Genomic DNA, 143,028 nt, shown 5'->3' with positions numbered 1-143,028 from the left:
GCAGGCTTTTAGTTTTCATCAAATTTGGAGAAATTTTGCCCATTATTTCTTCAGATAATTTTCCCATCCCCCTTTCTCATTCCTCTCTTCTTGGAGGCCTCTGATTAAGTGTTTTTGGGGCTGCTTGAAGTTTTCTCCCAGCCCACTGATGCTCTGTTTATGTTCTCAGTCTTCCATCTCTGCTTCAGGTTACATAGTTTCTACTACTATGTCTTCAAGTTCCACTGATATTTCCTTCTGCAATGTCTAATCTGTCCTTTGTGCCACACAGTACATTATTCATCTCTGATACCACAGTTTTTATATCTAGAAGTTTAATTTTATCTTCTTTTTTTTTCCTTGTCTCCACTTTTGTGTCCAGTCTTTCCTGTAACTTCAAGAATATATGGATTACCATTACAACAACCTTCCATGTCCACTCCCACTAATGGTATAATCTGTGTAATTTCTAACTCAGTGTTGATTGATTTTTCTCCTTGGTATTTTTTCCTGCTTCTTCACATGCATGGTAGTCTTTGATTGGATGCCACACGTGGTAAATTTTACCTTGTTGTGTATTCTTGTAAACATTATTGAGCTTTGTTCTGACACACGTTTAAATTATATGTATGCAGTTAGTTCCATCTGAGCTTTGTTTTTAAGCTTTGTTAGGCAGGACCAGACCAAAGTTGAGTCTGGACTAATTTTGCACTTTTACCAAGGCAAACCCCTTCTGAGAACTCTTCCTGGTTCTTCATGAAGTTTGAGGTTTTTCCACCGGCTGGTGGTAGTAGGAATGATTCCTGGCTCTGTCAAGCTCCATATATTGTTTACTTTACCTTGCAGATGGGTATTCCTGTCTCTGGCAGTTCCCTTCATGTGCATGCACTGACCAGTACTCAGCTCCAGACTCAGAGGAATAACCCATGGCAGATCTCCGAAGCTCTCCCTCTCCCTCTCCTTTTTCCCTTTCTCCCTTCCTCCTTCCCTCTCTCTCTCCCTCTCCCCATCCATCTCCCCATTCCTCTCTCTGCTGCTTTCTCTCTCTCCCTCTTACTGAAGCTCTTTCCTTTACAGTATTCTGCCTTACACACTTTAGCCATCTGGGCTTCCCAGACATCCAGCTCCATCTTCTCAACTCAGACAAACCCCTGGGCTCCCTCTCCTCCCACTATGGTCTGTAAATCTGCCCTGGGTCATAAACTGGGCAACTGTGGGACTTTCCTCATTTATTTACCATCTCTCAGGGGTCACTATCTTTCATTGACTGATATTTAATGTCTTGAAAGCCATTTCTTTATGTACTTTATCTGAGAAATTAGCTGTTTCAGACAGGAAACAAATCTAGTCCCTGTTAACCTAACTTGACTGGAAGCAGAAGTCTGACCAACTGTTATGATTTCTATGGATTTAACCTTAAATGATTTATTACCCAAAAAACCCCCCAGGAACCCATAAGAAGATAAGATAATTTTTAAAAAGTTATGAAAGAAAGCATTTCAAGTTATAAATTGAATCAATTTAGAAACGTTGTAACAATATAGTAATTACAGGGTATTTGTTGCGATCCAAATAAATGGAATTTCTTGTAGTAAATGAAACTTAACATATAAAAACAGGGCTATAACTTTAATTTGGGGCTAGGAAAATCTGGGATACTTTTTTAAAAATTTAGGTTAAAACTGGTCAGGAAAAATAAATTGTGAGTCAATATATAGTTCGCATTTATAAATAGTTATTTTGGGTTGGAATATTAATATTTATAAAAGATTTATTAGCAATTTAACCAAAATGGATTATATAAAGACATCACACTTTTGAAAGCACTTGGTTCATATGTACAAATACTCTTAAATCTCAACAATAAGAAGACAAACAACTGATTAAAAAATGAGCCCTTTGATGGTGAGAAACACATGAAGAGATGCTCACGTCATATGTTGTCAGGGAAAACAAACTAGACCACTGAGGTACCCTACACACCTACTAGAATGCCCCAAATTTGGAGCTTGACACCACCAAATGCTGGAGAGAAAGTGGAGCAGCAGGAACTCTCATTCATCACTGGCAGGAGTGCAAAATGGCACAGCCACTTGGGAAAAGAGTTTAGTGGTTTCTTGCAAAACTTAACACACTCACCATACGCTCTGGCAATCATGCTTCTCAGTATTCACCCAAATGTACCGAAAACTTATGTCCACACAAAAACCTGCACAGAGACATTTACAGCAGCTCCGTTTATAATTGCCAAAAATTGGAAGCAATCAAGATATGTGTTAGGTGAGTGAATAAATAAACTGTGGTCCATCCAGACAATGGAATATTCTTCAACACTAAAAAGAATGAGCGAGCAAGTGCAAAGACATGGCGGAAACATGAATGCATACGACTAAGTAGAAGAAGCCAAGCTGAAAAGGTTACGTACTGCATGATTCCCCTATAGGAGATTCTGGGAAGGGAAGAATCACTGAGACAGAAAAAAGGTCTGTGGTTGTCAGGGGTTGGGGGTTGGGGGAGGGATGAATAGGTGCAGCACAGAGGATTTTTAGGACAGTGATACCGTAATGATAGACACGTGTCATTACACATTTATCAAACCCATAGAATGCACAACACCAAGAGTGAACCCTAGTGTGGACTATGGCATTCCAGGATAATGACGTGTTAATGGGGTTCATCGATTGTGACAAATGTACCACTCTGATGAGGGACAGCTGGTGGGGGGAAGGCAGGAGTATATGGGAGATTTCTATACCTTCCTCTCAATTTTATTGTGAACCTAAAATAGTTCTAAAAAATAAAGTCTTAGAACTGAGAAAAAATATTCGTATGAATTGCTTCATATTAATAACCTAACAGAATGATGGTACGCTTGAGATGTAAATAAAAAATTAAGGCAATGATAAAATGGTGTGGCCGCTATGGGAAACACTCTGGCAGGTTCTCAAAAAATTTAAAAATAGAGTTAGCATATGATCCAGCAATTCCCCGTCTTGGTGCATATGCCAAAGAGTTTAAAGCAGGGTCTCTCTGAGAGGTATTTGCACACCCACGTTCACAGCAGCATTATTCACAATAGCCAAGAGGCGCAAGCAACGCGTGTGTCCATCACAGATGAGTGGATAAGTCACACACACGATGGAGTGCGAGTCAGCCTCCAAAAGTAGAGATTCCGACTGACGCTCCCAGATGGGTGAGCCTCAAGGAAGTAAGCCCAGCACAAAGAGCAAACGCTGTATGCTTCTGCTTACCTGAGGTCGTCAGCGCAGTCACTCTCATGGGGACAGAGGCAGGAAGGGGGCACCAGGGGCTGGGGAGGGGGATGGGAAGCCAGTGTTTCACGGGGACAGAGTTTCAGTTTGGGAAGAAGGGAACATTCTGGAGATGGATGGTGATGATGGATACACAACAACGTCAATGTATTTAATGCCACTAAATGGTTAAACGGTTACGGTGGTAAATTTTATGTGTATTTTACCACAATTAAAATTTTTATTTTTGTCAGAGAGAGAGCACAAGCAGGGAGAGCAGCAGGCAGAGGGAGAAGCAGACTCCCTGCTGAGCAAGGGGCCGGATGCAGGACTCAATCCCAGGACCTTGGGATTGTGACCTGAGCGGCAGGCAGATGCTTAACCGACTGAGCCAACCAGGTATCCCCACAATTAAAAAATTTTTAAAAGATAATATAATTTTAAAAAAGAAGGCAATGATTTTCTGTTCTGTCCCTGAGTCTGGTCCTGAGCTCATGGGCAAAGCACCCTTCCACAAACTCTGGGGCCCAGGCTCCTCGCTCCCATTAGCTGGGGCGCACTGCTGCTTTTCCCCTGCAGGGGTGCTACGAGGGATGCTCTGCTCCACTGGGAGGGAGGAAGGTGACCCTGGACACCCAGCTCAGAGGGCGGTCTGAAGTCAGGGACATTTCCCTCAGCCTTGACCTCTGCTGTCCTTCCCTCGGGCCCCCAGGCATTCCCTTCAACTGAGGAAGGCTGTCCTGTGAGAAGCACCCTTCCTTTGGGTCCTGCTGTTTTTTTTTGTCCTAGTGACACTGAGGGCCTCCCACTGTCCTGCGAAATGCTACCCCGTGCTTAAAGCAAAACAAACCTCCTGGGGCAGTGGCCTCGCGGGGTGACGGGTGTGTGGGCCGGTGGGCGGTGGTGGACACGTGGCTCGGGAGCAGCCCGGGTCCAGGCGGGGAGAGGCTCCCGGTCTTGGTGGGTTTAAGCTCCGTCTGAACGCACAGTGAGAACGTGCTGCTGAGGAAAAGCTGAAGGCACCTGCAGAGGCGTGAGGTCCCGAAGGGGAAGAGGGCGACAATGACAGTTTCCTCTGGGTCCCTTTGACCTCACTCCAAGTGCGTGTTGAGTCCGAGCCTCGTCGCTGTGCAGGGGTGTGGGCCCACAGGGAAGAGGCACCAGGAGGCATGCTGGTGGAACCCAGGGCAAGGGGGCCGGGGGAGGGGGCAGAAGCAAAGGCCCCCGTGGATGATGGAAGCCGGCACCCAAATGCGCTCGGTCAAATCGAGAAATAAACAGGATGAGACAGAGAGGGACGGAGGGGCGGAGAAGAGGAGAAAGGGAGATCTTCTCATAATAAGCAAGAGCCTTCTCAGCCCTTCGATCGGGCCGCTCATGGTGCAATGGCTGTGCGCACAGACTGGAGCCGCGGCCGGGTCCTGTCTCACCAGGAGTTCACCTTCCAGAAGCCCTCAGCCACGGAAGGCTCTGGGACCGGTGCCGAGGACGGGAGCTCCACGTAAGGACCAGCAGCAGCCGAAGGCAGGGGAAGGAAGGGCAAGTGGGAGGGTCTGAGCTGGGGGGCAGAGGGACTGTTGGCAGAGGCAGCCAGCTGAGCATGGGAGGCGGTGGGTCTGCGGAGGGCACCTCGGAGGAGGGGAAGCTAGGCCATGGCGAAGGGCCTCGAGTGCCGCGCTTTCGGGGGCGGCTGTGGGTCGTGCACGGTGGGTGGGTCTGGCCCCAGGCTGAGTCTGGACGAGAAGGCTCCCCTGGCGCCTGGGCCACACACTTCCCCGAAAGAGGCCGCCCCAAACAGGGTCCTGCCGTGAGTGGGCCTGGAGACTCTCCCACAGGGCCACTCATCTGAGCGCAGGGAGGATGGTGGGGGCAGGTGGAGGGCATCGTGGTGACCCTGTCAGGCTTGTGTGGGGACATGGTGCCCAGGGCCAGCCACAGCTCCGGAGAGCAGGGACAGCAGGTGATGCTGCTGACCTGGTCAGCTCAGGCCATGAGCCGTCCCTGCGCTGGGCTTGCCCCCCGAACAGGCTGTGGCCCTCCTGCTCCCTGCTGCCTGGTGTGTGTGTGGGGAGGGGGGTGCTGGACCCCCGCAGGAGAGGCCTGCTGCCTCCACCACCACCCCCCCACCCCGGAGCAGCGGTGTGCGTGGTCCTGTCACACGGTCAGCTCCGGAGACCACGGGAACAGCCCCCCCTTGCCGGGGCTGCCTTAGCATCTAGGGGCTGTTGTGACAAATCGCCACAGACGGGGCCGCTTAAATGCCATTTGCCGTCTCCTGGTCCTGTGGCCACAAGTCCAAGCTCAGAGTGTGGGTGGGCCTGGTTCCCTTGGGGCGGGGGCTGAGGGAGGACCTGTCCCTGGCCTCTACCCTGCTTCTGGTGGCCTGTGGGCCATCTTGGTGTCCCTCGGCTTGTTGACATGTCACCCCATCCCTACCTGCATCCCCCCCATCCTACCTGCATCCCCCCACGGCCTTTCCCTGTGGCTGTGTCTGTGTCCAAATTTCCCATTCTGTGGGGACAGTAGTCACATGGGATCGTTGCACACCCCACTTCAGTGTGGCCTTACAGTAACTAAGCTAATGGCATCTGCAGTGGCCCTAAGGACGAGGGCCGCATGATACAAATTTGGTGGACACAACTCAACCCATTGCAGGCTGTTTCTGGCTCAGGTGCTAGTTGCTCTGGCTTTTCCTTCTTTCCCATCCCAGCCGGCTCCCCCCACGGAGCCGGCTGGGAGAGGCTGCGGTTACCAGGCCAGGGGCAGGTGTCCAGGACGATGGCATGTGACGGTCGCCTCCAGCCACGGGGCCTGCGTCAGCATCAGATCTCCACGAGGAGAACACCTGCTGCCGGACACTAGCGTCGGGGATGGCCTCCTATCACTCGATCTCTTTAAAGAAAGGATTAAAGGAGCGTGAGACTTTCCCTTGCTTAACTGGAGACCTCATCTGCTCTGTGGTTCCCACAAGCCACTACTCCCTTCTGAATGAATGAAAACAACAGGACCAAGGACCCCCACCCTCCTTCAGGGTTGGAAGACGCAGAGCTGGTCGTCACCTGTGTGCACATAATGCTTTTTACTCCGCCTCCCTCCACACCAGCCCAGCCGCTGCTTTCTCGTGGAACACAGAGCCCCTGATCACTTCATTAGCGTTCATTACCGAGCAAGTGGAATTTGACCTCTGGCCTTCGACTCCGCCCACTCCGGCTATCATGCCAAATTCTAATTTCAGCCACGGAAACTGCTACCCACTGCCAAGAGGGAGTCCCTGGCCCCAGCCCCCATACAATTATGAATACTTCAAAAGACTATAAATGTTTTCAGAAGAAATCACAGCCAATCAAGAAGCCATATGGAGAGTGTTCGGGTTAAAGCCTCACACACACGAACAACCCTAACAGCCAAGCTCGCCCTGCGCTCCGGTCCCCGAGACTCGCCGCCTGCCTGCTGCTCCTTCCTGCCTGCACGGCTCTTCCCGTGTCCTAACACACCTCAGCTCCCCGCCCAGGCCCCCCGGGCATGTTTCCAAGTGTGGACGGCGTGGGGCAGGACCCTGACCTCTCAGGAAGGCAAGTGTCCCCTCTGCTTCCTCAGGCCAGCCTGAGGGACGGACACAGAGGCTTGAAGGGCCCCACCCGCCATCTGGGGCTGGGAAGTCCAGAGACCGTGTCTCTATCATACAGTGGGCAGCAGCAACGGGCTGGCCTGCTCGGGCTCCAGACAGACACGTTGCTGGATCCCCATCTCGTGATGCTGCGTCTCCGGTGGAACTCAAGACTTCTGATCTCCCGTGCTCCGCAGAAGGGCAGGGAAGTGACATGAGGGAGCGGACAATGGCCAGGGGACATCCTGGAAGACTTCCCGGGGGAGGTGATCTTTAAGAGGAATTCCAGTGGGCAGAGAATCACGGGAAGAGATGGGAATAAACATGAGCGACATCTCAGGGATTCATTCATTCAATCCTTCGGTCTTTATTGCGCCAGGTCCTCGTGGCAGAGCGCCGGGGCTGGAGCAGACGAAAGGGCCTGGCCTGGCGGGCTTCATCTCCCGTACTCAGAGACCGTGTCGAGACTAGTTACTACGGAAGTAACCGTAGTGATCAGTTGGAGGTGCTGTCAAGAAACAGATAAATGGGGCCTTGTCCCCCGGGATAACAGGTGGGCGCTCCCACTGAGACGGGAGGTTGGGGAGGGCATGTAGCGGGACAGAGACCCAACGTTTGGCAGGTGGAGGTGTGTCCCAGGGAGACCCAGGCCTGGAGTGAACGCTGGAGCCCAAAGGGGAGGGATGGGGCTGCATCTTACAGACTCGCGTCAGCTGTGGGGGTGGGGGTGGGGTGGGGGAAGGGTGTGGGCTCTGCGCTCCTCATGCTGGGCCCCACTGCACGGCCTTAGACGCAGGAGGGATTCGGTCCCCTCCTGTATTTAAGAAGTCACCCTGGCTGCAGGGGGTGTGGAGGGACGGGCCTGCAGAGAGGCTGAGAGGGGCCATCAGAGAGGTAGGGGGCAGCTGGGTGTGGCCGGCGGGTTGCACAGTGTCACAGCACCCCCACCCGAGTGTAGACTAGCCTGTCCTCTGGTGTGTAGCAATCCCCCAGGCCCCCCAGGGCCGCCAGAAGCCTGCCTTCCCTCTCCTGGGAGCCGTGTCTTCCCAGCTTTGCTCAGACGGGGACCCCGAGGTAGGTTTAGATCCGGGGAAGAAAGACTCTCAGACGGAGGAAGGCCGTCTCTCAGAGAAGTCGTTCAGCATTAAGTGCCTTGAAGGGGCCCGAGCTGTGACACCTGTGTCCCTGTGTGACTCTCTTCCCGCTCATTCCTGGGACAGGCCTCCCCCGGCGGTGTGCCGTGTGGTTCTCGGCTCTGTGTGGCACCATCGGCCAAGGCCGCGCCCCGAGCACTCGGGGCCATGGAACCTTGGCCCTAGCATCCACATCCCACTTTTCTTGCCCTTGGCCCTCGGGGAGCTGTCAGTTCAAGTCTGAGATGGTGTAGAACATTCCAGAGGGTCAGCCGGGTTTGTCACACTTTCTCTAGCCCCTCATCCGTTTGGACTGTTGTCCTTTTGCGGTCATGTGTCAACAGATTGCTTTCTTTGAGGACATTTGTGTCTTTTACCAGCAACTTCCTGCAGTACAGAGCAGGGAGGATGCAGGAAGATCCCGGGTGGGAAAGGCTGGGGCTCCCGGGTATCCCACCGCGGGTCTCTGGCTGCACAAAGTGGTTAATGAGAAACATGCCTGGTGTTTCCGGCTAATTTGGTTTCCTGCCAGGACAAATTAGCCCGAGTCACTCCTGCTTCCCGCTTTGGTCTTCCCGAAGCTGCCAGCCCAGGCCGGCCATCCGGCTCAGCTGCGAGCGGGGCTGCACTGACCAGGGGTGTGGGAAGGGGCTCCTCCCCTGTCCCGACAGAGAGCTCAGCCTTCGCTGGCCCTCCCCTCTGAAGCACCTGGTGAGGATCAACATAGCCTCCCCCCCAAGATCGGAGTACCACCGAAGACACAGCGTGACACGGGCTAACAATCTCCATCCCTGCTTCACCGAGACCATCTCCTTTTTGTTTGGACTGAGAAAACCCTTCCTGAGATTTAGCCCCGAGTCTCTGGCTGCCGTGCACAGAGCAGGGGCAAGTGCTCTGCTCCGTCCAGAACCTCCTGGACACCTTCTCCCACCTGGGGGCTCGAGCATGCAACCCTCACAGGCCTTTTAAAAAAACTTGCGCAGCCCATCTGGGGAGACTGAGGGTCGGCACAGTCACGGGTCTCATAGAGAACCCTGAAAAGAGCCAGTTTCTCCTTTCCCGCTGAGTCAAGTCCAGCTCAGAGCCAGTGACTCAGTCATTTACAAACACTGGTTGGGCACCTGCCCCAGTGCTCCTTTTGGGCAGGAGGGTGAGGCGGGTGGGTCTCACAGTCATGGTGTCTGAGGAGGGAACCTGATGGCCTACATCAGTGACCTCAGGCCCTTTTGTGAAGGGTCACCTGGAGCAAAGGGTTCGAGTCCAGGCTTTAGGTTCAGACAGGTGGATGTCCTTGAACTTGGATGCCAGCCCTGCACGTGCAGCCACGTGACCTGACCCAGCCTCAAACCTCAGCCACAACATCTCAAGATAAAGACCAGGTTGCTAGCTGAAAGCAGGGCGGATAAAACTGACAAGACTTGGTCCATGATAGCCTGGGTTCCAGCAGATCAGGCGGGAGCCCACCGTGTTTGGAAGAAAGGGCCCCCCAAAACAATAAAGACGTAGAAATACACCTGGTGTGCAGAGGGAGCAGTGAGACCAGATGCTGGCTATCCCAGCTACGGGTCTTTGCGGCCAGCTGTGGAGCCGAGGGGAGACAGCACCATGATCTGGTTGGACAGACCTGGGAGAATAGCACTGTAACTGGAGAAGACAAAGCCAAGATCAGAGTTCAAGGGCAGGATGGAGTTGGGCTAGGGCTGGGAACAAGCCATTGCCCCGAGGGGGCTCAGGGGGGAGCAGCATGCATTTGTGACCAGCTTACTCACCCCTTGTTTATAGGGGCTCTGTTTTCCTGAACTCTGTTGAGACTGCAGGAGACACTTCCTCAAATTAACTCCCGTGTCCCAGCACTGTCTACAGCCCTTTGCCATTTCCGAAAGCATGCTCTCCACATCTCAGGCGATCCTCTCTTCTGTTCTGCTGGCAAATCTTCTGGAACTTCCATGATTACAAAGGCCCAGTGGTTTTCTATCAAGTCATCCTCTGGGATCTGGAGTTGGAGGTTGGGGGGTGTATCGCAGCCCCATCTGCGAAGACCAGTGACCAAGAGGTCTTCACCTCAGAGAGTGTCCGGGTGAGTGGAGACTTCTCGTTCTGCGGCCGGGTCTCTCACTTTGGGCAAGGGATCTCATCTGTGGCGAAGCCAGCCACTGAACCGATCGGCATAAAGCTGTTTGTAATAGTCCTTTATTCTCTTACTATCTTTAATATTTAGAATTGTTGTGTCTTCTTGATGAATTGACTCCCTTATCGATACGATATAACCTTCTCTATCCCTGGTGATATTCCTTGCTTTGAAATCGACTTTGTCAGATGTTCATATCCCCACTCTGGTGATAAGTTAGTGTGTTTCCCATCCTTCTACCATTTACCCATTTGCGTCTTTATATTTGAAGTGGCTGTTTTGCTACGCAGCACAGTTTGGGCCTTGCTATCCAATATGGCAGCACCTGCCCTTTAACGGAGGCATTTAGACAATTTATATTTAATGTGATTATTGATACGGTTCGATTTCGGCCAACATCTTGCTGTTTGTTCTCTATTGGTCCCATCTGTTCTTTATGCTCCTGTTTTTGGATTATTTATGATTCAATTTTATCCTCTTCTAAGGCTCATTAGCTATAATTCCTTGTTAGGCTATGCTCGTGGCTGCCTTTGGGGTAAACTGCACATCTCTGAGGCTTCAGAGCCCACCTTCCCAGGAGGTTAGGCCGGGTCAGGTGGAGTCTAAGAACTGGACTGCGGCAGCCGCCTTCCTCTCCAGCCCTGGTCTTTGTGCCCATGTGGTCAGTCATCTGACCAACACACACACACACACACACACACACACACACACACACACACACGTAAACCCCAGGCTCTGTTGCTATTGCTTCCAGTCAATTTTATTTTCACGAGATTTGCCTCATAAGAAAAACGTTAATGTTCTGACTCATGGAGTTAGCCCTTCTGGTGCCTTCACTCTCTGTGTGGGTCCCTATGTCCGTTAGATGTCATTTTCCTTCTAAAGGACTTTCTGGAACATTTCTTGTGTTTGGGGTCTTCTCTTGATAAATTCTTTCACCTTTTGTTTTTCTAGAAAAAAAAAAGGCTTTGTTTTTACCTTCGTTTTTGGAGGATACTCTAGTTGGGTTAGAATTTTAGGTTGACGGCTTTTTTTTGTTTTTGTAATTTAAATGTGTTGCTGCCCCATCTTCCACTCACATCACTTCTGGGGAGAAATCTGTTCTCATATTGTCTTTGTTCCTCTGTCCAAAAAATGCCACTTTTCTTGGCCTCTGGTGAGATTTTCCTCTCTGTTACGGGCTTCGGACAGTTTGACCCCAATGTGACTTGGTGTGGTTTTCTTCATGTACTTTTCTCAGAGTTAAACTCTGCTGACCTTCTTGGGTTAATTTTTTTTTTTACCATGATTTCCATTTTTCTTCAAATATTTTTATACCTTCCCTTTCTTTACCTAACTTTTTGATTGTATGAAAGAAACATTGTTATGTTTTTTTTTTTTTTTGTCTATTCATCCTAATATCTGAATCAGTTCTAGGTCTGTTTCAGTTTATTGGTTTTTCCCCTCATTATAGGTCCTCTTTGTCTGTTTTTTTTTGTTTTTTTTTTTGTTTTTTTTTTTTGCCTGTTTGGTAATCTTTGATTGAATGCCAGATATTGTACATTTCTTCTTGTTGGGTGCTGGGTACTTTTGTTTTCCTGTCAATGTTCTTGTGCTTTGCTGTGGGTTGCAACTGAGTTTCTTGAAAGTAGTTTGATCCTCTTGAGTCCTGCCTTTAGTGGGCCCGGGCTGCGAACTCCCCATGCTGGAGATGGGTGCAGGCGCTCCACCAGTCCGGCTGTGTCGGAGACACGCGTGAGCACCCGCACTGGCCCTGCAAACTTTGAGGCGATTCTTCTCTGGTCTTGGGAGTTCTCCTGACACTTCTGCTGATCAGAAACCAGCTAATACTTGAGGGCGAGCTTCTGTGGGTCTGTGGTGTGGGCTCAGGTAATTAGGCTGGTACTCTGCCCTGCAAAAGGGGTTACCTTGGTCACCCCACACTCGCAACTGTACCTTCCCAATGCAGGGAGTCCTCTGGGCCATGCCTGGGCCCCCCAGCCCTGGGCTGAAAAATCCAAAGCAGGGGCGCCTGGGTGGTTCAGTCATTAAGCGACTGCCTTCGGCTCAGGGTGTGATCCCAGGGTCCTGGGATCAAGCCCCGCATCGGGCTCCCTCCTGGGAGCCTGCTTCTTCCTCTCCCACTTCCCCTGCTTGTGTTCCCTCTCTCGCTGGCTGTCTCTCTCTCTCTCTCTCTCTGTCAAATAAATAAATAAAATCTTAAAAAAAAAATCCAAAGCAGAAGGCTGGGCTGTGGGGCGCTCATTCTTTCTCCATAAGCCCACAGGGAACACTGTCCTCCATTGGCTCAGCCCAGTGTCTTGATACGGGCAGTTTCACTATGTGGATGGTTTTGCTTGCTTTTTATTCAGGTGGAAGGGACGGTTTGGTCCCTATGACTCTCGCTGAGCCAGAGGGATGTGGCAAGGTCTTCAGCTGTAGTGTGGCCTCTCCTCCCCCACTAGAAAGGTCTTTCTCATCTAACACCCCAGTGCCTGCAACGGTGCTGGCCGGCTGCAGGTCCTGAATACATGTTGAGGAAGTGCCTACATGAGTACATGAATTTAACACGAATAAACCAGTAACAAGGAGAAGGTGTGTTTCATGAGCATAAGGCAGGCAACCAGTGTCTCGTACACTTACTTGTATTTGAGTCTTGTTTCCTCTCGATGACACTCTTGAGGCCAAGGAGCACGTAGGGTTTATTCTTAGGACACCCTTAGGGCTTAGCTACTTTGTCTTGCATGCTTTAGGCTTTGGATAAATATTTGTTTAATGAATAAATGAATGGGAGGTATGTGCATGTGTGTATAAGCAAATTTGGGTTGAGACACGCCTACAACACATTTTGCTTACACCCAGCAGCGCCCATGCAGCCCTGGTCATTGCTGACCAGTGACAAAAGGGTGATGTGAGGACGCGACCACCCATTGCAGCATTAACTCTCATCTGCGACGTCTGCGTCTTGGTTTCAGGTCATTATTGGATAGGAAGAGTGAGGGACAAGAGAGTTAAGGCAGAAGTGTTAGCGGCCATGGAAACTGATCACAATACAATGGTAACGTAAGTCAACTGGAAAACAGAAGTGTCTTCAGAAATGCAAAATCTAAGACGGTGCCTGGCGGGGAGTAGCTGCTCACTATGTCCGGCATCCCAACTCGACAGTTCATCAGCTACTATGAACGCAGCCTTTCAGGAGGGACTGTCACCTCCGGGACGTTCTGGAAGCAGGTGCGGTGGAAGGACAGGCACGGGCAGGCTGATAAGGGGCTTCAAAGCAGTTTGCGACCGGGAGCAGGTGTCAGCCTTGAAGGGGGAGATTGTGACCTGTTAGCAGGACACAGGACACAGGACACATTCCTAACTGGAGAGGCGGCTGTCCCATTCAGTCAGGGGACAGGACACAGATAGCCCCCTGGGATGGATCCGATTGGAGAGAGTGAAGGCAGGAGAGTGAAGCCTTTCAGCTTCTCTCCCCTTTCAGACTAGTTGTCCTGTTTCCCGTCTATGAATCAGATCCCCTGGAGAGCAGTTCCGACGGGAGGAAAGCAGGCCCCTGGCAGCGAGGTGAGCCAGGATGGCCCCGGAAGCCCGGCCACCTGGCCTGCCCCCTCTGGGGATTTAAAACACATCAACCCAGAGCCTGTGAGCCTAGACTGCACGGCATTTGATTTTTAAAGCCTGGGAGCCTCCTCGCCGAGATGACTTTGCAGCAGGATCAATATTTGACCCTAAAACATTTCATTGCCGGTTCCATTGCTGCGTGGATCCTGTGTGATGGCTGCAAGCTGCTCTGTTTTTGAACTGCATTGGCTCTTCGGTACTCCCCACCGCCATCTGCGTTCTCAGCCCCTTGCAGAAGCTGGGGGGGGGGCACTGAGCCCCCAGCCAGAGACCCTGAGAGGCTCCGGGAAAGACCAGGCAGGCCGGCTCCGCGGTGACAAATCGCTGCGAGCACTGCCCCCTTGTGGTCACGCAGCAGACGAGAAACTCGCGGGGCAGGTTCCCAGGGACTCGTCCTGCACGGTGAAGCGTGTTCTCCGTCAGGAAAGTCTTCACTGATTCTTCTTTTTTCCATGTTGCGTCCACACAACTGCAAGCAAGCGAGGGCTTCCATCAGGATCCTTCTCCTCTATCATAAAAAATAACATGAACATTCGATTTTTTTTTTAATTCAGAACTGTAGATCATCATTCTGGATGTGCAAAATCACAGAATGTCCACGGTGGAATGAATTTCTCTGATGGTCGTGTTCATCTGTAGTGAAAATTAGTGGAGGTTGGAGTCCAGAGGAGTGAGTGACTTACCTCAGATCTCGCAGCGAATTTTGGACTGTTTTGGGATCAGTCTTCAGTGCGTGGCTCTGTCACGAGCGGGGAGTGGCTCCTGCCACCAGACAGCTGGGTCCCTTCCCGTGATACCCCGGGAGGTGAGAGGGCAGGGTGGCCGAGGGACGGGGGGTGTGCGGGGAGCCCTGGCGCCGGGCTCTGGTGCTGCCTCGGCTCTGAGGGGTCCCGTGTGCAGGCGGCTTGCTTCTCCCCTCGTCAGGCCCTCTTCCTGAGCCGGGACATCTCTTCCCTGGCCCGGCTCAGGGCCCGAGTGCCAGGACCAGACAAGATGGGCTTGTGGGCCCCACAGATGAGGCAGCGGCTGGGTCCCAGGAAGGGCAGGGCTGGACGCAGAGCTGAGCTTTCTCTGGGTCTGTTTGCCCTCTGCTTCTCTGGCCACTTCTTCCTTGTCGGATGGCGTCCCTGGTGGCTGCCCTGTAGCCTCGTGGAGTGTCTTAGGAGTTCTGGAGGGTTTTTTTTTTTAATTTTAAATTTTGGCATATAAATAAAACTATTATTTCTTTTTTTTATTGTGGTAAAGTATATATAACATGATAGGTATGATCTTCGTCATTTTCACGTGTATATTCAAAGACATTAAGTATATTCAGATGGCTGTGCAACCATCACCAGCCTCTATTTCCAGAACTTTCTCATCTTCCTAAACAGAATCTCTGTTCCTATGAAACACTGACTCCCCATCCCTCCCCAGCCCCTGGTGCCCTCCCTTCTTCTGCTGTCTGTCTCTGTGAATCTGATCACTGTAGGCCCCACGTATAAGCAGAATCCTGTAGAATTTATCCTTTTGTGACTGCCTCATTTCACTGAGCACAATGTCCTCCCTGTTCATCCACGTTACGGCACGTGTGAGGGTCTCCTTCCTTTTCGAGGCTGACTCACACTCCATTGTGTGGCTGGACCACATTTTGCTCATCTGTCCCCCCGTGGATGGACACTCGGGCTGTTTCCACAGTTGGTGCGGTTTTAGGGAAGCCTGGCGGGGAGGGCTGCTGTCACAGCCTCTGGAGGACGGGGCACTGTCAGGCACGTCTCTCTCCGCCAGTGGGTGCTTGTCCCCCCGCGGGTCCAGGCCTCCAGGAGACCCTCCTGGGAGGTCGCGGCGACCGGGGCCGCCTGGACCCCTTCCAGCCTCCTGCAGGCGGCAGCCTGACTGACCTCTGATCTGTTTGAAGTTTGGAAATGGATTCAGAAGGATCCAGAATGTGAAAAAGACATGTCTTTCCAGCTGATCTGAAAACATAGAAAATGTGTTGGTTCTCTGAAAAGGTGGCTCTCATATGAGCAATTCCCAAATACATCAGACAGAAGCGTCCTTGGAGGGAGCGCGGGTGGTAATGAGTTTGTTCCCAGGAAGTTGGGGAAAACACGGCATGGCCCGTGGGGGTGACGTGTTTCAGCCCCCTGTCTCTGCGCTCTGTTCCATGTCTCTTTAAAGTAAAAACAAAAACTGTCCGTAACTGGCGCTTTCTCTCGCCTCTGGCCTCCCGCTCTCCCTGAACGTAAACGCAGGAAGGTGCTTTCAAGAGCCTCTTTACGACTGTCTGCTCTCCGTTAGTGGCTGCATCCGTGGCTCTCTAGACCCCGGGGCACTGAGGCTCTCTCCCTTCCCGCGGCCAGGCCACGGCCCCGGCCCCGCGATACGTGAGGCCAAGTCCAATCCACTCTGGGCCTCGCTGCCGCCCAGCCGCATTTCCCTGCTCTTAGCGAACTTCCTCTTTAAAATCCTGCCCCGGGCTCACCATGTTCTATGCAAGCGGGCTTCCCGGCCTTCCAATCACAGGTAAATGTCGCCTTCCCTTCGGTTTCACTGAACACCCTTTGTCCAAACGAGGGCAGAAGCCCCGGGAAGCCGGGCTCGCCCTAAAAGCACTCGTGTATAAGCCGGGGACAGCTGCCCCCAGGTCGTGGGGACAGGAGCCCAGGACGCCAGCCCACAGCCCTCCACCTCGGGCTGCAGGCGCCGGCCACGTTCAGGTCTCCGAAACCCAGCAGCCTGAACGTTAGAGGGTTACCCAAAGTTCAGTCAAGCTCCTCAAATTGCAAATGAGAGCGATGAGAAAAAGTAAGTAACGCTGAGGAAAGCCTCAACAATGAGCCACGAAGCTATTATTCTCTCTTTATGAACCCCAGCGCATTGCTTCGAAAATGAAAGTGCCATAAAAGGACTATTTCCAGTGGGACCTGGGGGCGTCCCATGTGCGGTGGGCACTTACAGTCTTCTGGGGGAGGGAGCGGTTGCCGTGACTTTGAAGTTCGGGACATGTTTTCAGCTCCAGCCTTGGCTGATCGTGACGGGGTTTTTAAACAAACTTGCAATTTTTCTACCGAAATGATATTCCACTTACGTCTTTGAAAAACTGATTTTTAAAACTGAAAATGTGTTCTCCTAGCAATTCCCTCACTTCTAATCAACTTAGTGTAGACCGCTTCGTCGTTAGTGGAATTGTTTTTTCAAATTACTTTTTAATTGCCACTTTACTTGAGCTCTTAGAAGCCTGCAGGTCGCAAAATGGAAGTTTAGGTGAATTTCTTCTTTATTAACAGTGAAGAGGGTACCGAGGACTTACCAGACAGCTTTACCTTTAATTAAAAAATAAGAAGTCATTTTAAAGTGTGCAGGAAAAGATCCCATTCCAATCACACAGCTTTCTCTTTTGCTGTCGCGGGGCCGTGTCTGAGTTCTCCAAACTCCTGAATACAACCACGAAAATGAAGCAAAACCTCCGACTAAAATATTGGCTCAACTGATGTCAGCCTAGGCACAATTTTATTTTCATTATCTTGGTTTTTTTTTTTTTTTTTAATCTCTGGCTTTATTGAAGGCTCTCTTTACACTTCATGTTTTGCTTAGAAATATTGGTGATTGTGAGTGTATTTTCCTGAAAGTGTTTTCTAGAAGAAAGGGGGTGGATTTACATTCTATCTTCCCATTGTTATGGCCACGTTTCTGACACAGCACAGCGATATTTTTGTTGAAAATGTCTCCTCCAAGCCTCGGGGTTTTCCTGAATTTGTCTAGCTAGAAGAGAAGGACAGAGACATTTCCTATCTGTAATTTTTTTAAAGGTATAAGACATTTAAAAAAACCCTTGCATTAAATTAGCAACAGAAATAGTGTTCTCTGTTTCCAAACACTTCTAGAATTGAGAATGATTTCTTTTCTCTAATACTGGAGCCCGCACAATTCTCGCGCAACACGTGGGTCCTTCCTCACACACGGGTGACAAACACAATCACTGCCGACTACAACATTCACTGAAATGCGTGCCCACGGTGTGGTAAAATGAATGTTTTTGGCCCATCCACGTTATATAACAAAGGCTTTATAAGAAATCAGGCTTGGGGTAACCGCTTCTTCACTGAGCCTTGTCCCGGGAAGTACATCTTACAAGGAGTCACAGAAGCCAATGTGAGGTGCGCTGTGCCAGGTGACGCTCCGTGTTTGGAGGTGAAACCCAGAGGAACCATATGCACAGAGTCTGTCGTTTCACTGGTCCTGGATGCTTGGAGAACCGGTCGTGCCTTTGTGCAGGCGCGCGTCAGCCAGCTCCCCCCGCTCCGACTGCGGGGCAGGACTCTGCCTTTGCAGCTGCCCCGCGCTGGCTCTCTGAAGCGGGAGGACGGTCATTTTTTATTTTGATCACGCGGGCGCTCCCAGCAGATTGAAGGCAGTGGACACACCTGGGGGGACCCCTCCCCCAACGCCCCCCTCCACGTCTGAAAACCCCGCCACGGAGCCTCTATCTTTGAGGGAAAACGAGTTTGTGTACTTTTCCTGGATTCATTACAAGAGCGGGCTGCCCGGGTTAGGCCCCGGCCCCGCTCCTGCTTGTAAAGCCGCAGGTGTGCGGGCTGACGTCCAGTGCAGCCGCAGAACGCCATCGGAGGGCTCGGCGTAATTAGCAGGGCTTCCCTTCTCGCCTTTAATCAGTTGCTGACACCTCACTGTTTAATATCACCATGAGCACAGTCGCAAACGATGAAGGACAGACCCCTGAAGTCTAAAAAAAAAAAAATCTCTGCTTAGTAACAAACATAAAATCCATCCTTATTCAATACAGAGGAATTTTGTTTCATTGTAAGAAAACATCAGTTCTATTCCTGGTGCTTTATTTTGATTGCAGAAATTCTTCTTTTGACAAAGCAATTTCTCTGTACAAAGAAACATTGTATCTTTTGTTTATTTTCATCCCTCTGAAATAGGAACACAAAATAGGGAACAATCTTTTACTGGAGAGCAATGAGTCTTATTCCTGTCTCAGAAAATGTTTGAGCACACAGGCTTAGAGAAGAGAATATTCCTTCAAGAATTACTGACTATTAAGTCATAAAGATGACTTAGAGGTTATTTTCCTCTAGCAAATAACCATAATTTCCTCGAAATCCAGTTCCTTATGTAATTAAAGTTATTTATTTGGGGATTTAAATGTGCTTTAATATTTTAGATGTTAAATGGCCTTAGCGTCCGCGTAAAATTCAATATTTTGAACCCAGTGTTGGGTTCAACTACACAAAGAATTTTGCCACTGCTCTGTAATGCCTGCTGTTCTTGGAATAACGGCTTAAAATGCTAGCGTGCCACGGGCGGAATCAGGAGACGATCGTGCTATACCCAGGCGGGGGCTCTGTTTTCCTGGACTCCTCCAGTCTCCCAAATGAGTCTCAAAGCTCAAAGTTTTACAGCAAGGCAGAGAGAGGAGCTCGGAGTGTGTTTATTGATACAAAATGTTTGAGACTGACAGACAAGCCTTTGCGTATGATCAAGCAACTTTCTGTGCAAATCTTATGGAATGTGGCATTCCAGACTTTAAAGGGAAGGAGAGATCGCCATGGCAACGGCACATGGGGGCTGGAGATGGGGGATCCCCTTGGGAGCTCAAAGGCCAACAGAATTTTAAGCATTTGCAACTTAAAAAAGAATAGGAAGAAAACTCCATAACTCTGCCAGCGATGGCTACAGAATGGAACATGGTTCGAAGTCTCTTTAGAAAGATCTGGATTAACCCAGCTCAAGCCTGGACGATATGAACTGGAAAGGGCAGTTGGTTTTTTCAAAAAAAAAAGGGCAGGTCCTGCTTTTTCTATGAAAGGGGGATGTTGTCGCTGCTAACTTCTGGGAAGGAGCCAAGTTTGGGGAAGAGGCCAGTGACCGGCCAACAAGTGTCCTTGGCTGGTGGCCGCCCCCCTGCCTGTCAGCTCCTGACCACCCAGGTTCAGCCTCTCCCAGATGGGAAACGCAGTCTGTCTGAAGGTGGCCCGCACACCCTGCTGGCTGAGGCCCCTGGTGGCCCAGCCCAGCACACTGCTCGGAGACAGGCAGAGCCTGGCAAACGCGGTCAGCAGTCGCCACGGTATGTCTGCGTGTGTAGAAGCAGCTTCTCTTAGCACAGAAATCCCTTAGGATGGCAGGTGATACATGTGAGTGGAGTATAGACATGACTGCAAACAGTTGTGATTTGTGGTGGTGTCTCTCCAAGAGATAGCTAAGGAAAGAGCAGGTTTATAAATGGGACTAATACAATCTCACTAGAAATGGAACATTTTTACATCCTCCCAGTTTCCCGAAAAAAGACCATCTCGAAAGGGCAGAGCACGAGTCCAGCAGAAGCTGGTCAACTGAGTCAGTGGGAGCGGGCTTCGGAGTGTCCACACGGCCGGGACAGGAGCCTACATCTGGCCCCGGGGCCTCCGCAGGGCTCACGGGCCCGGGCTGAGGCAAGTGGACAACAGCTGAGGCTGAGTGCACCCAAGACCTCGGGGAAAATCCCAGGGGGACTCGGCAGCCGGCTCCCCACCTCTCGTTCCAGCTATGCGAACGCCCAGAAGGGGGGTGAAGTGATTCTCCGGATGATGCAGCCCTGCTTCCCGGTGCGGCGGTGAGCCCAGCACACACGCGGCCACGCGGCAGGCGCACTGACCACCACCCTGCTGTCACAGCAGCTCTGATTGCTTGAAACACATGTATTGTAGGTGGATGGTGGAGATGGGGGACGGGGGCCAGGGATCCCAGCCTCCAGGAGGAAAGTAGGGCAACACGGAGTCTGATGTCCCCCGAAGGGCTTTCCTGCCTCGACAGTGATCTTGAATGATTCATTTTCTTTCTCAGAGTCTTTATTTTCTTGTCTGAAAAATGGGTCTAATACTATCTTTGCCACCTCCAGGGACAAGCAATCAAGAGGAACAAAAGCAGGTGCCAATGGAGCGAGGGAGGGGCAGAGGTGGCAAGTGAGGCGGCATCGATATATGAACTTCATTCTTTTTCTGATTGTAAAAATGACCTCTGCTTGTCATAAAAGTACTAACGAAGGTACAGAAGGTGGGAAGAAGATGAAGAAGGTCGTTCCTAACCGAGTCACTAAAAACCTCTCCTTCCCACCCCGCTGTCACTTGCAAATGGGCTCATGATTTTATATGGTTTTTATTGTGATAAAATACATATAACATAAAATTTACCATTTTAACCATTTTCAAGTACACAGTTCAAGGGCGTTAAACACATTCACAGCCTCGTGCGTCCATCACCACCGTCATCTCCAGGACTTCGTCATCCTCCCAAACAGAAAAACTCTGTCCCCATGAAACACTGACTCCTAGCCCCCTTCCCAGCCCCTGGCGCTGCCATCCATTATCTGTCTCTCTGGGTTTAACTACTTCACACACCTCATGCAAGTGCGATCATGTGTGTGACTGGCTTCTTTCATGTAGCACGCGTCTCTAAGGTCCATCCGTGTTAGAGCACGTGTCAGAATTCCCTTCCTTGGTGAGGCTGAATGATATCCTATTCTATACCCCATTTTATTTATCTGTTTATCCATTGATAGACACTTGTGTTCCTTCCACCCCTTGGCTGTTGTGAACGCTACTGCTGTGAACATGGGTGTACAAATATTTCTTTGAGTCCCTGCTTATAATTCTCTGGGGTATACACCTAGAAGTGGGGTTGCTGGATCACATGGTAATTGCATGTATACGTTTTTGAGGAACCGCCAGACTGTTCTCCCCGGCAGCTGCACCAGTTCACATTCCCGCCAGCAGCAAACGGACTGCCTCCTTTACTTGCCAACGATTCTTACTTCTGCTGTTTTCTAAAATAACAGTCCTCCTAATGCATAACATGTGGCATCTCATCATGGTTTTGATGTGCAATTCTCTAACAATTAGTGAGGTTGAGTATCTTTTCACATGCTTATTGGTCATTGCATATTTTCTTTGGAGAAATGTCTGTTCAAGTCTTTTGCCCGTTTTTAAATTGGATTACTTGTTTTTTTGTTGCTGGATATACACAGACTTAGAAAGGGTTCTTCTCATCAGCTTTCCTTGGAGATAAATGAATGTCTACATTCATGGTTTCCAGCCCATTTTCTGTCTCCCCATGGTGCTCTTGCTCTTGAAACAGGGGTTAGGTAGTGGTTAAAAATAGACTCTGGTTCAGACCCCAGCTACACACTTTACCGGCTATGAATTTCTGAACAGGTGGCCTTCTCTTTATATACATTTTCCCACCTGTGGAATGGATGTTTGGTAATGCTCACCAAGTCGGTTGTGTGGATTAAATGAGTCAATCTACAGAAACTACCCAGAATTCTACATGGAACACAGGAACTCTACGTGGAAGAGTTAGCTCTGTTGTCCAGCGCTCCACACACTGAGTCTTGATGTTAGCTCGAGGAGAACCAGAATCGCGGGGAACAGGGGGCTCCCGGAAGTGCTGACGGGTGAGAACCTGGGACATCCGCCTCAACATCTGACAGAGATGAGCCCAGCCCACAGCTGCCTGTGCTCCCTTGACCCGCTCATCTCATCCTCACACAGCCTGCCACCCCCGTCTCTATCTGCAGCCAGGAAAATGGACACCGTAGAAAGATCAAGTCCCTTTTCCAAAGTCATGCAGCTGCGTGAGGCAGGGCTAAGATGGGAACCAAGCCCTTTGATCCCAGACCCATGCCTTTCACCAGCCCCGAGGGGAGAATAGTTCATCCTGAACTTGAATTGTGATGGACCGGAATCTGTATCTTGATTGTGGTCATGGTTACGCAACTGAATAGGTTTGTCAAAAGTAAAAAGTGTGAATTTTACTGAATGCAGACTATGCCTATAAAACTAAAAATGGGAAAAAATAATTTAGACCATTTCCCCGAGTTTACATGGACATGTTTTGTGCTTGAAGGCATTTTCATGACATTTATTGTGCTGTTCATTTGATAAGAGGCCCTCACCTCACAGACACAGAAACATCAGCTTTTATCCAAACAGCATCACATTTCCTGGGAAGATTCAAGCCTATTGGGGGTTCTATGTGCTGGTGGCAGGGATTCCAGGCTGGGCTTTCCTGGGTCAAATGAGCCACGTCTGCCAGTCTAACTTGGAGCAAGCACCTGCTGGAGGGCTAGGAGGTGGCCAGCTCCTGCACACCTTCGTTCTAGTGCTGTCACTGAACCAAGGCTTGGTTCCCTTCTGGCTTTAAATACCATGCATATTTGAGATCACAAAACTACCATCTGTCCCTGGCTCGGTTTACACTAACATAACCTGAGGGGTCGCTAGTGTTGTAGTTATGTTCTGGAAGCACCTGCAGCCTCCCTTGTGCTTTATGGGGAGGATGTTTGCAGATAAGAGTTGCATGTGTGATCACATGTGTGCTTTGGAGAGAGACAAAACCAAGGTGGCAAAGAGCTTTCCTCTGGCCTTGCTTCCTCTCCAGGAGCCTTCGCCTGGACATCCACAGCAACCACCTCTGCTCTTGCAGCAGGCGGACAGCTGGTCACTGTGCCCACCAGCATCATGGCTTCCCCTGCCCCAGCCCCATGTTGCTTGCCCTCTCCACATCATCTGCCCTCCCTCTGAGTGCCTGGACCCCTCCTGGTCTGCCTCAGCCCTGCTCTGCACCGGCTCCTGAGCAAGCCCCCCATCACTCTGTGTGTGACATTTCTTTCAGCGCAATTACCTTTCCCATCTCAGAGCTGAACTCCCGCCCCGTCCTGCTGTTTCAGAAAGGGACGTTCAACCGGGTGGGCATTTCAAGGATATGGGACTGTGAAAAACACGTTGGCAGGAGACAGAATACTTGGGTGGCTTTTGAAGGCGATTTTATTGAATTAGTGTTGCTGGCATTACACATCTGTGTGCACACACACGCACACACACATACTTTCTGCCATCCACACATTTGGGCAAGTTCAGTGTCAGTGTAGTGGGGGATAACCATAACTATGTCTTTGCATAGAAATATTTTAAAACTAAATCTTGCTTTCTAATGAACTACTGGCTATGTCTTTTTGATTCACAAAATAGCTTAGGAATTTTGGAAGACGATGGAGTTGTTTTATATCTTGATTGTCCTGGTGGTTAGGTAGCTATATGTCAAATGTCGAATTCATCCTTCATTGGATGAGTTTTACTGAGCGTAAACTATGCCTCTATAAAAACTGGAGAAACAGTAGTTACGGGTAAGGAAGTCAAAGGGCTCTACACACCAATAGCCCATCGGTGAACTATTTTCATGTAATGAACTGACTCCATGGTTATTCTGAGAGGAAGAGCCAGTGTCCAATTCTAAATGTGGACCAGCTGTGGTAGTCTCTCTGTCTGTCTGTTTGCCTTTTCAGCCCTCCTCCCTTTTGTGGGAACCATACTCCCTCCTTCTGGGGAACTCATCTTCCCCTACATGAACTAGGGGTCCTTGAGGAGCTGATGTCACAGCAGCCTGGCCTCAGGCCACAGGGTACCATAGCCCCAACAGAGCCGGTCTGTCTGCGTTTAGGCAGGAGGGGCTGGTCTTCTAGGAGGTGTAGGCTCAGGTGATCCGCCATGTTGGTTGTGGCTAAGACCACTCAGGTGAAAGAGGACAAAATGCAGGTGAGGAAGATGGAGCTCACAGACCAAGAGAGAGTCCCAGCAGTGTCCTGTGCTGGTCTGGGCTGGGTCCTCATGTGGGACTCAGATCTGGTCCACAGCATCCTTCCTCCATGGCCACACGGCCCCCAGTCTTCTCTGAAGCCAGGTCATCTCTGTTTGGAAATAGGGCTGACTGTTTAAAATGCCCTTTCCAATTTGACCTTTAAAAAAAAATTGCTTTAATCCAGCAATTTCTTTCTAAAAGATTACCCTAAGGAAATAATCATGAATGTGTGCAAATACATGGCTGGAAGGATGTTCACTGCAGTTCTGTTTATAGCAGTGAGAAGTTACAAATAACCTGACCGTGAAGTAACAGGAGATGGAAACATGGCATAGCACGCCAGGAAAGTTATGCAGACATCAGGAGGAGGGGATTTGGTGAAATGAAAAGATGTTAACAGTGTGGTTTAGCATTTACAAAGCAAGCTTTAGAAAAGCAGGGACCACCTTTCTGTTGCATAGAAACAATAAGAAAGGCAGAGGAAGTGGAGGATGTTCTCTGAGAAACTGACAATGAGTATTTCTGGAAGTGGGATTCTGGAGGAGACATTTAAACAAAAATCTACATATTATGTATTTAATGTATTTTTTCAACAATCAACATGTATTGTTTTTGCATTAAATGGAAATAACAAATTTGTAACTAAAGAGAAATAAATCAAAATAATAGCTGATGTAGGAAAGAACTTTAAGGTTCAAAGCTGACGGCCAAGAAAGAACTTGTGAGACGTCTTTGGTGCAAATGGGAGGTTTTATTAGAGCAGGGGGACAGGACACATGGGCAGAAAGAGCTGCCCCAGGGTCATGATGAGTAGACCCACTATATACTTTCAAGTCGGGAAGGAGTTAGGGATAGCATAAGTCTCTAAGGAATTTTGGAAGCAAGGTTTCCAGGATCCTGAGGGGGGCTAGATGTTGTTGGAAAAAGGTCATTTATTACCTTAGTCATGAGACCATCCGGATGTATATCGGTGGGTCATATGCTTGGGGGATGATTACCAACACATATCTTGGGGGGTTTAGATATAAAGGAATTTTCCAAAGGAATTTTTATATGTTAAAGTAGACTTACAGGATTCTGGGGGTAGTGCTAGGATTGCCTTTTGCCCTTAGCAAAGTATTAACGTAGAGCCAGCGGAGTTCCTAGAAGAACGTCACTCTGCCTATTTCAAGGACTTGTCAATGGGCTGTAGGTAGTAAGGAAATTTAATAATTTCTCTTCTGCCTTTGTTTCCCACATCAATAGCCATTACCCCCTTTTCTAAAAATCTCAGTGTAGGAGGAAACCAGAGCCCAGAGTGACTGAAGAGCTTGCCCAAGAGTTGACCTGAAGTTTTGGAAGCCCAGTTGGGCTCCTTCCCAAGGCTGGGGGCCACCCATCAGGGAGCCGTGATTACAGCTCCCCTGAGGCCAGCTGCTCCCTGGAGACGGGGTCCTGGCTGGGTCCTCAAGATGACACTTGTGCTTCATGTTGCGTTAAGTGAAGAAGGGCCTGGATCAGGCCGGTGGAAGACAGGAGTACAAATTTGATGAATATCCATGACCAATAAGACCAGCTCAGTTCCTAAATACACTGTCTGGAGTGTTCCTAAGTGTGCAGATCAGGGGCAACATTCTGTAGTTTTTAGGGTATAAGTCTTTCTCCTCCTTGGAGGAGAAATTTAATAGTATGCCTAAGTCTCTTATTCTTTTTGATGCTATTATACATGCAATTGTTTTCTTCATACCATTTTTGGATTCTTCCTTGTTAGTGTATAGGAATGCACCTGATTTTTGTGTGTTGATCTTCTACCCCTGCAGTTTTGCTGAATTAATTTATTATTTCTAACACACACACACACGTGTGTGTGTGTGTAATCTTCAGAACAAGGAAGGTGGGCAGGGGCAGATGGGCGTCTACAGTCCAGGGCAAGGGAAACTCATGGAGGCACAGCCGGGCAATTTCAAGAACTAAAAGGAGCCTCTGCAAGAAAAGAAAGAAATTCTTTGCACCATCTTCTGGACACCGCAGATTTGAGAGAGGCTCGTGGTAAGATTGTTTCCTTGGGGCTATAGATTGTCCCTGAGGTCCCTTAGAGACAGCTTGGGGTGGTGCGGGTGAGGGAGGGGACCCCTAGGAGTCCTGAGGAGCTGCCAACATTGTGGGGTGGAGGCAAGTGCACGGAGAAACCAGAGTATGGCCTAAAGCTTGCCTCCCCTCCGAGAGCTGCGAGGTGAGGTAAGAGGGGGAATGTCACTGAAAGCTGCTGCTTACCGCTTACCCTGGCTCTGGGTCCACACTGGCTGGGAGAGGGGAGCCAGGAATGAGGCAGTGGAGACTGCTCACTTGCAGAAAATAGAGTTCACAGTGAAGAAAACAGGCTTTTCAACGTTTTCACAAAATGCAGGTAGAATAAGAAAATAATGAATAAGGAAATGATAGACAAAGAAGACAGAGGAGAAAGATCCAAGCAGTGGTAAAAAAAGAGAAAGTGGAAGGCAAGTCAAGGTTGTAATAGAAGAAAATGTTCTGGGCTGTTTGAAAACACCGAGTATTTTCAAAAGGACCCATCACTCCTCAGCCAGGATGCCATTCACATTCTTATGACTGTTTTGGAAAAAAAAAAAAAAAAAGGAAGAAAGAAAGCATAGACTAAATGAAGAAAGGGGGAGCATGACACTTAGAAGGGCTTAGACCCTGTTTCAAGATAGGAAGACCAAATGTAATAGAAATATCAAATCCTCCTAAATTAATTCAAATGAAAATTCCTCCAGGATTTCTCTCACTTCACAAAAATAGTTGCATTTGGAAGAAGTGGTCTTGGCTTCAACAGATGAGGAAAAGAAAGGAATGGGAAGACAGATGGAGAGGAGAGGGAAGAGGGCCAGCCTGCATAGATATGACTTCAATCCATGATAATTCAGTAAATTCATGGTCATTCTCAAGGACACGGCAGTCATGAGATGTGTCCATGCCTGTTCCAAACACTTAGAACAGCTGATTTATGTTTAAAATATTGAGCCAAGAGAGAAAGCAAGAAAGGGACACCTCCAGCTCCCAGAAATAAAGAGGAAAATTGCAGCTACAACAGTGAGCAGAGCTTGGGGCTGCGTGCTCTGAAGGGCTGGTGGGGACCTCGTGGTGGCAGAGGCCACGAGTGCCCAAGAACAGTGGGGACCTGGAATTGCTCTTCTTGTTTGAATCTAGCAGACGAGAAATTAGAAAGTTCTCTGTCATTCATGAACAGAGCAAAAAAAGTCTCTGTGTTCCTGGTCCCAGGTCATGGTCTAGAAGGAAACTTTCATAAAATGAGAAGACACTCAGCTGTGCTTTGTGCAGGGGTGAGGCCTACATTCACACTTCCTTTCTTGCAGTGTGGAAACACCATGCTGAAAAACAAGCTCACAGATGGGAAGTTGCTCTAGATACGTCCAGTGTCAACTGAGACCACAGAACTCAACCTCCCAGGTGGGGGAATTCAGGCCCAAAGGACTAGACTTAACAGAATAATCTGAATGATTGTTGACTGATTTAAAGTAAATCAATTATTGAATGACTTAAAGTAAAAGTACTTTAAATACTTCAAGACCCAAAGGAAAGCAAAATAAAAATAGGCAATTTATGAAACAAACACAAAATTTGAAAAATAATCAAATAGAAACCCTGGGTTAGTGAATTAAAAAGAAGAAAATAAATTTCAATAATAAACATGATGCAGCTGAAGAGAAATATTCAACTAGAAAGAAGTCTACTCACTCAGCAGCAAGTAACACAGATAAAAACATACAAATAAGAAATTCAGAGACACAGAAAACAAATAGTTTAAAAACGCACCCAGTAGGGTTCCAGAAAGATAACAGGGGGCTTGGGAAGAGGCTGTGTTTGCAGAGATAATGCCCGAACATTTTCTGGGATGGAAGGAAGACCTAAGTGCTATGATTCAGAAATATCTTCAAATCCTAGACAGGAGAAATAAAAGCAAATTCCCGTGAAGACAGACACAGCAAACTGCCAAATATCAAAGACAAGGAGAAAATTTTAAAGGCTTCCAGGGATAAAAGGACAGACACACAAAGAGGGAATAACCGTGTGCAGCTGTGTGAATCTCGTCAGTAGACCAGATGTCAGAACACAGCAAGTAAGATCGTGGTCATTGCATTGGTCAGTACAAATCTAGGACAGACAGACGAATGCAGAACAGACAGCCCAGAGGGAGAGCAGAGAAGAGAAGGGGGCTTTTGACAAAGGCAGCCTCACAAGGCAGGTAGGACTAGGGAGATTAGTCAGTAAGTGGTATTCATTCAATTGGTTAGCAATGGAGAAAAACACAACCAACTATCTACTTCCCACAACTACCATCATTAGATTGGAGAGTTCATGTTTTAAGTAGCGGTAATACAGAATGTGCTACGTGGTAGGCATGAAGTAGAAGTGTGTTTAACACTGATGGTGGTCGAAGAACTGCAGATCCAGACGGTACGTTACCAAAGGCAGAGATTGTTTAAACGTTCACGTCTGTTGCGGGGGCAGGGCGAGTGCCCAGTTCCAGCAGTGGCGGGGATACAAACGTGAGGACACTTTCTGAGGGTGTTCGGAAGTGTGTATCAAGTGTGATCGAGGGTCCATCGTCTTCGACCCAGTAATGCCAGGCTGAATCATCTACTTTAAAGAAACAATAGAAAACAGAAAGAATTATTTATGCATGAAGATGTTCATCACCACCTCATTTATAATAATGAAATCTGAGAATAACCACAAGAGCCATCGGCAGAGAGATGTCTTCAAATAAATAGAGGACAATGAAGCAATGAAAGATTATACAGTCAATATAAACGGTTTCCCAAGAGTTTTTCATAAAAGACAATGAACACGGGGTAATGTTAAGTGCAACACAAGCAGATGATGTTACTGCACATGGAAGATGCTCACGGGCTCTTTGAAAGAGCACGCAGCAGGTGGGGCTTTCGGTGGTCGTCTCTGAGCCGTCCACGGTGGAAGACTTCCAGTTCCCTCTCCACTTGTCTGCAGTTTCCAAGTTTCCTACTGCAAGTAGGACTGCTTTATAAGCACCATGAAATAATCAATGTTTAAAAAAATTAAAACCCCCTGTAGGAAATGACGCTTTGATGCCAGGTGCGCCGTAGTTCAACAATTGCCGAGAAGAGCCTGTGTCACAAAGTGTCAAAAACCTTTCTCTGGGGAGAAAGCGTGCTGGTGGAGCACTTGGGAGTCAGCGACTTTGAGGACAGTCTTTGTTCTGGGACTAGACGACACGGGACGAGGAGATTCTTAACTATGAAGTGCCCTGATCCCTTAGGTCTCCGCCCTTGAGCTCTGCTGCCTGTCACCGTCTCTCCTCTCCACAGAGGACTCAGACTCAAGTCAAAGAATTGCGGCCCTTGCACCAAGGCTGCCAAGAGGGAAACCGATTAGTACAAAGTAAATATTTCTCTGGCAGGAAAATGGATGGAGGCCACCAGAGCCCTCCTCGGGAGGCAGAAGGCACACGGTTTCATGCACCCTGGGCCAGCCCAACCAGAGATGAAAGAGACAAGAGAGGGTCCGCAACCTTCTGAGCCAGAGCCCACTGGGCAATTAGACCTCTGCATTTATTTATGGAGCTAATTTCTCGCGTATCGCTCCCATTTCCGTCTGCAGATAAAAAGCAGAGATAACCAGCTTGGCTCTGGACGGGGATGTTTCAGGAGCCCCGAGCAGCGACCGCCTGCTTCTCAGTGAGGGTCAAAGAATTCCACTCACCACAAACTCCCCTGACCCCCTTCTCACCACCATGTCTTCCTCCAACACATCTGCGGAAAGATATTTATAGGGTTTCCACCGTTCCTGGGAGGCACTTTTGAAAGGAAAAATAAGGCAGAAGTGATGTAGTTTCCTCTTAGGGGCTTGTGGCTGCCATGCACTGTCCCTGTCCCACTGCGTGTCCTCCAGCCCAACACATTTTGTCACCAGCCACTTGCCTGAATTTGGCTGTCTCTGAGATCATTAATAATTAGAAACGAGAAACCACCTCCCCAGCAAATACGTGCGTCTTCAGGAGTGTTCTTGGGGCTTCCCCACATATCCCCGCACGGAACAGCCAGGCTGCCAGCTCACGTCCGGGGACAACTGGGAGTTTGAACATTTATAATGACTTGTTCTCACCGAATTTCCTCACCTGTCTTTGGACCTGCTGCTATTAGCATTAGGGTAAAAATAACAAACAACAGCTCATACCTTAATAACCAGTGGGTCAGTAGCTAATGCGACCAGAAAGAGAAATAGATTGCCTCATATGTTTTGAGATTTAAAGTTAACTTTGTTATTTTAAGAATTTAGAAGGATGTTTTTCCTGCTCAAATGATCCTAGGTCAGCTTCCCCTGGAAGCTTTTGGGAGTCCCCTCATACCCATTGTATTGCCTTGTTCAATTAAACCATAGTTAGAGGAACATGAAATGATCAGTTAATTCAAACATCCTCTATCAATTAGTGCCACAGCGAGGTCCCCTCATACCGATGAAAACATGCCTCACGGGACAGACGGACTCATTCTCTGCGGCATCTCTCAGGGTGTGGGATCAGATCCAATAACTTGAGAAAATAAATATGGTGATTTTCCTATAAACCCTAAAAGCTAGTTTGTGTTAGCTTTGTTGCATTAACAAAATAAAATAAAAGGGTCTTCAAACATGTGGTAGTGGCCTTGCTATTTAAAACAGGCCAGAAAAATCTGAAAGTCTGAAAGGATCAGCAAGGATGGCAAGCCAGGAAATGTCAGAGTCGTCAATCAGTTTAGATGATTGAAAAACGATCCCCTGGTCCTCTATGCGTGCGTTTTCACCCCCACGCCAAATAATCCGCATGCGGAGAGGAGGCCTGTTATCTTCCATTTTTCCAAAACGCACGTGGATGCCTAGCTCATTTTCTGTATTAGCCGTGTCCCCGACCAGTTGCTAATCATCCTGGGGTAGTTATTATTATGTGCAACATCGTAGCTGCAGAATGATGAAGGAAATATTAGAAATAGCTACTTGAAAATTTAGTCATGGATTGTTTTTAAAGATTTTTTATTTATTTATTGGACAGAGACACAGCGAGAGAGGGAACACAAGCAGGGGGAGTGGCAGAGGGAGAAGCAGGCTTCCTGCTGAGCAGGGAGCCCAATGTGGGGCTCAATCCCAGGACTCTGGGATCATGACCTGAGCCGAAGGCAGCCGCTTAATGACTGAGCCACCCAGGAACCCCAATGGATGGGTTTTTTAAAAAGACTTTATTTATTTATTTATTTATTTATTTATTTATTTATTTGAGAGAGAGAGAGAGAGCAGAGAGCACAAGCAGAGGTGGGGACAGGGCAGTGAAAGGGGGAGATGCAGACTTCTCGCTGAGCAGGGAGCAGATGTGGGCAGATCCCAGAACTCTGAGATGATGATCTGAGCCCAAGACAGATGCTTAACCGACTGAGCCACCCAGGCGCTCCTAGCATGAACGTTTCGTGAAGAAAAGTCACCTCCGCTGAGAGCAATCCCCCTTGGTTCTCTGTTTGTCCAGGGGGAGGAGGAAATACCTTTGAGCACCTGCTACCTATCCCAGGAGGCAGGTGCTCAGGAGGGCTGGCTTATCTGAGCTCTCCTAATCTTCCACCTGGAGGATTCCGCAGACCTGCAGAGCGTGACCCTCAAGGTCATTGACCCTGGGCTTTCCGGGGGTGCCCGGGGCAGGGGAGCCTCTTGGTGGCGGAGGGGGCTGTTTGTATCAGCAGGGCAGGGCAACGTGTCTGGGGCTACGCCTTGCTGGAGCTCTGAGCTCTCTTCTGGGCCCATGACCGAGTATCCTAGGAGATGCCACATTTTAGAGACTTATATATGGTGGTAGAGACATCTCCATCCCAGTCCCACACCCCAGTAAAATATTTCCAGAAATCGAAGAGGGATGCATTTATACCGCTTGAAGAGCTGGTGCCCATGATGTAAGGTAAAGGGTGACACCAGCCCCAGGGGCGGGAGCACCACACCAATCTCATGGCCTTGGCTTTCCCCCCATCTCCCACTTCACAAGCTGCTGATGGGCAGACAGCGTGCTCTTGGTGCTACACATGCTCCTGGCTGGGCTGCGTTCTCGGCTGCGTTCCGAGTCCTCTCTTCTCCTCGTTCCAGTTGATAGCAGAACTCAGTTTCCTGAAGGGGAAGGACCCAGACCCTCAGCTCCGAGAGGCAGCAGCTTACCAAATGGCCATTTGCAGGAGAATCTCTCTGACCTCTAGACCGTTTGCTCCAGGGCTCACCTGGTCAGGCCAGGCCCACCAAGGATAATCTCTCTTTGGACAGGTGTGGCCCGTTCTCAGGAGGAGGATACATGGCGCAGACAGCAGGGGTCCTGGAGCGACGCTGGGGCTCTCCTTTCCTCCCCTCTGCCCAGCACACTGTTTCAGAGTAGCTAGATTCCTGCTGGGTGGCTTGGGGCTCCGAAGCAGCGTGGTCTCCGTATTTGCCCTTCCCCGGGTTCCTCCTTCCTGATGTTCCAAGTCTTCTGTGCTCTTCCATGTAGAGAACGTCCTTCCAGAGCTGCCGTGCTGGCAACAACCCCCTTAGTCTTCCTTCACCGGAGCACATCTTTGTTTCCCCTCTGCTCCTAAAGGATAATTTTGTAAGAGATGGAATTCGGGGTTGAGGACGGTTCTGGTATTTCAGCTTGAGAAGTGCCGTCCACTCCTCGCTGGTTTCCACGATTTCTGTTAAGAAGCCCTCTGCTGTCCGAGCTCTTTTTCCCCTGGGTAAGGAATCCTTTCTCCCTCCTTGGTTTGAAGAGTTTTGCATTGTCCTTAGTTTTCTAAAGTCTGGTTGTGATGCGTTTTGGCGTGGGGCTCTTTGAATTTTTCCTGTTTGGGGTTTGTTCAGTTTCTTGAACCTGCAGGTCTATGTATTTTGCCTGATTTGGGAAATTTTCAGCCATTATTTCTTTGAAGACTTTTTCAGGCTCCCCCTCTTTCTTCTCTCCTCCTGGGCGTTCCATGCCACGAATGTTTGATCGTTTGGTGGCCCCCGAGGCTCTGTGGTGGGGGCATTTCAGTCTGTCTTCCTCTCTGTGGTTCAGATTGGGGGATTCCTCTTGTCCTCCACTCAGTCTCGCTGGTTCTTCCGCACGCCCTCCTGTGCGCTGAGTCCCGCCACAGGATCCTTTATTCTAGTATTTCAGTTACTGTATGTTTTAAGTATCAGTTGGCTTGGATCAGATATTTACTCTTATAGGTTACATGTAACTTTTAAGCAGGTATATTTCTCACCATGTCCTTCTATTCCATATTGCAAACCTCGGTTGTCTAAGGCAGAAAATGCCTTTTAGTGATCATCCTGCACTTTTAAACATTTTTTTTTTTTTAAGTAGGCTCTATGCTTAGCTTGGAGCCCAGTACCGGGCTTGAACTCACGACCTTCAGATCAAGACCTGAGCTGAAACCAAGAGTCCTGGTGCTCAATCAACTGAGCCTAACAGGTGCGCCTCAAAGACTAAAGCCGTGACACCAAAATCCAGAAATGCTAGGGATTGAGAAGGGGTTAGCTCCACCCTCCCTAGCCAGAGAGCCCTGATTCGTGACCTCAGCACTTGGGGGCTTCTGCTGAAAGACACAAGCCGTCCCTCCGTATGGCTTGGTGACGAGATCAGGCGTGAGGCCGTCCCTGCTGCTGTTAGTGTTGGTCTGGAAGACCCCAAAGGTAGAGCCTGGAGTTCTGGGCAAAACCTCTTTGGGGGTCTGGGTCCTCCCAGCTGAATGAGCAGTCCTGGGTCATGAGACAAACTTTTTTCAGTTTGCCAGACTTTAAGATAAAAATGGCTGATGAGTCTTGACTCTAATGTTCAAACACCCATATTTTAAATGCTTGTGTGCGAGTGACCTTTAGCTGCGTGCTCTGAAACCAAAAGCCTGGTGTATTTTGACATTTCCCATCCCCCCTCCCCACCCTGCCCCATGCAGTGGGACATTTTCATCTGTCTCCTACAGCTGACGTGATGCACTCCAATGATAGAAAGGTTTCCTTTTTTTCTTTTTCTTTCTCTCCTCTTTTTTTTTTCTTTTTTAAGTCATCTGGAAATCAGAACAAGAAAGTTCTCCAGTTAACTTTGCCACATCTGGGTCCTAGTGATTCATGAAGAAGCAGCCTCGTCCTGGTTCTCATTTCAAGTGATGTTTACAAGGGGTTTAAGAGGCTGCCTCTCAAAGGGTCCTCTTTAATATATGGCCACTTGCTTCTCGCAGAGCCCAGCTTCTCCTTTTAAAAGCAGAATAACATTTTCCACAACCATATCTTAGGAAACACTGGAAGGATTCACAAAGCTCCTATTTGCAAATCAACTTCAGATCGACTGGTCTGCAAGTATAAGATGTTGTTATTTTATTTGCTAATTAAAACCATTTCCTTAAAATGTTGCTTTCCTGCCTAATTTGAATAACAAAGAGAAACAGAGATAGAACCACATCTGTTGACTCTTCTCAAATATTTCTGAATATGGGGTGGAGGGAAAACATGAGACACCGAGAGCATGACGCACAGACACTGAGGAAACCATCCCTGGGCTGACTGGCAGATGGTCAAAGCCAAACGAACAAATGTGTTTCTATTTCTGCCGCAATTAAGCCTGGACTCCCAGCCTCAAGTGCAGCCTTGGACCTCGTGTTGGCTTTTCCTCCTTTAGGACAGGACTGGATCGCGGCTCTCGTGGTCTACGCTTAATGTTTAATACCCTTCTTCCTTGTTTCCATCCTCGACTTAAATTCTCAACTAAAAAAAAAAAATGCCGATTATGTTAGAATGTCCAAGGATCAAACAGAAAAGGAAACAGATGGACACACAGCGGATTAGTGTTGTTAACAGGAGGTTAAACCTAAATACTTAAATGGTCTTGCTGAACATAATTTTTTTTCTGAATGCAATTTTTTTAAGGCCTTCAATTGAAACAGTGCCGTCTGTGATTCCATATCGCCAAGTAAGCCAACAAATGTACTTTTAACCTTTTCATTTCGGCCGCTTGGCATCGTGGAAACCAGTGCTCTTTCAGACTTGTCTTTTGTGTCTTGATCTTCACCACGCCTGTCCGAGGACAGATAGAAAAGGCTGCAGACCTGGGAGCGACTACAGTTTCTCTGCTCTCGTAGACACGTTTCGTGTGGTTTCTGTACGAAGAACCACCTTTCTGGAAGCCAGGGGTGCTGGGTAAATAGCCCTGGACAGAAGGTTTGTCCTCACAACTTGGTCATTCTGTCTGGAAGCCCAAATAAGAAACCTCCAAAACCCAAATAAGAAACCTCCAAAGCCCAAATAAGAAACCTTCAAAGAAACCCCCTAGGAAGTCTCCGGGGGGCAGGTGTAGGCATCAAATGTGGTTGACCAGCTCTCCAGCTGAAGAGTTGGCGCAAATGGGGACAGCTGGATGTTTGGGAGATGGGGTGCGTGGGACAGGGTGTGCTTCTCTTTGGTGCTCAGCTGACCCTCCCCCTCTAGGTGGCAACAGGAAGTCCCGCCTCCCTCATGCTCACCCTAGTGACAGGTGATTTGGGTGGGACTGACACCCAGGTTTGTCCGTGGTCCCACCCTTGGTTCCAGTAAATATGGCTCATATGCACCTGTCCTTAACCCTTGCTTTCAACCTCACGGCCAATTTGTCCCAGGTCCTGCTGAGACCTCCTGAATCCTGACCCCAGAGATCATTACTGCCATTGCTCTTACTGCTGTGTGCTGGGCTCCTCAACTACAACTTCTCATAAAGTGTGAAACACTTCTGTATGGGAGGTGGAGGAGAAGGAGGAGGAAGAGATGGATGGGGAGGGGGGGGAAGATTAGAACACTGGGGTATATGGCAGCTGGGTAATTTGTGCCAGAAAGCAGGTAGGGACCAGGACTGAGACCAAGTCTTCACACTTTTGTCCTTTTCCACTCACCCTTCTGTTTCTTTCCTCTGCCCCTGGGTCCTGGTCTCATTTAGGTTCACATATCCTTGCTCCCCCTACCCCAGGCTTTCATAGTATCATAGTTCCTTCAGTCAATACCTCTGTTTCCAGAAGTTCCCAGTCTAAACCTTCCATCCCTCACTACCAGAAGCAATTCCTTCTCAAAATCTTTAAGCAATCAAGCTCAAAAGCCTTGGCCCAGCATCCCAACCCTCCCCAGTCTGACCCGTTCCCACATCCTGACCACTTCCCCTCAGCTCCCAACACTAACCCTCCTTCCTAGGAGATTGTTCTACTCATTATCCCAAGGACAGCTCTCGCCCCTCCATCACATGCCTCGTCTATACAAGAAACCACAGGCTGCCCCTGTTCCTGGAGGACTTTCCTGCATGGCCTCCTCCTGCGCACATCCTGCCCCCACTCAGGGACCAGTGCACACCCACCTTCTGGAGGAGCTGTCCCTGAGCACTCTGGACACAGGGCTCTTGGCGTGCACGGCCCAAGTCACTCCTGCGGCCCTTCAGGTGTGTGGCATGATGCTCTTGCCGTTCTCACCGGCTAGTTTGAGCACTTGCTGAAGTCAGGATGTGCGTCCTCCTTCTCCGTCTCCCCGACAGTGATTTCTTGGTCCTTTCTTTGGCTCACTGAACCTCCTTTTACCATCCTACTGTTGGGGTCTTCAGCAGGCAGCTCAGTGCCGCTCCTCTTACTGGTGTCCTTCCTGATGTGCTGGGCACACTGGCTGCTTTCCAGGACCATCCGTCCTAGGAAGCCTAAACTGTGTTTGCAGAGACTCTGTGATCCCTGGGGTCCCTTAGCAGGAGAGGTGGGGCCCAGGCTGATGGGGTCTGAACCTCCCCCACTTCCCCCTACCTGTAACCAGAGCAGGAAGTGTCACCCACTCCACAGACTGAGCAGTTGGGAGGCTCCCCTGCAGGGGCCCGACTCAGATGCCGGCTCTGACGCTTACTCGCCACATGGCCCTTGGGGGAACTTATGCAGCCATGCTGCTGCCTCCTTCTCCTCACCGGTAAACTGGAGAGACGATCAGTCCTGCTTCGAAGGGTGCTGTAAGGATGGAAGGGGTCTGTGCAGAGGGAGCTGGCACTTCGTAGGATGGACGGGGGCTACAGAGGCTGGTCTTGGCTCTTGCGTCCCTCCTACTCTTGGAGTTCATATCTCTTTGAGGTTACAGCACGTCCTTGGCAAGAGTTCTGAGCCAGCTGCAGGCCAAGTCAGCATGGTGTCCTCCTTGATGGGTTTCCGATGATGTGTCAGTCCCCATGGACATCAGAATCATCCCTTTTGCTGGGGCCATTTAGCAGCAGTGAACCTTGGGAAAGAAGACTGAGTGATTATGGAGTGCTTCCTCTGTGCCTGGCACTGTGCAAGCTAGCCACAAGCATCCCTGCATGAGCCCAGGCAGCCCCAGACATTACACTCCTCATCCCCAACAGTGCTAAAGTCAGTGGGCATGGATACAGCACTAAGATCTGAACATTTCCCTCTGGCTCATCTCTCAGGCTGTAGCTCAGCCACTGTCTGGACCACCATTGACAACTAGATGTAGGTTTCGCTTTTAGCAAGGTGAGCCAGAGAGACCCCACATGCCCTTGGCACAAAAGTCAGCTGGGAATCTGATGACATGAAGTCCAGATAGAATTATAGATGTAAATATGGGGAGATGTGGGCAAGAGTATGTGTCTAACAGTGGCTCTTCCTTGGGAATAAGGAACAAGACTGGGACATCAGCTAAAACTGACAAAGTAAGCCAAATGCTGTGAAGAAGGATGATCTGATCCAATCTGGGATTGAACTGACAAATTGTGGTGCTGTGCAGTTACCACTGGGGAAGGCCGCCAGAGGATGGTGGTGAGGACATCAACCCAGGCACCGCATTCAGGAGGAACTAATCCAGAAGAACCTGGATGAATCCTGGTTCTCATCTGTTTATTTGTTTCTTTGTCATATTGTTCTATTTTCTCAGAGATTTTCTGGACTTTTATCTTCCAGATATTCTGTCGAAATGTCTATTTCAGGAATCATATGTTGTTACTATGTTGCTTTTTTATTTTATTTTTTTTCATAATAATATTTTTATTATATTATGTTATTCACCATACAGTACATCCCTGGTTTTTGATGTAAAGTTCGATGATTCATTAGTTGCATATAACACCCAGTGCACCATGCAATACGTGCCCTCCTTACTACCCACCACCAGCCTATCCCATTCCCCCACCCCTCTCCCCTCTGAAGCCCTCAGTTTGTTTCTCAGAGTCCATAGTCTCTCATGCTTCACTCCCCCTTCTGTTTACCCCCTTTCTTTATCCCTTTCTTCTCCTACCGATCTTCTTAGTTCTTATGTTGCTTTTTTATTTTCTAAGATCTCATTTTCATTCTCTGTTCCTTTTTGAAATCATCTTGCTCTTGTTTCAAAGATGAAAATATCTTTTCACTCTGAAGACAGAGATTATTTGTTAAAATATTTTTTCCCTAAATTATTTCCATCTCTCTTAGTAGTTATGCTTTAGAGTTCAAACTTGGGTTGGCATTTTATGCCCCTTGTCCTTCTCTATTTCATTCCTTAAACTTCCAGATAAAAAGCCTCTATATTTTTCAAAAGTCTATATTTAATGTCTGAGTCTTAATTATTTTTGTATTCTATATGTAACTGTATCTGGTAAAAAAAAAAAAAAAAGTACTGGTCTATACCATACTGAATTGACTTACTTCCAGTCTATATGTAGCTGATCTAAGCTTAAGTGGTAAACTGAGATGGGTTATAGTGGCTGATATTAAAATGCTAATTGGGGATTAATGATACTGAATATAATTCATGCTGTGGTTTAGTTCTGCTCATATTAACTAGATTTTCATGCAAGAGCCACCACCAAAGTGCACTCATATCCCAACTCCCCCCACTTCACAGCAAAGCCTCCCACTCCCTCACGTACACCTGTTAGGAGACCTGATGCTGCCCACAGAGCTTGCACCTGCTCCGTGGCACTGGGACCCTGTCCTTATTCTGTGGTAGGTCCACCATGTTCAAGGCATGAGAATCTGTCCTGCCCATGTGCTGGGCCCTCCACGGAGAAACTGTGACCCAGACAGAGAAGCGGAGGACTGGAGCTCTGCCGAGGGGACAAAGGGTAGGGTGACTTCTAACTCCAGCATTCAAACATTCTTTTATCTAAAACTTCAAGGGGTTGATCCAGATGTGTAAATTTTTTCACTTAAAATTGTGGGAGAAGCTTAGTAGTTGGGAGACCTCAAGTCAAACTGATTCCAGCTTTTCTGGCTATGTGAGCTTAGGAAAGCAACTTGCTCTCTTCAGGACTTTCAGAAAAAAGGATCTAGACCAACCCGTCTGCTCTTAAATGCTATGATGCACAGTGGTGACTTGGGGAAGGGATGGCGTGGAGAGGGATACCAGGCAGTGTGCCCACCCTTGCCTCCAGATACGCTTTCTATTTCTAGGAATCCAGTCTTTCTATCTACAAGGTGTCATATTAGTCACCAAGATGTCCACAGAAGAAGAGGCTTATCAAGAGCTTTAGAAAGGAAGGTAGGAAGTCATAATTTATTTTTGATTCCATCCTCCTCTGCTATCTACCTCCCTCGTTGGATCTTCAAAGACTTTGAAGAGAACATTTTTTTTTGAACATCTTTATTTCGCCAAAATGGAAAGAATGATCTCATTAGATCCAGAGCTGTGATTTCACTTCAGGTTTAGCGGGAAGGATAAACTAGCTCCTTGGAAACAAAGCCCATTAAACACACACACGTTCATGAATAGCACCTGGACATGGACAGAACCCCTGTCATTTAATTCTGAATAAACACTTTCTGGTCCATATTGAAGACTTTTATAAAACAATGTACATTTGACCCCATTTCAAGGAGAGTTTAATTAGTATCTATGTGTGGTAAGTGTTTCGGTACTTTTTGCTGAGGGTGTGGAGCGTGGTTGCCTGTGTGTGTGTGAGGTTTTCCCCTCTAGGAAGCACATGTCCTTGTGAAGACAAGATCGTCGAAAGTGGTCGGGACAATCCGAATAACGGCAGTGACCACTTACTGGGCACTTGCTCTGCATTGGGTTCTTGCAGGGTGTTTCCAAGATTCATCAGGTGGCGGGCACACACACTCAGTGCGTGTTAGTGGCCATTCCATCACACTTTACTCTCATTCAGTGTCTTGGAAGGGGCTGGTCCTAATTTCACCCATTGACAGAAAAGACCTCAAACACTATCTGAGCCCTGGAGAGGGGAGGAAGTGGCTCTAACATTGGGCCTGAGGCTGACTCAGTGCTCTCGTCTCAAACAAGCTTTATGACCATGGACATTTTAGCCCTTTACAGTAGGAACAACCTAAGAACTGTTCAAGGCCACCCACAGCATCCTAATCTGCACAAATGTTTTGCTTCAGCCTGCATCTTGCCAGGCTGCCTGATGCCTTTGCAGCCTATAGGGCTGGGAGGGCATGCAGCCTCTAAGCTGCGATGAGGGTCACATGACTACACACGCTGCACGCATCCTAAAAGCCTGGGAAATTCATTGTCAAGCCGTCACAGAGACATGTCAGACCTTGACAAGACCCATCCCTCTCACATTAAGACCCTGCTGACAGGTTTTCATGCCCAGTAGGTCTCCATTATTATTTTAATTGAATTGTCAACCTCTAAAGTTAGCAGAATTTATTCCTTCATATTCCTCAATTTTACACATCAGACAGCAACTCTGAATGTCAAAGCTAGAACAATCTAAAGTGGTTTTTAAACTAACAATGAACAAGTTAGATTTATTGGTGGCAAGAATTGTCACCACTTCCTTTACCCCAGGTCCTGAAATGTCCTAGTGATGATTTCCTAAATTATTCCACTAATGTGTCTGGAGGTTGGAATATTGAGGACATAGCTCTTTAGGAAATATATAAACAGCATTGGAAAGATGCAGAGTTGGGTTTCTCTGTACCTTCACTCCCGGCAAGACCAGTGCCTATGCAACTCGGGGGCATCCTGGACCAGCCTGACCAAATCTTTTTAGGTCGATTTTGATAGTGAAAGAATAATTATTGATCTTAATGAGGCTTCACTACACATACATCAAAATCATTGTCATATTTGGATAGAGTCTTCCAGTAGATCCCTAGCCAGGGTGAGCCTTAGATTAAGCAAATACAACTATTAAGCAAATCCAATTGCCTAGAGGGCCAGGGGCTCCACAGACCAGGCCTCAGCCAGAAAAGCAAACAGCATGAATGAGGCTGCAAACACCAAGACATCAGTCCCAGCAGCTTGCACTTACCCTATGCTATTGGCCCAGAAGGGAACTGTATTAGTTTTCTATCACTGACATAACAAATTACCACAAGCTTAGTGGTTTAAAACACACAAATTTATTATCCTTCAGTTCTGGAGGTAAGAAGTCTGAAATGGGTCTCATGGGACTAAATCAAGAAGTCAGCAGAGTTGTGTTTCTTCTGGAGGCTCCAGGGAAGAATCCATTTCCTGGCCTTTTCCAGCTTCTAGAGTCTGCCTGCATTCCTTGGCTCATGGCCACATCACAACATCTGACTTCATTTTTATCGTTCTATTTCCATCTCTCTGACTCAGACTGCCCTGTCTCCCTGTCATATGGAGTCCTGTGACTACCCTAAACCCACCTCAATAATTGAAGATAATCTCCCCATTACAAAACCCTTAACTTAATCACATCTGCAAAGGTTCCTTTTCCATGTAAAGTAACATATTCAGAAGTTCTGGGGATTAGGATGTGAACATCCTGGGGGATCATTATTCTGCTTCCATCTGAAGAGTGTTCATAAAGGATGGTGGTGCTTCTTCTGGAAATGAAGTTCTGTTAGTCCCAGAGCCCACTGTGAGATCAGTTGTGCAGAGGGAAGAGGGTCATAAAAGAATGGCCTGGAAAACTCAAGGTAGTACATGTGAGTACAAAAATGAGAACACTAGCTGACACCTACGTTAGTTCTACTCTTTTGTACTTCTTGTCTTACTCATTACTTCAGCTTATCAGGGTGCATACCATTATCATTCCAATTTACAAGAAAAGATATTGAAACAAAAGTTTGAGTTACTTGCTCAAGATTGTATCTGTCATAAGTGGTAAGGTCTGAATAAAAATTGAGGCCTGAATGTGAATCTTAAATTCACATGGTGAGTTTAAATATTTCAGAATCATGGAAGCAAAAGTCTTAGATGATGAAAAAAAAAAAAGGACAAGAAAAGGAAATAAAAGGTATGTAGATTGGGAAGGAAGAAATCTGTCTTAATTTGCAGGTATATGAATCTCAATGTAGAAAATCCAAAGGAATCTACAAAAAAAAAAAAAAACCCACCAAAACCAACAACTCTCTTGAAACTAGTAAGCGATTGTAGCAAGGTTGCAGGATACAAGGGTAATATACAAAAGTCAATCACTTTCTTATACACTGGCAATGAACAAATAGAATTTGAAATTAAAGACACAATACCATTTACATTAGCACCCCAAAAATATGTACAGGTGTAAATCTAATAAAAATGTATAAGATCATTATGATGAAAATTACAAAACTCCAATGAAAGAACTCAAAGAACTAAATAATAAAGATATTCCATGTTCACAGATAGGAAGACTTAATATTGTCAAGATGTCAGCTTTTCCCAACTTGATCTATAGATTCAATCTTAATTAAACCTCAGCAAGTTATTTTATGAGTATCAACAAACAGACCCTGAGGTTTATATATAGGGGCAAAAGACCCAGAACGGCCAATGCAATATTGAAAAAGAACAAAGTTGGGGCACCTAGGTGGCACAGCGGTTAAGCGTCTGCCTTTGGCTCAGGACGTGATCCTGGCGTTATGGGATGGAGCCCCACATCAGGCTCCTCCGCTATGAGCCTGCTTCTTCCTCTCCCACTCCCCCTGCTTGTGTTCCCTCTCTGGCTGGCTGTCTCTATCTCTGTTAAATAAATAAATAAAATCTTTTAAAAAAAAACAGAAAAGAAAAAGAACAAAGTTGGAGGATTGACACTATCTAACTTCAAGACTTACTATAAATCCACAGTAATCAAGATAGTGTGGTATTAGTGAAAAAAAATAGACCAATAGATTAATGAAACAAAATAGCAAGCCCAGAAATAAAACCACATTCATATAAACTGGTCTTTTAAAAAAGAGCAAAGGCAATACAATGGAGCAAAAAAGGTTTTCAATAATTGGTCCTGGAAAAAAATGACATCCACATGCAAAAAAATCAGTCAAGACACAAACCTTATACCCTTCACCAAAATTACCTCAAAAGGGATCATAGACTTCAAGCAAAGGGTGAAACTAATTATTAAATTCCTAGAAAATAGCATAAGAAAACACCTAGATGACTTTGGTTTGGTGAGGACTTTTTAGAAACAACACCTAAAGCATGATTCATGGAAGAAAGAATTGATAAGCTGGACTTTACTGAAAATAATAACTTGTACTCTGCAAAAGACAATGTCAAGAGAAAAAGAGAGAAGATAGGTCACAGGCTGAGAGAACATATTTGCAAAAGAAACATCTGATAAAGAACTGTTATCCAAAATATATGAAGAACTCTTAAAACTCAACAATAAGAGAAAAGAAAACCTAATTTTTAAAATGGGCTAAAGACCCTAATAGACACCTCACTAAAGAAGATTTACTGCTGGCAGATAAGGAAAGAGGCTCTGCACCATATGTCATCAGGGAAAGGCAAATTAAAACATCGAGATAGCACTCACGGCTATTAGAAGCCAAAGTCCAGAACGCCGACAACACCAAATGCTGGTGAGGACGTGGAGCGACAGAAACTCTCGTTCTGGCTGCTGGGAACGCAGAATGGTGCAGACACTTGAGAAGACAGTTTTCTGGTTTCTTACAAAGCTAAACGTAGTCTTCCCACGCGATCCAGTAAACACGCTCCTTGGTATTTACCAGAAAGAGATGAAAACTTATGTTCACACAAAAACCTGCACATGAATGTTTACAGCAGCTTTATTCTTAATCACAAAAATGGAATGATCAAGAAGCCTTCACTATGTGAATGAGTAAATAAACTCTGGTCCATCCAGACAATGGAATATTATTCAACACCAAAAAGAGATGAGCCATGAAAAGACCTGGAGGAAACCTAAATGCATATTACTGTGTGAAAGAAGCCAATCCGAAAAGACTGCATGATTACAACTATATGTAATTCTGGAAAAAGCTGAACTGTGGTGACAGTTAAAGTATCAATGGTGGGGGCGCCTGGGTGGCTCAATCCGTTAAGCCTCTGACTCCTGATTTCGGCTCAGGTCATGATCTTAGGGGTCCTAAGATGGATCCCTGCATTGGGCTCTGCATTCAGCGTGGAGTCCGCTTGAGATTCTCTCTCTCCCTCTCCCTCTGCCCCTCCCCCACCTGGTGAGGGATAAGTACAAGGAACACAGAGGAGTTTTAGGAAAGTGAAAAGTACTGTGTACGACACTATAATGGTGGATACATGTCATTATACATTTGTCCAAACCCATAAAATGCACAACACCAAGAGTGAACCCTAATGTAAACTATGGACTTCAGGTGATGGTGACGTGTCGGTGTAGGTTCACCAAGGACAAATGTACCCTCTGGTGGGGCATAGTAATAATGGATTCACCTATGCAGATGTGGGCAGGGGTATCTGGGAATCTCTTCCTCTCGATTTTTCTGTAAGCCAGCAACTGCTCTAAGAAAGAGTCTTAAGATCATGAAAGCACCCTTTCCATGGAAAGGAGACATTTTTCACTATCACTCTGCAGTGGAATGACCTTACTGGAAGGAGCTGTTAGGTCAAGAGCCTCAGATCCTGGAATGAAGCATTCTGCCTGTGATACAAAGGTCTGTAAGCCCATGATTCATGATGCCAACAATTTCCTGCTAATCCCTCTAAGTTTAAATCAATCTGACAATGTGCATTCTCTGTTTCATGTGCTCTTTAGATCCAGTGTCTTCACGGCACCATGCTTCATGATGTCAGCTACAGACAATGCAAGTTTGTAAAGTATGATTAATGTGCCATGTGTCAGTGAAAGGATCAAAGGTGGTACGTGCGTGTGCTCTAATATGGTCGGATGTCCTTCCAAGAGTTCAGGGCTCTGGGGCTCCCTTCCCCACAGAGAAGAGGAGGGGGAAGACAACGCCACTGAAGAAAAGGACGGAAATTTACGTGGTATGAAGTATTTTCATGATCCAAAAAGATAAGGACCGTTGGAATGAAGAGAAGGAAGGAGTCAAAGCACAAGCATGAGCTGCCGTGTGAGCAGCACGGGCTACTCCTCTCTTTATCTGGAAAGAAGTAAGCATTTCTGATGGCCCCCAGGTCTGTACAGAACCCATCTCAGAGGTGCCCTGCAACATCTAGGTACTCGGGCTCAAACAAGGGCAGACTCCAGGATAAATCCACACATGTGTGGGCAGCTGCCCCACTCCACGCCAACTCCAGGTGTGAGAGTTCGGCCTCTCTGTGCTCTGGTTTCATTATGGCAGCGCTGAGCCCGCCCATGACTCAAGCCAGGAGAGCCCCGGCCACACGAGCCAGCACCAGGAAAAGGACCTGGGGAGTGGAGGGCGGGAGCACCAAGGAGGAGACTTCCCCAAGGCTGCTTCCAAGAGCAGAATCCCAGCCAGGGAGGGTGTGGTCCAGGGCTCAAGGACCTGAGCAGTCATCGCTCAGGGTGAGGACCAAGCCAGAGGCTGGGCGTGGGAGAGCACTGGGGAGGTCAGGACCAAGATGCGTGGTGCACCAAGGGGCTCTGAGCATGCCGGGACACCCAATCCCCTAGCAGTAGGGTGCATACTTAATTTATTATCCAAAAATGACACTTTTGAGAGTGAAGGGAAACGCTAACATACATACCAGGGTGTGATTCACACCACCTGTGAGTGCTAGCCCTGTGTTGGCGCTGGGGGTGGAAGACGAGAAACAAGGACAGCCCGGGAGCCCTCTGTGTAGGGGTGTCTGCCTCCCCACTGCACAGACAAAGAGAGACATGGCTCTGTCCATATGGGGCCTGAATAGGACGAATGGTGCAGAGGCAGGAGGCACTTTATGGTATTAGGTTTTACACGGGAAAGAATTTACACTTGGAAAATCCCAGGAGTCCCGCCTTTAAAAACTTATAAATTGACTCCCCCTAGGGCTAGCGACATTAGTCCAACAAAGAGACTCATGAGATGCAAATAACCTCTGGTAATGAGCGAATGAAAAGACCTAAATGCTTCTGCTGGCCACAAACAGTCATGTTCCGGGGAGGTGGCCATGCTTCGTATCCCCACGTGCCGGAGCCATTGCCAGCAGGACAGCAGCTGCAGGGAGGCATTAGTAGGAAAGGCCTCCAGACTCAAGGCGGGGAGCCCTGTTTCTGCGTAGGCTGTAGAAAGCTGCACGAGAACATGGCCTCTACTCTCGCCACGAGAAGAAGCCAGATAGTCTATGAGATCATAATTAGTCTTCAGTTCCTGGAGACCTGAGGTCATAAACCAACAGGGAAACTAAATTCCAATGTGTGGCAAGCCCCCCGAGGAGAGTCGGGGTACACAGGTGACTTGATGTTGGGTAGAGCACTGAAGAATGTAGTTAAGCGGCAGAAGGAAACCACTGAAATCCCAGGATTTCTTAAATGCCAAGTAAAGGTTGAAGGGTAGCTCCCCAAAACCTACGTCCATGTCCTGATCCCTGGAATCTGCTGCCCTACTTGGAAAAGGGGTCTTTGCAGATGTCATAGCTAAAGATTTTGAGATGGAGATCATCCTGGACTGTTGGAGTCCTGAGCCTGGTGACAAGTTTCCTTATGAGGCACACAGAGCAGGCGAAAGACACTGAGGCACAAAGGACTTGGGGCCAGAGGCAGAGACTGGAGCCCAGCTGGACACAAACCAGGGAGGCCAGCAACCGCTAGGAGCTGGAGGAGGAGACACACTGAAATCTGTCCTGGGGCGTCTGTGGGAGCTCAGCTCTGCCCACCTCTCCATTTCTGACCTCTGGCCTCTAGAACTTTGAGCTAATCAATTTCTGGTGTTACACACCGTGAAGTGTGTGATCATGTCAGGGCGGGACTACCGACTCGTACAGCTCAGGGTCCCTGGCACTTCTGGGCACCGGGCGGTCTGCGCCCACTCACCAGCTTTTTTCTATGGGCCTTTATCAAGTATTTTCAAGAAAGATCAGGACAGGGAAGGAGACCTGACAGCGTTCTCAGCGGTGCACAGGCACGAAAACCGTCTGCTCCGTGGACCCCACTCTGCTGTGGGACAAAAGCCAAGCCAGGGCAGGGCCAGCCCCCAGGGCCCAGGAAAAGACGCTCTGCTGCAGGGAGAGGAAGAAGGAAAGCCATTTTCCCTGTGAAAGCAAAACAGACACTTTCTAAGACCAATAAAAGCTGAGTTCATTAATTCCCTGCCTACTTGCTCTCCAGAAATTATTGACGGAAGTTCTCCAAGCAGAACAAGTGTGACATCGATGAGCCCAGGATCTACACAGATGGATGAGGAATCTCAGAATTGGCAAAAATGAGTGAACATAAAATTCTATTTTAATCTTTTTCAAAGATAATCAACTGTCTGAAACAAAACAAGTAACAATCTATGGTAGAATTTATAACACATGTAGAACCAAACTACAGGACAGCAAAAGGGCAAAGAGGGCAAAGTGGAGGCGCTCTTTTGTTGACGGTGTGCAGAGGCAGATGGTGGCAAAGTAAAGATGAGTATCGTATACTTGACGACATGCGTGGAGGGGAGGGACTAGCTGTAAGGTAAAATTGAATACACAAAACATTCCATTCATCTGAAAGAAGGCAGAAAAATAGGAACAAAGGAACAAGGTGCAGATGGAATAGAAAACAAACAAGATATGGATTTAAATTCAATCATATAAGTGATTACGGGCAATGCAGACTCTCCATTTGAACAGCAGAGACGGATCGCGGAAAGAAAGCAAGATGCGCCTGCGTGTGTTAGAAAAAGCTTTGTTTTGTTTTAATATAAAGACAGAAAGGTTACAAGTTAAGGGATAGAAAAAGATGCAGCATGGGAACACGAATCAGGAGAAAGACTAAAAGGCAGAACAGGGTCCATTACAAGGAGAAGGCAGAGAGAGAAGTGTTCCAGACTGGTCCATCGGTCAGTTCATTGAGAAGACACGGCAATTCTAATGGCCCCAGCTGACGGGGCTTCAAGATGCATAAACCAAAAGCCAAGAGACCTAAAACGAGAAATGGATGAATCCGCAATGATGGTTGGAGATCTCAACTCCTCCTCTCTCAGTAACCGATTGAAAAAAAAATACACAAAAAATCAGTAAGGCTGTAGAAGATGTGAAAAGCAGTATCTACCAACGAGCCCTAACTGGGCCTTTTTTAGAACACTCCGGCCAACGATATTCTGAAACGCACACAGAACGTTTGCTGAAAGAACATATTCTGAGGCATAAAACAAAGCACAACAAGATTAAAAGGATTTAAATTGTACAAATTGCATTTTCTAACCACAATGTAGTTAGCCAGAAATCAACAACAGAGCAATACTTTAAAAGTCCCCAATATGTGACTATTAAAAAGCACGTGATCCTGAAGTCAAAGAAGAAATATGAGACAAATAAAAATAATTTGAATTAAAAGAAAGGAAAATACAACATTGAAATTTGTGGGATGCTGGTAAAGAAGGGCTTAGAGAGCAATTTATATCATTAACTGCTTATATTAGTAAAGAGGAAAGACATCCGCTGCCTAACTTTCCATCTTACCGAACTGTAAAGAAGAAAAAGAGCAGATTAAATCCAGAGCAGGCAGATGGAAGAAAGTGAAGATGATGCCAGTACACAAAATAGAAACAGAAAAACAATAGAAAAAAAATCAATAAAAACAACAAATTGATAACCACTTAAACAAACCAAATAGGAAAAAAGAAAGAAAGCAAAGTACGAATATTAGAAATGAAGTAGATTGGGTATCAACTAAAGGGATGATAAAAGAAAGTTATTAACAACTGCACTACCATAAAGTGTGTAAGTCAGATGAAGGGCCACAATTCCTCTGTAGACACAAGCTGCCAAAATTCTCCCAAGAACGAGGCAACTTGAATAAGTCTACATCGATTATAGAAATTGAATTTATAGTCATTTGAATTCTTTGGATCCCACAAAGAAAAGCACAGGCCCAGGTGACTTCGTGGACACACATTACCAAACATTTAAGGAAGAAAACACCAATTTACACAATCTCTTCCAGAAGACACTCCCCAGCCCACTTGGTGAGGCCGGTGTGGCTCTGCACCCAAAGCAAGGAAAGTTATTAAGAAGAAAAAATGAACAGACTAATAAACCACATTAGGTACAAAGATTCTTAACAAAATATTAGCAACTTAAATCCAGCTACATACAGAAAGGTCAATATAGCATGTGTAAGTAGGGTTTACCCCAGGGATGCAGGTTGGTTCAGCATTTAAAGATCATTTAACGAAAAACAGGTAAATAAAAATAAAGATGTAATTGGCCATACCAGCAGCGTAAAGAGAGAAAACAGTACCATCAACTCAAATAGCTGGGGAAAGAGCATCTGGCAGAATTCAATACCTAACATCTCGTAGACACTCTTAGAAAGCTAAAAACAGAAGAGAGCCTCCTCGACCTGATGCTAACGTTACACTCAATGTCAAAAAGCTGAATGCTTTCCCCCTGCAGTTGGGAAACAGGGAAGGATTTCTACTCACTGTTTTATCAGCATTGTGCTGAAGGTCCTACTCGGTGCAAAAGCATGGAAAGGCAACAAAAGACATTCACAGACAACATGAGTGACGATGTAGGAAATCCCAAAGAATTTACACATGAAAGCTCCCAGAACAATTAGTGAATTTAACGTGACCCTAAGATACAATGTTAGCGTATCAAAGTTAATTCCACATCTATACTACCAATGAACAATTGAAAAATAAGAAAATTAATTTAAAAGTTCTATTCACAATAATAGCACCAAAACAAAACACAGGACAAAAACACATAGGTATAAATCTGCCAACATACGTGTAGGATCTATATGCCGAAAAGTACAAAACACTGATGTAAAAAAATGAAATAAGACCTAACTAAACGCAGATACACTGAGTTCATGGATTCAAGGACTCAGTATTGTTAAGATCTCCCCCAAACGAGCTGTAGATTCAATGTAATCCCAATCAAGATAGCAGCAGGCATTTCCGGGGGGTAGAAATTCAGACTCTACAGTTTACATGGAAATGTGAAGGACCTGGAACAGCCAGGACAATTCTGAAATTGAGAGCAGAGTTGGAGGACTCCCACTTCCTCACTCCAAGACTTACCTTAACGTGACGGAAACCAAGACCGTGTTATTAATGTACAGACATATATATTAATGGAACAGAACAGAGAGTCAGAAATTGTCTCACACATATACACTCAGTTGATTTTTGACAGCTTTGCAAAGAAAATTCAATTGGGGAAGAGCAGTCTTTTCAGTAGCTGCTGGAACAAATGTACATCAATATGCAACAGAAATAACCCTAACCGTTACCTCACGCTGTGTACAAAGTCACTAGACATGACTCAGAGCCTTGAATACCAGAGTTAACACAATAATACTTCTAGAAGAATATACAGAAGACCTTTTGGACATTGTGTCAGGCAAAGACTTCTTAGATGGGATACAAAAAATACAAACCATAAAAAGGGTAATAAACTTGACTTTATCAAAATTGAAAGTTTTGGCTCTTTGAAAGACTTATGAAAATGAAATGGCCATCTGAAAATTGAAAGATAAAATATCCACAAAATACAATTAAATAAAGGACAAATATCCAGAATTGATGAAAAGAAAAACTCCTTACAATTCGATAATGACATGAATGACCAATCGAAAATGAGCAAAATATTGGAACGGATGCATGACCAAAGAAGACATACAAATGGCAAACAAGTACATTAAAAGATGTTCCTCAGGTCTGGGAATACTTAAAATGCTGAAGGCTAGGGAGGAGCCCAGAAAGCGATGGGGGTTTAGCCAAAGGACAAGGAGCCAGTGTGAGGGCACCGCAGTGACCAGAGTGGGGACAATGGAAGCAATCACACAAGCAACGGTAGTATTAGGGTATAACCCATGGTGTGAAATAAATACCCTCGAGTCAGTACAAATATACATAAACAGTTGAAAACATAAATGAGGGAGATGGAGCTCCTCTTCCTCAGGGTGAAATTCTAATTTATAAAGGAAAGAGAAAAATCACCATTCTGCAAACAATATGCTAATAATTGTTGCAGGCAAGAATCATGAGTAGATGTTAGCTACTGAATGAAAACAATGATGAAAAATGGGATTGTGCCTCGTCTCCAAGGATCTCCCAAGATAGTTACTAATTTGGAATGCATAGTTTCCTTACAGAGGAAGAAGTGACTCCACCATGTAGAGATGGGGTGGATGGCACAGGACCGAGGAATCACGGATCACCGTCATCCATCACTTCTGTCGTATTCTTGCCCCAAATGCATCAACTATTCCTGAGGAAACATCAGAAGGACTCAATTTGAGGGCTCTTCTTTTAAACAACTGACCAGAACTTGTCAAAATTGTTGAAGTCAGGAAGGAGGAACTGTCACAAATTAAATTAAGGGAATCTGACAGCCACATGCCATGTGGTAGGTAGCCAGGACAAGATCCGGGACGAGAGAAGAAAATTAGCGTGAAAACAGGTGAAACGTGACTGGTCTCTGGATCGGTGAGGTCAGAGGCTCATTTCCTGCTCTCCACAGTCACACTACGGTTTTGTAAGATTAGAGGAAACTTGAATGGAAGGCATAGGAGCTGTGAACTATCACAACTTTTATGTGAATCCACAGTTATTTCAAAGTTTTTAAAAATAACAGCTGGTAGGGAAAAATGCCAATTTCATCAGTCATCACGGAAAGGTAAATGAAAACTACAGTGAGATACTTTGCACCTACTAGAATGGGTCAAATTAATGAGACTGACCACAGCAAGTGCTGGCGGAGATGCAGAGGAGGGCCGGGCTTTGTTTTTTCATTTTCTTATTGTGGTGAAACACGCCGAGGTGATTAATATCTGCATCTGTGCAGGTGTTTCCAGATGAGATTAGCGTTTGAACTGATGGAACGAGAACATCGGATGGCATTTCCCCGTGTGGGTGGGCCTCGTCTGATCTGCTGAGGGCCTGGACCGAACAAAAAGGGGGAGGAAGGAGGCGTTCACACCTGTTGTCTTCACACTCAGACTGAAACCACACCACCAGCTTTCCTGGGGCTCCCGCGTGCAGAGGGCAGACTGTGGCAGTTCTCAGCCTTCATCCCTGCCTTAGCCAATTTCTCCTAATAAACACCTTCATGTCTGTATGTCTGTGCTCCGTTGTGCTGGAGACCCCTGACGGTTCGTACACGTAACATGAAATTTGCCCTTAGACGATCACCGCATTCCCAGTGTTGTGAGCCATTTCTACTGCCTGATCCCAGAATATTTTTGTCACCCAGCGGAAATCCTACACCCATTAAACAGTCACTTCCTCTCTCCCCATCTTTCTAAAAGGTACCTGGCGTTTCTTTAATCAGTAGGACACACAGACAGAAATGACTATCATGGAGGAAGAAGTTTTCACATTCACGGAGCCATAGAAACTGGAGGTAGGGCCACGGGGGAAGCCCCATGGTCAGTGAGGAGGCGTGGGCAAGAGCATTTATAGTGGTTTTTGCAGGAAAGGCAAGGCAAGGCTGAAGAGGTTTAGGCTTGGCCGGTTTCACCCTTCAGCGGCCCCCGGGTTATCCAGGTGGTTCCCCTGCTTGTCATCGGCTGAGGGCAGGGGAGTCTGATGAAAGGAGGTGGGTGGGGAAGGCACTCAGGGTGCTTGGTTTGCATGCAAAGGTGTGCTCTCAGGCACGGTGTTTGCTATCTTCAGGAATTAGCTAATTCTGGGGGGGCAATCCTCCTCTGCGTCTCCAAGGTCCCAAGATGTCGAAGCATCCTAAAACACAGAAAATAAAAAGCATGACTAATACACCCCCTCCTCCCAACCCCTGACGACCACTAATCTACTTTCTGTCTCTCTGGATTTGCCTCTTCTGGACATTTCATATAAACGAAACCATGTACTACGTAACCTTTTCTTTTTCTCTTGGCTTCTTCCCTTCAGCACGATGTCTTCAAGGCCCACCATGCGGCAGCACGAATCATACTTCACTCCTTTCTCTGACTGAGTAATAATGTTCTATCGTATGGTTATCCCACACCAGGTTCATCCCGCCACCCATCAGTGGACATTTGGGTTGCTTCCATATTTTGGCAATTGTGCACAATGCCGCTATGAACATTTGTGTACAAGTTTTTTGTTGTTGTTGTTTTGTTTTTTAAGACTTTATTTATTTATTTGACAGAGAGAGGGAGCCAGTGAAAGAGGGAAGACAAACAGGGGGAGTGGGAGAGGAAGAAGCAGGCTCCCAGCAGAGCAGGGAGCCCGATGCGGGGCTTGATCCCAGGACACCGGGATCACGCCCTGAGCCGAAGGCAGATGCTAAACGACTGAGCCACCCAGGCGCCCCTGTGTACAAGTTTTTGCCTGCACGCCTGTGTTCGATTCTTCCGGGGATAGACTCAAGTGTAGAATCGCTGGTCTATGCTCACTCTACATTTAACCTCTTGAGAAGCTGCCAAACTGTCCCTCAGAGTACCCATGTCACCCTTCATTCCCACCAGCAGAGCACGGGCGTTCCAACGTCCGCACGTCTTTGTCAGCACTTACTCTGTTCCACCTTCTGACTATGGCCCACCCAACAGCTGAACTTCCACACGGTGCTGGTGGGACCCAAACAACGATGCAGCCATTTCGGATCATTTGGATCGTGTGGCAGTTTCTCCCAAAATTAAGCACACCTTTACACTGGTTCCAGTGATCTTGTTTCTAGAAATTTACCTGAGAGAGATGAAAAGTGTCTAAACAATGACCGGAATGAGGCTTTGCTCAGAATCGCCAAAACCCGGAAACAACCCAAATGTCCTTTGGCCGATGGCTGGATGAACAAATTGCAGTGTCCTCATTCAACGGGGTACTCAGCGATAAAAAGGAACAAGTGGGTACATGGAACAATGTGGGTGGGTCCTGAAACCATTAGTCCAAGTGCAAAAAGCCAGACACAAAAGGCTAGGTCCTGTATGAGTTCGTTTTTATGACTTTCTGCAAAAAGCAAAACAGGAAGGTCAATTAGATTATCGGTTGCTAGTGGTTTGGTAGGGGGAGGCAACTGACGGCACGGGGCCCAAGGAACTTTCTGGAATGAGAGAAATGTTCTTGATTGTGAAGGTGGTTCCACATTTGTCCAAAGGTATCCAATTTTAAACTTTATTAAAACGGGTACATTTTACTGTAGGTATATTATGGCCTAGGAAGAAAAATGGTTGATTCAATGAGACCCCGTTCTCTATCCCATACTTGAGTCACATCTACTCCCTGCTGTAGTTTGTGGAATATCCCTGCCGGCTGGTGAGGGTCTCTGGGTCTCAAGACATTCAGTACGGGAGGTAAAGGAAGTCCTCACGCGGAGCGCGGGTTTCGGTTTGTTTGTGTTTTACTAGATCTTACCAGCTCCTTCATCTTCTCTAGACCCCTTCCCCTCCCCCCTCTTCCTCTTCCTCGAGCTGAGATGACCACTTTCCTTAAATTTGAACATTAAAACAAAACTAGTTCTTTGAAGATCCCTCCTTCTTGCATTGTTATTGATGAAATACAGAGTATTACTCGTGGAGTTTTCCTTGAAGAAAATACACTATTCCAGATTCCTTACCCAAATAATTTTAAACATGGAAAATTAGTGCAATCATTTTACTTCTCTTAAATGGCAAACATCTACACAGCCACATATGAGTGATTATGGTATAAACTGCTCGGTCACGAGCCAGCAGGGCAAAGTAGAGGACCAACACCGGTCGTATAGCTGGAAAGATAGAACACATCTTACATATGAAATATTCCTGTCTGGCTCAGGGAAATAAAAGGGACACTTTCATCCTTTGATACTGGTGTTCATTAATCCTTCCTCAAGGGGCAAAAAAAGAATCGGTCAAACAAAATAAAGCTAGCTAGTCTCACTTTATTTTCAGAGTTTAGATACTATCTCCCAGGAGGTTAGGCATGAGAGCCTTTTTGAAGAGGAGAAAGGAAAAGTCATCAGGGCCAGAGAGGAAAGACAGGATTATAGGGAGAGGCCTGGAGCAGGCAGCCCTCACACCCTGACGTGCTTCTAGTGCCTTCCATGAGGAGGGAAACCGTGCTATTCCTGGGTTATTTGCTTTCTTTGATAGAAGATAAAGAAATAAAGTAGGAAAATAAAGTCAAGTGAAATAATTAAAAGCCTTTTAAAAAAGTGTAGCCTAAGAGAAGCTATGTCTCACCTCATATGCCCACGTAAACACACACACACACACACACACACACACACACACACACACACAAAGCATTTTCTTCCTTAAACAAAGACACCCAGTCGCTCTCTGCCCTGATCACTTGGGAGGGCCCTGCATCCCAGCTCCCCACGGCTCTGGTGACCTCCATAAAAGAGAAATTTGCCACACACCCAGAGGTGTTTTCCCCACAGGACTTTTTGATGCGTTTTTATATTTGAGACATCATCCGACTTTTAACGCACAAGTTTGATTCCACGTTTATTCCTTAAAACATTTAAGGCCAAACCTATATGCTTATCTAGGTAAGTGTTCAGGAACATAAGTCAAACTTTCAACTAATGAATTTTGAAGTTTTCTGAAGAACATTTTAAAACATTTATATAGTCTTCATTTAAGATCTGCCAGAGCCCCAAAGCATCATGAGGCAGAGAGACCATAATTTCTAATTATAAAGTATTGGGGACGATAAGTTCACATGCCCTTTTCAGGAAAGTTTATGACCAGGCCACAACGGGGCAGGGACTTTATGAGGGGTTGGGGCATGTGTGGTCACCAAAGGCCCCCTGCACATTATTTAGACAGATTAAAGAAAATCGCACTCCCCATGCCTTGGCAGCAACCCCCACCCTTTCTCAAACACCACTAAACATCAAAGTGTGACATGAAGCTTAGTTCCCAGACAGGGATTTCAGTTGCAGAAAATAGAACCTAGACATCGTTATGTTAAGGAAACCTTAAGGGTCATTCACCCAACCCATTTTTTTCACAAGAGGGGAAAGTGAGTCCCACGGAGAGGAAGGGGTGTCACCCCTGATCGTTGACAGAACACAGAACCCTAACTCCTCACCATTTCTAACTCCCGCTGTTTCTGTCCTTCTGCACAGCCTGGTTGCAGTTGGGTTTTAACTGTTTTTTTCTTCCATGATAAAGCAGTGCTTAAATTGCACGTATTTCCATTCTCAAATGGTGTATCTCAAAGCGGAAGCGTAATTGTATACAGCAAGAGGAGAGATGGGTGTATGTAACCTTCCTACTTAATTCCAAGCTAACTTTGGGGGATTCACAAGCACACTGAGAGCAGTCAAATCCTGCATCTTCTCCCTCTTAAATCCCCATCCGTCCCACCCCCACCTCATCTCAGCATTGATGTTCCTTGGTTCCCTGGTTCCAGGGTTCACCGGTTCTGTGGTTCCCTCATTCCATAGTTCCTTGGTTCCCTAGTTCCCTGGTTCACCGGTTCTGTGGTTCCTTGGTTCTGTGGTTCCATGGTTCTACAGTTCCCTGGTTCTGTGGCTCCTTGGTTCTGTGGTTCCCTGGTTCTATGGTTCCATAGTTCCACAGTTCCATGGTTCTGGGGTTCCCTGGTTCTGTGGCTCCTTGGTTCTGTGGTTCCTTAGTTCCGTGGTTCCTTATTTCCCTAGTTCTCTGGTTCCTTGGTTCTGTGGTTCCTTGTTTCTCTGGTTCTGTGGCTCCTTGGTTCTGTGGCTTCTTGGTTCCATGGCTCCTTGGTTCCCTAGTTCTGCAGTTCCCAGGTTCCATATTTCCTTGGTTTCCTGGTTCCTTGGTTCCTTAGTTCCCTGATTCCCCAGTTCCCTGGTTGCCTAGTTCTGTGGTTCCCTGGCTCCTTGGTTCCTTGGTTCTATGGTTTCATAGTTCTGTGGTTCCCTAGTTCTGTGGTTCCCTGGTTCTGTGGTTCCTTGGTTCTATGGTTTCATAGTTCTGTGGTTCCCTAGTTCAATGTTTCCATGGTTCTGCGGTTCCATGGTTCCCTGGTTCCTCAGTTCCTTGGTAGGCTGGCTGGGCTTTAGCAAGAGCTCCTAGTTGTCTGTCCTTTTCCAGGTACTCTCAAAGTAAAAGTTGGTCATCACTTCTTTTCTTAGAACTCTCCTTTGGTTCCCATTGCCTCCACAAGGAAATATAAGCTCAGTAACTTGTCCTATAAGACCCCTGAGAGCCTGGCCTCAACCTTTCCCTGTGGTGCCTCCACGCACCACAGTGAACATTCCTTGTTCATCCAACAGATCTTCCAGTGGGAACTTCCCCACCTTTAGGGCCCCAGCCTGCCTTTCCGGTCCCATCCCATCATGAAAGCAGCCATATAACCCAGCTGGTTGAATAGGGCCCTTGGGCCCCAGGACATATGGAGAAGTCCAGCCAGTCAGGGTTCTGTGCCTGACATGTCTGCCGGATCTAGAGGAGAAAGCTCTATTCAATTAGCATTGCTGTCCCTGGAGGGTATGACCCGGTAGTGCCTGTCATCTTCAGAGCCTCTTGTACCGAGAGAGTGAGCTTCACACATAGAGGGAAACAGAGCTGAAAGATGGAGAAGGAGAAAAGAGACACAACAGCCCTGAAACTGCTGGATCCAGCTAAGCCTGAAGCCAGCCTGAGCCTGAGCTTCTTAAGTGGCGAACCAATAGATTCCTTTTTGTTTTGTTTGGTTAAGCAGGTTTGGGGTGTATTTTTGTAACCTGCAGACAACAGAGTGCTGGCCACTGAGCCCCTGAGCTCCCAGCCACAGGGACCACCCCACTGCAGGGACACCATTGCATTTCACCCTTGGAGGTCATGACACATTTTTGTCTCTTTGTCTGAATGCTCTTCTCTGTCCTCTGATGGTAGGTTTACTCTGCCTTTGCTGATGTCTTTCCCAGCACCCCACACCCACCGGTCTCCATCTCCAAGCTTCTCCACAGTCTGGTTCATACTCTTCCATATCCCTCAAGTGGCTGCATTGTGGAATATCTGTTTAGGGGCTTGTACTCTACTACACTTCTTAGCACTATGTTAATTAATTAATTAAAAGGCTCTGTATTAATAATCTCCTGTCTTCAATTAATTTCTTCCCACAGTACACAGTCTGTGTTCTTACGAGGGTTGAACCAGAGTACCCGGTGAGGGGAGACGTCCACGAAGAGTCCCGTCCTCTTTCCACCCGCCAGTCCACAGCATCTGCTGGTCTCCATTTGAAAGTGTGAACTTTGAAGAGGAGAGGCTGGAGGTGGGGGTGGGGGAGGAGAGGAGAGGGCAGATGTGAATGACAAATTTGAAGATTAAAAACAAACAAACAGGGCGGGCGGGAAGAGCTTAAACTATTTGAGCAAACTTCTATTCAAATTATATTAAACAATGGAAATAAGGTTTCCATTTGGGTAATCAGGACTTGCATATATGTGTTGCATTTCTTGCAGGGGGGCTGGGGGGTAGAAAGCATGCCTTCCTGGTTCATGAATTAAAGTTAAGCTAAATTAAATCCAGCCACTGCTAGAACAACACTGGGTGATCCACGAGTTGCTCCTGGTGGAGGAGGACGGGGAGGCAGGCTTGCGGGGGACCCAGCACCACCAGGCACATGAAGGCCTGTCAGTGCAATAGAATGGGAGAAGGGAGCTAGCTTTCACAGTCTGGGTTCCTAGGTCACTAGGTAGGGTTTCACTTCTGGCCCCAGCCCTCTGTGGGCCATTGGGTCTCCTACCCTGAGGGATCAGCAGGGAACCGTTACCCGCCAGAGCTGCAGAGACGGAGGCGGGCATAGGGCAACCCGCCACCAAGCCCCCCTGGGGCCCTGCAAGGTGCGCAGGAAGAGGGCCGAGCTGCCTCCTGCTCTCTGCACTTGCATTCAGCTTCTAAACAATGATCTCCAGCGGTTTCCAACTGAAAATGACGGCTTGCACATATGCATTTATTTCTGCTCTCTCCCTTAAATTCATCTAAATTGGGCTAAAAGAACACAAAAGGCAAAAACCCAGATCTCAGAGGAAACAGGGGAGAAGTCCACAGCAAGCATGCTTGGGCAGGTGGAAGGAGGGTGGAGGATTGGCATGTGACTCAGTGGACAGTGGAGGACCGGGGGCCAGAGTGCAGGTCGGGGGCATGGCCCTGACAGCAAGCTGGCTGAGTCCTATGCAGAAGTACCCCCACCTCTCCGCCAACGTCAAGAGCAGATGCATGCCTCATCCCCTCCCCCATCACAAAGAGGCCAGGTGCAAGCCTGGAAGGAGCTGGATGTTACCTTGGAGAATTTGAGCCAGAGAGGGTTCAGATGGGGGTGCCAGGCAGTGCTGAGAGAGGAGGAAATGGGAAAGCCCGTACTGTGTGGAAATCCACATTCTGAACGGTGAGTGCTCCTTGTGGGCCATTTTCCTCCCTGGGTGCCAGGACCCCGGAGGCCAGGCTGACGCTCCAGGGCAGATGTGCAAGAGTTCCTCTCTGGAGATAGTGCCAGTCACAAGAAAACCCTGGCAAATACCGGGGTCCCCCCAAATATGACTGGGCCCCAGCTGATCATCCTAAAGTAAGTCTACAAGTGACAACAGGTCCCTTCGCCAGCGTGCACACACGCACACACAACTACACATGTCTTACCGACACACACACACATCCATACTATTGGCACACACATGCACAACCGTGCGTGCACACACACACATATACACACAGAGAGCTGCCAATCAACTCTTCAGTGTCAAACTCTTGAATCTGGGCTTGGCCGTGTGATTTGCATTAGCTCAGGGGAGATCAGCAAACTCCATACAGGCAAAGGCTTGAGAGTACTGTGGTCAGAGTCCTGAGCCCACTGTGAGAATGAGCGGAAGCCGGCCAGCTGGAGAAGCCACACGGAGGAGGGCTGAGATGTGCTGGCTCGCTCACAGCCTCCCGACCAGATCTGTTACTGAGACCATCTCAGGCTGGAGCCCCGAGGGTACTGCTGGCACGGGAGCGACACCAGGCAGGACTGACAAAAACCCACCCGGCTGAACACAGCACAATCTACCACCCTCTTTGACTGGGAGGAAAGGAAACGGGTGCTGTTTTACACTGTGGTTTGTAATGTGACAACAGAAATGAGACCAACTTGCAACCTTCGAGAGAGTCAACCGTGTGGCTGTCCCAGGGCAGACAGTTTCAGGTAGGCTCGTGCATGAGTCCATATGTGGGGAGGAGCTGCCAGAAGCCTGAGTGACAGGGGAGGAGTAAGCCCAAGCCCCAGGACAGGAGGTCAGAGCAGTGACAGGGCATTATCACTGCCAGTCTGGACAGCCTTCCAGAACATGGTCAAGACAACTTTTACAAAAAGTGAAATGAGCCCTTTTGGGGTTCCGAGAACGGGAGAACCAGATCTGATTGCATCCGCATGGCACCATTTAACTCGTCCGGTGTCTGTGCTGGATTTCCTGGGACTGGCTGCCAAGTCCAGAGGCCAGTGATTTGGTAGGAATCCCTCCTGTTAGTTAGCGCGGACGAGGTTTGCGGAACGGTGATGTAATCCTGCCGTTTCGCCCTCATTTATTATCTGGAGTCCATCTGCAGAGCAAGACATTTCCTCAACTCTCCTCCAACTTTGATGTATAATTTGGAAGGGAAGGCTGGTTGTGTGCTTGCCTCTTTCCCTTTACTTACCAGTTTTCAGAATCATGACTCAATTTCCCATCATCAGCCTAAGATGACCAGGAAGTTTTTTATTCGATTAACATTAGATACTCACGGATTTTTACCATCTGATGTGTTTCCATCCACTTCTGTTCCACATCCAGTTCTGTTCTGATCGACGTTTCCCTGGCACCGCCTCTACCGGTGGAGGCAGGCTGCAGGGCGTTCTCCCGTCCTGCTATGACTCAGCAGTGCCTGGCCAGTTCCTTGCTTCGAGGCAAGGAAGATGCTCCAGGCTTATCTCTGCACGTTTTCCCTGGACCTGAAGGTGGCCATTTCTTCCAGAAGAGAACGCAGTCTGAACACTTGTGGTGCTCCTTGCCACGGGATCGATCAAAGTTTCTAGGTCTTTCTAGGGGTCAGGGCCAGGAAATACACTGCTTAAGAGAAAATACATCACGGGTTTATACTGATTTTCCCAACAAATTTAGAATGACACTCTCTTGCTTTCTTTCCTTTCATATTTGTATCTCTTTTCTTCTGGGCTAGAAATCTTGATTCCCAAAGACAGAAACATAGTAACTGACTTGGGTTAGCACACAGTTTCAGAATGACAATAGCAATATTGTTACTAGAAACATGAATGTTGAGAAGGGTTGAAGTCTTTTTTTTTTTTTTTTTTGCAGCTCCTTTGCCTTTGCAGTGAGTCAAATTACAGTGTTTATGACTCTCTTCAGTGATTCCTGTGTACTGGGGAAGCCACGGAGGTGATACGAAATTAGGTATGTTGTCTCATTCTGCTTTTGACTTTTGGGTTTTTTTTTTCATTTTGATTGAGTTTTTAAATAATTACGTAAAACTTTTGTATGACTCCAAAGTCAAATCTACAAAACAAAGTTTATGCAGAAGAGCCTGGCTTGCGTCCCAGACCCCTGCACCCTGTGCTTTCTCTCCCATTGTATTTATGCCGTGGTTGCTCTTCCCACTGTTGTTTTTACTGAAATTTGGTATATATTCCAAGTCAAAAGAATCGTAATATGAGTTTGTTGCAAGAACAACTTTGATTTGACCTTAAAGCATCAAAGTGTGTCAAAGGCCGGTGTTAGTCCACGTTGCAAGCGAACTCCAGTGATGTCAGGAAGCAGCCCATCTTGGGGAGAGCCCTGCTGTGCACCTTCTAGCCCCCAGTCCGGAGGCGGGGTCTCAGGCAGGGTTCCTTTGCAGAGAACAGCCCACGCTGGCAGCTCCACCCAGGAAGCTACTTATTAGAGGACGTGATAAAGTTGCCGTGAGCTGAGTAAACGGGCTCCAGGCAGAGCTGACGTCCAGATCACACAGCAGCACTCGGGCTGGGGCCTCACTGCACCAGGAACACCGTGGTTCCAGAAGCGCCCTGGAATCAAGGAGCTGCTGCCGTGCCTACTCCTGAAAACTGATGCTCATGCCCGAACTCTACAGACATCCAGGGACCACACACTGTGTCCCGAGCAAAACCAAACACATCCCCCCACCCCCAACTAAAGGACAGGGCAGAGTGGTTGGCCCTCTCTCCCCTACACATCCCGTGAGAGCGTTCTTACACACCGGCTGCCACAGTCTGAGAAAGGTCATCCTGGCTTCCATGCCCTGCAATTCCAGAAGGAACAGAAGAAAGACGTGGGCGCCCACCCACCCCATTCATGGAGAGGAACTGTTTTGGTAACATTAGACGTGAAATGGTAGAACCATTGCCAAGAAGGCTTGTCATATGCCCTCCTGAGCAATTTTTCAGGGGGAAATGTTAAAGGGGATTTTTTAAAGGAGACTCTTGTCTGTCTGGGATGTGTGGCTTAAATGTTAGATTTTGTCCGTTTGCCTCTGCCCTGCCAGTGTTATTGCTGTAATTTGGGCAAATGACCGGTTTTCAGACCTGACTTCCAGAAAGTGTTCTGCTGCCCATCATCAGGAGAGACAGAGATGGGGGGGTGGGGGGGAGCCTCCCTAAATGCCCTCCACTTCGGGGAGAGAGTGTCACTGCACGCATTTAAGCTGGGCCAAGGCGGGAGTCTGGGTCTTCGAAGTCCCCATGCTAAAGGACACACGGAGCTGGTGAAAGAGCAGTAAATCGCTGCTGTCCCGCCCCGAGCCAGACACAGGGTCCAAGACGTGTCTGGGAGGGAGCAGGCCCTCCGGACGCGGGAAGCCCAGGAAAGGCTGTGCCCCAGGCCGGCAGGACGGCTGGGAAGCAGGCTTCCCTGGCTGTCTCCATCGTTCTTTACATTTATTTTCGAAGTCTGGAGGAGGATATAGAAAGCCGGATAAACCTCGAGCCTTCTCAGAGTAGGGGAAGGGGGCGGCCGGGCGGGGTGGGGCTGGGCGCGGTGACTTGGCAGGGCCCTTTAGTCATAGGATCCTGAAGCCCGAGGGTCAGTTAGAAACTGCAAACAGCGCTGTTACGTGGCCACCGCCGTGTGAGGGCCTGCTCCTCCCAGACCTCTGCTCCGCTCACTGCTGGGGGGATGTCCCCGTTGAGCGGCCAGGGCCCGCGCATCGCCGCCCGCGGGTTTCCTAACGCGGTGGTCGCGGCCCGCCTGGCCGCCGAGGAGCAGCGGAGGCCGAGCGCTCCGCCGGCCCCGAGTTCAACTTCAATAAAAGGGCCCACCCGCCCTTGATCACGCGGCTTGCCTGACAGCCGGGCTCAGGCCCGGACCTAATTGAGCCCGGGTCACCTGGGAATAGGTTCAAAGGCATCAAAGCCGTAAACCACCTCCAGGCCCCGAGCCAGAGCAGCCTGGCGAACAAAGAGCCCCCCCCCCCAACCACTTCAAACGCGCCCGCGCTCGGCGTCCAGATGGCGCGGGGCCGGGGTCCGCGGTGTCGCCCTCCGAGGCCAGGCCCAGAGCTCCCGCCGCCCCGCACCCTCCTGCCTGCAGGCGCCCAGCTCTCCAGACTGCCCTCCGGGCCACTGCCCACTGGCGACGCGGAGGGGGAGCGCAGAGGCTGGGGCCCCGCACCGGGGGTCTGGCGGTCGTCCCCGCCCGGTACCCGGCATCCCAGGCAGGGCCGAGCAGGTGGGCGTAGTGGGCACCGGCGCTCCCGCAGAGGCTCGCTGTGGCGCTCAAGTTTGAAAGCACTTAGAAGGAAGGTCTGCAAAGGGCGTCGGGGCCGGGATCCCCAGAAAGCTGGGGGTGAGAAAGGCCACCCAACACGAAGCCTGGGCAGAGCCGGCGCGTGTGCACTGATCCCCGCGGCGCGTGCGTGGGCAGCGGCGTCTCGGAGGGCACCCGAGTGTCCGCACGCCTGTGGTCCGTGCGCTGGGACCCCTGCCCGAATGCGTTTTCCACCCCACACTGAGTGTGCGGGCCGCAGCGCGGACTCGCGGCGCTCCCGGGGGGCAGCCAAGGAACACACAGGCCGAAGCACGCCCGGGGCTCCCCGCCTCGTCCTCACCTCCTGGAAGCGCATCTAGGGTAGGACTAGGCTCCCGCGCCCCTCGCGCCCCTCGCGCCCCTCGCGCCCCTCGCGCCCCTCGCGCCCAGCGAGATCCTGCAGCCTGGCGGGGCCCGATCTCCAAGTTAAGGAGCAGACAAAGCAGGTCGGCAATGCCCACGGCGCCGGGCGATCGGAGAGTGGTCAGATCCCCGGGTGAGGGCGCGGGCGGCGCGCGAGGGCCCGGCCTCCGGGGTGCCCGCCGCGGCCGGGGCCGAAGGGGGAGGCAAAACTGAAAGTGCCGCGCCGGGGGGCGGGGGCGGCCGGCGAAGGCCCCAGAACTCGTCCTGCCCCCGGCCGCCGCGGCCAATCAGCGCGCCGCCCTCGCTCCTGACAACTATTTAGCAACCCAGCCCGGCTAGAGTTTCCAAAAAAGTTAGAATAACTTCCTCTCCCGGAGACCTCGGTTTTGCACAAGCCGGCCTTGAAATCAGAGCCTTTCGAGAAACTCGGAGAGCGTGTGCTCGGCGTCCGCGGGCTTGGCCAGCGGCGCGCGCTCGGCGCCCGGCGCCCCCAGCCCCAAGCGCGCCGGGCGGGCGCCATGGAGGAGGGCTCCAGCTCGCCCGTGTCCCCCGTGGACAGTCTGGGCACCAGCGAGGAGGAGCTCGAGAGGCAGCCCAAGCGCTTTGGCCGGAAGCGGCGCTACAGCAAGAAGTCGAGCGAAGATGGCAGCCCGACCCCGGGCAAGCGCGGCAAGAAGGGCAGCCCGAGCGCGCAGTCCTTCGAAGAGCTGCAGAGCCAGCGTATCCTGGCCAACGTGCGCGAGCGCCAGCGCACCCAGTCGCTCAACGAGGCCTTCGCGGCGCTGCGCAAGATCATCCCCACGCTGCCCTCGGACAAGCTCAGCAAGATCCAGACGCTCAAGCTGGCCGCCAGGTACATAGACTTCCTCTACCAGGTCCTGCAGAGCGACGAGATGGACAATAAGATGACCAGCTGCAGCTACGTGGCCCACGAGCGCCTCAGCTACGCCTTCTCCGTGTGGCGCATGGAGGGCGCGTGGTCCATGTCCGCCTCCCACTAGCGCCGCGCCACCCACGTCCGGACCCGCGCGCCAGGGTAGGTGCTGCGCGCGCGACCGTCGCCCGCCGCAGCGGGGGGCGCGCGGCCCGGCCCGCGCATCCCTCCTCGTGGAGGCCCTGCGGGCCGCGGCGGCGTGGTTGGGGTGCGTTTTTCCTCGCAGCAGCAGAAGGGGGTCGGTTGGGAAGCTCCCATGTCCCAGGGGCACCCATGGGGCCTTTTGCAAGCTTCCCTGCTGGGTGTCAGTCGGGAGCGGGGGACCGGTGGCAGCCAGCCGTACTTTCCATCCTTGCTGCTGCAGTGGGCGCCGGTGGGTGACTGTCGGGAAGGCGGGCATCGGAAGAACGGCCGGCAGCCCGCAGGGGCAGAGAGATGGAAAGCCACTGCCCTTTGCGTCCTCCGGAGCCAAGGCCTCCCGGGAGGCTGCCCGAGCCGGGTTGCGCCTGGCTGCAACTTTACCCTCTTCCCGGGAAGCGGCAGAGCGCGTTCGTCGTGAGGACGCTCAGTTTTCGCGGACGGCTCAAACAGGGCCTCCCGGCCCGCGCTTCAGAACCTCAGCCGTCGGCGCCCTGGCGGGCCCGGTGGGCGCACAGGAGCGGGCCAGCGGCCAGCTTTGCCTTGGGGAGGGCGGGAGGACACTGTCCTGCGCTGGTGACTCCGGGGCCACTGCAGCGGGAGAGCCTGGGTCGGCCCTGCGCCGGGAGCGCGGGATACAGGGCCGGGGCTGAGGCGTGGAGACCAAGGCGCCTAGGCCGGGAGCACACCCTGGGACTCCGCAACCCCCTGCCCGCAGGCAGGTGGACGGATCTCGGAGCTGGGAGCTAGTTCCAGCCTTGAACCTGGAGTCTGGGAGGGGGCTCAGCCAGCGCTGCCTCCCGGCGCCTGGCCCCGCAGGAGAGCGCGAGGGGTCCAGGCTGGGAAACAGGTTTGCTGGAAGGGGAGGCAGTGCGGGCCCGTCTCCCTGCACGGGAGAAGGCGAAGGGGACACAGCTGCTGAGAGCATTTGGAAACTCTGGTTTGCTCTGGAAGAGCGCTGAGGGCGCCCTGCACCAGCTCCCTTTCACCGACACCTTGGAAGTCCGTCTAGACAAACTCTAACTCCCGAGGTGCCTTCCATTCCAGAAGGCTTTGTGGGGCTGGTGGGCATCTCCCTTCCAAGGGCTCTCCAGGGCAATGGGAAGGTGCGAGATATGTTGGGGGGGGGGTGGTGGTACAGATCCTTACTGCTTAGTATGCTTTAGTTTCTTGCTCATCTTGCGATGTTTTTATAAGTCTACTTCACACAGAAGGAATTTAGATGAATCCAGAGCGTGCCCCCGCCCGCTCTCCCAAACATATCTACTTCTTTTTTATGCGGTTCTGTAATATCTGCCAATGTTTTTGCTGTGGTCACAAAAGGCTGATCTAGCACAGGTGAATTTCTTTTTTAAGTTTTTATTTCTGTGCCACTGAAAAGGCTTTTGATGAAATTGCCCCCCTTAAGATAATGATTGTTTTATAGGGTTTTAAGAAAGAATTTTTAGCAGCAATAACTTTTGGGAATCTTCTCCTATCTTTGTCACAAACAGATGGAAAGTATCTCAATCACATATTTCTCTAGGAAAGAAAGTTTGGATTGGCTGAGTAGTAAAATGCTACAGGGGGATAATACATTAATTCTGGGTTTTGCTGCCTAAATTATGAGCTTCCATTAGTTAATTCCATTTACCCTTTATACCATCCATAGTTTACAGCACATCTGAAGTAAGGACAAACAGATGAGGAATGTCATCTTTGTAAAACATACATGTATAACTTTGTTTAAGGAAAATGTCAACAGCATTATCATTAAGACTTCCCTCCAGAAAATTATTGAAAACAAATACCAGGAGATATAACCTTAATGCAGAATTTAGTAGGACCATTTAAAATTCATTTTAAAATAATTGCATTCCTCGAACTTAGAGAATCAGACATAGATCACAAGTAAAGATCATATAAAAATAAAAGGCGATAGTTTATTTATTATAAGTGTTGAGAATTTTTTGGGAAAAATCCTTACAATATAACAGATAACACATTTGGCTGGAGAACAACCGATCTCTATGGGGGCCTATTTATTTTTATTTTGACATACTTGAATATAACTAATTCCAGTAAGCCAGTTTCTTTAGGTAGATAGATAACGGTTCTCTGCGAGAAGAGAAGGGAAATGCGGACGTTTTTGATGCACCAATATTTCTGGACACACCTTGCTTTTACTTATCAGGCATGTTGGGCAAACATTTTTTTTTCTTTTGCTTGTTTGTTTTTATCACATTACTCTCTGTGAATATAAATACAGTCATGATTGGTTTGACTTCCTGAAAATGTTGCTAAGTTGTTACTTGTAATATTTTTAAGAAATGTTAGTTATATGTATCCGCAAAGAATTTCTAGAACTTTCAGTAAATTGTGGGTGATTTTCATGTCTCAATCGGAGATGTTTGCACATATATGAAAAAAGCTGTACGCAGATGACCAGCCACCACAGAAAGCCTGAATCGTCCCTTGATAGAAAGGGGAGCACAGGAAATGGTCTTCAGCTGGTGCTAATATTTATCCTGACTTTCTTCTTTGGTCTGGTATTTAAACATACAAATATACAATAAATCAGGCGTCTTTGGACAGTCAGCTGGGTTCATCTAATTGGAAAAATCTCAAGAGAAGTTTTTAGTCTTGTTAAACGCCGAAGCTTTAGGAACAGACAGGGTCAGGGGCACCTGGCTTGGGGGAAAGGGACGATTATCAGACATTTTTCCTATTCTCTGCTTTGTCATTAAAGAAAACATCTTCCCTGACTCCTGCAATAGGCACAGATTTTCAGTAGGGTGTTTTTTTTTTTTTTTTTTTTCCTTGAGAATTTTTAGTTTGGAGCTTTGGAGAACAGAGTATGAGCCTCTCACTTCCTAAAGTGTGTAAGCCCGTTCCTCCCTCCTGAACGCTTTCTTGAAGGCGTTTGTTAACTGCTATATTGGGAATGCTAGCTGGTCTCCAAAGCAAATTGATTCCCATTCGGAATGTCCATGCAGGATTCCAGGAGAGATTTTGATTGATCAGAAGAAGAGGAATGAAAGACTGAGCTACCTGAAATACAAGTACTGTTTTGTTCTAAAATACCTGCCGATAGGATCCAATAGAGGGAGCTGACCTCTGTGATGTGGGTATATTGTTCTTTAAGTGCCTGTGGTTATTCTTTCAACCTTGCATGAAGAAGTCTTGCTACGCATCTGGCCCGCGCAGGGGCTGGAGGGATGGGACTTTGAGAGTGGCTGTTTGAGGTCATTTGAAATATAGTACTTTATTGAGGTTTTCTGAAGACTGTACTATTTTCAGACAAGTCTTGAGCCTGAAAGAATTGAGTTTCCATCATCCTTGCTTCACTATATCCTGGATGGACAGCTCAGATGCCAGATTCCTCTTGCCTCGCAAAAAAGACCATAAAGTAAACTCTTTCTGAGCAGAGCACTGTAACTCATAACTTTAGTTTAAATCTGGGCTTTAAAAAAAACAAATATTTTAATAAGGCAATTTTAAAGGCTGAACTTTTATGACAGTTTTTAAGCTTAGTATTTATATTAATCTATTCTCACTGGTGTCTTTAAAAACTCTGTGAATGCGTGCTGGAATGTCTGTTTATGTTTGTGTCTTTTCCTGGGAAAGGATAAATGTGCTGCAAAAAGCAAACCAAATGCAAAGTTCTCCGCCAGCAAAGAGTTCACGAGTGAGGCAATAAAACTCAAAGAAGAGGTGAATCCGTTACTGTAGCCAAGAAGCAGCCATAAAGGAGAAGCGGAATCTAAGAGAAACAGACAGGATGCGTTCAAAAGTAAAGCCAAGATAGAATGCTATAATCAGAAACTGTTTAAAAAGATACTCTGCATGGTCACCTGAGTCTACACGTGTGAGAAAATTGTACAGAATGAAACACCCACCCACACACACAGGACACTTAAAACGGGTGAAATCCGAGTAAGTTCTGGAGATTGTATCAGTGTTAATTTCCCAGTTGTGACTGTGCATTACAGTTTTGCAAGATGTTACCAGTGGGGGAAACTGAGTAAAGAGTATAAGAGACTCTCTGTGCATGATTTCTTACAACTTCCTATGAATCAACAGTTATCTCAAAATAAAAAGGAAAGATATGCCACGAGAATTTAAACTTTTTTCTATATTCAAACAAGCAAATTACATAAGGAATTATTATGCCTCATCTCAGAGTAATAAACTAAAAATGTGGTTTGAGCCCAAATCCACTTTTTTTTCCTGATATCATTTGCATTTTGCACTTCTTTTCAAAATATGAGGAATCTCAAAATATTTCCACTATATAATTAAAGGTGGTTCCTTCTTATGCTTAAACAGAGTAGAATCCCAGAAATCTGAGAGAAGAAATACCTATTAATACATTTTTTCCTATACTAAGAAACAAAATATTTTTCAAAGAAATTTTAAGAAATATTTACCTGAAACTGACCCAACACTTGCTTTTAAGATACTAAACCTACACTGACATGTATGAAACACACACACAATTCTAAAACCCACGGTTTGTAAAAATTATTCACCAAGAGGTGTAGAGATTAAAGTTTTAGTATTTAGAACCATACATGCGCGGGGGGGGGGGATATCGAGAGATCAAGATCAAACCCTAAACTCAGTCATGGTTATTTGAAAGTAATATTTGTTTGTCCTGGGAATGTCTTTTGTGTTTGGTTCAGTAGTAAACCTTTGAATGCAATTTAGTTATATTAAATGTGCCTTAATTTAATGTTTGTTTTGGAATGGGATACAGTGACATTAACGATGTGATTTTCATGGTGATGTCAACTAGGTCACAATGGGATTTGTCTTCAGTGATTACTAATGGTGGTCGTGCTCAAGGAGACTTGAGTCAGGAACTGGAAAAGCCAGCATGTAACCTTATTCCAACCTGAGAGAAATTTTTAGTGGTTAATTGAAAATAGAGTCATTTTGAACCAAAACAGTGTTTTACATGCTTCACATGTCTGCATTGTTTTTCCTACAGCTCGATTGTTCAGAATAACATGAGCCTGTGATTATGTGTAAGAAATCGGTGGTTGAGAGAGCTCCGTGCGCGGGGTCTGTGGATCTGTTGTTTAGCACCCGTTTCCCATCCCCGCACGCTTTCCTCTGTTACTTGACCAGAGGAAAATTCAGATGGCCCAGCTGTAGTGCTGTAACTTGACTTCTCAAATCCCAAGATCCATACGTTTAAAATTGGCAGACCCCCCCCCCCTTTGTGTAGGTCACAATTTCCCCATCAGTTAAATGAAGGATAACCCAGAGAGCTTTCAGTTATCGAAGTCAGCTCTTCTGGAAAATACTTTTCCTGTTTAGCTCACACCCAGGCTTTTAAAAATGTAGTCCTCTGCATCTTTTGGGGGAGAATTGCAAATTTCGTTATGCTGTCAGGCATTAGATTCATATTTCCTACTGTTTCCTTCTGACAGAGAGAGTGCACATTTGTTTTTCTGAACGTGCAGATCTGGTGTGTGACTGGCAGGAAAGATTTGGGCAGAAGCTTTGCTTTTCATTAACCCTTTGACGGTGACCAAACATTAAATCCCAGCCCCGTAGCAGAGGATTGTGGTGTGGTCGCGGCCAAAGCCTTTCCAGAGCATCAGGCCGCTGAGCACAGGACCACCTAGGGCAGGGTTTTAGCTTTTTGCTTCGAGAGGGGAGGAATAGGGATCCTTTCTCTGACTCCCCCTTGGAGAAAAAAAAAAGTCCACACTTTTGTTGTTAATGCTGCTTTTCTACCGCTATACAAATAAAATGGCACGCGAAATTTTCCGCTAAATTCTCTGAGTGTGTCCCTCTTCTTAAGAGATTCAGGGTTTTTTTTTTTTTGTTTTTTTGTTTTTTTGTTTTTTTGCCTGCTTCAGAGGCAAGTGGGGTTCCAGAAGGGACAGCTTGTAAAATAAACAAACTCCCTAAAAGAAAACACAGGCCAATAGTTTATAGTCTCTGACTCTATCTACCGCCACGGTGGATTTCTTTGTGTGTTCCACTTTGATTTAACATTCTGGAAGTCAAAATGCAAGCAGGCAGCGTCTTCCTTCAATCAAGAGCTCTAGAAATAAAGATTGAGTTGCTATTTCCTTTCCTTAATCTCAGTTCTTAAAGTAGATTTGGCTCTCAGGGAGCGCAGAGGGATCAGAAGTCAAAAGCCATTTGCCTTGTTTGACTTTTTGGACCTGGGGGTGCAAAGTGCCTGTTCGCTAGAGGTCTGGCTCAGTGAAGGGCTGGAAGGCAAGCTAGCCTTCAGGGTCAGCAAGATCTCTACCGACTTCCAGAAAGCTGTGTGAGCTGAACACCCCGCTCTTCACGAGACCTCCTTGATAAATATAGTGAGGTGCTTCTCGTTGCTTTGGAAAATGCCTGGATTATTGCGAATTGGAAAGGGAAGGAGGTTGGGAGAGACGCTTTTCCTTCTCCAGTTGAGACCTGTCTCTTTCATGGGATCGAGTTGCACAGATGAACAGTATCTTCACTGAAGATTGATTTTCCCTCATTTAAACCATTCCAAATCGCGTGCTACGTATATGTTGGTTCCTAACTCATCAAAATTGATTCTCCTCTCTTTCGTGATGTCTGTGTGCAGGGGTGGGGGCCTGAGAGAGAAAGATTTGATCTTTTGCACATTTTTTCTGCCTGGTGAGCATTTTTCCTGCAGCCATGCCCTCTGCCACCCGCCCCTACGCCCTGCGTTCCCTCTTGTGCTCTCTAGCTGAGAGATCACCTGTACTATTACCATTATTAGCTGAGGCCCAGGTAGGTTTCCATTTATAATAAGGAATAAAAGATGAACAAAAAGCCCATCATCAGGTTCTGACAAGAGCACAAACACGCCCAGGGAATAAACACACTGTCTCAGGGTTCTCCGGGTGGAGGGGTTCCCAGGGTTCCGGAAGCACCCAGGCCCCCCCACCCCCCACCTCTGCTGGGCAACTCCGTTTCCTTAGCTGCCCATCGTTCCTACTTTCTAAGAAAGTTGTTGCCTTGATGCTAGAACCGAAGGGTCCCAAACAGACCCTGTACCCCAGGGAATCTGCTGTATCCTGTTTGTGTTGTTGTCTCTCGTGAAACACGAGTGGCTCTGGCCACCCAGAGCCGCAGGGGTGGGGACCGCACGCTGAGCCCCGGGCGCACGCTGGCGTTCTGTGGCATTCCGCCGGCCGAGGCCGGTCTCGTGGCGCCGCTGAGGTGTGAGGAGGGCCACACAGCGAAGCATTTTAGGGACAGGAAGACCTTGAGGCGATTTTGTTGGATGTTAAAGTGTGGCCAATTCCCAGAGTCTCGCTTGGACTGCTTTTTGAGGCTAGAGGGAGTATCTTTTAATTAAACACCACACGGCAGGTGAGGACTGTGATCTAATTATCGGCTCCTCTCAAATATTGCTGTTATGCTTTATTTGTTTTTGTTTTATGACATCTCAAAACCGAACAATTTCCTATAATCTCATTGTTGAGCAGTTTAACCTCCTGGGTCTCCAAAGACTCCATAAACATCAGTCTAGCAGCCTGTGGTTTGTAACACGGACAAGGGAACTTCTTCAGCAGGGACCACAAAACGCTACACGAGGGCGTGAGCAGGAGGTGGGCTGTGTGGAGACTCCTGCAAGGAACGGGGCAACGGGGGGGCTCGGGGCCCCTTAGTAAGAAGACAGAAGGATCCAGGCTTGGAGCCGGATCTCCCTCTGCTGCCTGCTGCACGTGGACCCTCCTTCCCGCAAGGCCCTCAGCAACGGAGAAGAAGATGCTTTCTCAGAATACACACACTGCCTGCCTTCCCAGAGAAATGACCCTTCATAAAAACCCAACAAGCCCACCTCAGTTCTTTGGCCTCAACGCCCCAGGCAGGAGGCCACCGGGGCCAAAGCAGAGTCCCTGAGAGGTGGTCAGGGGTGGACACCTGCTCCAGACCAGGGTGGGGACCCTCGGATCGGCCTGGGTTGGCTCTGCTGTCCTGGGCTGCCCGGTTCCCCCGGGTGACTTGGAGGACCCTCCCATGACAGAGGAGGGAAGCAAGAGGAAGGACCATGCAGACTGTCTGCAGAGAGCTGTGCATTGGCCTCAGGCTTCCCGGGCATCCGGGCTGGGCGGCCGGGGAGCTGCTTGCGGGTCCACCCTGCAGGTCGCGGGGACGAACGTCCCAGCGTGAGCCCAGCGGGGCTCAGCGTGTTTGCCGGGCTTATGCAAGCAAGCAGGAACTCAGCATTTATGTCCTTCTCCTGGATTTCATGCTGTAGAGATTTCCCTACAGCCAAATTCTACATGAAAAGCCCCTGCTCATCTGGAGACAGCCCCCAGAAGAGAATCTCAGCCTCCCACCTCCACGGTTCGCAAGGCACACAGAACCAGCCTGGCTGTGCTGGGAGCAGCCACGCCACCACATCGTCCCTCTCACAGGGCATCGTCATTGGCAGGCGCAGAACTCGGGGTGGTGATAGCACGGTACTTTCCCAGATGACAAACTCCATCCTCCCGGCGCCTTCCGCAGACGTGTGTCCCCGTGCAGATCCTCTGAGCCAATGTCTTGGGCAGCAGCTTGTAGCGAACAGCTTTGGAAAGATACAGCAAGTATCATTTTATATTAATTACATAATTTCACTTTTTCTGAGCAGCACAAGGGGAAGGGAGGGTGAGCAGAGCAAGAGTGGGACTGGCGTGCGTTTCTGGCTCCCTGTGCACACCCGTGTTTTCTCCTGCCTCATTCTGCACATGGGGAGCAATGCTCCCTGCATTCCGAGGGCTTTTTGATGCCCGGGACGACTTGTAACCAACGTGACTCTCCACAATGGATTTTGCAATTTATTGAAGTCACTGTTTCCAGAATAAATCATATGGAGTTCTTTCCCTTAGTAAACTTCTACATGGCGTTTTTCTATTTTGGGAAATTAGACAGAAACCAAAGCCTGTTGTCTTTGTAGGAACAGGCTCGGCTGCCAAGTTAAGTTGTGGGGCAAAGTCTTTGTCTTGTGTCCAGGGGTCAACAGGACTTTCCTGAGGTTGAACTTGGGGTGGAGAGCTGTCCTGCTCTCAGCCCATGGTCGTGTGTGGCTTAGGCAAGTCATAGCCTCTCTGGGACTCAGTTTCCCTCTACGCAAAGCGATGGAGTGGGTTTCTGATAACTGGCAGCTGTCCGTCTTCCAGGAGTCAGTGTGACTCAGTCACTCCCCGCCAGCTGTACCCCCTAAAAGAATGTTTAGGGCAGCACTCCTCACAACAGCCACAAGGTGAAAACGATCTGAATGTGTGCCCGCTGAGGGACAAGGAAAGTGTGGGCTAGCCCTGCAGGGGAGCGCTGTTCAGCCGGAAAGAGTGAAGATCGGACTCTGGCCACAACAGGGAGGAACCTTGCAAACATGCGGCTAAGTCAAAGAGTCAGACACGAGAGACCAAATATTGTGTGAGTCCATCTACACAAAGAATCCAGAGGAGGCAAAAGTGAATTCGTGGCTGCCAGGGCCTGGAGGAGGGGAATTGGGACACGATTGCATCATGGGTGTGGGATTTCTGTTGGGGGTGATGAAGAAGTTCTAGAAATAGATAGTGATGATGTTTGCACAATAGTGTGAGAGCTGCGCACTTAATGCCACTGGATTTTATACTTTAAAATGGTCGAAATGATACATTTCGTGAGATGTGTATCTTACAGCCCCCACACGGTCCTGTGACTCAGGCCGTGGGCATCTCTGGTAACCGGCAGGACGTGCGGGCCAGGGGGTGCTGCACCTTCAGTTTCTCCCCACTTTCCAGAGACGCTGTCCTGTGTCCCCACGTGACTGTTTATCAGATGATTCCCCACCTCAGGTTGTCCCTGCCCGAGGACGTTTCTCTTTCTCTTTCGAAATCTATTTCCTAATGTGGTCCCCTCGCCAAAGAACCTCAGAGAACTCTGAAAACACACTGCCTTCCCGCCCCCACCCTCTGATTTCAGTGGCATGTCCATTACCCTTCTGGAAGCCCCTCCACGTGGACTGAGTTCTCACGTTCTTGGGGTGACGGGGGGAGGGGGGTGGCCCCAGGTGCTGCGTGGTTTGCAGTCACCCCAGCACACGAGAGCAAGGGGCATTTTCCCCATCGAGCGTAAGGGTGGCCCATGAGCTCTTTAACCCCCCAGCCGTGGGCTTCCCAAAGCCCAGGGCCTATCGGCAGACCAGATCATTTCAGGCTCAGAGAGACCCTCAAGGCGATGGTGCTGCTGCCCCCAGGGACATGATGGTTCCTGAGAAGTGGGGTCTCTGGCTCGGGGCTGCTCTTCGAAGCGAGTCCCCTTTTTCTGTAGTACCACTTTTCCCAGGCTGGGAATGGAGCAAAGTGCACTGCGAGAGCCATCCCCAGAGACGGGCGCAGGCAGGACTGTGGCACGAAATCATTCAGGGCCAATTGGGCGGGTTTTCCCTCCTTTACTTGTTTTCTCTTCTTCCTCCCCTGATCTGTTAACCCTTGGCGTGCCTCCTGAGCCACCGGTGCCCTGGGGACCCGTGGAGGAGGGGGGGTGGCAGAGTGGCTCTCCCAGGGCTTCCTCAGCCAGGATCCAGGTCTGTTTTTTTTTTTTTTAAACACTATCACCTTCGTGGTGTTACACAGTCAGCATTTTGAGACACTCACAGAAACCCCAGAGATAGTGTTGGGCTCACGGATTGTTTGTGTCTTGAGAATCCAGGCAGACAGGCTCAGAACTGGGAGCAGATTCCAAAGACTCTTAGCCAGGAGCGTCAGGTGGCTCAAAGCCAAGGATGCTGCTGTCCCTCCATTCCTGGTCCTCTGCCCCGCCGAAGGGAAACCCACCAGGGAGGGAGACAGAGGTTCCCCAAATGCTGAGAAAGAGGACTCCAGAGACAGAGAGAGGAGGGTGGGATCTGGGGGCGGTGGGCCGTACCCCTGCTTGTGCATCCGGCCCGACGGGGGCCTGGGTCACCTCCTCAAGCCAGGCACATCTTGTCTCAGGGACCCCATCTGTCCACACCATGTGGGTTCCCGGCTGCAGGGTAGACACGCTTTGGTCTATCAGCGTGCTACTCGCTTTACAGTACGGCACACTCGCTGTGCCCGGGGACGCTCTGCTCTTCTCTCTCGCCACTTCTGCTTCACAGTGACCGAAGGGGAGGCATGGGCATGCCCACCCGTGCTCTGTAAGCCGTGGGACACTGGGGCCAGCATGCCCGTCAACGTAGGGTGCAAAGAGGGGATCTCTGTCCCTTGATTGTGCAGGTGATTTTCAGAAATACCATCCAGGTGACAGGCTGCCCCTTCCCACCCACTCCCCCGTCCTTCTTACTGCCCCCAGAGCAGGCCAGGCCCTGGGATCACAAGGCCCACCCGCTCGACTTCTCCCTCAGCACATCTGCTGATGACACTCATAGGGAAGCAGACTTTCTGGTGAATCTAAGGGGCTGCATTCATATTGCCCCATCAACGCCCACGGTTCTGTGCGGCATTGATCGCCTACGATGTGTGGCCCCGCCACAGACGGAGTGCAGCAGGGACACCCAGGTCACTGGCCCACAGAGCCCATCATGAGCATTCAGGGATCTTAAGTGACATTTACTAATGGGGACCCTTCACAACCTCTGCTTCCTCAAGCTGATCTTTCAACGGAGAGCAAGCACAAGTTACGAAGGAAAAAAAACCAACTCTGATTAAATTAAAATTTGAAACTCCAATATTTTTAAGTGAGCCAGGAAGGAAGTATTTACAATGTATTGTACAATGAGTCAGTCTTCCTACTGGACACAAAAGCCCTTGAAAACCCGAAGGAGAACAAATCATCGCCCGGAAAATAAGGGTGAAAGTACGAATTTACAGAAGGAGAGGCTCAGTCACCCAACAAACACAGGAAAGTGTTCAACTTCAACAATAACCCAAGAAATTAAAAATAAATAGGAGGATACTATTTTTTAAATTTGAATTGGAAAGAAGATAATGGTAATCCCCAGCATCGAGGAAAGCGTGGGGAAACGGGCCACCTTGTCTCTGACATGAGAAGGTAAATAGTTGTAAAGAGGCTTTAACAATAGATAAGGAAAGACTTAAAAATGGGAAATCCCATTTGAGCAGCAACTGCACGTTGAGTCCCTGTCCTGAGTGAATCATGGTGGGTCTGCCAGCAACAAAGAGATTCCTATCAGCTTCGCTAATATTAGCAAAATGCTTCAAATCTGGGAGTTTGGTTGAGAATCAACGGTGGTTTACCCATATACTGGAACACTATACAGTCGGCAGATTTCGTGTTGTAAACACGTATCTGATAATTGAGGGAAACGGCCCCACGATGGGACAGATCCTCAGACCCTGGGTTGAAAATTCCAAGTGTGTATGCTGGCCTGGGTGCGTATGTCCCAAGAGCAAACACCCTGAGACCAAAATGTCAGTCATAAATCTCCCTTTCCTTCTTCGTATTTGTAGTGTTCCTGTATTTTCCAAATATTCTGCAAATGCTGTATCTTACTTTGGCAGTTTGAGAAAACAGTGCTTTGTAAAGATAGAGGAGAGGGTGCGCACCAGCCAGTCCTTGGTTGGGACTCTGCCTGGCCCTCCCCACGCGCTCTGCCTGAAGCCCTGCCCCTGCCCCGCAGCCTTCTCCCCTAGCCACACCTTCCTCTCCGTACGACAGCTTTGGTTCTGCCCAAAGTCATAGAAGAAGGGGCCTTAAAAAACCTGTGTTTGTATCTTCTGCAGCGCACGGCTCAAGACCCTGACCATTATTTTTATGCACTGCCTTAGTGTAATTTGATACATTTTTCCAGAATGTACCAACATGGCCCAGCCTGGGTGCCTGGCAGTTCGCAGCTTTGGGAAATGGGGCTGTGTCCTGCCGTCCTGCAATTCCAGCAGTGAGCTTGTCCTCATCCCTGTCCCCAAGTGGCCCCCCGCCCCGTGTGCTTTCTGCACCCTCGCTTGTCTTCAGTTTGTGAACTCTTCTCTGTGTGTATAGGGCACACGTTCTTAGTCATAAAGCTCTCCAGATTTGTGGAAGTAAGTGGGGGAAAATACAACGAATTCAGTGACTTTTCTGCTAACCCAGACTCGGAGGAGGAGAGGGAGGATGAGGGGCCCCTCCTCACCTTCTGGAGGCTCTGGAATTCACTGATGATTGGAATGAGCAATTAGAATCACTCACCCCTAGCTCCTGGCCCTGTGTGATGACCAGCCCATGAGTGCTCAGGCCTGGAGTGGAAGATGGGCGTGCTAGGGGACTCAGCCCCATCCCCGCAGGCCAGCTCCTCCAGCTCCTGGGCTCTAGTTCTTTCCTGCCTCCTCTGAAGCGTGCATCCCACCTGCACCTTCCTGGGGGCCCAGACCAGCCCCGTGTCGCCAGGCAGAGCCCCAGGCTCCCAGGCTCACATTTCCTTTCGGATTCTCAGTCCTAATCTAATTTGCACTAGGCTTGCCTTCTTTCACCCCTGGGCTGCATTTGATGCATACTTCTGGCAAATTCTGGGACCACACTTGCCAGATGACCAAATCCTTTTGAGAAAGATGACTGAAATATTTGTAAGTTTCCATTGCGGCCGGGCGGAGTGGCCCGCGCTTTCAGGAGGGATAGCCCTGGGCACGCGAGCTCCGGGTCGTCCCTGGTCTGCACTGCAGCCGTCCACACGCTGCGAAACCAGCTGGGCTTGAATCCTCAATCTGAAACCACAGATACCTTTTGCTGTCAAGACATAAAGAAACCAAGAGGTTAACGGCCGGGTTAGTCCCCACCATGGGCCTCCTGCATGAATCAGAGCCGACTGCAGAGCAGAGCGGGTGACTCACAGGGATGGCTTTTTGTCTTCTGGCTGTGCAAATAAACAGCAGGAAGGCTTGAATGGGAGGCCAGGAGTGCAGGGCAGAAGGTGGCTCCCAGCTCGTGAGGTGGGCCTGGGCAGAGGCAGCGTGGGCACAGGCACTGGGGACCAAGACTGAGCAGAACCACAGCAGAGAGGCTGGCGCCCATGGGCACAGTGGGGCCTGGCGGGGTCAGGGGGAGGTGAGTGCCAGCCGTGGATGCTCCACAGAGATGTTGGGCCAGGGTCCACCCTGCCCTGGGGTCCACATCACCCTCCACCCCCTCAGAAATGCCTGTTGGGGACACGCCTGTAAGTGGTTGTCCTTCTCTGAGCTCCTATGCACTAAGGAGGGTGGTCCTTGGGGTTTCCCCTCCTTTGGGACCCTCTGCAAGGTCCAGAGTTTGAGGCATATGTTGGTGCCTGGCCTCGGGATCCATGGCAGTGGGGGGGCTGGGGGCTCTGGGAGGCCCACAGGGTGCAGCAGGGACTCGGTGGTCTCCCCCAACCAGACCTGGCTGCAGACTGGTCTGAGAAGCCTCCTGTTCTCCTGCTCCAAACTGGTAGAGAGGGTGGAGAGACTGCCCCAGCGCGAAGATGCTGAGTGCTGACGGCTGAGGGTCGGTGTGCCTTGTTCACCGACCACAGCACTGAGCCGGTACAGTCATTTCAATCCTGAAAACAGCCCAGTGAGTTTGGTGCTCTTACTCCCATCCCCCAGATGGGAAAGCTGAGGGGCCTACGTGGCTCAGCCGAGGGTATCCAGCTAGCCCTGGGCAGAGCCAGGAATTGAACCGAGGCAGTCTGCACCTAAGCCGATGGTCTAGAAAGTGAGATTTCCCTTCTGTGTCAAATACGGCCCAGCTCCTGTTCCTGGAACGTGCCGTCCCACCGGACATCTCTGGTTCTGACAAGGTAGTGGCCCCAAAGGCAGCAGGGCCGTTCCTGGAGGGAGAGGGAGAGGCCTGGGCCTGGATCCTGGCTGAGCATATGTGGCATTTCCTACGCCTTTGGCCCCTGACCTTGCCACCCCAGCTGCCCCACACACCTGCGCATTTTGGTGTCAGGATTCAGCGAAGCAGGCTGAGCACCGTTCATCCTGGACGCAGGGGCCCCTGGGTCCGGAAATAGGCAGATTGCCCCTCTCCCTTCCTGGACATCTCTCGGCTCTTAATGCCTACAGATTGAGCCCATGACTTTGCAGGGCCCAGGGAATAAGGCGAACCTCGGATTATGTAGCATTTAAAGTGTGCTGGCTTGGAGCTTGTTTTCCTGCTATGATATTAGAAACACATTCCTTCTAACCCAAAGAAACGTCACTGCCTGTACGAATGTGTGGTGTAGATAAATAAGCAGGTTTAGTGCTCTCGGTCCGCAGGGAACACTCTCCACTGTCTGTAGCATGTGTGGGTCAGTGGTGCCCGACGATGGGACCTTTCCCGTCCCTCCGTGCAGTGTCCGGCAGGGGACAGGCGGGCCCTTCTCCCTGGACCCCTGTGGTTTCTTTTCTCCAGGTCGTTCTTTTAAAATTTTTAATTTAATTAATTAATTTTTTATCATGACTTGATTTTTTCAGAGCAGTGTAACTAACCGGGGTCACAGCAAAATGGAGGGAGAGGAGAGAGATTTCCTGTGTCCCCCCCAACCTCCACCCATGCATGACCCCCCGTCATCAGCATCCCCCACCAGATGGTACATCTGTTACAGTCGATGAAGCTGTGCAGACGTGGCATCATCACCCCAAATCCAGAGTGCACGCGAGGGCTCCCTCCTGGCGGTGCGCACTCTGGGCTTGGACAAATGTATAAGGACGTGTGTCCTTTACTGTGGTATCATACAGAGTATTATCACTGCCCTGAGAACCCTCCAGGCCCCACCTGTTCATCCCCTTCTCCCCGACCCCCCCCCACTGACCCCTGGTGACAACTGATGTTTTTACTGTCTCTGTAGTTCTGCCTTTTCCAGAAGGTCCTAGGTTGGAATCCTACAGTCTGTAGACTTTTCAGATCGGCTTCTCTCACCTAATAATATGCATTTAAGGTTCCTTCCTGTCTTTCATGGCTCCATAGCTCATTTCTTTCTAGCGCTGGGTGATGCGGACCACAGTCTATCCATCCACCTGCTGGAGGCCATCTTGGTAGCTTCCAAGTGCTGGCAATGACAACTAAGGCTGCTGTGAGCTCCTGTTTGCACGTTTCTGTGTGGATGTCAGTTTTCAGCTCCTTTGGGTAAATACTGAAGTGTGCTGTGGCTGGAGTGTACCGTGGAAAGTGTGCTTAGGTTTGTAAGAGACGTCCGCTGACTTTCAGAGTGGCCACCCCACGTGCATCCCTACCAGGTCCTGTGGCCCCCCCCCCCCACGGTGGGTGTTGTTGGCTTCCCGGGTTTGGCTCTTCTAACAGGTATGTTGTGGCATCTCACGGCTCTTCAGGCCATTCTGCACGTGGCCGGCCAGGGTGCACTACGTACCCCACCATGGTGCTGCCCCAGGTCCCTGGTTGGCTGTGGGCCCTCTTGCTCTCCTGCCTGAGCTGCCCCTCTGAGCCCCTCCAGATAAGCTCCTCGGGGTAGGGATGGGTCTTCCCCTCTCACACCATGTCCAGCACCGCAGCAGGGACTGCACAAGAAGGGGCAGAGTGAATGCGCCTTCGAAGTGCCTGCCTCCCTGAACACGGCCTGCCAGCACTCTGCGCAGCCCTCCCGCTGCCAGCAGGCCACCACCTCCACTCCTCCCGCCATGACCCCAGCCCAGCAGCCCCTCCTTGGGGGCCTGTGGTGGTCCTCCTGCAGTGTTTCTTGTGACCCTCCCCTGGGTCTGGGGCACCCCAGCAGTGGCAGTAATGGCCCCGTTGTCACTGTCCCCAGGCCATCTGCCTGTCCCTTTCCCCATGGTGGCTGCGGGACCACATCTCGGCTGTGCTCCTACCTCTGCCTGGTCCCGTCTGCGGCCAGGACCTGGTCCCCACAGACGGCGTGTTTGCATGGTGCAAAAGTGCAAGACTGGGGGGTTACGCTGTGCCTGTGATACGAAACCATGTTTTCCCTGTGACAGGAAAAAGCATTTGTGATTTATAATCCCCGGCTGCTTTCTGAGGAGAACACGCCCGGCAGCTTGGGGGTCCTGAGCTTGCTGCTGACACCAGAGTCAGCCTCGTCTTGTAAGGGCTTTTTCCATTCTGTGAGCCAGTGGCCGTTTGCAGGAAGGGGGCTCTGACACTGGAGGGGCCACACCTCCCACATTGCTGTCTGCAGAAGGGGATGGAGAGAGGGAGAATGAACTGCCACAGCACGTCCTCGCAGAGAAGAGGGACCTGCGGGGCTGGGGTGGGGGACTGTGATTGGGGGAGTGAAATACCGTACTGATGTTATCTCCTCTGCCCTCAACGCACGCACGCACGCACACACACACGCACACACGCACGCACACGCACGCACACTCGCACGCACACGCTCCTCAGTGAGGTGCCCATTCTCACCAGGCCTTATGCAGTGGCTTTGGGGCTGGGGGCATGGGGACAGCCCAGCCTGGCTCCTGGGGTGCGTGGCCTCAGTGGGAGAGTTGTGGCCAGGTGCCTTTCAGTACAACAGAAGAGAGCACTGTCCCCTGGGCTGCCCACTGTGTGCTGGGGGCTCGGCACCGAGCGGGCTGTTGTCAAACACCTCCAAACACTGACTGCGGCCAGGGGGCGGAGTCCGTGCACAGGCTCGCCACCAGCTGTGGGTGCCACGTAGTCCCGTGTCACAGATGAAGTGCTGAAAACCAGCTACGGATACGAGATACCATCCTCATCCGAATGAAGCTGATGGACAGGCTGGGAGGCTGGCGGGAGCGAGGTCTCTGGGGACACCCCCAAGGGCTGGGTGACGTTGGAAGGAGGACCAGTGGGGAAGCAGCAGGTGGGGGCATGCACAGCTGGGCAGCAGGAGGGCCGAGGTGGGGGAAGGAGGCCCGAGGGAGGCTGTCCCATCAACATGGGCCGTGAACAGGCATTGAAGGGAGGAATGAAGGTATGGGAGCTCCGAGGAGGGCTGCAGTCGGGGGAAGGTGGAGGCTGACCTGGGCTGAGTTCCTCCGACCTGAACCCCAGCCCCTGGGGCTCCTCTCGATGCACCAGCCCGTGGCTCCCAGAGGACTGGGGGGCCCTCGGACGTCCCCTGGGACAGTTGTTTTGGACGAGGCTCTGTGGGGCCCTGAGCCTCAAACTTGCCATGTGCCCAGATCTGCCCGTCGCTCTGGTGCATATCCCAAGTCTGGTGATTGTGCAGCTGAGCGAGACTGAACTCACGGCTGGGGGCTTTGGCTCAGAGGAGAGGTGAGGAGGCTGTCGAAGGTACACAGCACTGGGGGGCATGGCCAGCCCAGCCCCCAGGCCCCACTGTGTCACTCGGTCACACTCACTTGGCCGGACCGCAGGTCCCCTTGTGCCCCACACGAGATAAAATCTAGTATTTCAGGGGTGGGCTGCCCAGCAGCCCTGGCTGTGACCATCGGAATCACCACGGTCTGAGTTGGTGACTCTCTGGTCCCAGGACCCCCACACTGTCCAGTGTTGTCCGCTCACGCAGACGTGATAGCTGGGCTCAGTGCGGTCCTCAGCCCCGTGTGGGCGGGACATGTCCTAACAACTCAGCGGGTACTAAGGAAGCCCTGCGTGCCAGGCCCAGTGCCTTGCATCCGGTAAATCCCCAGGGCGGTCCAGCGACTGGGGTGGGGGTTATTCATTGCATTTTCTAGACGTGGGTGTGGGTCTCAGAGGGATCATTACCCATCAGGCCCCGTTCACGTGCTGGCTGGTGGCTGGGTGGGGATTGAATTTACGCCCTCTGACCCCATGGTGGTGCCTTTCCCCAGTCTTCAGGGTTCTGTGCTCTTGAAGAGAGAGTAGCTCCCTGTCCTGTGCTCTCAGGAGTGTCTGATGTTTGCAAGGTTCTGGTAGGTTTGGAGATGTGGGGGATAAGGAAGGAACAAACAGGAGGGCTCAGCCCGGCCACAGCTGGGTGCCTTGTGCAGGGGTCCTGCCTGCCGGGAGCAGCGGCTGCAGGGACCGACATCGGCGACCGAGGGAATGCCGAGTGACAGGGCGGTGATGGACAAGTTGTCACATCATGTTAGGGGGAGAGCGGGGTGCAGACGTCTGACCGTTCAAGCCCTTTCCTGCAAAGGGCGTGGCCAGGGAGGGCTGCACAGAAAGAGATCAGTGCGTGCAAAACTCGCCTGAAAAGTGAGCCATGTGGATTTGTTTGCCGGGGGCGGGGAAGCGCGTCAAGTGCGGTGAGGAGAATTTTTCAAGAAGCGATTTCACGAGAAGGCCTGGCGCAGCTACTGCCGTTTACCACCACGGAGACGGAATTTCATACTTTCAGAAAGAACCACCTGGGATCTCTCAGGGAAGTCTTCAGAAGGCAGGCAGCAGAAACAAAAGCAGGTAAGTGGGACTCTATCAAACTTAATGAACACAGTGAAGAAGGCCGTCTACGGCTTGGGAGGACATATTTTCACATCATGTGTCTGAGAAGGAGTTAACGTCCCGAATGTACCAAGAACGTCTCCGGCTTAACGACAGCAACGGCAAAACCCAGATGGTTGATTTTTAAAAAGGGCCAAGCACGGCACAGACATTTCTCCGAAGATGATATACGAATGTCCAACAAGCACGTGAAGAGATGCCCAGCATCTCCCATCGGAAGAGAAATGCAAATAGAACCACCGTGAGCTCTCACCTCACGCCCATCGGGACAGCCACCGTCGCAGGACGGAAAGGTGAGGTGCCAGCGAGGACGTGGAGAAACGGGGTCCCTCGCGCCCTGTCTGTGGGGGTGTGAAATGGTGCAGCTGCTGCAGACGCCGGTTCTGTAAAACGTTAGAGATGGAATCACCCTAGGACCCAGCGATCCTCCTGCTGGGTACGTCCCCTCCTTCCTTCTGGGTACCGAGAGCTGAAAGCAGGGTCCTTCCAGAAAGATCTGCACGCCTGTGCTCATAGGGGTATCTTTCACATTCAGAAGGTGGAAGCAACCTCAGTGTTCCCTGAGGGCTCCATGGCCCCACAAAACGTGGTCTGCCCCTTACCAGAGAATACGAGAAGGGGGGACGTTCTGACACCTGCCACGACAGGGATGGACCTGGAGGACAGGATGCTCGGTGAAACAAGCCGGTCCCAGAAAGACAGACACTGCATAACTCCACTTGTGTGTGTGGGGTCCCTAGAGGACGCAGAGTCACAGAGACAGAGGCCGCGCAGGAGGGGAAGCAGGCAAACAGAGTTTCGGTCTGCAAGCTGCAGAAGTTCTGGAGATTGGTTGCACTGTAGTGTGGACGTTCTGAGCGTGACTGAGCTGTACACTTAAAAACGATAAGGGTGGTAAATTTCATGCTGTGGTTTTTTTTAAGGTAGGAAGATACATTTATTTTCAGCCCAGGTACCTTAAATACTTCCTCTCCTTTGACTCTGACAACTTTCAGATGTAAGTCTTTTCTCTTTTCTGTTGGGATATCATCGGCATACAACATCGTATCGGTTTTAGGTACACAGCACAATGATCTGGTATTTGTGTGTATTGTGAAAGGGTCGTCACAGTGAATCTAGCTAACATCAGTCACTGTAATAGTTACAAAGCTTTTTCTTCTCCTGATGAAAATTTTTACGATCTTATCTCTTAGCAACTGTCAAATATGCAAACAGTGTTCTTAACTGTGGTCGCCACGCGGTGTGCCACACCCCCAGGACTTGTGTGTCTTGTCACTGGAAGTTTGTACCTTGGGACTGCCTTCAGCCCTTCCATGTCGTCGCCAGGGGCAGGATATCACTCTTTTTACGGCCAAATAATATTCCATCGTGTATACATACCGCATTTCTTTCTTCATGTATTTTTGGGCACTTAAGCTTGCTTCCGTTTCTTGGTGATTGCAGATAATGCCGCACATGTGGTTTTTATTACAATTAAAACAAAACTTTGAGGAGGTGTTGCTTCCATAGTAACTGGAAGAGGAACAACTCTTGGGCAGGGCGTTCCCACCACAGGTCCGCTCTGCCCCACTCCCTGAACAAGCTGGCCAGCTGGGACGGGGGCTTGACAGGTCAGAGGAGTGGTCTCAGGAGCACAGCCCTCGGTATGTCAGGGCTTCCAGGTGGAAGTGATACTCCCAGATTTCAAAGAGAAATCAGAGCCCTCACGTGCCTTTTTGTTTGCCTATATTTAGACTCAGTAGCGTTTTGGCCGGTCTTGGGAGGGAAGGGTGATGGTCTCTCTTTTCTAAGAGTTGGATTACATTCTATTAATTTGATTAGGTGTCTTCAAGGTCATGCAAACAAAGCTTCCAGATGCTCTAGGAATTGTGAATTATGACAGCACCTGCCTGGGGGAGAGGTGGCCTCACCAGGGACGCAGGCACATCAGACCCAGCAGACGCCCATTGAGCCTTAGGCACCTGGGCTGCTCGGTGGACAGATGACCAGGGTTTCCCCCTTTTGCAGGTGGAAAATCCGAAGGTCCTGGGCACATCGACAGAAGCACATGCTCAGTGGGGTGGCTTAGAATAGCTGGTATGATGAGATGGATTTATTCCTTCTGAGCATTTCCTTTATGCATGCACACATTTATTGAGCACTGACTGTTTGCAGTCTTCATGCTTGGTGCATAAAGGTGAGGTTGATTTGGTGTGTCCAATGGAGGAATTGCCCTCCAGCCAGGGAGACAGCTAGGTAAGCAAACCAGTTATGATACCACGTGTCAGTGTTGGGTAATGGTGGTTTGCAGACAAGGAAGGGATGGGTTTGTCTCCTGAGCACCATGGGGAAGGCCAGAACAAGCCATGGCACTTTGGTGGATTCGGTCAGTCATTCAACAAGTATTTGTCATGTGCCCCCTATGTGCTGGGCTCCACATCAGAGGCTGGGCCTGGGTGAGGGGAAGGACAGGCCCAGGGCCCCGGAGCTCGTCCTGGCAGGGCACGGACAGCAGGCACAGGTGCTTTGAGGGAACCTAAGGAGGGGAGCAGGGATGGGAATGGTGGGGGACTGGGGTTGTGGCTGCCGCTTACGGCTTCTCTCGAGCAGAACCGAGTGCAGTGAGGGTCCTGTCCTATGAGGGTGTGCACGGGATTGGGGCGGTTGCGGCGGCTGGAGGGAGTGGGGGAGGCGGGAGCTCTAAAGACAGCTGGATGCCCATATGTGCACATTCCTGAACACAACTCAGGGTCCTGCGAAACCACCCTGCCAGGGGAGGACAGAAGCAAAACTCAACCAAAAGTCACATTGTCTGGAAAGACTTGATAAGTGAGCCTGTAAGGAATGTTCTGGAACATCTCAGCTCCAAAAACAAAATAATAAAATGTGTTTGTTCAGGTCTTGCTCAAGAGAAGCTGGAAGCCCGTGATTCATCTCTCCGTCTACTGCTCCTGTCCCCGACCCGTCCTGGGACTGGGACTCTGGTGCACACTGGCTCAAAGCCGTGTTGGTAACTTGCTCTCAGCTTACTCACCCATATCTCCACAAGAAAAAAAAATAACAATTCACTTGCAATTCTACACCTTGCTGAGACACGGTCCGTGTCTTGGAGATGTTAGCAACCTCTCTGAAAGACACCAGGCACGAAGCAGGCAGAGCTCAGGCTCAAGGATGCTGATGGGTGGGGGCGACCATCTTCCCGAATTGAGAGGTCCCCAGGAATCGCAGACCAAGGTTGGCAACTCGTGGGATTGGTGGTCATCCTCTGTCTATCACGGGGAACAACCATGTGGGGAACACAAGTGCCCAGACGAAGTCCAGAAAATGGAAACCAGTTCTGCTTAAAAACCTCGACTTGCCTGCTGGGTTATCTTAACCACACTTGCAGGCTTAGAATGTCCAATGTGGCTATTTAATGCCTTTCTTCTGCAAAAGAATGGGAAAATGTAAGGACTGGGGCAGACGAGAGGCTGCAGTGCGCCTGTGCTGCTATGACAAGTCGCTCAGGTTTGGGGATGGTTTGTATCCTGGGTGGACAGCAGCCCGCCGACCCCGTCCCTGTCGGGCTCCGCTCTGCGCCCAGCCCCGCCCACCTCCAGCAGCCAGCAGGTCTTTTTCTGAAGACATAAATCCTGGCCCTTCCCCCCTCTTCTGGAGCAGAGGGATCCCTCCCCAAGGCAAGGAGGTGAGCATCCCGCGGATGCCGACTGTGATTCAGGTAGGAGAGGTACCTGCCCTGAGTCCGCCTGGCTTCTGAGCCCCCCGGATGCAAGTGGGGTTACACGAGGGGCGTTCTGGGCTCCGGTCTCTCTCTCTCTACCACACTGGAGCCCCTGCCACCATGAGGCACCTACAGTCCCCTAGGCTCTGTCAGTGACTTCGCATAGAGTGAATGAAGGAACAAAAACAAAGCGGGTCAATGAAGGAAGAAGGTGCTTGGAGGGTCTGGAGGGACCGCTCAGCGTACACAGCCCGAACGGTTTACTCTCCCTTCCTGCCAGAAGGTGCAGGAAACAATGCGGAGAATATGCAACACACTCGTTGGCCTTCCCGCCTCTCAGATTCTTTGACCTAAGTGAGCAAACCCTGGCCTGGGGGAGGAGGCATCCGCAGGCCGTCTGTCTCAGGCCACAGTGGACAGACTGTGGAGGGGGACGTGGTGGACACTTGGCCGTTCAAAGAGCCGTCAGGACAGATGAGAGGGAAGGCCCAGCTACAGGTCCTTGCCGAGGACGAGAAGGCCACTTCAGTGAGATCCACTGGGACAGCCTCCTTGCCGTTCTTCCAGAAGCTTCCTCCATGGGGGGAAACGAATTTAGCCGAAAGATCAAAGAACAGCAGAGGAAGTCTGCATGATAGCAGCCAAGCACCCTAACAAAGGGTTCATCCCCGATGCTTTATTTCTCCCGTGGCTGGCATTTGCTGTGTGTGAGGAAGCCGTAGAGTTCACATCACCCTGAAACAGGGATTGGCTTCCACTGAGCTGGACATAGGAATAGATGGGGCCAAGAAAATGCTGTGGACTTCAGCTCCCTGACCAGGGTCGCGGGAAGCTATAAATCAGACCAGGCAGAGTCCCATGTCAGCAGGGCCGCGGGGTTCATGGGTCTCTGTGCATTTCTCCCCTGTCCCCAAGCATCCAAACCATAAATAACCAGATGGGAAGGCTACCTCATGGATCCTTGGCAAAGACCTCTGGAAGAGCGAAGCTCAGGCCCGAGCAAAAATTTGCTTCAGAAGATCCTGATGCGACTGAGAACAAGTAAATAAAAGACAAGGAAACTGGTTTCTTGTGGGGCTCCCCAGTCTGGCAGGGCTGGAGTGTGGGGGCCCCGAGGCCTCAGGGCAGGGCTCAGGTCCTCACCCACTGACCGCCTCTGGGCCTGGGGCCCTGGCAGGACCGTGTCCTGGTGCAGTGCGCCGTGCTGGCCTCGCCCCTGCCCCACGGGTGTCTGCGTGAGGGTGACCGGGGCCTCCAAGGACAGGCAGCAGCCGCCGGGCCCTCCTAGAGGGAACGAGGTGGGGGTTCTCAGTGGCTCATCACTTTCCTTTACTCCCAAGAATTTCGACACTGGGAAGAGCAAAACCTGGGGGAGAAGACGGTCCGGTGTTCCATGAGCTGCCTCCAAGTGGAGTCAGCCTGAAGCGAGCTCTGTCCGGTGACTCCCTCCTTCTGTCAAGGATCGTTCGGCCCGTAACGAGGCCCCGCTGGTGTGCCCGCTTCCCCTGGGGACTGGGAAAGCACCCTTTGGGGACTGTCCCCAACACGCAGAACCGAGTTCAGAAGAGGAACACCTCTCCGGGCATTTGTCATAGGCAACATCCAAACCTGTCAAACATAAAAAACATAAAGGAAAAAAAAAAAAGGAAGCAGACACATCTCATTAGGAACTTAGATCAAATTCTAGGTTAAGCATAAGAAAAATAAATTCTGCAACATCTCACAGGAGTAAGCCCATGACACGGAGGGTTTACTGACGGACCGTCAGGGCAACTTGACGTACTTTCCCAGGGGTTTGACACGCTCTGGAAGGATGTGTCCAAAGCAGAGAAATTGTTCACAATCTTTAACTCGGTTATATAATTTGGCACACCCACGGTCAAAGGAGAGAAAATCATCTCAATAAATACCAAAAATGCCTTCGAGGAGATTTCAGCATATTTCTGATATCAAACTCTTTTTTGTATTTAAAATTTTCAGAAGCTATAACAAAAAGATTCTTCCTCCCCTTCCCGGTGTATCGATCTCAAAAGCTGATGTGACATCGGAGTCATTGGCTGAAAGTCAAGACCGTTCTTACCGACACACTGCACCCGAACATTGCCTTGAGCTTTCTAAATGATTCTGTAAGAAATAGACATAAGGTCTACTGGAAAGCAAAACAATAAAAAATGCTGTCTTCCAGGAACCTTGCCCCTCACCCCACCGCCCCCCCCAATCCATTCAAAACCAATACAACTGATGAGACAGTTTAGAATGGAGGCCAGCGACTGCTAAGGGAAGATACTTTTTAAAAACACCTTCATACGCACTAGCAATAAGCCATTAGATCATGTGATGAAACCCAAAGATGCTGTAAAACAAAAAAATATGTAATACCTCATAAATACTCTGAGAAAGGGGGAGGACCTTAAGAAGGAAAATGCCTTCGCTGGGGCATATCCAGCAGAATATTTTTTTGAATGAGGAGCTCAGTTTCCTGTGAGGCTGTTTGGAAATACTTATTATTGTGACCATGACATTTATTCCCCCAATTAAATATTTAATATAGTTTTTAATTCAACAGAATTCTTTTTGGGTACAAAGGGAAGACTAAGGCAGCAGATGTGTCCAAGAATGCTTGACAAAGGACCGTGGGGAGGAAGGGCTGTTGCTGGCGGGCGTGGCACCTCGGGAGCCTGGTGTTGCAATCACTGGATGGGGGTGGGGGGCGGGTTGAGGAGTGGAAGGGGATGGGATGAAAGAAAGCATGGAGAGCTCTGAAAGGGCCTGGACATCGTCCCATCCAGGTAAAGGGGACAGTTCTCATGAGTGGGGGGCACTATCCCAAGGGTGATTCCAAAAAGACCAGGGTCGGGCAGGTCTATGAAAGAACAGCCGTAGAGGTTGTAAAGACCCCCAGCTCTTGGGGTGCCCTCCTGCTTGACGGCACCCCTCGCTCTCCGTGAGTCAGGGCATGGGTGGTCAATGCCGGGGTCTCCAGCCCATAGCCCAGTCACGTCCCTCCCTCTATCAGAGTCCACGCGGACACCTGTAGACGGGCTGATGGTTTTCTGTGGTCGTCTAATCTGGGGTTAAATGACAACCAAAGACCATCAACCCCTCAGCAGCTTTAAGAGAGAAGTGGGAGTCCCCGGCCAGGCGCCGCGGCCTCAAGGCTGCTTATGGCCAAGGGAATGCTCCGAGAACGGCCACAGGGACGCAGGCACTCCGGACGGCTCGCTCTCGGATACCGGCACAGTGCAGGTGACAGAGCTGGCCGTGGTGCAGGTGACAGAGCTGGCCGGAGCCGGCTCCAGCTTGAATATGGAGTCTGTTCCTCCAGGAGATAACACAGAATGAAAACGTCTCCCTGAGCTGGTAGAGACTGTGCAGGTGTGGTCTTCCCTGGGCCAAGAGCTGTCTGCGGCCGCAGGGCAAATGTCATGGGAGAAGGCGCGCTGGCCCGGCTGCGGGCGGTGGGGGGCTGTGCTTCCAGCTGGAAACTCGATGAGCCCTCATTACCACTGACCACCTTTAAGAGCTGACTTTCTTTTTAATGTTTCATTAAATGTTAATGTTGGAGGCCGTGGTAAGAATTCATCTATTAAACATACCAGCCGAGGGCATGTAATCGTATAGAAAGGCTGACACCCAAGTAATGAAAAGTGAGACCGTAATTTAAAAAGCATTCTGATTATATAATATCAAGTTGCACCGTGAGCTTGGTGGAGAGAAGGACTCCAGCCAGCCCAGAACGGCAGGAAGGGCTGCTGTCACCAGGATGCATGGACACACATTCTTTCCCCGCTCTGTCCCTGTTGAGCCTGTGCGTCCCTCAGGGTGGGGGTCTGTCCTTGTCTTACCCGGACCCGCACGTCTTGGAGAGACATGGTGTTGGTGGCCTCCTGATGAGATCAGTGATCAGGGCTGCGTTGGAGTGAGTGGGGGCGGAGGGCCGAGCATCGCAAGTGGACGCCCTGTCAGTAAGGTGACCATCCCTGCCCCTCCTCCTGGGACGGTCCTGGTTTATCCAGTGGCCCTTTCACTCGCAGAAGTGGCTCACTTCAGGTGATGCGTCGTCTGGTCCTTCTGTGCAGGGCGCACATGTGTGTGAGCACACACACACACACATGCACACACACACACTCACACTCTCCTGGGCCATTCTGCAGGCTCTGCAGCTATGCAGGGAAGGTGTGCGTTGGAGTGGCTCTTGGTGTTCTCTGCTCTTGGCCCCGCTGCCCCGTCCCCATTCCGGCATGCCCAGCTCGGAGATGTGTCCTGAAAATCCCATGGTTCTGATGCACTGCCCTCACCGGCGGAACCAGGGGCCTGGTGTCAAGCTGGGCATGGTTACTATTAAAGGAGCATGGGCGCCACTGTCCAGACTGAGGACCTCTGTGGCACGTGCCTCCTACAGCGAGCCCTGGCCGAGCATACTCATGTCACCGGAAGGGGTCGTGGAGACCAGAGCTGGGGTCCCCTTTGCCTTTGTGCTCCTGACAGCTCACCCATGCTCTCCGCCTGCAAGGACTCCTCCCTGGTCTGCGTTGACCTGTGCGGGCGCTGCCCCTGGACCCGCCGGCTCACCCTCCTGGCTGTGAGCACACACCCCCGTCCAGGCTTGGCTCCATTCGGCAGCCCAGTCTAGGGTGTCGCCCGAGTCTGCGCTGTGCCTCTGTGAACCTGTGTCAGGAAATGCTTTCTGGGGGGCAGTGCGCACTCCAGGGGTGCCCGCCCTCCTCCTGCCTGGGCTTTCCAACCGTGGGAGCCGTCCTGCCACGCGGCTGCACTTTCTGTCCTCTGTGTCTCTCATATGCACATGCATACACTCACACGCACACGCAGACCACATACACACTCACGCACACGCACCACGTGTACACCACGTGCACTCACATGCACATGTACCACACACACACTCGTATACACATGCATGCACCACACGCACACTTGTGCACACACGCACCATATGCACGCACACACTCATGCACACATACCACATACACACTCATGCACATGCACACTCACACTTATGCACATTGACACACCACACACACACTTATACCCATGCTCATACTCACATACACACACCACATGCACACACATACATACGTGCATACGCATGTACACACACACTCACGTGCACACACACCACATGCACACTTATACCCATGCTCATACTCACATACACACACCACATGCACACACATGCTCACGTGCACACGCATGTACACACATGCTCACGTGCACACACACCACATACTTATGCACACACACCACATGCACACTCACGCACGTGCACACACACTGCCGTGCTCACAGGTCAGGATTGCATGGGGAGTCAGGCTTTGAGTCCAGGCCCCTGGGGCTCCAAGTCTTCTGTCCTCAGGGACTCTTTCCCCTCTCCCAGCAGGAGTCAGGGCTCCCAGGCGTGAGGCCCTGCAAGGGCCGGGCTGCCGGTTCCAAGTTCCGCAGCGCGCCCTGCCTACCTGCCGTGGGGCTGCTCTGACCGCAGGCCCCGTTAAGTCAGACGGCGCCTGGGAAACGCATCAGTGCTCTTCGCCCCTCTGTGCTGCGGCCCCAACAGAAAGGCAGCAGCCGGTGTCCTTGGCCGTGCCAGCGTGCCCTGCCTTGCAAAACAGACAGTGCTCTCAAAGCATGTGTAAATTTAATTTGGGTTCGTGTTGACTCATGTTATTATAATTTCAGAGCCTCTTGGCCTCCGCTCTGATCGGTCTCCTGCGGCAGCAGCCACCAACGTGCGGCCCCGCTGCCTGCCTGCCCCGGCCGCGCCACCAGGAGCTAACGATCTGTAAAAACATTCGCTTCGGGAGGAGAGTCCTCGCCGGGCAGAGCTGCGTGCAGCTCACGCGTGCGCGATGCGCCTGGCGAGGGGGCTCACGGGAGCGGAACGGCAGTGGTCACCCGCTCCCGAGTTTGCCGAGCACAGAGATTCTTTCTACAAAATAGAAGGGGGAGACCTGGGCAGTCCCGGCCGCTCGGAGCAGCTGACGGACAGGCAGACTCGGGCTGGGATGGGCAGGCCTCAGGGGAGAGCCAGGCTTGAGGGTGACGAGCATCTGGGCCCCATGGCTTTGCGGGCACCTGACCTCTTGCCCTGGTGTGCCACCGGCCCAGTGCTGTGGGCGGCTTGTCTGCTGCGGCCCAGGGGGCAGAACCGGAGAAGGCTCGAGGGCAGGTCTGTGGGACAGAGCTGCCCCGAGTGCAAATGTTGCCCAGCCTGAGACCTTGCGCCCGAGGGCATTCAGACAGGCCTGGACAGCTTGTGGGCTGTGTGGCCCTGGAGGACCTTGGGACTTCCGCTTTCTGCCTGTGGAGCTTCAAGGACCTTGGAGGAATGCCGTGGCATTCCCTAGACCATTGTGAGTTTGGGGCAGAGGGCGTTTCCTGCCCATGGGGACCGCCTCTGGTGGCACCTCTGTCCTTGCTGTCCCGACTGCACAGGTGGGGGCCAGCACAGCCCCGCGCAAGTGTCGATGGTGCCTTCTCCACTTTACTGGTTGCAAACGTTCTCTGCTGATTTGAAATCCACTTGTGCTTGATTCTGCAGCTGCCGACCCTGAGGAGCCGGGCAGGCTCACTTGACATTAAGCAGGACAAATAAGGAGGAAAAAACAGTGAGGGGGGAAGGGTGGGAGTCACCAGGAAAGGGACGGAGGTGGGCTGACCCGGCCCTCCTCGACTACACGGTCTTTTGGTTCCACTAGGAGGCAAGGATTGGGATTTTGAAGACAGAGCAGGGAAAACGTTCAGTGTGGGAGTGGAGAAGTTTTCTAGAAGCCTGGCCAGGGAAGAACTCCAGGCGCATGGAGGGAGTTGGGCAAGGTGGACCCCAGCTCCAGGGGCATTCAGAAAGGATGGTGGACGACGACGTGCTGGCTCTGCCTTGTAGAGAGAGAGGTGGCCCTCGGGAACGAAGACGTGGAAGGGGCCATGTTTTCCCTGGTTCCCAGCTGTACCACGCACGGAACCGTGGCTTTCTCTCCTCGAGCGTCTGCAACACATCAGGAACGATGGTCGAGGAGCCGCGGTCTGCGAAGCCCTGGGGGCAGGAGTGGTGGGTCTGGTTTCAGTCTGTCCTTCCCCCAGCATCCCGCCTGCTGTGTCTCTCTTTCCCTTCAGAAATCCTTCTGTTAACACCAGCCCCTCCCCAAGAAGGTACCGTGAGGACCCTCCATGCTAAATATTCGCACGCCTTCACCCAGTTCCTCTGGACGAGGTTTGTGAGATGCCGGCTGTGCTCCCGACAGAATGTGGGAGCCAGCCCTCCAGTCTCCTTGAGATTCTAAAAAACCATGAGACCCCCAGGAACCATGGAGACCCCTGGGCCGGGTCCCCCCACTGCCACCTGGGACAAGTGAGGTCCACCTTGGAGACAAGAGGTGACCAAGGTCACGCAGACAGCAGGCGGCAGGGGTACAGGAGGGCTTAGCCTGGCCTGATGGAACCTCCTCTGAGAAGCAGCCTGGTGCCCCAGGGCATGTTCTACTCCTGGGGTTCCGAAAGCCCTCTTGGGGTGGGGCGACCCCCACTCTCTGCTGGCCACACCACTGCGGTCCGGGCGTGAGTCCTGGAAGAGCTTCCTCGGCCAAACACTGATTAGCTAACAGGCCGGAAGGGTGTGCTGACCCCACATGTGCCCCTAGACGGGGCGGGGTGAGAGGAGAGTGCCCTTGCCCCCGCCCGGGTGCAGAGACGTGAGAGTGGGGTGAAGCTGGTGCAAGGTCACCTTCCTCACAGATGAAGGCAAAGATGAAGATGGGGGGGTCCCTGGGTCAGGCAGACTCCCCCACGGTGCCCAGCAGAGCCGGACCAAGGTGGGCTTCCCTTCAGGGTCGGGTGGGTGGGCAGCCTGCTGGTGGGGTGGACGGGAAACCCCTGCTCCCTGCAGCCAGCTCCAGCTCCTGGAGGAAGGTTCCGGAGCCTGAGCTTAACACACTGTCTTCTCTTCCCAAATCAGTGACTGGCCACTCCGATTCCCCTGGGGTGGCAAAGAGGCAGAGGGAGGCCAAGGGTTTCACCCACTGAGCTTTCTCTCCGTGCAAGAGAACGTGGCAGTGAAGGGTACACATGAAGCTCAGAGCAGGGGGCTGGTCCAGTCCATGGGAGCCTCCTCAGTCCTCAGGTCCGTCCCTAACGGCGCAGTGCAGGGAGCTGGGGCCCTGGGCCGCCGCGGGATCCCCCGCTGCCTGGTGTCAGGGTGGCCTGCCTCGTGATCGGGCCATCAGAGGGCATGCTGCAGGGCTCGAGGGTCCCCTGCTGTTCCCGACCTTTTCCCTCCTGGTGCCCCCACAGCGCCCCGCCGAGTCCCTGGTTCGGCCCCATGTATTTAGTCTGGGTGAAGAGGTGGAAAGTGAAAAGCTGGGCGCTCATGGGTTTGTTATGCACATTCAACCAAGGGAGGAATATTCCGTTTGTGACTCTGACCCCGCGTCAGCCCCGTGGCCCAGCAGAACGTGCTAGGGTCTGGACTCCACCCCTCCCGTGGCCTGAGGGCTGGTGTCAGCAGAGCAGGTGGGATTCCGTGTGAGGACTGGGAGTGATGGTGGGACTTCCCCCTCGAGAGCTCCAGGAATCCCGCACACCACGCTGCAACTGCTCTGTCCCCCTGGGGGGAGCGAAGGGGGTATTGGGACATGTTAGGATCATTTTCGAAAGGCAGCCAAGGTGGTTTTTACATTCTTCAAGTGTGCTGGTAATCTTAGCTTACAATCATAGTGCTAATGAGTTTCCCACTAAGACATAAAACGTGTAGTGAACTTTATTGTGAAGACCAACAGACCAGAGCCCATGCTGAGCGTTGGCCAGGATCCTCTTCTGGGGACTGAATCCCCCGCGGCCAGAAACAGCATTAACCACAGAACCCCTGTGACTATCCAAGGTCACAGCTTTGCTTAGTGTTAATTATGTCTTTGACTCAACAATTAATACCTAAAACTCAAGCTAGACTCCGTTGGAGGGAAGGTGGTTACTGTCCACATCCTTTCACTACATCATTTCTATGCTTCTTGAGTCCATAGTATAAGGTGCGCGGGAGGATTCAGATTTCTTCTCAGAGGACGCCCTGGGGTTACTGGTGCTGCAAAGATGGGCACAATATACGTGGTAATCCCTCATCCAGCCCTGAGCTCACCTTGCTCACAATATGGGAAAGCACACTTCCAGGCTGTTCCCTAGGGCCACGCTGATGCTGGGCGTGTGCGGACCCCCGGCCGCCATCTTGGTGTGTGACTGTGATGCCTGTGAGCTGAGCAGGGCAAGCGGGGCCAGAGGGAAGGAGGGAGGCGTGTGACATTGGAGGCGTTGTGTGTTTGGTCAGTGGGGGCTCTGTTTTCGGCACGGATTCCCAGCAGCAAGAGAAGCTTCTCCGTGAGGGAGGCTTCAAGTGACCTCCTTCCTACCAGGGTGGAAGTGAAGTTACGGGGAAAGAGCTGGGAAAGGAGGGAGAAACGTTTTGTCCTGGCATCCCTGGAACATGGGATTGGAGTAAAGGCAGTAACAACTTCCAAGAATGTGCTGAGCGGCGCACGGCAACCCCGGGCACAGACGCCAAGAGGACTCCCTGCAAGGCCAGGCCCGTCCGGCAGCGTGGCGCTCTCTTCCGCGGGCAGCACGGGAGCCTCCCCAGAAGCCTGAGCCATCAGACGGCGACACTGCCGCTCGCCCCCCGCGGCCAGCCTCCTGGAGACTCGGGTCCCTGTGCGGCGGTCCCGGGAACCCGGTGGCCTGTCTCTTGGAGGAGGGGGAGGAGAGCAGAAGAGACGCTTTCCAGTAATAACCCACCTTCCCTCGGTGCCCCACACGTCCTCACTCGAACAGGGATGCGCACTAGTGGCTAGGACCCCAGTGGCACTAATTCAAAGTAGAATAATGTCACTGTATTCATCACAGCGTTTGCCTGTCTGTTGATTTTAGTGACCATTGTTTAGAAGCTAAGTTCTTTCCCAGGTCCCCTTCCCCGCCATCAGTCCCCAGCTGTTATTTCTGCTACCGGTGAATTTTCAGGAGTCTGATCCCAACTTTTGGTAAAGGTTAGTGAGATGAAATTATCAGACAGTTTCTTGAGGGACTGTCTGCAAATTTTTTTTGTGTTTTGGACCAGCCTTTATGAAAAACACGTTGCTTTGGCCCTTGAGGTAGACTCAGGGTCACCCAAACGTCGAATGTCTCCCCCATGCTCCTCAGGACCCCTGCAGCTGGGCAAGGCCGTGGGACTCGTTCCAGCCAAGGAGCTTTGGGAGCAAGTGACACTAGCCTTTCCAGGCTGTGTGCAGAAGAACAGGTGTGTGACACCCCAGTCTCTCTTCCGCTGCCCCGGGGGACCAGGAGCCCATGTTTCCCAAACGATGCGTCTACAAAATGGCGACTCTCTGCCAGCCTGAGTCCCGGGTGGCCGTGTGGAGAGGAGCCCCCGCCACGCTGACCAAGCAGGAAGAAGAGCAGGACGTAAACAGCTGTTGTGCTGCCCCAGGGAGATGCGGGGCCCGTCTGTCGTTGCAGTAGATTCTCTCCTGCCCTGATGGAAACGCCAGAGAGAAGAAGGAAGACAGTCTCCTAACACGTCGGTCTCTCCCGTGTCACCCTGGGGCCTTAGACACGAGTGCTCTGCTGTGTAAAATGGATATTTGCTCAGAAACTTGTCTAAGTGAATCATTTCGGATTCGTGTTCAGAGGAGCTCGTTTCTGAAGGCACTTTTCACTAACGCTTTTCGTAAATCATGAAACTTTTCCAGGGTGTGACTATGGCTTCTTTTATTTGTTTACTAACCATGGCTCTCTCTCTACCAGACTGCCTTAAAGTAACTCACATGCGGTGGGGAGGATGTCTGGTCATCTTGCACTGTCCCTAAGCATTATTTGACTTCTTATCTTTGGTTCGAGGGGTATTGGCTTCTTTTCAAGGCCCTGCCTCCATTCCGGGTTTTGTCCGAGCTTTCTTCCGTCTACTGACTTTCTTTCTCTGTGTGTGCTTGCTGGGTAGTGTTTTATTTTAAAGTAGATTCAACCTGAACTCGTTAAGACTACACAGAACATCTGCGTCCCACCTGTTTATTGACAAGATTGATCGAAGAGCGTCTAGAAGGGAAGGTGGTTTTCTGGATGTAGGATTGAAAGTAGGAGACTAGTTTCCCTTAACTCTGACACTGACACTGACACTGCTGTCCATCTTCATGGGGCCTTTCCTGGCAAAATAAATTATTATGGGACGCTAAGTTGGAGTCCAAGTAGTAATTAAATGCATTAAAAATGCACAGATAAGGGAAGGAGGATTTCCACGGAAGGGGCTGTCGTCCTGGATTTAGTTGAGAAATCCCTAGCAAATATCTGGACCCTTCAGCTCCTCAGCTCTGAGAGTCGTTGCTAGGTGTTATTTTCTGTCTCTGGACCTTCGCTCTGCTCTCTGTCAAAAAGAAGTAATCACTTCTGGCTTCCAAACTTGGGAATTCTGTTGCAATCAGTGGAAAAAAACACCCAGCTATACAATCCACGTGCACACCTGTGAACCTCAGCCCGTCAGCCCAGGCCGATACTGCCAGGACGGAAGAAGTCAGGAGTGTTCTTGGACGTGCGAGTGATCAGAAATGTTCTTTTAAGAAGAGGGATTCCAGCGCTCTCCTTGAGTACCTCCTTGCTGCCCCCTTCCCAGTGCGGCTGCAGGTGCAAAGTGCAACGGGGCTCCTTATCCATCCTTTCTCAAACCCTGCTATCTGGAGCTCCTGGATTTGGCAGAGGGCTGTGGAGGCAAAGAGAAGCCACACCCACTGACCCAACGGTTGTTCGATGCCGTCAGTGGACACCGGCACCTGTGTGATGGACCAGTTAGAAACAACATGAGTGTAATCTCTACCCCCAAATGGTGACGTCAGTAATGACTGGAACACGCTTGGGACAAAGGTGACCCTTCTTAGAGAAGAATGTGTGGGGGTGTGCATGTGTTTATTCGTGGTGTGCATACAGATGGCGTATACGTTTGCAGCATACATATGTACGTGTATATGGCTTATGATAGTACGGCACGTATGCACACACCTGTATATTATATCTGTGTACCAAATATATAAGTCACTGCCGACCTGCTAGGCCCCGTCTGTCCCTCGGTTTCCTGGGTCTAGGCAAAGCTCCATGCACACTCGGCATTTCAAAGAAAATTCTATTTGTATTTATACCATAAAATCAGGCCACTTGATTTATTTCACCTGCAGTATGGACACCCCAAACCCAGATGAAGTCAGTCCCTGTGACATGGAGCAAGATTTTGTCCCTCCCACACCGCCGGCCTCCTCTGTTGTTGGCTCTGGGCCTGAGTGCCTTCAATGCAGATTTCTTAACACTGCACAAGCACTTACTAGGTGCCAGGCCGTCACTCCCCTGTGGGGCAGATAGAACTCGCCCACCCGATAGACGAGAGAAGTCTTGAAAGGGAGATGTGACCAGGCTGTACGCTCGTAGACACTGGCCACCGGTCACTGCAGGGCGTGAGAGCATCTGGCCCGGGGCATGCCAGCTGCAGCAGGACAGGAGCCCTCAAGAGCCGGGCAAAAGTCGGGGCTCCCCCATCATGACCTGCAGGGAACGCTCTGCTCCTGAAGTCCCCTCGGGGGAGGGGTTATTAAGAGCCATGCAGCCCGTGGAAATGAGGCGACAGGTTCTGTATACTGTGCAAAGAAATGGTGTCTCGCTTGGGGTTTTTTTTTCCAGACATGTGTGGGCGTGCACATCATTTCTCATTTTTTTCTTATTCAGAAGTATGTTTTAAAAAATAAGTTGTGAAGATTGATTTGAGTATAATTTATAAATGCAGAATTTCAATCCAGGAATACTGAATATTTTAGAAACTGAGCAACAAAGATCCTGTTCCTGTATCTCGTGACTTGAGCCTGGGGTGGAGGGCCGTCTGGGACGAGGGAGCAGTCTTCAAACTGTTGCATTGAGGGCAAAGCCGAGAAGGCTCTGGGAGGATCTGTTCTCTGGGGACGTGCCCTCCCAGATCGTTCACGGCTGTCCGAGCACGGTGACTCCTTCAAACACTACAGCACACGCCCACCCCCAGAGGACCGCTGCTCATTGTGGGCTGATAGGAGTCTGCCCGTGCCCCCTACACTCGCAGATCCTTCAGGATCCCATGCAGACAAAGGAAACTCTTGCAACTGGTGGGTCGTGAAATGAGAGGTATAAGCCTCAGGAACAAACTGCTGGGAATCATGCTCTTTGTCTGAAAGAGTCTGATGGACATCCTTTTCCGGGAGAAAATATCTAACACACTTTCCAGAGGCAGGGCCGATGTCAAGTGCTTCAAGATCAGCGGGGTGACCCTGACTGTGTCTGGAGGGTCGGGACCCCTGGGTCTCACCCTCCTCAGCCAACAGCAGAGCCTCCCTGTTAGTACCACGGGCCCCACTCCCTGGCCTGGAGGTCCTGGCTGCCGGGGAGCCGCAGCACCGACCCCGGGCATCTTCCCAGACCTAACGTGGGGCTTGTAGTGTTCACACCGGGGCTGCAGCCTCGTCGCCAAGCCAGCGTGGCTCTTGGCCTCGACTTCCATCTCTGTATCTGCTGCCCCTGTGGCCCGCGGGCTCCCAGGTGTGTGAGCTCAGCTGCGGGGTGAGAGGGCCCAGCTGTCAGTCGTCCCGCCCCCAGCAGACACGGGAGAGTGACCGCTCACCCTGCAAGAAGGAGGCAAGGTGGTAAAAAGCTTATGGACGGAGGCCCAGAGATAAGAAAAAGTGAAGTTCAGAGGTCAGGGGTCACCCTCGCTGGCTGTCGGCACTGTCACTCTGGGGGCTGGGAGGTCAAGGACGTGCGCATTTTCCAGGTGGGCTGGCCGATCCAATACACCCCTCTGTTCTTGGGGGTTTGCCGCCTCTCTCACTCTCTAGTTTGTCCCTAGAGAGACCGGAGTGCTCCAGGCGTCCAGGTGAATTACCAACCGCTCCCTGAGCTCGGGTGTCGTGCATCTGGTGTGCGCGTGAGAGGTGGCGCCACGGGGAGGTTTGTCTGGGCGACGTGTGCCCATTCTTCTTGCCTCTGCCCGTTAACTGGACTGTTGATCCATTCTTCAGCTCTGGCTGGCTGCTACTGGGCACATCTGTTTCTCCTCGTTCCGCACGGGGGTGGTACCTGGCGTCCCTGCGCCGTCCTGCAGCAGCCGCACCCGCGAGCCTTCCCTCGAGGCCGCCGAGCCAGGGCTCCCGTGAGCTGCTGCTGGGCCACCTCCAGGAAAGCTGGCCCTTCTGTGGCCTCCGCGCTGACCGCCCACAGCCATGTGGCCCGTGTGACCCAGGGTGGCTCACTCTTCCCGTCTGCTTCTGTAGACGAGCTGACGTTCCCTGACCTGGCCGACGTCCTCAACACTTGCGTGTGTGCTGGGTGGTTTCTAACTACGATGGTTTCCCAGCAGAGATCAGTTTTATGCCCGTGGTGCTGAAGCTGGAGAATGTGCAGTAGGGCAAAAGTCACGGGTCCAGAGCTTGGGAAGTGAGAGGCCTTGTCCCTGTGGTTGGGGGGTGGGTTAGCCACGTCCACGTCCACGTCCACGCTCCTGGGGTGTTCGCGGTGCCTGCGAGTGTGTGCTCCACGCCAGGCCCCCGGTCGTGTGCTGCTGGTTTTTCCAGAGGCCTCACACATCTCAGGTGTCTGCTGAAGCCAGGGCTCCCGGAGATGGGAAGGACTGAGGACTGGGGCGGAGTAGGATTCTCCCCATCACTTCGGAAGGATTTTGCGTTTTTCCGAATGAGCATGAATACATGCATAATCTCTCTAAAGTAGCGTATTTTGTCTGGGTCGTTCAAGGAAATAGCTTTAGGTGTCATTATTTCTGTAAAGAGTTTTGCATTTTGAAAATTGTCTACTTTTCTGAGATTAAATTTGGGAACTAAATGCTGGTGGCTGTAGTTAGGGAGTGTGTGTCAGAGCTAATTCGTTACTGGACACGGTTTTATATCCCCAGTTTTCACTACTTCAAGGGAAATAGTCTCAGAAATGTGCTTTCACAGTTAAAATTAGAACTACCCTATGATCGAGCAATTGCTCTGTGAGGTATTTACCCAAAGGGTACAAAAATACAGATTCAAAGGGGCACGTGCACCCCAATGTTTATAGCAGCAGTGTCCACAATAGCCAGACTATGGAAAGAGCCCAGACGTCCACGGGCTGACGAATGGACAAAGGAGATGTGGTTCACGTACAACGGAATAGGACGCAGCCATCAGAAAGTGAACTCTTGCCTTTGCAACGACGTGCATGGAACTAGAGGGTGTTATGCTGAGTGAGATAAGTCAGAGAAAGGCAGATGCCATATGATCTCACTCATATGTGGAATTTAAGAAAGAAAACGTGAACATGGGGGAAGGGGAAGAGAAAAAAAAGAGAGAGGGACACAAACCATCAGAGACTCTGAACGACAGAGAACAGACTGAGGGTGGCTGGTGGGAGGGGGTGGGGGATGGGCTGGATGGTGACAGATACTAAATGTCAAGAGCACTGGGGGTGGCGTGCCTGTGATGAATCACTGAATTGTACTCCAGAAACCAATATGGCGCTCCATGGCACTACCTAAGATTCAGATTTAAAAAAGAAATTTAAAAAAGAGAGAGAAGCCATTCCTAAGAAGCCCTCCCTGCCCCCTGACCGCCAGCACCGGTTGGCGCTCCACTGGACCTGGCCTTCCTGAGGTCACCTGGTGACCCCCACCTGCTTCTCCTCTCTGAGGGCGGGCTCCTTCCAGCAGGGGGCGCTGCCAGCCAGAGCCACACATGGCCTCTTCAGGGACGGACCTCCTCTCCCCCTGCTGCCCCAGATGTCCGCATCTGGGTCTGTCGTGGTCAGGAAGCACGCAGCTGGAGAAGGAGCCCCAGGTCTGGGTTCGAATCCAGGCAACACTAGGTAGCGCTTTCCGCCTCCCTCCAGGGGGCAGGGTGATGTCGGCCTCGCTCGGAAGCTGTGTGTGAAGCTCGCAGCCCCGCTGGGGTTCGGAGCTGGACATCCTGCTGAGTGAACCCGACCTCCGGGTGTCCCGCACACCACTCCAGCTCAGTGCCACCAGCTCTGCTCTTGCTGCCCCCCCCCCCAAGCAACTTCTCTTCTCTTCCCTGCTTTGCTCCTGGGGTCCTGACCCCTCCTGCTGCCCAAGCCAGACCACTGGTCACCGTGCCCCGCCCAGGGCCCCACTGTTGGGCGTCTGACCTCCTAGCAGTCCTTGAGGCCCCCAGTTACCCCTGAAAAGCAGCCCTGGTCATGCCAGTGCCCCCTACACTTTTTACCGCCTCCTGTTGCCTTGTGGGGTCCTGCCCACCCCGCAGCCCCTCCCCAGAGCCATGGGTCACCATTGCCCTCAAAGCCTCCTTTCCTCCCATGCCACCTAAAACGTGCCCTGAGGCCCTTTCACCACCACCCCCACAGGACCGGACGTCCTTGAAACCCCGCTCTAAGCTCCAGTTCTGTGAAAAGCTCCCCAGACCCCCACCCGCCTGGAGGTTTAATTGTTGCCTTCTCTGTGCCTTTAGTATGCGCCTTTTCACACCTTTAACTTAACTGGTATTGTATTTGCTACGGTCCCTTCCGTCTGTAATACACGTTTACACCGTAGAACAACACAGTGGTAGGTCCCCCGTACTTTCAGTACACCTCGATTAGAACACGTATGACATATTCGTTACCATGGCTGGTTTTGTCGTCTGGCCCCGAGGGAACTGGTGTAGGGCAGGGGCCAGGTTGTACTCCTGACATGCATCTGATGAGTGCCTGACCTCTGCGGACCTTCACTATGTTCCCTTGAGCCGCTGCTGCTGTCGCTGGAAGGGCTGTGTCCTCAGATCCTCATTGGTGCAAAGACATTGATTAAGTCAGTGTTCCTGGGTCTGGACCCACATGACAGGTGTAGGAATGAGGTCAGTCATATGAGAAGGATTTCGGCCTCGTGCCTCGGGGAGTAGCTGACCTGAGTTCTGGGGGCAATTCTGCACCTGCCTGGTCACGTGGCCTAAGTCCCTTCCAGCCCCAGGCCCCATCTCCTTGTCTCTGATGTGACATCACCGATGGGTCAGCCCCACATGCCGACCTGTACCACCAGCCTGAAAACCACCAGCAAGGGTGATTTTTTTACACCACCGTCTTTTGCTAGTGGGTTTTATTTGGAAGTTACATTTAGTGACATCTGGGGAAATCATAATTCACTGGTCGAGGTAGTTCCTGGATTCGGAGGCCCTGAGTCCCGGAAGGAGGCCGCATCCTGCTATTACCTGCTTGTTCTGGACTGCTCTCCCTCACCACCTCTGAGCCTGGGGTACACTTTGCAGCGTCCTGTGACTCATGGAGAAGAAATGGGAAGGCCTCCGTCAGAGGAGGGCTGGACAGGGTAAATGCTGGGAGTCACTGGTGTGGACACTGGGCCTTCCTGCCACAGCTCCCTCGGGAATGGAGAGAGCTGGCCCGGGCAGCCCTGGAGCCACATCTCTCCGAGGCCCGGAGGCCGGGGGCACCGCGCAGAGAGGGTCTGGAAGCAGAGGCGAGCTTGCCTTCTCCCCAGGCTGCTCCCAAGCTGACGTCTCCTTGGCAGGAAGGCCACTCCGGACACTGTCAGCTCGAATGGCAGAAGCCAAGCTCAAGGAGAGAGACAGAGATGGAGAGAGACAGCTCTGCTTCCAAGCTACTCCCCTGAAGGAGGGAGGCCCACAGCTCAGCTGCCAGCCAGCAGGGAGCCGTGGGAGCCGAGCCCCGCGTCAGAAATACGGTCATTGCAGACAGGATCGCGCTTTCTCATGCGGGCAAGTGGGGGTCAGACTCCTGAGTCGTGGGGCCAGGGAAGAGGCGCACAGCGTGTTCTCACCCAGCGCCCTCCTGCCCCTGCGGCCCTGCCCCAGACTCTGACTGTAGGTGCCCCACACAAGGGGCATCTGGAAGCGGGGGCTTGCCACGGAAACAGAGAGGCCCGGGGACACAGGAGCTCACAGCCCCTGCTGGCCTCCAAGCAGCCTTCCCAAACGTCTCACTGCCACCTGGACGCCTGGGAGCCACGGAGGCCACTCCAGAGCCGTGCCGAGTGTGGTGACTTGGCCATTTCTCTGCCCCAGCAGCAGAAGCCCATCAGCCTTCTGGGGTCCTAGGAGTCTTGTGGGGGCGACAGGGGAACCCTGCCCACCCAGCCATTCCTGGGAAGCAGACTCTCCAGAGGGAACGGGCCAGGCCCCAGCCAGCAGAGAAGCTCCTGGATATTGACTCTGACCTACTTTGCAGAGCGCTGTTGCCTATGAGAACCCCATGGCCGTGGCCTCCATTGGACTCTGGGAAAGGGCCCAGGGGCCAGCAGAGAGAGACCAGAGCATCCTGCCTGCTTGGCCCAGGGACAGTGCACAGACCACCCCGAACAGGGCAGGGCTGCCTGAGGGAGGGACCCCGGTGGGAGGGCAGCGTGGCCAGGGCACAGGCAGCCGGAGAAGCCTTGTAAAAATCGTACAAGTCCGACGGCTTCCTGATCTGTGTTTGCCTCGGCCAGAGCGGCTTGCCTTTATCCGCCCCCCACAGCCCCACCGCCGTCCCACAGGCAAGTCCGCCGTGTGCTCTGATGCTCTGTAGGGAGTCCAGCTCCAGGCAGGAGGGTCAGGCCTACGGGAGGACAGCCGGGCACCCTCCTGCCCTCTGATTTAGAAGTGGATTCTTACAGTCGCTGGGGTGGGGTGGGGCTATGTTTCGTTGTTTGCCATTGAGAGTTCCCTAGGACAGGTGCACAGAAGTCAGCAGGGAAGGAGGGGGCTGGAACCCTGCCTGAGGATGCCCCCTGTTGCCCCGCAGGGGACCCCCATGTGCTGGACCCCACCCAGCAGCCAGCAGGGGCGGCTGGATCTCCGCCTTTCTGATCAGCCAGGTGAGGCTGCAACTGCCCCTGGCAGGTCTTGACCCCTGTCCACTAGGGCTGGTCTGTTTGCGGCCTGCCTGCAGCTGCCTGCAGGTCCGACCTGGAAGGAAGTTGCACATTCTCTCCTCTGAAAGCAAAACCTCTTATATCCCTTGTCTCTGGACAAGGCATTTTTCACGGAGACAGCCGCTGGGCAAGGCGGCTCTGGGCAAGCGCTAAAAAGCCCTCACCAGAAGAAAGGCGCAAACCCCTCAGCGGGGCAGGGTGACCTTCTCAGAGCCTCCAGGGTCTGTCACTGGCACCCGGCTGCCCTTCCCTTAGGGTGAGTGATGTTGGGAGTCGCAGGCTGGCCTCACAGCTGTGTCTGCTTTGTGTCCCACCTACCCCGGTGTGTCTGGGGTGTCGGGCAGAAGGACAGCTGGTGGGTGTAGTGGGGATGCCCGCAGCGGGAACGGCCCCCAGCAGGGAGCACTGAGGTGCCCAAATCCTCTTTGGCCTGTCTCTAACCAGCTGTGTGTCTGGGAAGTCACAGCGTGTCACAGCTGCAGCTGACCGGCTGACCGGGGACGTGCTCAGGTGGGCATGCTCACCTCTTCCGATTCTCTAGAGGCATCTTCGAAGAGCTGGGGATTTGGCAGAGTGTAGACGATGATTCCATGGTCAGGGCGAAGCCTGCTTCTGCATTCTCGTGAGCTCCGCTGTGAGGAGGATGCTGCCGGTCCGCAGAGTGGCAGAGACTCAGAAGTCACGAACGGGACAGAGCACAGTAGGGAGAGGGGTTCTAGAGGGAGCCCCGCATTTCCCTCCTGCACCAGCATCGCGCTGGGGTCCGTGCCATCTCTTCACTGTAGGTGTCTTTCCACAGGGCTTTATTGAGCACCTGCTATGTGCCAGGTGTTGGTTTAGACCCTGGGGACCCAGCTGGGGAAGAAACCACAACCTGGGGCGACGGAGTATTGGGCACGAGTCAGGCGAGGCCCCGAGCATCTTGCATGCTGTGGCTCCCTGAATCCCCATAGCCCCGCGGCGGTGGTCTCAGGGGGAACTCAGCGGGTATTTCTACAGATGTGCCAGCTGAGGCCCGGAGGCCGCAGGAGCTGTGGTGGCAGCGCTGGGGTTCAGCTCAAGGCCTGAGCTGTCGGGTCCTGACTTACTGGGAGCTTCCAGAATGCTCGTGGCGCGGCACTGCGTGTGTCAGTGTCTACTGGGCTGCTTTCTTGCGCCGGATTTCCCGATGCTAACTGGCCGGCATTCCTGGAGTAAACCCTTCTGCGTTGTCCGGAAGGGGGTCTTCAAATCCATGGCTTGACTCGGTTCCCCGATGTCTTACTTAGCAGCTCTGCGTTCAGCGTCTGGGGGGGCGTGACCGGGTCTTTGGTTCTTCTGCCCTTTGGAGGGGGGTCAGAGTTGTGTCCTGTTGACATTTTATGGGGGAAGCTGTGCATGGTGGAGGGCAGGGGCCGTATGGACTGTTTCCTACCTGCCTCGAAATTTTGCTGTGAACCTAAGATTGCTCTAAAAAGTAGTAAAAATAAATAAGGGAAAATGGGAAGTGTTTCCTCATCCATAAACTCTGGACCAACTTAAGTAATACAGATTGGAATGACCGGGTTCTGGAAGATTCTATGTAATGCTCTTGTAAAGCAGTCTGGTTCCGGATTCTTCACAACCTGGTCAGCTTATCTTACAAATATGGATACATTTGGGTTTCCTACTTTTTCTTGAGTGAGTTTGGTTAAGAGTGGGACATCGGGGGGCGTGGTGGTCACGGATGGAGGGGCTGCCTGGTGCGTGGTCCTGCTGCCCCCACTCTCATACCCTGTGGCCTGGGGCAGGCAGGAGCTCGGGGTACTTGGGGACCCACAGGGTCCTTCGGCCTCCGAGGCTTTTCCTACCAGCGTTCTTATTGGCCTGTTTGTCCTGCTGTGGGACGACTATTAGATGGCGTGATACTTGCAGAGACAAGGGCCCTCGGTACTTTTCCTCAGGGTGGAAGACCTTTCCAGGTAGTATTTCCCCAGAAATGGCATCTGGGGGTGCATTTTCTGAGGCCCTACATGCTTAACCATGTCTCTCCTGCTCCCCCACACGGTCCCTGGACCCTTTTCCAGAGAAACACCAGCTGTCCTGGGATCGTCCGTCAGCACACAGGAACTTATCCTGTTCTGGCTCTTTTTTGCTTCTTTTCATGTCTGGAAGCCGGTGGGAGGTTTTCTGTACTCTTAGAGTCCAGAACTTTCCCTGTGATGTGGCATGGCTGCCCGTGTTGTCAGTCGCTCTTCCCAGAACGCTGTGTTCCTTTTAATCTGGGACCGTCAATCTTCCCTGAGTACGGGGACATTTCCCCCCGCATCTCGTCTGGGGCTGCGTCTCCTCCCTCCTTCCACATTCTTTGTCTTTTGCTCAGATCCTGGAGACCTCCGTGAGGCAGTCTCTGATTTATTGATCGTTTTTCATCAGGGTCTATTTTGCTATTTTGCTTCCATCTCTTACAAAATATCCCACTTCCATACTTTCTGTGATTTCCAAGAGCGCGTTTCTTGTTTCCTGCTTCTCTTTTGAAAACGGAGTCTCCGTATTTTATCCCTGCAGACTCCCCGGGCTTCTCTCCAAACGATGAATTCCACTGTTCTGAAAGTTTGGTCCCGGTGCTCTGGGCCATTCATGAGGTGCTCAGCTCCCCGATTTCCCCGCCGTGGGCCACAGCCACCTGATGTGAACCATTCCTTATTTTCTACTCATATTTGCGGCCCGTCAGATTGACCTGAGCGAATGGGTTCCATGCCTCCAGCCAGCTCCGGGGGGCCGGGTTCAAACAGTCAGGAGGCTGTGTCCAGGCTCGGCGAGGGGACAGGGAGCCCCAGCTGAAGATCGGTGCTCCACGAACGCCCGGGTGGACGGGGGTGCTGTCCCCTGTGGGATGGGCAAGACCCACCAGGTAGGTGGTCAGTTCCACGGCGGGGTTCATTATGTTCATGTCCACATGGCACATTCCCCTGACCCCAGCGCACCTGGCAGCCCAGGAATTGGGGGGTCTTTATTTTCAGTGTAGTGACTGGGAGGAGAGAGACACAGGTGGCAGCAGGAGCGGGCTGGCAGGTGGTGGCCCCTTCGAGTGACGTGGACAACGTCAGGGTCCTGTGGAGGCGGAGTGATCCCCAGAGAACTCCAGAAGGGGGCAGTGAGGGCCAGAGCAAGCCCTCCGTGGCCATGACCCTGGGTTTCTGTGGGCAGTACCCGGTTCCCTGAGCCTCACGTTCTATCCCTCTGGCCTCCATGGGCAAAATCTCAGGGGTGTGTGTGCTGTACTAACCAGAGATGACACATCTGTGCCATTTCCCTCCTTATCACCTACCCTGCTTTTTTCCGGCAGTCCAGCAAAGTTCAAGGTCCTTTGTCCCTTTCCTTTCTGGCTGCAGAGTCTTACTGGCATTTCCTTTTAAAAAGTTGTCTGTGCTACCCTCCGTTCTACTTGTTTTCAACATGATTCTTCTCCCCTGTTAGATTTCTCTGATTCTTTTCTGGGCTTTTTAAATAACTAGTAGCATTTCTGGCACATGAGTGATGCTCAATACATGTTAGAAAGAGGGATGATGGATGGATGATGGATGGATGATGGATGGAAGGAAGAGGAGTGGGTAGATGGGTAGATAGATGGTGGGTGGATGGAGGGATGGAGGCATGCGTGAATGGGTAGATGGAAGGATGGGCAGATAGATGGTGGGTGGAATGATGGACTGATGGATGGACAGAAGGAGGGAAGCTAGGAAAGGTGGGTGGTGGGTAGCCGTGTGGATGGAAGGTACATGGGTAGCTGGATGGAAGGTCTTATAATACACTCTTCCCCCTTAAGCCCCCTGCCTCACTTTTTGGAGAATTTCTGTTGGGTTAGGTCCTGGAAATAAGAGTCAGTTAAGACCTTTACTGTGCATTGGTGCCCAAGGGTCTGGTGTGAGAGAGAGGAGCAAAGTTACTTTCTCGGTGTAGCCGCTGCTGTGCCGCTCTGCCCGCCACCCCCCTTCCCTGCAAGGCAGACAGATGCAGAGAGTGAACCACGGACAGGGCACACGCGTACGGTTTCAGGTGGCTGTTCTATGCGGGAGGCGGTCCTGGGCCCCAGATGGTTTGTATTTGTTGCCGAAAATGCTGCCCATGTCGGCAGACGTGGTTGGGGTCAGGGTGACATCAAGGGGCCCAGGCCCACAGGCTCTCGGTCGAGAAGACTAATGAACCTCCTTCTTTCTGCCCGAGCCCAGGGCCCCGCGGGCGCCTGCAGCAAACCCTAAAACTCACCACTACTGGGGGACGGCCTCCGTCATTCTCGGCTTTTCATGCACGATCCTGTATTTCCCCTTGGAGGGTTGGTGCAGCTCATATATCAGAAACTGTTGTAATTATTCCCTCCCTCTGAGGAAGGCTTCCATTCAGTTTTCTCTAGCTGCCCCCTGATTAATTATCTAATTACAACCACATTCTCCAAGAGACAGCAGCCTTTGACTTTCTGCCCAGGACCACTTAGAAAGGCGGATGTATTGGGAGTGTTCTGGGCTTGAGAGAAAAATAGTGTGTGTGTGAAAACACCCTGAGTTTTTGGGGACAATGTCTTAGCCTTCCCGGACCTTTGTCTTGGCTCAGCAGAGGTTTCTGGAGTTCTCTGGGGATCTGTGGGGAAGGACTGGGGGTACAGGGACAGGAGGAAACTTCCTGCTGCCCACTGCCCAGGAGTTTCAGGGACACACACACACATACCCACTAAGATGTCACCTGTCGCCGTATCAAACATTCTTCTGTGTTTTTGTACCTTCCACATCATCGTCCCCGAACATGGGGTTGCCTGTCCTTGACATCTTATCCTGGAAGGGAATTCCTCCTGGTGACCCTTCTCCCAGCCTCCTCCTTGGTAAAGCCATTCCTGACTCTGCCCCACCCCTAGGCCCCTGCCAGCCCCCCATCTCAGCACTCAGGTGTGCAGCCACAGAGCCGTCCGGCAGCCCCCTCCACGGTGCATGGGGGTGGAGGCCCGGCTCCTGCACCTGTCGGCCCCCACAGCCAGTGTGGCCCTCAAGGCTCCCGATGAATGGACTTGTCTCCTTTGGGTATGAGGTTTAGCTGGTTGTTTCTGTGTGTGTTCTCCACGTGTAGAAGTGTGTGCGGTGTGCATCAGGCCCTGGGGTAGGCACTAAAGGTCACCTGGGGCCCAAAGTGCTCACCCGCCAGTCTTAGAGAATCGCTAACGAAGCTCAGGGTCTCCTGGGAAGGATGCTATCGGTTCAGGGTTGGTTGCAAACTGGCCACGTGTACTGTAGGACTGGGTCCCGCAGGACCAGGCGATCAGCTGCCCACAGCCCCCCAGAACAGCTGGTGACAGGTGGGAAGTGGTCCCAGCCATGAGCTGCCAGCTTGGAGCAAGGTGTGGGGCCCAACTGTCCTCACCCTCAGTCCCTTCAGCACCCAGGTGACTGGCCTTTCCAGCAGTGTCGAGGTCCTTGACCATGCACTCATGCCCAGCCATATTATCCCCTGTCCTCCTGGGCTTCCCACCCCCAGGACTCATGACGTTGGGCTTACAATAGCCACGTGTCTCTGAAGTCGGGGGGTCTCATACCCTGCCCTGAGCTTCTTTCCAGCACATCTCCTCCAGTAAGTCCTGTGGACACACACGGCAGCGGGTGCGGTCTGGGGACCCCCCCGCCGGCTCCCTTGCCTGTGTTCCCTCTCTCTGCCATTCTATCCCGTCTTCTGTCTGCACCCCCAGCCCTTTCCAGGCAGCAAGGTCAACTGGGTAGGCAGACCTTCCTTGTAGGAAGGCAGGAGGCTCCGTGGAGAGCGTGGCCCTGGTCCGTGGATTGGCTCCCAACCTGGTTCCTCGCTGGCCCATCCTGCGGCGAGGCGGTGGGGCTGGTGGGAGAGGCCCAGTGTGGCCCCTGGAAGGATTCGCTCAGCGAGACGTGCTGCACACGTCTCACACCGCACGCCGCTGCAGTCTGAATGACACACGTGCGTCTTGCAGACCCTTACACCCCTCACGGGGCCTTTGGACACGGGACAGTTGTGTGTCTTGATCACAATGGAGCGTGCCCAAATCGACGTGGGATGAGCTGGCCTAGGACTGCATGCACTCCACACGCCACCACACACACACACAACCACACACACACGTACACACAGCCACACAGGCACACCCTGCATACAGTGGGGCCTCACCCTCCCTCTTCCGTGTCTTCCAGGCTGTCCTGTGGGGCTGAGGCTCGAGTGGAATTGGGACGCCTCCACGTCTGTCACTTCTGAAACCCAAACAACCTCAAGGAAGCCTCCCCTCTGCTCTCCAGCACAGCGTTTGGACAAGGGGACAGCAGCAGCATCGAATGAAGACCCCAGACCACACAACTCCTCCCCAGAGACGGTCCCCACAGAGGAAGCGGCACTCGCGGCCCTTCTCGCCGGTGACATGTTCCTTGTCATCCTTGCCACTGTTTGGATTTTTCTTCTGGGTTTTATTTTTTTTTAGGGGGGATTGATTCTTTCTGAAAATCTCTAGATTCAGGAACATATTTACAAGAATTGAAATCTTGGATTTGTATTTCCCTCTAAGTGCCTTTTTAATGTATATTTTTTTAATAAAACAGAAATGCATTCCTGTACCATTCTGTTTAAACTGGACCAAGGCTCTCAGAAAAGAACCTCGCGTTCCCTCGCCCACAGCCTCTGCATGACTGTTCCACGTAAGCCTGGACTCCTCCTCCCACCTCGCCTCTTCTCTTTCTCATGATTTGCTCAGCTAACCCTTTTTAAAATATTTTCTGTTTCAGTGTATATGTTGCTTATTTGTTTTATTTATTGAGATATTTTTAACAAGCTCGGTGACTGCAACGTGGCTGTGTACCCTGCCCCCTCCCGGGAATAATAAAGATGTCCATGCAGCCCCGTCTCCCCTCTCCTCTTCTGTACCGCGCAGCACCGAATCGGCCCGGAAAGTCAGAGCGGCTCGCGAAAATGACCGTCGTTTCCCTTTAGAAGGGACCAGAAAGGATGTGAGGCAGTGTCTGTCGTAGGTCGTTGCAAACGTTCTGGAAGCTACCGTCCCTAACATGGTCCGAGTGCTGCAGACCCAGGCCTGGGGAAGCGGGAGAGCCTGGCCTCGGCCCCTCTGTATCTGGCTTCTCAGCTGCTGTGCCCCCCGCAACCCCCACTGCTAGCGCTGCTCTCCACACCACTTCCCATGTGTCAGACCGCGTCCGTCGTGTGTCCCATCCCACCGTCCGAGGTTGGCGCTCCCCTCCGGGCGCCGTAAAGCCTTCCCCACCGCCTTACGCCTGCACTTGTGCCCCCACTCCGTCAGTCTCAGCTTACGTCGAACCCCCATGTAAACCATGGTCTCCACGGGCAACTGCCCCCCCAGCCTTGTGCACACAGCAGGGGGAGGTTGAGGAAGCGGCACCTGTGTGGACAGGTAAGGTTGGAGCACTGCTCTGGGGTACAGCAACCCCGGAAGGGCCACGGTCTGCAGCTAGGAAGGAGACTCTGGCTGGGGTCGGGTCCGGGTGGGCAGCCTAACAGTGCAGACACAGCTCCGTGAGGGGCGGGGAGGCCGGCAACCCCCGCCCCCCCCCGGCTGCTGGCCTTGGGAGCCGCTGGCCATGTCTGTGGACACCAGCAGGGGTGGGAGAAGCCCCCAGGTGAAGGGCAGCCAGCTGGGGGACTGCAAGTCACCAGGTCGTCACCACCCTGAACCACCCGTGGCCTGTGTCCTGGGGGACAGTGGATTCAGGCTCTGTGGCGCAGAGCTGTCCGAGGACAAGACACCACACAGAGCCCACCTCCCAGACAGGATTCTAGGGCCCAGGACTGTGGTGGCCTGTGAGTCTTCCTTCTCCACTGGAACTGCTACCGCTGCCATGGGAGGGGCTGGAGCTCTGGGAACACCAGCCAGACCTCCACTTCCATCAGCTGGAGGGCTCCTTGAAATGACCTTGAGGCAGCACAGCTTCCCTCAGGGCTGGCTCGCCCTGGAGGGCTCCTGTGCACCGTCTGGGGGCCTGGTCCCTGCAGCACGAGCCTCAGCACCAACGACACACAGACATGCACACACACACACACACACACACACACACACACACACAGGGGCATGTGTGCGCGCACAGCCCTCACAGAGGCCTCGGGAACAGAGCTGGGCAGCTGTGGTCCTGCAGTCAGAGTCCAGAGCTGCCCCATGCTGTCTTCGGGGTCCTGCAGGGGCTGTTAGACATGCCGGCACCTCTCCTTGAAGTGATTCAAAAGACAACCGCCACCAAATGATAGCACACAGAATGTGCAGACGGGGTGGCCGTGAAGAGCTGCTTTCTTGACCTCCGAATCGCAGAATTCATGCTTCCTGCTCCCAGAGCTGGTGCCGACGCCTGGTCTGCCAGCATTGTGGCCAGCCCTGGGCCTCCACTGCGGGGCACCAGGCCCAGGCCCAGGGTGGACGGCTTGGCCAGGCATGAGCACAGGAGGTGCTGGGGACGAGGGGGCCCGTGTGACAGAAGACACTCTGCCTTTCCTGGGGGGGTGGAGCTCAGGGCCTCCAGCAAGGGACTCCAGGGCTAGAGTCCACAGAAAAACCTGAGGCCGTGTCCTGGGACCTAGCACGCCCCACTCTGCCCCTGGATCCCATTCCCCACCGAACACAAACAACTTGGAGAGGTTCTCTCTGCCTGCGGGCCCAGCCTTTAGAAAGAGAGCGGTCATCCCAGCCCTGGGTCCCGGCCCAGCTGTCTACACTGGTCTTACAGCCCTCACCTGCACGCATCTGCCTTCCTCTCCCAGATCCGGTATTTCCTGAGAGATACGAGAACTCCGGTCCCAAAAGGTTACATGGAAACATGGGAAAAGGTAGTAATACGTAAGTCGGTGGAAGCATTTTCCAGAAGGCACGATCAAGTCCACCTGGGTCTGTGGGACCGACAAAGCCAAGATGACCGACTCAGAGATGAACCAAACACACATCCCAGGAAGGACACTGAACACAGCATTCCCGTGTCCAGGTCTCACGGAGAAGTAAGTGAGTGGGCTGCGGGCGTCTGGGCAGCTCCTCTTCCCGCAACAGCTTCCGGCTTCCTGTAAGGAATAGAACCCGCTGGATGAGCTCCTCCCCTGCCGAATAGAGACATCAATCCTTAATATTTGAGGACCAGTGTGGCCACCTGACGTATTCACCTTTGTGCTCTCTGCGTCTAGCCTGGTAGCAGGTTGACTCCATTCACGTTTCATTCACTGACCACGGGCTCTGGGTCCATCTGCTTCGATACTCCTTTCGTTGACGAGCTCTCTACCTCGGACCATGGGCCAGGAGAATCAGAAACCCTGCCTGACCCTCTCCTTCCCAGCCTGAGACCCGACTTGGAGTCTTGAGAACCTCAGCCTGTCTTGACTCCATGACCCACCGCTGCCCGAGCTGAAGAGGAGAATGGAGCCTCTCTGTTTCCTTGTCTGGGACGTGGAAGTGTGTGGGGCGCAAGTCCTGGGGATTGTCATTGTCTGGACATCATGGACTCAGAGGGTGGAGACATGGCTGGGGTGGAGGGGTGAGGAAGGGGGAGTGAGTTCGGGGCAACTGTGGTAGTCATTGCCAAGAGTACTGAATGCGGCCGGGGACAGAGAAATGTCAGGGTTCTTGCCACACGTTAAGGACACAGCTTCCTCCCACGGGCTTCCCGGGACCCCTGGCGATCTGGATTACCTTGGTGTTAGGTCGTTTCTTTACGAAGTGGTAACTCTCATATCACAGGTAAGTCCTGGAGGCAGCGGGCCGGTGGCAGCCTGGAGGCACGCACGGGGCATGACAGACAGCTTCCTTGTGACTCCGGGGTACAGGGGAGACCAGGGCCAGGCTGGGACCTAGCGAAGGCTTCAGGGAGCAGTCACCCCACAGCAAACTGTACCACGGGACGAGACAAGCAAGTGGTGAGCACCCACGTGCAGAGACTGGTTTCTGCTCCCCACCCTTCTTGCTGTGGGTGTCCTCATCGGCATCACGGGGGCCAACATCCCTGCCTCCAGGGCGGGTGTCGGGCTGAGCTGGGGCCACACACGAGCTACACCCAACACAGCCCCTGGCACCCAGTGAGCGTCTGGAATGGGAGTGTCCAAATGGGAGCTGCTGTGGCTCCCCACTTTCCTGCTCTCTGCCTGTTTCCCTTGCTATAAACATGGTGGTGGGCTAAGTGCCGCGTGAAAGCCAGTCAAGTTGGTTGGGTTGAATTATATGCCCCCACAACCCTATGTTGGAGTCCTAGCCCCCGGGGCTTCAGAAGGTGACCTTACTTGGAGTGGGGTCTTTGCAGAGGTAGAAGTGAGGTCAATCCCATGTGACAGGTGTCCTTATAAGAAGAGATTAGGACCCAGACACAGGGGAAAACCATGCGAAGACACAGGGAGAAGATCGCCATCAACAAGACAACGAGAAGGGGCTGCAGGCTCTCGCTCGGGGCCCAGGAAGGAACAACCCTGCCCATACCTTGGTCTCGGACTCCCCCGTGCAGCACGGAGAGAGAGCACGTGTGCTGTTTAAGCTGCCTGGTGCCTGGCGCTTTCTTAGGGCAGCCCTAGACCAAGCTGTAAAGCCCCTGCTCGTGTGTTTGCTTTGTTGAGAATAAAATGAGAAAGTGAAATGAGACCAGAAATGCATGAAACCAATGGGGTCGGCCTTACTTCCCAAGCTTACAAATGCAGGGTGGGCAGAGCTGTGGGTTCCTACCCGTCGCAGCCTGCGACCAAACTTCCCGGTGGGAGGGAAGGAGTCGAAGGTGCAGACAAGGACACAGATGGCTCCGTGGTGTTGGTGATGATAACTGGTTTCCTTGTTTTCCTGATGGTGCTGACCATGGAGCAGAATCACCCCTGCACACAAGGGTGGGTGGCCCTCACGACCCCTTCTCTGGCCCCTCCTTTCCCTCCCCGTCTGTGGGAAGGAGGGGGAAGGCCTTGCAGACTTCCTCGGGCATTCTGCCGGCAGACAGCCATTCTCCACTTGATGGAAGGCAAGGGGGGCCCCTGGCTAATTGCCGAATTACGGCCCCCCAGGAGATCTCTGCCTGGGTTTCCACCCCACTTGGGATGTTGCGCCCGGCCCAGGCGGGCTGTCGCCTGATGGGTCACCCCTCCTGCAGAAGCAGGACGCCCGGCTTAGAGCAAGCCCACAAACCCTTCACGAGCAGGGCTTCTGCTTAAAAATGCATGACTGGGGGCGGGATGCCACGGTCCTGCCCCCACCCAATATGGTTCCTATGTCTCAAGTCCTCTGGACGGTTCACTGCACTTTGGGAATTCCTTTCTGGGGGTGGCAAGTGGGATGAGCCGTTGGACTCTTGCCGGCAGTGAGTCCAGTGCCGCTGAGAGACTCCCACCCTTCCGAGTGCTTCCTTGGCCCCTGCGGGTCAACTAAATTTACTGATCTCAAGGCTTCACCATCGAGGTTTGATGTCACAGGGGCCATACAAACTCAGCGTTCCCCAAAGTACCGGGCTTCCCGCAAGCCAGCAGGGGAGGGAGACGGCATGCTTTAACCGCGGTCGCCTTAGCCTCAGACCCGAGACTGCCCGCAGGGCTTCCTCTACCGGAGATTTTTCTAGTTGGAATGAGGCGCGTGCGGACCCCCTCCTCAGGCAGTAACAAAATCAAAGGCATTCGGACAGCAGCCAAATCCCAGGCCCCGCGTCAGAGGGGGAGAGGCTGCCGTCTGCACCGTAGTGTGCGTCCCGTCAGTGAAGCCTGCGCTCTGTGGCGGGAATCCCCCCCGCCCTTGTGCTCGAACTTTCTGCTTCTGAGTTGGTTGGAAGGAGGTGAATCCTCAGCATCGAGAGCCTTTTCTTGGGACCAGATGTCGGATGCGGCTTCCCATCTTGGGGTCAGTTCTAAGAGGTCCCCAGACACAGTTCATAGAAACGGAGGCTCAGAATGGCGGCCAGACAGGTGTGGGCTGGAACCCCTCTGAGCAGGCCTGGCTGGGGCCCCCAGTGTCAGAACAGAAAATGCCAGCAGGTGTCCCTGGAGAAGGGGGCAGGCTAGTCTCCGGCCCCACCCCATCAGCTGTGCCAAACATACCCCCGCCCAGGCCCTGCATCAGCCACCGCCCGGCCTCAGTGCCCGCTAGAGGGGTTCTACCCAGCGGGTACTTGGCAGGGCTGCCGTGACAGCATCCACCGTGGTGGACAGGGACAAGCTCAGCAGCTCCTCGCAGGCCTGCGGGCACCCGGAGCTTTGTGCAACGCTGGCAAACTGCGCCAGGCCATGCTTCTCCCATGCTTGACGGCAGCGTGACTCCGCGTGCTTCGGCCAGGTGTCTGGGGCTTTCCCCCGGCATCACCCTGCAGCTGGTGTAAGCGGCTGGGAAGGGCTGCAGGGGGAACCAGGCCAGCGACAGGCCCTGGGGCAGCAGCAGGGGACTCCTCCAGAGCTCCCGGGCTCCCCAGGAGGGGGCAGCTCTCTCTGTGAGCTCATCGCGGCATAGTGGGCCAGGGCCAGGGAGGGGGCCCGCCTGGGTCCCAGAGCAGGGCCCGGCTTCCCACTCACCGGGGCTGGCCAGAGAGCCAGGGAGGAAGGAGGACCAACGTCCCTGAGGACTCAGCTCAGCTCCACCCAACAAAGGCCTTCCCTTTGAGCGTCAGTAGTCGTCGCCCGCTGCACCCCAAGCTGCCAGCGGTCTGGGTCCGAAAGAAACACAGCCGCTTTCGGTTCTGTTCTCACCAGCAGTTTCTCTCTGCTCTTTTGGCTGCTCTGCAACTGTCATTTGTGGCATGGGTCACACCGGGGTCCTGGAACGAGCAGGGCAGAGACCCTGTTAGAAACTGGATTTGTGGTCTAAATTTCTTCTGCTGCAAAATGGGATGGAACCCCTGTTGGACCTTTCTCACGGGGCTTCACAACGATAAGATAATCTCTGCAGACGCGTTTTCCTGCAGTCTCATCGGGAGTCGACTCCTAATAGGGTCAGCTCGTAGTAGGGTCCTCTGTGCAGGTGAGCTGAGCACAGAAGGCGGGTCACCTGAGGGCATCATGCAGCCTCTGGGTGGCCCGCAGGGATGGTGTGACCCACCAGTCCGATGACACATGCTGAGTGCTCCTGTGGTTGATTTTCGGGCTAAACCAGAGCCTCCTGGCCTCCTGGCCTTCCTTCACAAGCCTACCCACCCAGGGACAATGTTTTCTCTGCACACACCCCAACTCCCAAATGGTCTTTGGTTTCTGTTTGAAAACAGTGAGCGTGCTGTTAGCAGAAGCTGAGCTAAGCCAAACACCCTCGGCCCTCAAAGGGAACAGTGGCTTCAGGGGAGGACAGGCAGGGCCCGCAGAGACACCTCTGCTTCCCACTCCCCTCAGCTGTCCCGAGGCCCTCTCATCCTACCCCCACTTTTCTGGGACCCCCACATTCTGGGGAATAGCCCGACAAGCCTCCCCGTGGGTGCCTTCACTACTGGGAGTGGACAGGGCTGCGGGTGCATGAAGCCCTCAGCTCAGATGAACGTCTAAACAAACTGGGAAAATGGGGCTGTGCTCCAAGGAGGTGCTTTGAAGGAGGGACGTCTGATGCTCTCAGGCTTTCCCGGGGGCGCCCCAGATAAGCTCCAGGTCAAGGAACAGCAGAAGAATGACTCTAGCACTGCCCTGTGCTCAGGGAGGGCCGGGTGTTCGTGGTGGCTGGAACAGGAAGGGACTCAGGGGAGGGCAGTGACGGGACCCTCGCCTCCCCGGGTTCTGAGCGGCCGGTGACTGGAGCAGCAGGTGCTCGGAGGCAGGGAGAGGTTGCTGAGACAGCGACGGTGAGCAAGAGGACAGACGTGGAGGAATGGCCACCACGTTGCATGACAGGGTGCATGGAGGGAGGGGAGCTGGTGCTCTGTGACCCCAGGAGAGCCCACCAGCGGCTGGAATGCAGAGGGCAGGGGGCGGGCGGCCTGACTCCAGGAGGAGGAAGCCCCTTGGGGGCTGGGGGAGCCACAGGGAGTCCCTGAGTGGTCAGTGATGGGGGTGCTGGGAGCCCCGGACTGTGGGGTGTGGTGCAGGAGAGCAGACAGCCTGCAAGGAAAGGGGTCGAGGAGGACAGACAGTAAGGGGATCACACCATCCCTGCGGGCCACCCAGAGGCTGCATGATGCCCTGGCACAGAGCTCTGCCAGGAGGACATGGAGGGCCCTCTGTCAACTGTTGTCTGCTCCTGAGGAGATCAGAGGGTGTCGTAGAAAGTCGGAGAAGAGGTGGTGGGCATGACCGGGGGTAGGGGGTGGAAGCCTGGCATCTCAAGGATGGGGTCGGCAGGCCCATGCGGTTGGAAGTAGCAGCTGGCCCAGAGGGGCTGCTGAGTCTCTGCTGGGCATTATCTGAGCTCTCTCCGGGCCCCAGGGGGAATGGCTTGCGAGAGGCATGCCTCTTCAGAGCCTCCCCACCCCACAGGGTTGTGAGCCTTGGACTTCTCAGGGAGCCCTTCAGCAAATGGCTTCCCAGACAGGCACCTTCCAATGCATGGCCCCGCTATAGCCCATCACCTGGGGGCCCCGAGGGCACTTGAAGAAAATAGCTCTGGGTCAGAGAAGACACAGGAGTGGCTCAGTTAACCTCAGGAGTCCAGCTGGGGACGACTCCCTTCCTTCAGGGTCAGCCTGTGGTGTCGCCAACAATGCAGGGGGAGCAGGGCTGAGGGCTCTCTGTCCCACGGCCTCATGGAGCTGCTGGATCAAACTTCTCCTGAAGGTTCCTGAATCCTCCCCCAAGGACATGGCCCTAGCCATTTACATCCATTTGAACTGGATTTCCTGTCTGTTTGTGATGTAAAAAGTCCTAAAGAGTCCACCCAAACAGAAATTAGGTCATTGCTAACAATTGTTAGGAGTGCAGAATTTTATGAGGGGAAAGGGAAACCTGTTTTGACATATTGGCATCATAACAGTCTACATCCGAATAGAACCTTGACAACGACATTGAGGAGAGTAGAAGCCACCAGGTGCAAGGTTCTGGGAGTGCAGGTGAGCACAAGGGCCACCGTCACAGCCGCCCAGGCTGGAAAGCCCTGCCTGCGCTCCCGTTCCCACTGTCAGAAGGAGGAAGAACAGAGAGACGGTTTTCTGATCTAACAAAACACAACACAACAAACGACCTTCTCTTCCTCTGCTTCCACATCTGTAAGGAAGGTGTCAAGGACGCTGCGGACAATCAGCAGGGCTCTCGGGAGACGGAAATGGGGTGGCAGGTGGGCAAGTCACCTCCAAACCCACGAAGGGCAGCCCAGACTGTTGCTGTCATTCGGGGGATGTGTGGACGTGAAGAATGCCCAGAGATGGGAAGAAGCGTCAGACGGGTGTTGGAAGCTCAGCCCCGCAGTCTCCGTGCTCCCCGGCTTCAAACGTTGTCCCAGCTCAGAGCATCTGACTCAGGGTCGCCAGACTGACAGGTGGGCAGCTGTCCATTTCTGACAGACACACTAAAAATAAACATTCTCTCGGGTCAAGGTCCCCGAAGGCTGTTCTCACAGTCTTCTTGGTCTGTGGGTGACATTGCCCGGCAGCAGCCCTCTGTTGGCGGGGGGATGGGGATGGGAACCATGGGGTCCCAGACGAGGTGAGCACACATGAGCCAAAGCCTTGGATGATGCATCCGTCTTGAAACCCACATCTTCCCATGTTCGGCTCCGACGCGCGCTCCTGACCTTCCCACAGTGTGGGCTTAGACATTTGCTCAGCACGCAGCAGACTGGTTTTCCCCCGTTTATGTATTTTTTTTTTAGCAGACTCCCCACAAAACAGTAAGTTTCTTCTTTAGGCTTACTCCTCTAACTTGTTACTTCTTTGGTTTGGTTCAGATTTTGAAAACACATCATTTCAATGCCAAGATTAACAAAAGCTGGCTCTTTATGATGTTGGGATTGACCCAACAATTCACAGATTAAAAAAAAAACAAACACAAAACTGCAGAGCCAATCAGGTTGGAAAAAGCTGGACGTTCTGTTCGCTGGATGGTCCTGCTGACCCAGGTCCTCCCACTGTCCGTTTGGGGAGATGTAAGAATTCAAAAGAAACACAAGGAAGATCTCCCTGCCTTCATTTTTATGTCTTCTGTGTTGATACTATCTTCCTGCCCACAGCTCTTCTGAGTAAACAGCCTCATCTCTGCACGGCCACCCCCTCCCCCTCCCCCGATGGCTGGAGCAGGGTGGATGCTGGACCCAATGTGGCCAGCCCCCGAGCTGCCACGGCTGTGGCCTGGGTGGCTGAGGTGGGGGGGAGGCGGTCAAAACGAGGAGCCGGGCCAAGCAGAGTCTTCTAGGGAACTGGGGTGCATAGAGACTGCTGTCACTGGGGTGGGAGCTGAAGCCAAAAGGATGTGGGTCTGGAGCTATGGCGGGCGCTCAGGGAGGCCTGGAGCCCGGAGGAAGTGGGAGAGACACGGACAGGGGCAAGCTTGAGTACCTCGTATGTGACCTCAGCTGCACCTTTAAAAAGGGGTGGCCTTCAGCTGGTCACCACCCTGCTCTGAAGGTTGCCCCTTTCTATGAAGACCTCATGATTTAGAAAACCTCCAACATCTCTCCATTTTTTTCTTGCATGTTGGAAGCCCAGTGTAGGCATCTAAGCTGGTTGACGTGCCAGCAGTGTCTGTACCAGTGCCGAGATGTCCCAGCCGTGTTTATCATGTTCTTTTGTGAGGCTCAAAAGGACAAGGGCGGAGCTTGAATTTGCTCTTCTGCCTTATCTGTCTGTGTGTAGAAGTGCAGCTGAATCTCCCCCAGGGGCTGGCCATTGTCTGTTTTGTTCCCTGCTCAGCGTAGAGGATCCGTTCCTCCACTGTTGTATCAGCTAACTTGCATGTGACTCTGACTCCGTCCAGGGTGCTGGCCGGCCTTGCCCATGGGAAGAGCTCCACGTCTCCAGGAGAGGTAACAGCCCGGGGGGGGGGGAGCAGGTGTGTGCACCCCAGGTGTGCGTTTCCTCGACCTTGACATGCAGCCTGCTGTGCTCCGTCACGCCTGTGCCTAGTCGTGAATAAGGGGAAATGAGACAGAAACATCGCAAAGAGCGTTGGTTCCTATCTCATGTCCCCCAGCACACTAGAGTTTCGCACCAACAAGATACTTGCTGGAGGCAGGGTACCCAGGTGCAGGTGCACACACCGAGTCCTGGAGGAGGTCACGCTCTTGCCCCCCAAAGTCCCCATCTCGACCCAGTGTCCATAGGGGCTGCCTTAGGAGTCCTTCCTGTGCATTCTCCATCTCAACCCCTGTCCCCGTAATTCAGCAGTGGCAACATTTCTCAGACCCTTCCCATCATGCTGCCTTCCCCTTTTAAAGGTAAAGTCCTATGTTTACCATAGTATTTCTGTGCTGGGGTTCTCCAGAGAAACAGAACCCATGGGATAAATGCAGATACGTCATTACAGGAATTGGCTCCCACGATTATGAAGGCTGAGAAGTCCCACAATCCACCATCTGCAAACTGGAGTCCCAAGAGAGCCGGGGGCATCCACGCAAATCTAGGCAAGAGACCCAGGAGCATCAGCGTCCGAGGGAGGGAGGGGATGGTGTCCCAGCTCAAGCCGAGAGAGGGAACTCTCCCTTCCTCTGCCTTTTGGTTTTATTGGGGCCCTACGTGGACGGGATGATATCCGCCTGCCCTGCCAAGGGCCCTCTTTACTCAGTCCGCCTACCCCAGAGCTGGTTCCCTCAGGAGACCCTGCCAAACACACCCGGAAATGCCATGTTGACCGGTAACCGTGCATCTCTCATCCCAGTCAAGCTGATACAGAATCAACGATCGCAACTTTATAGGTTAAGAATTCATGTCTTGGCAACTGTGCTGGCGTTTTTTATTATGATTTCTGTTCCCGTGTTGATGCTCTGCTTACAAACTGGAAAAGGTTTCTGAATCTGGAACGTGCAACCCCGGGGCTTCTCATGCTCCGTGCGGTGTGAGACTGGCCGCACCCAGCTGTCCACAGGGCAGCGGCCGCATCGTCAGCCGACAACGCATCGTGGGACGCATCGTGGGATGACGAGTCAGGGCTGGCCGTGGGCTCCTTCCCTTCCTGCCATGGCTGCAGTGGCCCCCGGGCCAGGGGCTCCCGCTCCCTCTGTCCTCCCACCCAGGCTATGTTACCAGCCTGCAGCTGTGCGGCAGGCAGGAGAGAGTCAGAGTTCTTGCTCTTGACCCTCGGGTTCTTCTGCCTCTGTTCCTAACACACGCACACGCGCCCTGCAGCCATGAAAGACGCATCCACCGCTTGGTCCTTCCCAGGCTTGGGACGGATATTACCTCTGAATGGCAAGCGGGCTCGTATCCGTACTTGGGCCGTTCCACAAGGATCCAGGGTGAAGACAGATAGCGTCATGCCACTAATGCATTTTGTACAGCCCGTGGCGAGGGCCGTGAGCGACGCACACTGTCCGCACCGGCCGTGCTTTACCGCACCGCAATGCGCCCTCTCCCGCTCTGCACGGAGAGCGATGAATGTGGGTGATCCCCAACCTGTGGGTTCTTGGGGGCCCGGCTGGGTGGCCCTTGGCCCTGCAGCTGCACTGGCTGGTCACAGCAGAGCCTGGAGCCACCGGAGAGAAAACACACACTCGGGTGCCCCCCGGTTTTCTTACACACCCCATTTTTGTGCCAGGCTGTGGACCCTTTCTCATCCACTCTCCCCACTGTGCGCTGGGGGTGAATGCCTCCGTCCTCCAGCACACAAGCCTTCAAGCAAGAGTCCGGTCGGCCAGCACGGCCTTGTGCGGTCGCGTCCAGCTGGAGGAGGTGATGCCACGGTGCTGGCTGGGCGGGGGAGCCCAGCATCTCCCTCGGCACACGCACAGGCTTCCACTGTTTTCCCGGGAATCCAAACCCCACGGCACGGGGCAGTCCCATCAGCCTCCTGCAGGGTGACCCCACGAGGAAGCGCGCCTACCAGATGGCCCTGCCAGTGATTCCTGGGAACACACACCCAGACCCTGTGCACATGTGTGCGCACGCATGCGTGCACACACACACACACACACACACATTAATCAGAGCTCTGTCTCCATTATCGTCCTGACCTCGCGCCAAAGCTGCCTTGATCAAGGCAGTTCTCATCGCATGAGGACCGCGGATGCTTTCCGAGGGCTGGGAGGGTTTCGTCAGTTGGGCTCTTTCCAGCGTGAGTCACTGTCCGCCTCTTCGCCTTAATTAGTGTTCTGGGAGTTGCTGGTGTAACTCTGGTGAAGTCCAGAGAAATTAATCAAAGTATATCTTACACTTGAAACGCACTCAGAACCACCATCCGGCCAAATCCCTCGGCGCTGGCACTCGGACAGTTCAAGCCTCCCCCCGCCTCAGATTGTTTTAAATTAGTTTGCAATTTCCCACATGCTCAAGGCTTGTCTTCCTCCCTCGATCTGGCACTTTCCTCTTCAGTATTTTCTTCTGGAAGGTTTTTTCCTTGTTTTCCCAACCGTGGCAATTTCTCAATCCATCGCATACCATCTGTCTCAATAAAATGGTTCTCACGGAACCTGGGCCCAGGAGGACCCGGGCACAGGCCTCTCTCGGCACGGTCCCGTACACCCGTGCTGCCCCGATACGTGGCCACGTTGTGTCCAAGACAGAGGAGGTTTCCATCGGCTGCTGGACCAGGCCTGCCCCCACCGACCCCGAGCCCACCCCAGCCGCACAGGTGCTGAAACACGGGGTGTTTGGTGGGGGTGTCTCCGGGGTGAAGATCGTCATGTCCCAAATACCCCCATTTCACTTGCGAGACTGAAATGCAGACAACGGCTGGACCACGTGTAACAAACGGCAGCCCGACCCACACCTGGCAGAAACCAGCCCGAAGCCAGCGAGCCGTAGCCAGAAGCACCGAAGTCAGACCACCAGCTCTGGTAACAGCCCAGAGAGCCGACCGTTGCCTGTGACCGTCAGCCCCAGGCGACCAGGGCTGGATTAATCCCGGAGGGGTTCCCTACCTTCTGTCTCGGCTTCCAACTCAGAGCCAAGCGCGCTGCGAGCCACTGTGGCCGACTCCCTGGCTGCAGTAAACCGAGGAATGAACTGCTGTTTTTCTCCTGTGGTTGGTCTTTGTGCATTTGCACACACGTCACATGCGAACGAGCCCCATTTCTCCAGGACATATGTGGTGCCAGGTGCCCCTCGGGGACGTGTGGCTCCTCAGGAGCCCCCAGCCCCTTCCCGGGAGCCATCCCGTGTGTGGTTTCTGCATTCTGGGGGCCCCTATAACAGTCTGGAACGTTCTTGGAAGGTAATCGGTGGCTTTGTGGGAATCCTAACTTGGTGGCACAGGACCAGAACATGGGGACTCAGGCTCCCCCTGACTCCGATTTCTTGGGGGCTGTGGGTCTCTCATGGTGCCCGAATGGTGCATAGGAGCACTGGGTCCCAGCCTCCCTGGCACGGCCCCTCCCATACACCGCCCGCACACCCTACTTTCACCTGGCTGCGCTCGGTCAGGTCTCTCCTTGGGGAATTTCCCACCTGGCCACTCCCCACACTTTCCAAGACTAGCGGTGGTTTGTCTCCTTCATCCGGGAGGCCTGCCTGAGCTCGGTGGGGCTCCATGCAGCCCCTGTCCACTTCTGCATCCAGGCATGGAGCCCACATGAAGCCCTCCCTGGCAGGCATTTTCCATCCCAGGCCTGCATCCAGAGCCCCCGCCGGCATTGGTGCATGGGGCTGGAGTCACACAGACCTTGCCTGTCCCTCCAGGGGGCGGTGCAGCATCCACATAGGGAAGCGCCACCCTGCGATCTGCTGTGTGGCAGGTGTGGCGGATGGAGAAGATGGAGGCGGGTAGAGTATTGGAGGGCAAGATATTCTTACAGTGAACCAGGTGGGCCAGAGGGGCTGGAATGGGGCAAGGAAAGGTCGAGAATCCAAGTCATCAAGGTCCTGCCCCTTCTATGTGCTCTTTTCAGCAAGATGGACTCCAGGGCACTTGGGTGGCTCAGTCAGTTGAGCACCTGCCTTCAGCTCAGGTCATGATCTCAGGGTCCCGGGATCGAGCCCACGTCTGGCTCCTGCTCAGCAGAGAGTCTGCTTCTCCCTCTTGTGCTCTCTACCAAATAAATAAATAAAATCTTTAAAAAAAAAAAAAAGGAAAAATAAAGATGGACTCCACGGGACCTTTGGATTTCAACCCCAAACGTCCCTAAACTGTCTACGTGACTTGGTGCTGAAAAGGCTGTTTGCAGATGTCTCGAAAGGGCTGGAGAAGCACAGTGACAGATGCATGCACGCAGTAGGGAGAGTGGGCAGGGAGGCTCTGAACAAAGCAAGGCACTCTCGAGAGTGGAGGGTGGCGCTGATCACAGCAGGACAGGCACAGACTGCAGTCACCGTCCCCTCCCTGGCGGCTGCAGTAAGTGCTGAGCCACTTGTTGCGGAGTTAAATTAATTATGAGATGGTTGAAACCAACCGACCGACAAACTCTACTTTGAACGTGAGACCAAATCCCTGACGTTGGCCACCGCGGCTACGCAGGGGGGGGAGACTGAGGTCTGCGGGGTGGCAGTACTGTCCAGGGGCAACGCAGACAGGGCAGGATGCAGAGAGGGGAAGGAGGGCTCCCCCGCCCCACAGGCGCTTGCCCCGTGATGGACTCCCACGGCCTGGGAAACCCAGGTCCCTAGAGCCCGTGGCCACTCAAGCCGTGGGGAGATCTCTCTCCCCACTTCTGCCAAACACAGCCCAGCTCGGGGGATGGCATCCTGGAGGCTGGGGGATTTAGAGCCCCCTGGACACAGGCAGCAAAGCTCTGCTCAGTGCATCAGGATGGCGTCGGGGAGGCCCTCCCAGCCCTGGGGAAGGGGACCGCACCAACGAAGGGGCCGGAGCAGAAGACAATGGTGATGACAGACCCCACAGTCACCTGCACCAAACAGGAGGCCCGCTGAGCAGGGAGCTGCCCCCAGCAGTGCCCACAGAGTCACCAGTGGAGAGCAGGGCGAGGGCAGGAACTCGGCGCTCCTCGGCCAAAGTGGCTCTGTTGGGGCCTGGGAGCACTCACTCCTGGCCTCGTTTGGGTGACACTTTGATAGCCTTTCCCTGCAAAATATAATCAATGAGAAGACGTTGTGTTATCCGAGGTTGTGTTGTCATTACTCATCAACGAGAAACCATTCTTTCCAGCTTCCTTCTTCCAAAGCGTTGGGCCCTTTCCTACTCGGAAAAGAAGCACCTTTGACCGGCTGGCCATTGTTCTCTCCACGCCTTGGTGACTGCCGTGCGCCCATATAAACATCTTGCACCTTAAACTCGTTCAGTTTCTCTTATCACATGATATTGTCCAAGAATTCTCAGAAGTAAATCACGTGCCATAAAAGCGATTTGCTCCTTGAAAGGCTGAGCTCAGTCAGGGACCCATCAGATGCAAGGGGCTTTGTTTCCTCTCCTCAGTCAGGGGCCGTTTCTCCCCAGGCACATCTGGGCACATCTGGGGACACTTTTGGCGATCCCATCTGGGGGAGGGTGTTACCAGTAGTCGAAGCCAGGGGTGCGGCCACACACCCTGAAACGCACAGGACAGCCCCCACCACGAATAACGATCCGGTTCAAAATGTCAGCATGGCCGGGGCTGAGAAACGCGGCTCTGGGTGAGTTCCAAATATCCCTCTAATTTATTTTGTTTGGATGGGCTCTTGGCTTCAGTGACTGATTTCAGCTCTTTTCATATTTAAATGCATTTTTTCTGCTACTAATGTGATCTACGGGTGTTTCTCCACACGGGATCTATTTGCACTCTTACTGTCTTTTCCTCCAGCTTCCTCAGGTCTTCTTGAGATCCCAGATTGTGGACTCAGGTTGTTCGTCCTCTGTTTTTGGTGAAGGAGGCATTTCCAGTGCTGAGAATGCCGCTCGGCGGCGCGGCCGTGGTCCCTCCCCCTCCTGCGTACTTCACGCCCCATCTCCCGACTTCAGAAGTGTTTCGCTATATTCTGCATTTCCCCCTCGATCCATGTGTTACCAGGGAAAGGGTCTTTCATCACCAAGCGACTGGGCGCCGTGTTTCCGTGTGTGTGACTCACGCGTGTTTTGCTGCGCTGTGCGCAGAGGAAGCGACGAGGGCCCTTCTGCCTGCTGGTGCTCGGTGTGTCCCCGCCTGCCGTCGGCCTGGGGAGCTCGTGCTCGTCGCACTTCCTTCTCCTCAAACGTCCCCTGACTCCACTCCGGGGGTTACCTTGGCTTAGACTTCATGAGACTGTAGGTCACTGGGCAGAGATGGAGGTTTTCAGATCCCCCTTCTCTCCCCCGTGCCCTCCCTGGTTCCGCTCTTTCCCATCTGCCAAGGCACCCGGTGTGACCACGTCCCTCCCAGGACACACTATGGGCCCTGTGTGACTGGCCCAGATCTAGGCCATCCCTCCTCTCAACCGAGGTCGGGGCCCTGATTGGAGCAAAGCACTGGGGCGCTGAGATATGACGGGGACCACCAAGCTGATGCCCTAGAAAATGTGGAGGGTTCCCCGAACCGCTGGGTCTATGCAAGTGGCCCAGTCCTCCCTGTGGACGACCAACGCCGTCTCCCCACCTGAGGAGGAAACAGAAGCTTCTCCTCGTGGGATAGCGTGCCTTCCCAGAACCCGCCACCTCCCTCCTGCCATCAGTGCAGTAAAAAGTGTCAGGTCACAGTGTCACCGACAGGGGCCATGAACCTCTCCAACATGTCCCGATGGGAGCGGGAGGGCCCTGAGTGGCCAGATCAGGGGCGGACGGTACGGCTTGCTGAGGGACTGCGTATTGACAGGGCGCCTTCCAGAAGCTTGGAGAAACCTTGGTCCACACAAGAGGAGGAAGGCCAGAATGGCTGTGGCAGGTAGAGGAAGGGTGTCAGAGCTGCCCGAAGGCCACACCCTGGTGGCATTTACTGCAGCCACGTGTGTGTGCTGGTGAGGGGCCCAGCGTCATGAAGGGCCAGTGGCGGCTATCCCCTGTGGGCCAGGGATGGTGCTGGGAGACACTGTTACACACCTAGGCTCCCACAGCAATGGCGATCCCAGAGTCTGGACCAGTAGAAGCTTGGGGGGCACAACTCTGTGGTGAATGGCCTGTCCCACTGACAGTGACGGTGGTAAAGAGAACATGGTGCCTCTGGGGACAAGACAGATGGACAGCCAACATGCGTCCCCGACACAGGTCACCATCCCTTGCCTAGTGTATGTTATGCAGACAGGGAGCACATTGTACCAGACTCGAAAAAGCCCCAGACCGAGAATGAGAGAACTCAGAAGCGAGAGGAGGCAGATCCCACATCGCCTGGCCGCACCACTCCCCGGCTGGGCTCTCCTGGGGCCAGCGAGGAGCCTCAGAGCCCTCCTCAGAGAACCGAGGTGATGTTGACCACCGCCCCCCCCCACACACAAAGCTGTCGCCAGAGGCGCATTCTATACCCGATGGGATGTGCGGTGGGGCACCCCGGGACAGGGACGGACCGCACCAGAATCCTGACTGCAGACGTCACCTGCCTGGATGGCTCTCAGAGACCAAAAGCCCCTTCCATATTTTTATGTTAATGCGAGGGCTTCTAGTGGACAGGAACCGACCTCTGTCCACCCCATCCTGGGTCCCAAGCTCCTGAGAAAAAGCAGAAATATCCCAGAGGCTGGTTTTCCCTCCATGCACATTGTTCTTCACTGCCGTAAGTCTCAGAGAACTCTCCAGAAAAAGCACTCCCCCTCCCCCCCCCAACACTAAGGCAAAATCCTCTCTTGAAGATTCTGCAGGGAAAGCCAGAGGGACTCCCCGGCTTTCCGTCGAGGTTCCGGAATTCACGCCTCCTGCCTTGCTCTCTGGCGCCACCAGCAGGCAGGCCCCTCCCCGCCTTCCCTCCCGGAGCCGGCCGTTGCCTGCTTTCTGGGCCCCCGCACAGGGTTCTGACCTCAGCCCTGCAAAACCGTGGAGAGAGTCTCACAGCCCCTCTTAAACCAGCAGCTTCTGGTTACTGGTTCCGGATGATGCCCCAAGTGTCCTATTGTTCATCCCACATAAACCATGGCCCCTGAGGAAAAGTGGGGTATACGCCACTTTCTCCAAATACAGAGTGTGTGTATTTTCTGTACAAATGCAGAGAAGTCTTCTTGCTGAAGTGTCGCATCCCCCCCAAAATTCATATTCACCCAGAATGACTGTGCCCTTCTCTGGAAAGAGGGTCTTTGCAGATGTGAATAGGGTAAGGATCTTAAGATGAGATTATCCTGAATACAGGCTGGGCCCTCGATTCGATGGATAGTGTCCTCCCCTAGAGCCTTTGCAGGGAGCACGGCCCTGCCAACGGGACTTGGTTTTGGACTTCTGACTTTCAGAACTGCGAGACAATGAATTTCCCTTTGCGGTCACTGGTTACAGTGGCCCCGGGTCGCTGATACCCATGCACACACCTGCAATGACCCAACACCACAACAGTGCCGTGAGACCCCTGCCCTGCTGGGACCCTCTTCCCTGGTGTGGCTGATGCCCCAGCTTCTCCCCTTGCATTTGGGGACACTCACAGATGCAAACTGTCTTCTGTTAGGACTGAAGAGGGAAATAGATCCTTCTCTGTGGTTGTGATGGTTCTTAGACTGTGCCTGAGAGGAGGACTTGCTGCCAGCTAAGTGTCCGCAGGTTGAACTCTGGCAACCGACACCCAACTCGTGCCCAGCAGGCGTCCTCCGCAGAGCTGCCCAGGAGGGGACAGTCCCTGGAGGCCGCGTCCCTCTGCCAGCTTGAGGCAGGAACAGAACGGCTTCCAGGCGAGCACGGCCCCCGAGAACCTTCCAGATTACTCAGCATCAGTGGCAGCTTCCTGGGTCACTCCACCCGACTTCCTCGTTCCTCCCACGGCCCAGCCCACCCCCACCCTCCTTCCCTCCTGGCAGCCTGGGGCGAGGTTTGCCGTGAAAAGTTCCTTTCCAGCTCTATGTGGCTACTAAAAGCACTCGGAAAAACAGAAGGCTCCCAGGAATGTTAGCTGTTGTTGTGTCAGGGAGACATTTTATGGCGATCTGGGGTGCGCTGCCCACTCGGGCACCAGAGTGAGGGCGCGGGCATGCGCGTGCTGCCGCCCTACCTGTGAGACATTTTCCTCTGGGGCCTCCTTGGGCGGGAGGAGGAGCCCTGTCTCCCGCCCCGCACGCATGCAGCCCGCCTCTCCAGCCTCTGCACCAGCCCGCTCCTGGTTTTCCCTTCCACTCCAATCCTCAGATCTGCCCCGAAGCAGAAATCCTGGCAGCCACTTCTCTGGGGTCCTCTTCCTGTCATAAAAGACATTCCTGTTTTTAGTACAAACTTTGTTTCTTTTTTCCCCAGCTGACTGCCTTGTTCAAAGAACACAATAAAAAAGTAACTCCCTTTAAAAAAAAAAATCAAGATTAAGAATCAGTCTTAAATTCCCACCAGGGAGAAGGCACTGAGCTCTTTCTGGAACACGATCTCATCTCTCCTGGGTTGGATATCCGCCCCCTCCCAGAGGCACTGCAGCCCAGAAACACGCACGCACAGTCTGGCTCCACAGCTCTGCGTTTCTGCCGTGACCTGGTCCCTGGAGCCTGTGGGGCCCTGAGGACCGTGTCCCTCCCAGCCTGCCCAGGCTTCATTGCGGGCTGCAGGCATGGGTCTGGCCCCTTGAGGGTCCCATGCGGGTGGGGGTCCTGACCCCCAACCTGGGCTCTGAAGATGTCTTTATACGAGAGTTACCAGCTGCATCCTTTGAGGTGCTACAAGAGGGGTCCGATGCGAGGGTCCCAGGCTGCAGGCACCACCAGCAGGCTCCTAGCAAGGGACCCAAGGTCGAGTTTCAGAATATGCCCCCCGCCCCCAATCCTGCCTCCTCTTTGCCCTGGCACACACCTGCCTGGGATGGCAGAGGAGACTCTCCCCTCTGGCGTTCCAGGCTTTGTGGCCTCCTGGCCCCTGAGACACCTATGTAGGCAGATGGTCTCACCGACACCCCTTGGGCTTCAGCCCTCCTGACCAATACCCCTGAGACCATCTTTGAATGGCAGGGGTCCCAGAAAGCAAAATGACCCTCTGGAAAGCTTGCTGACCCTGGAGGCTGGAAGCTGGAGATGGAGTGGGTTCCCCACAGATTAGCCCCCTGCTTTGGACCAGTTCATTAACCTCACTGACCTTCAGTTTCTTCATCGAGGACAAGGGGTGAAACCCTGGGTTAACCTGGTGGAGGGTGTTCCCCTGCTTCCCATTAAAATAGGGATGAAAATTCTCAAAAACACAAAAACCAGCCGGCCACACTAGAAACTTTGTGTATGGTGTGAGGTAAGGGTAGAGCTCATTTTTTTAATATGTAGATATCCAATTTTCCCAGCACCATTGTTAAAAGACTGTTCTTTCTTCCAGTAAAATATCTTGGTATCTCTGTTGAAAATTGTGGCCATCTCTGCTTGAGCCTTTTTCTAGATTCTCTAATCTGTTCTACACATCCACGTGGTTACCTTACGCCAGCCTTGCAGGTTTTGTTTCTGTGGTTTTATAGAAAGCCTTGAAATCGTGCGGTGCTCGTCCTCCAACTTTGTTCTTTTTACCTTTTTTCCCAAAATTATTTTGGTTATTGTAGGGCCTTTGTACTTTTACATAAACATAAAATCAGCTTTGTGATTTTGACTCCAAAAAAGCTGTTAGAATTTTTATTGAGATCGCATTAAATCATAGATCAGTTTGAGAAGAATCAACATCTCAGCAGTATTGAATCCTCTGATTCGTGAACATGGTATAACATCCCATTCAGGTAGATCTCCTTTAATTTCTGAATATTTTGTGCTTTTTAGCTCAACAAAAAATCTTGTACATTTTTGTTCAACTTATTCACAGTATTTCATATTTTTATGCTATTGTAAATGGTATTACTTTTTAAAATTTCAATTTCCATTTGGTTTTTTTTAAAAGATTTTATTTATTCATTTGAGAGAGAGAGAGTATGAACAGAACAGAGAGGGAGAGGGAGAAGCAGACCCTCTCCCCCACCAAGTGAGCAGGGAGTCCGACTCGGGGCTCAATCCCAGGACCCTGAAATCATGACCTGAGCCAAAGGCAGATGCTTAACCATCCGAGCCACATAGGAGTCCTCCATTTGGTTCTTATTAGCATATAGAAATGCAATTGATTTTTTAATATTGATCTGCTAATCTGGAACCTTGCCAAACTGATTTGCCACTTTGGGTAGCTTTTTATAGATCTTGTGGGATGTACCATGTAGACGATCTTTCACCCGCATAGACAGCTTTTCTTCTTCTTTCCGGTTGGTGTGAGTTTCGTTTCCTCTCGTTGACCCGTTGCCCCGGCGGAGCCTCCGGCACAATGTGCAGTAGAAGTGTTAGAGCAGATCTCCTTGCCTTGCTCCTGATCACAGAGAGAAAGCAACCCATTTTCTTACAACAAATTATGTTAGCCGTAGATTTAGTAAATCTAAACTTATTGAGTTAAAAATTTCTCTGCTACGCCTAGTTTTCTGGGAACGTCATCAATAGATGCTGAACTTTGTCACATGCTTTCTCGGCATCTGTTGAGATGTGACTTGAGTGTTTTTCCTGTCACCCTCCCTACTGATCTCCCTTCTCCACCATCTTACCGCCCTCTTCCCCCCCAGATTTGGTCAGAGTGGTCTGGGTGCAGTGGGGCAACTCTCTGACCTATTGAAGCTGGACATGGGAGAAGTCCCAAATTTCCCAGTGGGAAGGCTCTTCGGGAGCCTGTCGCAATGAAGGCCCAGGCCACAGAGACAAGGGAGGCCTCCCTGGGAGAGGAACCCTGGGCAGGAGGGCAACGGGCGGGAACCCTGGCTCAAACTCAAGACTGAGATCCTGTGCCCCACTGAGGACAGAGAGACTTGAAGCAGAGGCCTCTGGAGTGAAAGGGATTTACCTGGAACTTGCATGAGATCCCAGGAGCTGTTTTCCCATTTTACAAATCAAACGAGGGCACTGACCCACCCAGATTGGGAAAACGTCCAGGCCCAACTCCCCAGAGGAAGCCTGTTTTTGTTTTTTTTTAAAGATTTTATTTATTTATTCGACAGAGATAGAGACAGCCAGCGAGAGAGGGAGCACAAGCAGGGGGAGTGGGAGAGGAAGAAGCAGGCTCCCAGCAGAGGAGCCTGATGTGGGGCTCGATCCCAGAATGCCGGGATCACGCCCTGAGCCGAAGGCAGACGCTTAACCGCTGTGCCACCCAGGCGCCCCAGAGGAAGCCTGTTTTAATACTTAATCCAGGAATCATCAACCAAGGCACCAGGCATTCCCCAGCCAGAAAGAGGAAGTGTGGATAGAAATGTGCACGTATTGCATGGTGCACTGCGTGTTATACGCAAGTAATGAGTCATGGAACTTTACATAGAAAACTAGGGATGTACTGTATGGTGACTAACATAATATAATTTAAAAATTTTATTAAATAAAAAAAAAGGGAATGTGCTCACTGGGGGTCTAATGACTGAGCAGGAATCCCGATGACTTCGGTTTACTGGCCTTTCTCCTCCCATCCCTCAGCCAGTGCTACATCATACATTCTTATGAGAAAGAATCCATGCAAAGCAAAGAGAACATCACTAAGAATCCTGGATACTGAAAATAGCTCTTTATTGAATTGAAGCAAAAACAGCTAGGATATATCATTAGCTGGGAAAAGGCAGCTTAAACAGCTAATGGCTTATGGATGAGACACGCTGGTTCTTTTCAACGTAACTGGAGTGTTTCCCACAATGACCAAGTTGTTCAGGATACACTCGTGGCAGATGACGTTCTTGTGATTGCTCACCTCTTCTCCCGGGCAAACAGGTAGGCACCTTTGACTTTGGGTGTGACCCTGTGACTTGCTTTGGCCAATGGGCATGGCCCGTGCTATACACATCAGTCCTCCTGCTCCTGGGGCCTCAGCCAACAGGACGTGATGTCCTGGAAAGGGATTCCTTCAGCCAGGGCCCTGGACCATGGAGACACATAGAGCAGAGACCCAGCCCACGTGGAACATGAGCAGAGAATGAGAGCGCTGTGAGCCGTGGGCATCAGAATTGGTTTGTTACGTGGCCTCACCCAGCAAAAGCTGACTGAGACACTATTGGAATCACCTATGGATAAAAGTTTGATACAATGTTTCTCAGAGGGAGTGTTTGGTCCTAGACAAGATAGTTACCACATATTCATTCTGACTTCAGTTAATCTTCATCTTATCTGCTTCAGAAAATAGTTAAAATGTTCTATCTTATATTAACAAATAGATAAAACACTATACCAACTGTCAGACCAATTGATTTTGGCAACATGGATCTTTCCTTTATTAAATGCATGGAAAATTGTGAGCATAATTTGTAATAAAATATTGTTTTTTATGCTTAACATTGATCGACATTTATAACATAGTCACATAATTTTGATTATTAGTCACTAATAGTAACTGCAATGATATTTTTAAATTGTATTAAGTTCTTTATTTTAATTCCAGTGTAGTTAACACAGTGTTATATTAGTTTCAGATGTACAATATAATGATTCGACAATTCTATGCACTACTCAGTGCTCATCATGGTAAGTGTACTCGTTACACAATATTTTAATCCAGAAGAAAAAGGGTTTTAATATTTAGAGCTTCACAGTTATAGGAAATAAACAAGTTTCGAAGTGTTGATATATGCATGTTTGTTTTTTGATAAGAATAATAGGAAACAAAATAATAATAGGATGAGGCATAGGTGACTTGCAAGTATGAAAATATACTATGTTAAGGTAAACATCTGGAGGGAATGAAATGGGATCAGAAGTCGAGGAAGAAAGAGGAAGCACACGAACTCTCTGATGGGGGGAGCCTATGATGTATTTTCTAAGGGGACACTAGCAGGCATGATTCATCATGACATTTACATTCTAATGAATACATTTAAAAGAGTAAGGCAAGAGTTTCCCTTTTAAATCTATCTTTTATAATATCCTTGAAATTTGAAATTTTGCAACCTTTTATTTTTTTAGAAAGAGAGAGAGAGAAGGGGGAGGGGCAGAAGGAGAGGGAGAGAGAGAAACTCAAGCAGACTTCCCGCACAGAGTCCAACGGGGGTGGGGGGCCTTCATCTCACGACCCTGAGATCATGACCTGAGCTGAAACCAAGAGTCAGACGCCTAGCCAACTGAGCCACCCAGGTGCACCTAGACTTTGCAACCTTTTAACACATGATTAAAATTTTTAGATGTCGGGGCGCCTGGGTGGCGCAGTCGTTAATCGTCTGCCTTAGGCTCAGGGCGTGATCCCGGCAGTCCGGGATGGAGCCCCACATCGGGCTCCTCTGCTGGGAGCCTGCTTCTTCCTCTCCCACTCCCCCTGCTTGTGTTCCCTCTCTCGCTGGCTGTCTCTATCTATCTCTGTCAAATAAATAAATAAAATCTTTATAAAAAAATAAAATAAAATTTTTAGATGTAAACTCAGAATGTATGAAGAATGCAGTTTTTCCAAATTCTTTATTTTTTTATTATTTTTTAAGATTTTATTTATTCATTTACCAGAGAGAGAGAGCACAAGCAGGCAGAGGGAGAAGCAGGCTCCCCGCTGAGCAAGGAGCCCGATGCGGGACTCGATCCCAGGACCCCGGGATCACGACCTGAGCCGAAGGCAGACGCTTCACTGACTGAGCCACCCAGGCGCCCTCCAAATTCTTTAAGGGAAAAGTTTGAGGACCGTGGATCCAAAGCCTGCAGTCAAGGCCAGAGTGAAGGACGCAGTGAGCCGAACTTTAGCCTCTGTAGAAGCTCCAGGTGCTCAGTCACAGCCCCTCCCTCAGGCCCGGAAACCCCGCAGGTGGCACAGTGTGCTGACAGGTGGGAGCAGGGAGCCCCGCGCCCCGTCCGCCCCGTCCTCTGCTACATCAGGATCAGATGCACCACTGCCTTGTTGGAAGCCCTTTCCTTTGCCCTCAGGATGGAGACGCGTCCCTTCTCTGGACCACGAGCCCCTTTCTGACTGTGTTTTGCTGATCCCTAGAGCCTAACCGTAGACATTAGCCGTAGACAATCACAGGAGTCCGCGAAGGCTATGAGGGAAAGCAGAGATACACAGCCTAGCGGGTGAGGGCGAGGCTCTGCAGACAGCAGGGGCGGGCGCAGGCGGAAAGCAGACAGCGGGCACCACTGCCTACACCTGCAGAGCCCCCAGGCGCCCCTGCCTCTGCTCTCCGCTGCCTGCCGTCCCCCTGCCAGTGCTCCCCACGCTCCTGAAGCAAAACCCCTCAGTGCTTGATGTGCAGCGAGCCTTCTCTGGGGCGGAAAAATTGGTGAATGAAGTTCAGAATCATGATCAAATGCCTCCTTCTCTCTTCTGCCCAAACCCACTGGGACCCAATTTCAAAGAGCAGACAGTCCATTGGTTAATTTGGGGGAATGTTTTATGTTTTCGATATGGAGTCTTCCCCTTGAGGGACGTGGTACGCCTTCTCAATAAGAACGGAGAACCTATCCTCAAACTGTGCACATTTCTTACTATTTTTGTTCTTGGCTTTTTTGGTCCATTGTGAACAGATTCTTTATTACATGTTTTCTTCCTCAGATTTTTTAATGAAGTGAAACAGGCAGATTTTCTACTACAAAGTCATCCTGCATTTCTGGGGTACACTTCTCCAGCGGAGGGTGCGCTGCTCATTCAACACACCAGGAGGCTGACCTGCAAGTGTCTGATTCCATGTTCTCCTTCCCTCCACCAGTGAACAGCATTTTTTGCACTATCCTTGTCAGTTAAAGTTATATGGGCTCACGGCGCGTACTGGACAACGTTGTGTCCTTTCCTATGCTTCACTGTGTATGACATGGAAATTATATATGTCCCATTACCATTTGAAATGATTCCCCTTGAACCACCTAGACTTGGTACCTATCTGGGGATAACACGCTCATGGTGTTTTCAGATGTTAATGCTTTTGGTTTATTTAGAATTTCACTGTTTCTGAAATCGATGTTTTAATTCCTATAGTCCTTTAAAATCACCCATTTTGTAAAGATGTAATATTTTTTAGCATACCATTTTCCACCATTTTATTTTAATTTGTTGCTTCCTTCATTCCTAACTTTTCTTATCCTGGTTTTTTTCTCTTTTTAAAAATAGGTCTAGCCAGTGATTCTGCCAGTTTTGTTGGTTTGACTCAAAAGAACCAGCTCTTGAATTTTATCTATCCATTCTTTTTTTTCCCTATTTGGGATTTTTTAATTGTTTTATTTTTCTTTTCTTGTTTTTTTGTATGTGTGGTTTTCTTTTTATTTCAATGCTCAGTTTCTGTATGTTAGGTCCACTTTATTTCATAGATGAAGTATGTAGGTCTATGAATTTTCCAGTGTGTACAGCTTTGACCCCAGCGGCGAGTAGTGAGTTTGAGGATGCAGGGTCATTGTTGGCTGGTATATATGTATAACATGCCTAAATTACTGTGTGTGCTGCTCCCATTTCATGATTCTTTAAATAACCTGCAACAGAAACTTTTCCTGGCCTCCCCGGAGGGAATTCGTTATTTCCTCATCTGAATGCCCAGAGTGACCTGTACATAACTGTGGTCATTCATGTCATGTCTGTCTACACCACTACATTTTGAAACTCTACGGGGAGTTTTGGATCATTAGTATGCCTTAAACCCTTGACACAGTGTCTGGCATAAAAATTAAAATGGCCTTTGTTCAGTGCTTGCCGGACACTATGCTAAAACTTTCACATGTGTTGTCTCCTTCAGTTTTCAGAAAACACCCAAAGGTAGCACTCTTACCACCAGGGAAGCCCGGTTCAGAGTACGTGCGCTGCCCACGGTGTTATGACTGGTGAGCTGGCGTTGTGAGCCGGCTGGAGAGCTCGTGCTTAACTACTGCCTGTTCTGATGTTCACTGGATCTGCAAATGGGGTGACAGGTCATATTGCATGCTCGGCACCAGGCACCCCTGAGAGCATGCCATGTCAGCAGTCTGATCATCGAACTGATTCCCCACAGGAAGTGGGAAGGACACAGTTTGGCCACCTGCTATCAAGGGCTTGGAGGAAAGGGACACAACAAAGGGTCTTCTCCTCTGACCCAGCTTCATATAAGAGGACTAGAAGAATCTCTTTGCTCGGTGCTACTTGGCAACCCATAGACTTTTCTTCTGTGTCTCCTTCATGTTTCCTTTTCTCGCCTTTAGGAAGTAAATCTGCACTTTTCCCAAGACAGGCTTTGTGCCAGGCTTTCCTTCCAGGCCCTGGGCATTCCCTGAGAGCCTCCTGACCCTGCTTTCTGCTCAGCAACTTGGCCACAACCAGGGATAGGATTTTCAACTTTCGACATTCTGGCCATGATCAGAACACGCAGGTATCTGAGCAAGAAAATGAAAAAAATATTCCTTTGACCCCTCTCCTTTCCCCACTTCTCATGAAAAGCATGGAGACCTCCTCATTTCCAAGCACGGCTTTGGAGGGAAAGGTAGACCACAGTGGGAAAGTGCTTTGGACATCCATACTGTGATTCTAAAATCCTGATGGGACCACGGACCTCAGGTGCCCTTGATCCCAAGTGTGTCTTGCACGCCCCTTCCTGGCGACCACACTCTTAATTTAAACAGCAGACCTGACCACGTCCTCCCCGGCCCTTGGAGCCCATCCATGGCTCCAGTGTAGGGCCAAGCCCAGCCCTGCCAGGGAGGCTTCCTGAGATCAGCCCTTGCCCCCTCCCCAGCCTCACACCCAGTCACCACCTTCACCTCCATGTCCCACACAGGGCCAAACTTCATTCTCCAGACTTCTGTGTGGGGCTGTGCTGAGCCCCCCACCTAGCTTTCTGCAGGCTTATCATGCTCCCCTCTGTGTCCTGAGCCCTCTGCATCACTGTCCCTGGTGGAGTGCGGGCTCACCGCTCCTGCTGGACTGGGCTTGTCCACGCTCTTACAGCTGCAGCATCCATACGCGGCGGTGACTGCTGCCGTCTGTGGAGCGTGTGAACGACGTGATCACACACACAGAAGCCTCTGGGAGTATCTGAGGATGGAGGGTGGCTGGTGCAGCTCCCCCGGATCCTGAGTGCACCTGTCCAGAAGGTAGGGAGAGCCCGAGGCAGGACTCAGCAGGCTCGTTAACAATCATATTAGAGTGGGCTGGTAACGTTTCAGACTAGAACCCTTCTAGGCCCACCCCCTTTGAGAGTCTAGGACTTCCACACTGCTGCCCCGTAACACCTCCAACCAGGACACACAGATTTCCAATTCTGTTCCTCCAAAGAGATTGCCCTGTGAGCTGAATGGTGGCCCCAGAAAGAGGTGTCCGAGTCTCAACCCCTGGTACGTGTGAATGCGACCATATTTGGAAAAGGGTCTTTGTAGATGTAAGCTAAGAATCTTGGTCATTCTTCACTAGCCGGAAGTCCAGGGACAAGATCCTTACAAGAGGAGAAGCCTCCGAGGACAGACCCAGGGAGGAAGGCTGCGAGGAGGGGCCGAGACTGAGCCGTGGGCCCATGACGATGGCTCACGGCACCAGAAGCCAGAGAGAGAAGGGCAGTGTTCTCTCCTGGAGCCTCCGAGGCGGTCACAGCCCTGCCGACACTTCGATTTTGAACTTTTGGCCTCCAGAAGTGTGAGAAAATAAATTTCCGTTGTTGTAAGCTGCCCAGTGTGTGGGGATCTGTCACAGCTATCCCAGCAAAGTAACACACAGGCCTGCATG

At 51.5% G+C, this 143,028-nt stretch overlaps 1 protein-coding gene across 2 annotated transcripts; it reads left to right on the top strand.

Annotated features, from left to right (window-relative positions):
* The first annotated feature begins 64,919 nt into the window (after positions 1-64,919).
* Positions 64,920-114,314, top strand: TWIST2 (twist family bHLH transcription factor 2). Of its 2 annotated transcripts, none has more exons than XM_040638441.1 (2): positions 64,920-65,407; positions 113,622-114,314. In XM_040638441.1, the coding sequence occupies exons 1-2, from the start codon at positions 65,073-65,075 to the stop codon at positions 113,680-113,682; spliced, it is 396 nt and encodes a 131-aa protein (XP_040494375.1). In that variant the 5' UTR covers positions 64,920-65,072; the 3' UTR covers positions 113,683-114,314. The 2 variants fall into 2 exon arrangements, with proteins under 2 accessions (XP_040494375.1, XP_040494370.1); XM_040638436.1 differs by having other exon boundaries at positions 64,920-65,590; positions 113,622-113,703.
* Positions 114,315-143,028: the final 28,714 nt, after the last annotated feature.

The sequence above is a fragment of the Ursus maritimus genome, unplaced genomic scaffold (genome assembly GCF_017311325.1).
Source record: "Ursus maritimus isolate PB19 unplaced genomic scaffold, ASM1731132v1 scaffold_1, whole genome shotgun sequence".
NCBI lineage: Eukaryota > Metazoa > Chordata > Mammalia > Carnivora > Ursidae > Ursus > Ursus maritimus.
This window is presented reverse-complemented; position numbering and strand designations above follow the sequence as displayed.

Coding starts and splice junctions, on each gene's coding strand:
- TWIST2 (XM_040638436.1), top strand. CDS start 65,073: ATGGAGGAGGGCTCCAGCTCGCCCGTGTCCCCCGTGGACAGTCTGGGC.